This window comes from Manacus candei, unplaced genomic scaffold (genome assembly GCF_025592945.1).
Source record: "Manacus candei isolate 608988 ecotype Guabito, Panama unplaced genomic scaffold, ASM2559294v1 h1tg000028l, whole genome shotgun sequence".
Taxonomy (NCBI): Eukaryota; Metazoa; Chordata; class Aves; order Passeriformes; family Pipridae; genus Manacus; species Manacus candei.
This window is the reverse complement of record NW_026138076.1, coordinates 10,844,509-10,988,687: the sequence shown is the minus strand read 5'-3', so window position 1 is coordinate 10,988,687 and position 144,179 is coordinate 10,844,509. Positions and strand designations below refer to the sequence as shown.

The 144,179-nt window shown below is 38.5% G+C and overlaps 5 protein-coding genes across 19 annotated transcripts; 3 read left to right on the top strand and 2 right to left on the bottom strand.

The window, feature by feature from the left end:
• The first annotated feature begins 24,715 nt into the window (after window positions 1-24,715).
• On the top strand, window positions 24,716-41,142 carry NMU (neuromedin U). Of its 2 annotated transcripts, XM_051790364.1 has the most exons (10): window positions 24,716-25,264; window positions 28,420-28,478; window positions 32,190-32,237; window positions 32,336-32,395; window positions 33,698-33,727; window positions 33,834-33,884; window positions 35,835-35,909; window positions 38,045-38,098; window positions 39,440-39,479; window positions 40,712-41,137. In XM_051790364.1, the coding sequence occupies exons 1-9, from the start codon at window positions 25,123-25,125 to the stop codon at window positions 39,473-39,475; spliced, it is 555 nt and encodes a 184-aa protein (XP_051646324.1). In that variant the 5' UTR covers window positions 24,716-25,122; the 3' UTR covers window positions 39,476-39,479; window positions 40,712-41,137. The 2 variants fall into 2 exon arrangements, with proteins under 2 accessions (XP_051646324.1, XP_051646325.1); XM_051790365.1 differs by lacking the exon at window positions 35,835-35,909 and having other exon boundaries at window positions 40,712-41,142.
• Window positions 41,143-42,343: 1,201 nt separating this feature from the next.
• On the top strand, window positions 42,344-49,859 carry PDCL2 (phosducin like 2). The gene is given in 6 exon segments (XM_051789831.1): window positions 42,344-42,399; window positions 45,569-45,693; window positions 46,624-46,767; window positions 49,019-49,195; window positions 49,518-49,585; window positions 49,588-49,859. Coding segments are annotated over 6 exon segments (648 nt in total). The 5' UTR covers window positions 42,344-42,393; the 3' UTR covers window positions 49,716-49,859.
• Window positions 49,860-53,356: 3,497 nt separating this feature from the next.
• Window positions 53,357-120,105, top strand: CLOCK (clock circadian regulator). 12 transcript variants are annotated; one of them, XM_051790817.1, is made up of 24 exons: window positions 53,357-53,553; window positions 64,232-64,330; window positions 67,741-67,824; window positions 84,584-84,694; window positions 86,996-87,086; window positions 88,741-88,800; window positions 89,211-89,359; window positions 93,523-93,614; window positions 94,954-95,043; window positions 97,014-97,134; window positions 98,263-98,376; window positions 100,921-101,039; window positions 103,955-104,037; window positions 104,271-104,377; window positions 104,971-105,118; window positions 105,335-105,410; window positions 106,317-106,458; window positions 106,840-106,940; window positions 107,839-107,928; window positions 108,680-108,838; window positions 110,189-110,395; window positions 111,704-111,909; window positions 112,202-112,472; window positions 114,577-120,105. In XM_051790817.1, the coding sequence occupies exons 5-24, from the start codon at window positions 87,040-87,042 to the stop codon at window positions 114,751-114,753; spliced, it is 2,559 nt and encodes an 852-aa protein (XP_051646777.1). In that variant the 5' UTR covers window positions 53,357-53,553; window positions 64,232-64,330; window positions 67,741-67,824; window positions 84,584-84,694; window positions 86,996-87,039; the 3' UTR covers window positions 114,754-120,105. The 12 variants fall into 12 exon arrangements, with proteins under 12 accessions (XP_051646777.1, XP_051646773.1, XP_051646780.1 ...); XM_051790813.1 differs by having other exon boundaries at window positions 67,738-67,824; XM_051790820.1 differs by having other exon boundaries at window positions 64,229-64,330; window positions 67,741-67,820.
• A 4,435-nt stretch (window positions 120,106-124,540) lies between these two features.
• Window positions 124,541-134,892, bottom strand: TMEM165 (transmembrane protein 165). The gene is made up of 6 exons (XM_051790824.1): window positions 134,635-134,892; window positions 132,984-133,209; window positions 130,442-130,617; window positions 129,648-129,830; window positions 126,750-126,855; window positions 124,541-125,474 (listed from the first exon to the last, which is right to left on the bottom strand). Exons 1-6 carry the CDS (start codon window positions 134,800-134,802, stop codon window positions 125,398-125,400), a joined length of 936 nt encoding a protein of 311 aa, XP_051646784.1. The 5' UTR covers window positions 134,803-134,892; the 3' UTR covers window positions 124,541-125,397.
• A 1,264-nt stretch (window positions 134,893-136,156) lies between these two features.
• Window positions 136,157-143,246, bottom strand: SRD5A3 (steroid 5 alpha-reductase 3). Of its 3 annotated transcripts, none has more exons than XM_051790825.1 (5): window positions 143,013-143,246; window positions 139,992-140,143; window positions 139,389-139,586; window positions 138,045-138,167; window positions 136,157-137,526 (listed from the first exon to the last, which is right to left on the bottom strand). In XM_051790825.1, the coding sequence occupies exons 1-5, from the start codon at window positions 143,198-143,200 to the stop codon at window positions 137,267-137,269; spliced, it is 921 nt and encodes a 306-aa protein (XP_051646785.1). In that variant the 5' UTR covers window positions 143,201-143,246; the 3' UTR covers window positions 136,157-137,266. The 3 variants fall into 3 exon arrangements, with proteins under 3 accessions (XP_051646785.1, XP_051646786.1, XP_051646787.1); XM_051790826.1 differs by having other exon boundaries at window positions 139,389-139,583; XM_051790827.1 differs by lacking the exon at window positions 138,045-138,167.
• Window positions 143,247-144,179: the final 933 nt, after the last annotated feature.

The following is a 144,179-nucleotide window of genomic DNA, read 5'->3' as shown; positions in this document are numbered from 1 at the left end:
AAATGGTCACTGTCATATCAGTGAGTATATTAAATATACTTGCTTTCCAGAAGGTACATTTAAAGCCACTATAAGGCACAATACTGAGAGCTGCTGTGAGAGTGCTAATGAAAAATCTGACAGGCATGAAACAGAAGAGGATAGTGTGTGAATGCAGCATGCAGCAGAATAGCTGCATATTTCAAATGATACCATTGTTCTCCTTGGAGAGCTTTGCCTCTGCATGGAAAGTGGTCACAAAATGCTGTGTTCTGGTTCCAGAATTGGGGCTCTGAACAGGGGCTATGAATTGAAGCTTTTCGTGTCCTGTATACAAGGGCAGGGATTTTCAGGGCAACATCTTTTCTTGGTGTCAAAGTGGTGCTGAGCATCTGTTTACTCAATGTTTGCGGGCCTTCTGCTGAGTGAGTACAGCCCCGGGGTAGGATCCTGACTCCCTCCACAAACTATCATGTGAATTAAGTACCTAGACATGACTGAAGGGCTCCTGGCTGAGAACAGAGTAGAAAGGAATGGGAAGTGTGGTGATTTCAAGCCTGAGAATAATACCCCCTATTTTAAGACACCATAGACTCAGCAAAACCTAAAGTCACCTGTTCTATTCCCAAGTGGACTTCTTAAGTTGTGACTTTTGTTCTACAATAGAACTAAAGCTCCTGTGGGTACAAAGAATTTTTATGGTTCATGTGATCAGATAGTCCCCTTCCCTCTCTCTCTCCCTCCTTCCACACACCATTAACTGTTGCATTGTTGTTATTGCAGGGAACCAAAATCTAGGTGAGCCTTCTAGCCATGTAATGTAAACTAACCTATGAACTGCATTTTGGATGCTCTCCTAGACAATAGGAGATATAGGTTTGAAGTTTCTTAAACTGAAAGGATCTCCTCCATCTCCATGTTAGGGTTTTCTTATAAAGCAGCCTCTGCATAGCTTTGTGCAGTCAGGATGCAGGATTTTGATCATCTGCCAAAAAGCAAAACCACAGCTACTTAGGAGAAATGTCACATGGCTACATCTATCTACTGAGACTTGAAACAGTCACTGAAAACTGGAAGTAGATTTAACATCTCAGTAATCAATCATCAGAGTTTTGTTAACTATAAAGAGGTTTTCAAGACTGGAAAGATGATTGATGTTATGTCAAGAGCCATCTGGGAAGCCCAGAGGATTTCTAGAGCCAAGATTTATGGCTAAGATTTCACATTTTGATTAAAGGCTAATTAAAGACTCCAGAGCACGTGAAAAGGAGAGCATCTTCTACAAGCATGACTTTTCTGGTAATCAGAGCAACCTCAGTACATAGGGCTGGTATTGGTATGTTAATACTGTAACTAATACTGTACTTTTATTTTTTTCTTCATATAATTTGTTGAAAAAAAAAAATCTATATTCCTTAAAGCAAATCTGTATGGATTCCTGTAGTTGCTACACCTCACAGATCTTATTCAATTTCTTAGGCTGGAGATTCAAACACAAAACAGAAAGTTTTGTGGTTTTAAAACTACTAGTGGAGTGCTAGCTTGACCTTCTTGCATGTTTCTGCATAAATATGAAAAATGCATAATCATAATAAATATGTTTTAGTAAGCTCTAGCCTGGTACTCATGTGAACAGTTTGATTGACTTGGACAGGAAGCTGGTGCAATCACATACTGATGAAATAATGGCTCTTAATTATGATTAATCTCCTTCTTTGTTTCTTTATTTGTATAGTGCTGATGTTGTGCATATGTGAAAGTATCTAAGAAATAATATTAATCAAGTGATACTTAAGCATATTTTAGGTTTGTATGGAAGACTTGTAAGTATGTTAAATTTGCTGATAATCTTTAGCCAAAACTGAACGAACAAATATTTTTGGAAAATAAAAACTTGACTTCAGAGGTCACACAATTATTTGAAAGAAATCACTTTTTTTTGCTTTAATGTGCTCATCCTATCCTGGTGTTCAGGCTGCAGTATTACATCATGTGAAATAAAGACATCATGCCTAATTGAAAAATGCATGCCAGAATTTATTTTATTAGAAGGGAATTTGAAAAGTCAGAGAAAATGAATCATTTCCTAAATTAATGAATGTATCACTTACTAACTGTCATTAAAACCTTGTTAATTTGATCCAGTGACAAAGCTAATTAAGAAGATATACGTGCTTCTAAAAACTAATGAATATTTTAAACACTTTATTCCTTTAACATCTTCCTCAATTGGTTTAATAGACAATGGCAGCATCATGTCATTTTCTGTTGGCCAGAAGTGCCTTTGGTGACCCAACACAGAGAGGTAACGTGGTGCTGCAGGCAGAACAAAAAGCAGGCAGCCCTTCTTGGAAGTGACAGCTCTGCGGGGAAGCCAAACGGTGGAAGCAAAACTTCTGGGTGAGGGCAGATCTTCCTCATCATCAGCACATGGCTGAAGCCAGAGACTAGTCATAAGTTTAGTAACTTAAATGCAATTATGAAAGTAAGGAAATAGCAAAAGCCTTGTTTCCCTCCTTAACTGTTTAAAATGTTCTTTCTGGAGTACCTGTTCTCTTGCCAGCAACAATTTCAACAGCCATGTTTTCATATGGAAAACAGGTTCCTCTCCTGTACCTAGCATTGTGCTCTTCAATCACCTTATCAAATATTACTTTTACCTGTCAGGCTGTATAGCCTCTCTTGAGATGTTTTGTCAGCAATGTAGGCAAAGATTTTAATGTGATAGTCTCTCTATGTCACTATTTCCACAAGAATTTAAATTCTTAAATAAATACAAAAATATGAATGACTAGCAAGGTGTCATATCCAGTTTTGTACTGCAGCCTTTTGGAAATCATCCAGCTACTAAAACGGACAGGTTTCCCTTTTATTATATTTCTACAATAGTTTAAAGGAAATTCCACTATTATTCCCTTCTTGTCCTTCTTTGCTCACTCTCGTTCCCCAAAATAAGCAATAAATTAAAATAAATCATACAACCTCTCTCTCCTCACCCTTCCAGGTATTATTGCTTCCTGAACCATTCAAAAAAAAGGCTTAAATATTGATTTGAACCTGATGGTCACATTGCAGATGTTCTTCACAATATTTTATGTACCTAGAATAGCTAAGACATTATTTCTATACCATATGCTTTTCATCTTGCTGACATCTTCAGGCTTTTAGTTCAAGTATCTTCATCAACGTTAGTTGTAATGCTTTTTAGCTGTGGAGATCTCACCGTAAAATTTTGTACATGTGTGAATGTACAGTGAAGTAGATGTTTAAAGAAAGGCCTAATACTAAAGAGAGGAGTGTAGTCTGTTCATTACCAAGAAAATAATTTAAAAAATAGTGTAACAGTTACACATTGAAAACCAGAAAATTTGGCCACTACCTTATAAAGAAAACCTGGGAGAAAGAAAGTTAATGGTACAACAGGGAAGATATACTCATGATAAACATAAAACACAACAGCAAATAGGATCTAAAGCCACTTCATTGTTTGTGCTGTATGACTGGGGCATGGAAATATCTGGCAAATTAAAGTAACTGGACACTTCTTGTAGTGTCTCACTAGAAAAACCTAGAATTTACAGTCAGAGATATAGCTGGCCTCCTTGTGTTCTAAATCAAGAAGTCAAGAAAAAAGTAACACCCAACCAGGCTTTGACCTGACAGCGACCTCATTCCTTCTGTGCTCTCCCGAGAGCCCTCTGGCACTCTCCACACAGGCAGAGGCATCTCATGAATACCCTTGTAGAATCAGCTTGGACTGCAGCTCTTGATGTCTGCTGTTGCTGCTGCTGCATTGTGAACTACAAAGTGGATCACAGGTGTTATTTTTGCACTTAGTTGTTGGTTCCTGAAAGTGGTCTCCATTCCACTGCACAGCGTTTTGTAAGCCTCTAGAATTTTAGCAAGATTATTGTAAAACAGAATTTTGAGGATTTTTAGGCTGAAAGCAATTTTGTTTTATTGAGGAGTAAAACAATAAAATGCTTTTCCTTGCAAAGCTTGTCAACATGCATTTAGAAAAATTAGTTTGGAAACTTCTTTGCCCATTAATGGAATGGAAAAAATGTTTTTAAGTGCTCAGCATTTCATTAATCTGGGGAATGTTTTGTTTTTGTGTCATCCTGACTGTTTCCACAAAAACAAATACAGGTTTGATGGACAGGATTTTTGGAGATATTGTCTATGTACCATCTCCAGTGGCTTTAAATGGAAATCTGGCTCTTCAGTATAGCTGGCACTGTGGGCACTTCATCCTGCTTCAGAGACTAATACTTCTGTAGGAAAGGGAGGAAAAGAGACTGGGATCTTACTGTCTCTTGAAGAAAACCTCTAGGCTCTTCACAACATTTGTGCACACACAGGCACACACACAGGTATGGTCAATGAACAAAGAGTGACACAAAAGCTTACAATATATTCCTTCTTTTAATAAGTGCAAAATAGTGGAGAACAATCACTTTAACTAGAAATAAAAATTGTAAACAAAATTAATATTCATTAGGTTATTAACATTGCATGTATACAAGTCTAAAAACCAGCTTGGTGCCAGGCTTATATTATGTGATTGCCATGCCAACCAGTATTCTCTCATAGTTTCCTTGTTCTCCTGAGTCTTGGTTTGGTCTGGGGTTTTTTCCTAACTCTTCACTTTCAAAGTGGAAGTGTTTCACTTGCAACAAATCAGCCCTTTCCAACCAAAATAAATATTCCAGACAAAAAAACAAAACCAAAATCAAAACCAACCAACTAAATTACTTTCTTTCTGATTCTATGTATTTCAACTATGGATCTTGTTTGTTTGATGCCGGTACCAGGTCTTGGGCAACTGACACCTCATTGACAAAAATTGCTACAGGATTGAAAATAATAACAGTGCTTTGAGACACTTTCCTCAATCCTTCTGCATAGGCTGTGGAGTGACTCCTTCAGCTACTCACCATGGCTTTTGCCACCAGTTTTATCATTAGATGTGCAACATGTCGTATTGTTCAAGATTGAGTTAGTATTCACAGTTTCTGGCCCTGGGTGGCAAACACTGCTGACAGCTTGCTTGAGGCCACACAAATTTCCATAACAGTAGGCTTTTTGTCTCACTTAAAGAGGAAATTTCCTTACACTTCCACCCCACAAAGCCCTGCTCCTAAAATCTGAAATGTAAGAGTATGCCACATGGTAGCTGGAAATGCAGTGAGCGGTGATACATTTCCATGTGTGTTGCCCTCATTTCTCCAAACAGCAGGGTTTTTTAAAACCTCATGGAAATATTTGAGAAATACCATGCTACCCCATTGTTAAATCAGAATCTGTTTTTGGAAGACTGTTGATTCTCCTCTGCAATTAGCGGTAGATGAAGCTACAACAGCTTCTCTTTAAACCCTAAGTAAGTTCAGCTAGCAAAACTGATGTGGCCTGAAATCTGACAGCTCAGGAGAACATATTTAATTTTTCTGTCATTTCAAACTAAAGCAATTGTCCTAATCGTATCAGCAAAATGTCTGTGCAGAACATGGATGATAATCTAATTTGATTTTCCTTTAACCTGTCTCTAAGTGCATACTTGTTCCTTGCAGATTTCATTAAGTTCAAAATAAACCCGTAATTTTTCCAGACAGAAGAAAATATTATTCTGAATGGTAGTGTAATTCATCTCTCTATCTCTTGCCTACAGATATGTAATGCAAATTTATTCGTTCTTGAACCTTGTCTATTCTCTGAATGAATTTAGTTACAATTCTGGATCTGATATTTGTGGTAAATATGTATTGCATGGTGGTAAACACCCATGCAAATATAGGCCTTATTTGACATCAGCAGTGCATGGGAACACCCAGGAAAAGATTTTTGTATTGCTCAGAAACTGCTCTTGGTTGTTGTTTTTTTTTGTTTTTTAAGTCTTCTACTGATGAGGGCACTTTTATTCCTAAAAAAGAACCCCTAGACAAACATTTTTAAATCTAGGAGTGGCATTTGCCATGGTTAACAGCAACCCAGCGGAGAGCATGACTACTGAATAGTATGCCAGTTTGAAGGTTAGGACTGTACTGAGGAGCAAACTCATTATTCAACAGCTAGAGAGATGCATGAGGCCTTTTTCACCTTCCTTTTTGGAAGCCCTGGATGGGGATTACTTACTTGGTGAATAAATATTTTCACTTTCAGTGAAGTGAAAGGATGATGATGCTCTGGTGTGTGTTTATGGGAAATTATTTACTTGTAGGTGTACAGGACCATGTATGACGTACACATGAATGCAAATGATTCTGCAGATTATGGTCCTACTCCGTCAATGCTGTGGAGAAGTTATGGATGACTGATCTCCAAACAGCAGAGCCTGCCTATTCAAGTAAGACCAAATAAATCTAGATTAGCGGTTGTTACTTTTGCCAGATTTAATGCTGAAAACCCACAAATCACTTTATAGGAACTTACATTCTTCATCTTGATTTTTTTTTCCTGTATCTGTTATTGCTAAAATCAAAGTTGCTTTCACTTCATTCATTCTAGCAGAACAATAGCAAAATGAAGATGGTATAGTACTAGAAATACTATGTACTATATACTATATGGTATAGTACTAGAAATGTTCCCAACTGTTCATGTATCTTTAAAGTCATTTATCTGCTTTATACATTTTCTATACATTTACTGACTCTGATGATTAATACTTCTGTGAGTCTGATTCTTAAGACCACAGAAAGCACTGACATCAAACTTGCATTGCTGCATGTTTCAGTTCAATATATCATTATGACAACTTGTGCTAAATCACCAAAACCAAGTTTTGCAAATAATCCGAATACTCTAATCTAACAAAAATATGATGTCATTTATTTTTGATTCTGTCTAACAAACGTGATCAGAATAACTTCCTGGAAAATAAAGTAGTTGAGTATTTCCAACATTCCCACAGTTCAAAATAAGGCAGGCATTAGCAAATTAGCTCAGGCAAATTATAAAATACAAGTTTAATAGATGTTTAAATTCAGATTAGCTGTTAAATTAACAACAAATTATTTATAAATGAAATTAATACTGAGTTACTTCATCTTAATATTGTAAGGACTTTATGGGCAGTAAAACAAAGGAGAAAGATGATTGACCATACATATGTTTCTTAGAGGTGATGGCTGGTAGCTGTGCACACATGTCACAAGGTAAAACAGATCATTTGAGAAGGCCTGTGTTTCTCTGAGCTTGCAGCATGGCTGAAGTAAAGGTAGAACTTGAACAGCAGGTTTGGTTTTTTCTTGAAAAGTCACTTCAATTCTTTTTTTCCATTAGGAATGATTCCATTTGCTTGCCTCAGCAGTTTACCAAGGTTGGAAGGATATCCAGCTCATCTGTAGGCTCAAGCCCTGGTGCTTGTGCTGTCGATGGAAGTTGTAAGATATGAAGTATATGTTGAGTGGTGCTGACATCTGCATGGTTAGTATGTAGGACATAAATAATTAATGTAGTGTCAGACTCAGACTGAGCAGCAGAGGGCAAAGGGGTTAATTGTCTGGTGACTGTCATTCTCCAAGACACAGTGGGTCAGCGTGTGCTACGGGTCCCCAGGGATTCACAGCTGAAACAAGCAGAAGAATAAGCAGGAAGCTGATTCCTAAAACCAGCAATTCCTGGCAAAATACTACTATTTTACTAGTATTTACCTTGCAGCTGAAAGAGTTTGCAGGCTGGACTAAGATGTGGCTGGATGGCTGCCCTGGCCTCTTGCTTTTAGTCCACAAGTGTTCAAGGGAGCATGTCTGGAGGGTTGCACAGCCCAGCAACCACAAATGAGGCATGAATCATGACTTCTGGGCTCCCGTGATACCAGTCTACATATCTTTATGTACCTTCAAGGCTCACATTTCCTCCTCTGCACTGTGGCAGAGCTGCTTGTCCAATTACTGTGGAAGAGGAAATTAGGAACCATCCTACTCCAAAACAACACTTTCTTTGTTTCCACTCCATCTAGCATTAGCTTTGCCTATCTCTGTAGGGAGTCATAATAATTTCTTAAGCACAACACTTAGTTAAAGTACCTTGCAGTGCTGGTTTAACATCTCGGGTGTTCCACAGACAGTTTGAGATTTCTGTAATGACATGTGCTGGAGTTCTGATTTATTTGCTGCTTGACAGGTAAAAATTATTTTGCAATTATATTCTGTTTGCTATTATATGTTGTCAGACATAAAACATTAAATGATGTTTAATATGTTTTATAGTGTATTGCAGCCTCTACCTTTGCTGACTGGCTTCCTCAGACTATATCCTTAGGTTTAGTCTCTGTATGTTATGACTTATTTCAAAACAGTACTACGGGAATCTGCTTCAGGCAATCACAGGACTCCTATCCCATCAGAGCAATTTGTCACTGGAACTGGGGGTAAATCTGACTTGCTGAGGTCAGCAACATTTGAGGTGGATCAGCATTTGACTAGAAGTAGTTTGCTGAAGTTACTGTAAATGAACCTGTGGAAGCATAGAAGTTGTAAATTGTAATGACTGTATATGAACTACAGGGAAAACAGTGGATTTTGTCCCAGAATATCTATGCTATGTGAAAATACTCATAAAATAACAGTAACTGGAAACAGAAGCAATTTTTTCCAATGTAAGGAGTAAGTGTCTCTAAAAAAAAAGACCTGTGTGGTCTTCTGGGAGAACACAAAGAAAACTGAAGAGGCTTGAAGAAGAGCTTGATGTTACTGTCAGTCCCAATAATAATACAATGGAAATGGAAAGGTTGCCATTTGTGAGGGAACAGTTTTGGAGCTGGCAAGCTCTAACATACCATCCTGCATCTTGCAGGTTGGGCAGGAGACTCTGCAATATATAATCCAAAATCTTTCTGCACTTGAGTGTGGGAACAAAGGCAGAACAAGAACATATCCACTAGTGTTTGGACACTGGACTGGACTGTTGTAGAGTGATCAAGTGGGACTTGTGAAGGCCATGTGAAGTGGAGAGCTGGCTTTTGAGGTGCATGCTGTAGCTATCTGTTTTCCTCAAGTACAGTCATTGACTTTTTCTAGGGGGAAAAGTGCTTTGATTTATTTTGTTTGGGCACCTTGGCTGCATTAAGCACTAGAAACTTCACGTTGAAAGATATGAGACCTAACTAAGAGGTTTATGCACCACTCTGCAGAGATGCCCATTTTCCTCTCCTACTGAACCTATGGTCAGCCCATTCCAGCTCTTGTCTATATTAATTGGATTATTAATTTATATAATTTATATATATTAATTTAACAATTATCAGGAGTAAAGAAAAAAGGATTTCATAACCTTAAAGAGCAAGTGGAAAGCCAGCAGTGAAACAGGTCCTCCAGGATGTCTGAACAACAGGCAGGCGGCTGGGTACTGCTGAAATACAGACTTTGAGAGGAAGCTTTTTGGACTCAAACACTGTGCTGGTGTCACAGAGTGTAGGTCTTTTACTTTTGACTTGTTTATTGGAGGTGAATTTATTAGAAATGTCACAGTGTAAACATGGGATTGCAACAACAAGAGAGAAGGGAAAGCTGCAAGGGCAAATAATTCAGGACAACTTTTCTACTCCGGTATGAACCAAACTGGTTTTGCCTTTGTCATCTTTCTGAATTTTATTATTCATAAGGCTGGGGGCCATGTTCTGTTCTGAGCTGTAACAGGAAAATAAAAGAATAAATTACCAAACCAAGCGTGGGTTAAACTGAAGACAGATGATTTGCTCTGGATTCTTTGTGCTGTGGTTAAAGTTCAGGCATAATTCAGCAGAAAGGGGCTCTTTGTATTTTGTCATCCAAGGCACTTCTTTTCACAGGCAAGGCACTCTTTCAGAGAGAATTGTTGGACATTACCTGTATGGGTGTGCATGTGTGGGGACAGTCCCAGCAGGATAATCCAAGGACACTTTGGGATTATGCTCCAAGATGCAGCCATATATCTCTCATTTCTATCCTAATTTAGCCTCTGCTAAATTCTCCAAATCCAGTCACTTTTCCAGGGAGCCTGGCCCAGGATCTTTGGGCCCTGAGCCAAAAGTTCTTTAAGAGACACCAGCCCTGCAGATGTTTTTAGCAGTGCACCATGAGAGATGATTTCCCCAGCTAAAAGGGCTCCCTGTGCCCCTAATGGCACATTAGCTGTACCCCATGTCCAACTGCTCTTCCCCAGAAGAACCCTCTGTTCTCTGCCTCCAGCATCTCAGCAGCTTCTCTCCCTCCCACAAACTTCTTTTTCCAGGCTGTCTGGTAAGGAATGGGGCAGTTTTAGGATTTACCATTACAGCTTTAGGATTACTTTTACAGTCTGACAGTGACCTCATACCAAAGCATGAAATTTTAGTGGGAATTAATGTCTACTGCAGACTTTCATTGATGAAGTATCAAGTATAGAATTGATGAGTCCTTATAAAGCATCTCAGGATGCTCAATGGACAGTTTACCCCTGAAACACCCTCTCACATAGTATATCAAATTCTCCCTGGGCTTTTAGGGGAAAGAATGAGACTTTATTACACTTTCCTCTCCACGTAAATCTGGAGTTAATTTCATCATCTATAATGTAGAAGATTCTTATCATCATTAAAACATGTCTGAATAAGGCATAATTTATTTACAACTTTCAGTGTGGGATTATATTTGTAGGATGGAAAATTCCTTATGTTCCTCTCATAAATCACATGGTACACACATGCTAAATGATGAGCTACAGTACAGCTGGTCCAAAAAACTACTGTTCCTAAAATCATCTTGGGATACTTAAGGTGTTGGACATCATTTGTGGTGTCATCACTTCATATGTATCATATTTAGGCTGCTTGAAGTAATGTATTAGTAAACTCGATCATTTGTACCAGCAAGAGAGGTAAAATTTAAAAACCTGGGTGTGAGAAGTTTGTGGCACAGTGAGTTGCAGGGAGGTGGTTTATAATAGTCTAGTTATCCCCAAAGACAAATTGTGTTTAGCTAGCTAGAAAATTAAGAAAATAACAGTTCTTAAGTCAACCTTAAGAACATTTGTTGTCCTCCCTTTGAGAAAACTATCTGAAAGAAACTTGGCCATCAGAGCTGTCGTAAAACTGGCTATTGGAGTACTGTACAGATGAACTTGTTAGCTGCTGTTCTGGTTAACAATACACAACTGCTACTGCCACATACACAAGATAATAAAAGAGCCATCTTAGCCAAGTAAAGAGAAATTAAATTGGTCCATTCTACACTCCTAGTCATTACACTGTTAAATATTTAGTAGTTTGGCTGGGTGTCATAAAAGGGGAGAACATTAGTCTGCAGAATCATAATTATTGTTTTGAGCTGTTGTTTAGTGTCCTGCAGTTCCAGCTCCAACAACTTAAATTCTTAAAAATGTAAATGGGTTATTGTTAAAATTTAAATGTGTTGTTAATATTATGAAATAAACAAATCGAAAGCAGGCTGAAAATGGTTATTATTTCTATTTAGATACATTATTAGTACCACTAAATCCTACAAACAACCATATTGACAGTCACTTCAGTGCTTGTGTTGCCATGCCTGCTTTATAAATCTTTTCCTACCTAATCTAAGTAAAGCACATGTACCTTTCTTTTCCTTGGAAGTTAACTGAAAACCAGCATGAAGCCTTGTAATGGATATTTCTTGCTTGCAGCATATAATTTTCGGACATTTGGTTAGAAAAGAGAGAAAAGGTGAGGTTCACTGGAGAACAAGAAAAGCTGTCTGAGCAACACAGAGTTATTCACCTTAAAAGTATATTTTCTCAGCACAACATAGGCGATGTAGGTCGATGCCCTCCAGTGTCACCCATTTAGGTGCTGGTTAACAGAAGTACCCACTGCAGCACCAACGCACCAGGAAAGCAGTGCAGTGACCTGGTCTCTGCTGCACAGTCAGAACTGATGCGTGTTGGCCTTTACTGGTGACCAGTAAAAGCATTTCATTTCTTAGCAGTGAGAAGGAGAAGGGCTCACTTTGCAACTTCATCTGTCTGTTTTCTTATGCAGACACCAGTTGCTGAATGCATGATTTTGAACTCCACTGGTTATTTAACAACAAATTTACTCCTTTAATCGCACAGATGCTGCATCTCTCACTATGTCTAATTTTTACTGCCAGCATGAAAACCAGATTGTATGCACCTATGCTATTCAGTTCCATTTTTTTATTTGATTTTCTGCAGTTCAGAGCATTGCCCCCTAAAGCTGGCATCATATAATCTGGTGTCCTTGAAAATGATCTGGTGTGAAAGTAAAAGATTACATGGCAGTATTAATAAAAAGAAGCTTTTGCTTTGACATTGGACTGCATTTGGATCTGGTATAAAGGTGTAAAAACAGATAATGGGGTATCCATGCTTAATCCATGCATAAATTTAGACCAATGGCTCAAGTTCCTTCTTATTATAATCTCCTTCTTTTCAGTAATAATACGGCCTCCTTGAAGTCAGAGACTTTCATGCCCTGCGGTTGTAAACATTCTTACCAAAAAACTGTTTTCTTTCTTTTCTTAACATTTATCAGTTATTTCAACAGTAAAGATGAACAAAGTGCTGAGATTTTCCAATAGTCACCTGATTGAGGGATGTTGGAAACATTCCCTCATTCTGATTGGAGGGAGCAGAAGGGAAACCTGTCAAATTAATTCAAGGTCACAAGTTTTGCAAAAAAACCCGGGAATGTTTTTTCTCATTTTCTTCCTTCCCAAAGTGATTCATGCTTCCTAGAACTCATCTTTTTTTTTTTTTTAAGGTGTTAGCAATAAAAAACCTTATTATTTTTGAAACCTCAGTGACTTGTTTCCTTAGGACTATCTTGAGAACGTGAAAGAAAAACAACTCTTTTGTAATAGGTGTGTGTGGGGATTGTCTAGGTTGAAAAAAAGAGTTCACGCTTCCTTTCACAATATATCAATGCATATTGTCCTAACCCCAATTTCCAACTCTTATTCCCCACAGGCATTACATATCTGAAAATACAACTGAAGTTTAAAAGCTCACTTTAGAGTCCTACATCACAAGCCTACTGCTTTTTAAATGGTTCAAACACAGTATTATATTTGAGTTCCTTGGGTCCAGACTAAACATCACACGATCTCCTTGACCACACAAGGAACGTTAAACAATTCAGAAAAGGAGAGCCACAATGGCCAAGGTTGCAGCCCTTATAAAAGATATTTCAAAGATTTAGATCTGGTCAAAGAGCAGTGGTCAACTCATGCTTGACTTTTAGAATCAGCTGACTTCAGGGACATTACTTTTAAACTTTTTTTTTTTTTTTGTATAGGATGGAGATGATGTACAGGTAACCTGATCACCCCCTATGTCTGCAATAGCAAAAGAAGAAAGAGGCACTTTTACATTTTTGCTGCAAGACCGAGAAACGCTTCTGAATAATCAGAGATGGTGAGAAAGTAATAGATTTGTTAGAAACCCTAACATAATTTTTCGTGATTCCTGGGTACAGTTATTTCTTAGACTGTTCTTTTTCAAAACAGAGTTTGTCTTCAGATGGTGAAAATCTTAATGTGATGCCCACTGGGAGGGGTTAGATTGGACATTAGGGAAAATTTCTTCACTGAAGGAGTTGCCGAGCACTGGAACAGACTGTCCAGAGAGGTGGTGGAGTCACCATCCCTGGAGGTGTTTAAAAGCTGCATAGATGTGGTGCTTAGGGACATGGTTTAGTGGTGGACTTGGCAGTGCTGGGCCAACAGCTGAACTTGATGGTCTTTTCCTAAATAATTCTATGATTCTATAGATGATAGTTCAGAATGAATCAGGACTGGTAAACTGAAACTGATACAAGGGCTGCAGAAATCTCTAAATTCTACTACCTACTATGCACATTAAATGGTTTGCAGATACAGGAGACTGTAGGTGTGGGAATATCAAAGAATTATACACAGCTGGGAACATATCAAGGAATCCCAAAGTGAAGACATATGTTTGGGACTGCTGAAAGGGATACTGCCAAAATAAGGGAAAAGGTGGGAATAAATAAAAATCTAAGTGAACAACCTTTATTTTCAAAAAATGATTGTGTCATAAAACAATATTTTAGTTTTAGGTATTCTACCCATTGCACAGGCATAACATACATATGGCAATTGCTTTATGACAGTTACCAATACACAGATTTTAAAACAGGAGAAAAGAATCAGAGTTTGAATCACATATAGTATATGGAATTAAACCTACATGAGCATGAAGGCTAAGTGTCCTTAGGCTAGGAAAGGCTGTAAGCCTGTCTAACACACAGAGCATTGACAATTTTACAGACCTTTAATCTGGAAATGTACAGAGCAATTTGAATCAATTCAAAATGTCTGCAGTGTTTTAATTTTTGTAGAAGATGATATCCGAACTGCCACTTCTGAATCAAACTTCAAAATTAAGATAATGTAGCACTTCAAACCCAAAAGAGACCAAAAGATTAAGATGGAAAGTCATGAAATCATTCCCTCTGAAAAGGGAAAATTGCAAATGACAGTGATCAGTTTTTCTGTAGAGGCAACCAGGGCATAATAATCACTTGATGTTACCGGTGGTTTCTCATCAGTTCTGCCTGCCCTCCAAACTATTTTGCAAACAGCAAAGAGAGGGATCCACTCCCCTTTCCCATGTAGGCGTCTCCTGAATGTGTACAGAGCCTTGTCCCAGTCTAAGGAAGTTTTTCATCTCTTGTTTCTTTTTTGCCTGCCTGTTAATTATAGCTAACTAATGTAGAGTGTGTGTCATGGTTTGTGCTCTTCTTTTTTTATTGACTGGGGGAAAAGTATGTGCTTCCATGTTTTGAAACAAGAGCCAGGGCATTCAAACCTGACATGGCTGTCCTTGTTGGCCTTTGACAAATAATTTCTAGCTTCATTTTCTGTATTTGAGAAAAGTACTCTGTTTATCTTCCTTTCTGGGGGAGACTAGAAGTAGCTAACCTTTTTAAGTATCTGTTGCTGTGGAAGTACTATCCTGTACAAACTTTTTTGTCCATGGAACTGGAAAATGCACACGAGATTTCAGAAAAACATAGTCCAGACAAGGAAGGGCATTGCCTTCTTACTCTTTCAGTGAATGCATTTGGGTTAAAACAGCACTACTTAAACAAAATATTGTTAATAAAACTTATAAAACTGCCAAATGTGTAACCATGATTCCTTTAAAAAGGAGTGCTCTTAGTCTCACCTCAAATACACACCATCATCTATACCTGAAGCCTGTTCCCCATGCTTGACTGCTCTTTGTAGATTGATTCCAACTTTCTTCTGCATCAGATGGAGTTTGATGAATCACATCTTCATTAGAAAGAGAGAAGGAATTATCCTGTAACTTCCCACAAGGGTCCACTGACAGTTTGTAGGGTGGAGGAAAGGCAGAGCCTTTCCATAGGTGAGTGGGTAGAAGTTTGCAAATGTTTGAGGTCCATGGCCCTGTACTGCACCAGTGCATGGGATGAGCACGCAGGAGAGGGGAGACCAGATGACTTCCTGCTGTGCATCCTTCTTTGGGGCCTGAACACCAGCCAATGTGTAGCAGCCCTGTAAATACCTCTTGAGCTGCTTCAGCCAGTGCATTAGTATTATTTGAGTCTTAACTGTATTTCTAATAATTTCATTAAAAGATTAGATTTACAAATGAACAAAAACTTAATGACAACAGAAGTTGTCTGGACAATTAGACTAGGGAATATTTCCATGCAGCTTCTATGGAATTTCACTGTTACTTTTGTCAGTAATACTTTTCATTTCAGCTTCATAAGTTTGGGTTGTTATCAGGCTATATCATTCTACACACGGTGATAACTGCATAACAAAAGGCTGGTTTCAGAAAACAGTGCAGTTCACTCTGTAACTGTGCTCGCCTTCAGCTGTCTGCCCAGCACCTTGGTCAGCTTTGAGAGACCTGCTGCAAATTCCAGCCTAACGTGTCAGAGATGGTGCTGGCCACTAAGGAAAGTCAATGCTGGTGTGTCATTGCCTTTCTACATCAGCTTCAAAATTTTTACTGCTATTTGGGAGGAAGATGGAGAAAAACTCTATATGTAGCATAGAATATTATATATGCAATATTCTATGTACAAAATTCTACAAAACATCTATTGTACAAAAAAAAAGTTAAAAAACTCTATATGCAGCATAAAATACTGTATATATATATATAAAAATATAGAAAGTGTCTCTAGATTCTGAGCATTCAGTACAAGATACTAATGTCAGGTGTTATCGTGTCATGTATGTCTAGTGAAATGTCTAGTGAAATGTTAAGTCTCCAACTGTGACATACACTGCAACAGTTGCTTTAAAACAAAAATTTCCAGAACAGAATATGTTAATAACTGATTTGGTCTCAGTTTAAAGTTAGTGTAGCTCCATCAGTTCACTGCTTCACCTGTGTGAAACCAGAGTAACAGAGCAGTAGATGCTCTTTCATAAGGGACTGACTGTCAGAGACTGAAATAGTTGATGTTTTATGCATTCTCGGGCTTTTGACACACCTGCTGGGGAGTAGCCGAGCTTGCGGGCTCTTGACTGTTCCTCCTAAAAAACAACAATTGACCTCGGGCTTTGACACACCTGCTGGGGAGTCCTCCTAAAAAACAACAACGGACCTCGGGCTTTGACACCTCTGCTGGGCGATTAGTTACGCTGTCCTGAAAACAACAACTGACCTTGGGTTTTTGACACACCTGCTGGGCGATTAGTTACCTCTGATAGCCCATGAGGAGTCAACCTTGCAGGCTCTTGCCTATTGACACCCCTGCTGGGCGAACAACAACTGAAAAGACAATGTGCCTCTGGAGGACTAAGTCCAAAAAAGGGAGGCAACCCCTCATGCCAGGGAGGCGCCAGAGCATATAAACTTACTGGTGACTTTGGGAATTCGGGAGTTCTTCTCCCCCACCGCCTGCGAATCAAGACCATCAAGCATCGCTGGACCCCGTGGGCGGTGACTATGGACATCTATCTACTTTCAGCTTTTCTTTCCCTTACTCTCCCTGGCTCTTATCCTGCCTTTCTCTCCCCTATGCATTTTTCTCCTCCCCAGAAAGCTTATGACAGCACCCAAAGGTGTTAGTTTACCTATTGATTATGACAGCACCCAAAAATGTTAACCTATCTGTTGATACAAAACTGTTAAAATAAATCTTATTAACTTACCTGTTGATACAAAACTGTTGAAATAAATCTTATATATTTTCATACACCGATTATTTAGTGTCGCTTAGCTTTAATCCACCCCAAAGGAATTTTTGATAAAACCTGAGTTACCCCCCCCTCTCTTTTCCTGGGGCGGGTCGTAACACTGACCAACTGATAAACCACTGCATGTATTCTATACCTGCCATTCAATGGAAATTGTATTTCCATTTAAAAGTCTATTACTTTGTTATAGTACAGTAAATGTGCTTTTGTTAATTGTGATACCGAGTCTCCGTCTTTCACTCCTATTGCGTTTTCTTTGGTGACATTTTTTCTTGTCAGGGAAAGGTCATGACATTTCAAGGTGTTCACTTCCTGAAGCATGACTTCTCAAAGTAATGAGATTCAGCTGATCTGCCAGTAAAAATCTGCTACAAGTGAAAACAAGCCCAGCAAAAGCAAAGCTCAGAAGCATCAACGTGTGGTCACTCCCGATGGAGCTGATGGCTGCCTGTGTTCTTTGGGTTATTACAAGATTGTCCAGAAAGGACAAAAGAAACAGGATTATATGTCACTGAGGGCAATTATTCTTTGAACCTCTGTTTTCAAGAATCCCATTAATTTACATAGTGTTTCAAGCTCAGATAAACTTTGCTTTGTTTAAACCGTAAACAATGCTAACCTTAAACGTGAAAAATTGTTGTAAAGCAATTTCAGTTCCTTAACAATTACAAATAGATTTCAGACTGTGGATGTTAGTTTGAAATTTCCTGACTGAAATTTTTAGGCCTTTTTATGGGTGGTTGTTACTCAGGAGAGCAACACTAAGACTTTAATCTCAAAGGAGGGTCCTTTTAATGCTGGCATCTCCAGAATGTAATTCAAAAGTAGATTTGGGCCTTATTCAAAAAGTAGATTTGGGCCTTGATTGCTTTCTGTCTCAATTTGCTTATTGCAGGAAAGTTCCATACTGTTTTAATTTTGATTTAGCAGTGCCTTACATTGACTTCTCACCTGGGAAAGACTATATCACATTATTATGTAAAAACCATGCTCAGCCCAGGGCAAGTCTGAAAATAACCTTCACATGTCCCCTTTGTGCCAGTGTATGCAGAAATAGTAAACTATCTTATGGAGAGAGAAGTGTGCTCTAGTCCTTTTAAACCCTACACAACCTCCTTCCTAGTAATATTTGTTAAATAATCTGTGCTGAGAATTTCATTGTGTCTCCTCAAGAAAAGACATAATTCAGTCTAGTATATATTATTCCTATTTTATAGCCTGTTATATAGTATTATGCATTGTAGCCTGCTTCTTTTTCAGCTGCCATGCTTTGGGCTGATAATTTTTCTTTTGATAAGTTGTTGTCAGCTTGCAGCCCATTTGAAAAAAAAAACCCTCTATTTTTAAGCATGCACTGCTTGAATTAATTCATTAATTTTTTTTTTGAGCTCTCAATTTCATGGTTTGATTGGAATTGTTCTGTCATCCTTGATTTCTGCAGTATTCATTGCTGATATTCAACAACAGCAACAAATAATAACTTTTTAAAAACCTCATGTTGCCTGTAAAACTGGTTGTTTTTTTTTACATAGATGATGTGTGTATTTGAGGAGTTCTTTTGTTTGGGAAGACAGCAATATGAAATCAGAATTAAAAGAATTTAGAAAGGAAAATCTCATTAGTATAGATGGGATTGATTTTTCCCTGAAGGATATGACACTGCCATGCTCCTCCTGACAAGTAAAATGAGTTTGTTCTAAATTTCTAAGTGCATTTAAAAAAACAAACGAACAAATAAAAAACCAAACCAAACTAAAACAAACAAAAAAACCCAAAGGAAAACATACCTTTCTCCTGTCATGTTTGCAACTTTTAAACTATTCAAATATGTTAAAATATTAAGTTACTATTCTTTTATAATCTTTATGGGCTCACTTCCTTGATAAGAATAACAAATAATGATCTTGCTTACTCCAGAGCTGTCACTTGAGATGGAGAGCGCAAGAGTGGTGCAGATGCTGTTGTGGGGAGAGCTGCCACTCATTTGTAAATGTTTCTTCCTGTTAAGTAGCATTTTTCATAAGGAAGTCACCTTCTGTTTTTCCAGGAGGAACCCATGTGACCCACCATATATTATGAGCAGACAGATTTATAATGAGAGGATTTTCAACAAAATCTGGAAGAGGTGGGGAAGCGATGCTGAGCTGATCAACAGTGATATATTTGTTCATTCTGCGTAGAAAACTACTCAGTTTTTAAGATAATAAAGAATATGGTATGTACAAAAGGTTTTAGTAATTTCTAAGTTGCAGTTAGTTAATTATCGTAAAGCCATTGAAAAGTTCAGATGGTTGATCATGCTGTCTGGAATTAGACAGTTAAGACACATTACAAAACACTCCTTGTGATGGTTTTCAAGACATTGTCATGTAGACTTATGATTACAGTGCAGTTGATCTCAAGAGAAGAGAAGAATTTGCCTTCCAAAATCTAATTTTGCACAGAAAACTATTAGTTAATAAACTACCAAGATCACAGACTCAAAAAATCCTAAAACTAAGCAAAGAGAAATTTCTCAAGCTTTGAGGTTTGGAGGGCAAAGACTCTACTGATGGGTTTTGGCATTCTTCTGCATTCAGTGGTTGCTAGAACAAAAAAACAGTTGCAGGCTCTGTCCAGAAATAATATTCTGTCAGATAAGCTGTCTTGCTGGTTAACCCACATAAATCCAGTAAGAGCAGCTTGGTGGTGCTCGGGGGAAAATGAAGGGATTGCTACAATTGTTTTTTGTTTACCATTATTTTGACATTAAAAAAAAAATCTATGAATTACATTTCTGTTTTCTGCTCTATTAATAAATATGATTTCTAAGTGGAATTAACAAGTGCCTTGGTCTTAGGAAGATGGTTAACAGATAAACAGGCCAAGCAGCAGAGCACTGGGATCCCATCGCTTAACGCTTTAGGCAGAGAATCTCCAAATGATTCAGGCTGGAAGACAGGGGTTTTTAGCCCATTTTTCCAAATTATTTCCTTATGGTCTTTTCCTTCAGACTTTTAAGCAAGTGCTTACACGTTGCATGTGTGCAAAGAAATTTCCTGCAGTTAGCATCAGTTATGGAAACATATAGGAAACTTATGGTTAAATGTTAGAGTTTAGACAATGTATCAAACTCAGCCTGAATTATATAACTTTTTCTGAAGCCCATGGGAGTTATTTGGCAAAATATAAGCTTTATAAACATAGTTTTTGGGATTCTTCCTTCCTGCTGGATTTATGTGCATGTTGTGAAAAAATTATACTAAACCATTGTGAAGTTACAACATGAGTTTGTCTCTCTTTAAAAGAGAAATGATCCCATTGTAAAACCAACTCATCTCACAACTACGTGGAAGACAAAAATGACATTTTCTAAATGTCGTTACTCACCCACCTTCACTCCTTTACTGACTTGCTTAAAGTCTTTTCAGTTATAAAACCTGTAGATTCTGAAAACAATATTGAGGTTTTATTGTTTTATTAATTATGTGTAAATAATTCACAGGGTACTCAAAATTTTCTTCCCCCAGGTAAAGGGGGAATCATCACAGCCATTGATCTGTTTTGCTATGTATTAGAGAAAAGCGAGATGGAAGCATCTTGATGATTAGCCTTTTTTCAAACAATTTATGCAACCATACTTCTTACATAGTAATGATAGCAGGAACTATTGCTTTCCTTTGAACAGAAATTTATATTTTTTTTACAATCATCAAGACTTCATAAAACAAATAAACTGTTCTATTTCTAGTCCCATATTTTTTGTGGAATTAATGATGAATGTTGGTGGAAAATTTGGAAAATGGTGTGAATGTGGTGAGAAAGATTTATCATCTGTGACCAGTTCCACTTCTAAAACAAATGCAAGTCCATAAAAATTACACATTGGTACTGGGTACCCACAGGTAGCCTCCATTTTGGAAAGATCATCATGTTTTTGCTGAATTTAGTCATTGTCACCTGCTGAGTAAATTTTCTTTAGTCATTAAAGGGTTCAACTGTCTCTCTTTTACATAAGGAATTTTTTATGCAAAACATTCTGGAACTTTTACAGAGCCCCTTATACTTACTGCAATCAGTCCCATCACTGTTCCCTAGTGGAGTCTCTCTTAGCACAGGGGCTGGGTTTTTTGTCCTCATTTCCCGTAGTTCAGGCAAGATCTAATTCATAAGAGGGTCATTTATATAAAGGAAGAGCTAAGGCATTATCTTGGATAAAAATAAAAAAGAAATATTCTAAGAAAACGTAGGGCCTATCATACCCTATATGGCTTGGGTTTTGTTGTTTGCTTTCTATTTGTAGGGAGATATTCCAAAAGACTTCTACTGAGGAAATATCTCTTTGTGTTAAATCAACACTGTAATAAAAGCCTGTTCAGAGATACTGATTCTTGAATTGACTTTCCATTGACTTTTCTTTGTAGATCTTTTTCTGTTCTGATACCAACTTTCTATGCATTCTTAGTAATAAATGGAGAGAATACCTCGAAGAAATGCAATATCTAAGCAGGCATTAATTTTGCTACACAAAATTTTCATTCCCTAGAACATAAACAGATAAGAAGAAAATCAATGTGCACAACCTGTCCATTGCACAGAAGGATTGATAAATTATTTATCGAGCCATATGAAGCTGTGAGAAACATCAACATGCTTGCCCACACAAAGTGGGCCATTTCAAGCACTGTCCAGTAAGTCTGGAATATTATGGTGAAGAAAGTGCAGTATGGATAAAAGTTCTCCTAATGCTTACGTTCAGATGTAGGACGAATGATTTCTTATAAGTTTTATTAAAATAAAGTCATAGAAAAAACAGCATGCATTGACCTCTTCACAGGCTGTGTGTGCGTGTATGCAGTGAGTGGATTCAGTGACGTACCTCCTGACCTTGCCTTCGCAGAAGACAGAGATGATGATGTTTTCACATACTCAGCTCTTTGATTTCCTTTCTACTAGCCATAATTAACATTTATTCAAGCAACATTAGGAAGAACATAAATATTTCAAAGAAGCTAATTACAGCATCCAAAACATCCTCCAAGCTATTCGTTTAATGAGGATGTGTTTTGTTCCTGCAATAGTGTAACATTAATTTCATCAAGCAATTAAACAAAACCAAACCAGATACAATAGAGAAAGATGTATTTTGTCTCCTGTTTACAAGAATGCTTACTTGAACTTTAGAGAGTTCCTTGCATAAAGGTGACCATCTTAAAATATGCAAGCCTCCTCTACAGTAAGATTCAAGTTTGGAGAACTTGCTCTGTCAAAATTTGCACATATTTCAGTAGAAATATTGTCCTGGTATAAGATAGAGTTTGGGCTTAGTACAAATGTACATTTTTGTTACAAGTTATATTGTTTTTTCTAGTATATGAGAAAGAGGATTACAGTTATGCCCAAATCAGTTTACCTTACCCATGTGTCAGGAAATGCAAAACTACACTTACTAAGAAAGGCATAGTTGAAAATGAAATGGAGTCCCTACTGGATTGGAAGTACTGGAGGACTGTAGCTTGCAAGGATTCGGACAATGTAACTCATGGCACAAATAGGGTTGCGTGTTTAATGTCTACCGATTTTGCCCATTAACAGGAATCTGCTGAAAACAAAATTCAGTTTCAGATGAAAGATTATTGAGCAATACAAATCCAAGCAAGAGAGAAGTATTAGATAAATAGAAGACCAGAATTTTTCTACCTGGAAATTTTTTCACATCATCTTCAAAATCTCCTAATATGTTTTTTGAGCAAGCAGGCTTTTTCAGTATTAAAACACACTGTGCAAAAATGTAACTTCTGAGCTAATCAGAACCCTTTCACCTGAAACTAAAGTTTAATTCAAGTTGTATCTTTTTCTCACTATTCTTAAAACACTCTGCACCATTCAACAGGTGCAGAATATTTACAGGTATCCCATTCTCAAATTGTAAAAGACTAATTTATTTTATTTCACAATCTATTAAATATTCAACAAGAATGTAATAATTAAAATGCATAGCAAATTAAATCCTTTCTTAGGCCAAAGCTCAAGACACTGATCCGTGTATTTAAATCAAAGTAGATTAGGCAGATATCTTTCAGCACTGATGACTTCACATTTATGATAATTCTTTTAAAATAAATGTGTTCTCTTTTTAGTAACAAAACCCAGAACTAAATACAATTCCTCACTTTAGATCATTTTAAAACAACTCTTTTAATTAGGTAGATATAAATACAATCATAGATACAAAATACAGGCTTCTTTAATTAATGTACTGGTCTAATAAGTAACTTTCCATTGACATAAGGATTAGCTCTGTGTTTAGTTGTATAAAGGAAAGCTTTGCTACTGAACCTTATAAAGAAGATGCTTCTATTACTAAGATAATTTTATAGCATCTTAGCACACTGCTTGGCAAAGCTTCCACAATTTTGATAGCCTGTTAAAGTGTTCAGGGGGGCAGAGCCCAATTTGTAGCATGTACACCTGATACGGATAAAAGCAAAGAGAAACCATCTATAAATCAAAATTTTCTTTTGTTTCACAATAACAGTGACTGCTTTTGTCAGGCAGATTTATTCCACCACGCACTATTCAGTCCCCAGTGAAATCCCACTGAAACAGTAAAAAAACCCTGAAATTCATTTTGGAAAATGACAACCTCTAATATTCCATCATTATCTCGTTGCTGGACTGTGATGTACCATTTCCTTTGACAGTCAGAAAAAAAGCAACCAAGCAAAAAATAGGAGCAAATGTGAAAAAAGAGGGGAAACAAATAATAGACTGTAAATTGGGAGTTGCTGTCCTGAAATGCTCTCCACAGCATTGGAGCAGCACCTCAGCTGGACGGGATCTTGCTGGGTAGCAAATGGTGAGGAAGCAAAGACAGTCAGACATGCACCACTCCTCAAAGTCAGACCCTGCTGCTGGGCTGGGTGTGAGGAGCAGTTCAGCACTAGCCAGAGCATCCTGCTGGGAGTGGGCATCATTTGTTGGATCTGGTAGCAAGAGTCACTGGCAGATGCTGGTAGCCACTTTGGTAACCAGGACTTGCTGTGCTTCAGGGATGTCTGGACTATGCTGCTCAAGTTCTTAACAGATTTGGGATCTGTGTACTTTTGAATATCTTATAATATAGTTGATTTTGTTGTCTACAGGGATAAATAACACCTGAGACCAAGGTCTGCAGCTGCATTTAGTGTAAAATACCTTGCTAAGCACAGTATTAGGTACCTTGCTAAGCACAGTATTAGGTTTTAATCGCTAAATATTACCACATCACTGAATTCTGTTTCGTGGTGTGGCATTGCGTGTATACTTAAAGCATAGGGAAAATCAGAAGTCAGTCACACCCCTACAGCCGAGGAATCTTCAGAAAACTCGGCGACCAGTCGGCGGGTCCCAAGGCAGAGGGGTGCAACATCCTCAGAGCCCCACATCCCAGGCACCAACCGCTTCTCCCACATGCAATATCCATGAGTTTTTACTCCAAGTTCAGCTAGTTGTGTCCTATTTCCCCACTTTGCATCACCCCCTTCTCTCTCCCACACCAAGCTGGGACAGTGCCCGAACTCTCCCCTTTGCCACACTCATTTCATCACTCCGAACGCCCGGGCACGGCAGGGGAGAAGCAGCACCTTTCACGCCGGCCACCGCGGCTCCTGCCGGGGCTCGGGGGGTGAGGGGGGAGAGGGGCTAAAACATGGATTTTTCTTAAGGAGGGGGTTTAATACAGTCCTGGAGCCTGGCCAGCCCCTCCCCTCCGTGCTAATCAGGGACATCCACCGCCCCAGCCGCGGTCCCAGCGGACCTACCCCCGGGGCGGAGCGGAGCGGAGCGAGGTGAGTCACGCCCCGGCAGTGGGGCCGGTCCCGGGGGGCGCGGGGCAGCCCTCCCCGAGCCAGGCTGGGGCTCGTCCACGTGTCGGGGAGATTTAAAAAGTTGGGGCAGGGAGCAAGGACATGCCCAGAAGAGCTGCTGGCAGAGCTGCGGCGCCGGGGACTCCGCGGGCATGGGACACCTCTGCCACCATCAGCCCCCCGCGGCCACCCCCCAGCGCAGCCTGAGGAAGGCAGGGGACGGCGCGGCTCTGCCCGGATCCCCGCTTCTCCTCCTCTTCCTCCTCCTCGCCTCCTCGATGTCTTATTGCAAAGGTGAGGAGCATCCCCCTCGCAAGCCCTTCCTGCTCTGCCAGCTCTGCACATTATCTGAGGAGCGAGGGGTGCTCCCACAGCCTGCCAGCCTTGCGGGGGTGCGGAGCGAGCCGCTGCCTGGGTGCCCCGGGGTGGGGGTGTGTGTGTAAGGATGCGCAGGAGGGTTGCAGCTGCTGGGAGCAGTTTCAGGGGTTGGTCTGGGAGGCTTCTTCGCATATTCCGGGAGGATTACTCTGTCCTGCCAAAATTGCACTCCAGCAACTTAGAGAATTGACTTCTGTTAAAAGGGGTTTAATTTTAAATGTCATTTACTCTGATTTGAAAGGTGAGAAAAGAAAAGAAACAAGATGTATCACAGAATTGCAGGAAAATTTAGGACCTTCTGGCAGTCACTTAGTTCAACCTGGAGCAATATTTATTGGAATAGAAATCCTAAAAGGTGCTACTTTTGTATCAGGGAGTGCTTGTGAAAGGACTGATGGGCTGCTTAACAAACCATACTCTCTTATTGTATTTTCCCACCCCAGACAGATTAACTACTAGCACCTAGTGAAGTAACGTCACAAAATGCTATGCAAGGATTATTTCCATTTTGTTTGTATTATATGTGTGTGGGTTGTTTTAATTGTGAGTTTTTGTTCTGATTTTTTGCGTTTTTAAATACCAACAATTAAAGAAATCTAAGTACAGTATACTTAATATCATGTTAAAAATAAATTCTGAAGAAGTGGAAGAGGGGAGGAAAGGAAAAGGAGGGCAGCAAAGGGCAATGGTGCATAGTATTTAATTATTTTTCTTACACAGTGATTGCCGGGAGCTGGTTTAGGGAGAGCAATGGAGGGATGAGAAGATGTAAGATGTGAGTCTAGGTTGTGCATCTGGCATTCTACTGCCTTGAAAGAAGTTGAGATTTTAAAAGTTGGCAGAATTGAAGGACGAAAGAGTAAATGTATTGTGGACAATGTCGATTTTGTAGGAGGATTTCCTCCTCCATATGCCTTTTGAATAGGATTGCTTTTCTCAATAGCACTCTCTCCTATCTTGTTTGGTTTTTTCCCCCCTATAGTTATTTTGAGTATATTACAAAATAACCTAATGTTTCATTGTGTGTAAATGAATGAAGTCCTGTAGGGACTGCAGCACTGTTCTGGACAGGGTGATGAAGGGACACTGCTTAGCCCTTGGAGGAACACAGTCCTACATGTGAGCACAAAACAGATGGGACTATACATGAAATGAAATAAGAGTTTTTGAATAAGTGGAGAAGGATTAAGAAAACTTGAGAGCTGGTGAAATAATTTCCCTCCTCTGACCCAAAAGTTTCTGCTGCAGGAGTTGAGGGGGGGGGGGGAGAAAAAGCAAGCTGTAATATTCAGGCTTTCTTTCTTGCTGCCCTAAGACTTACAGGTGAATGGATATCTTCTGCTCCCCTTGAAAAGCCTTGGGAACCAGGCAATGGCAGAAACAGTGTTCAGAGACAGGCAGACAATGGTTTGATGGGGAAGGTGTGCTAATTTGAACTGTTACCCAGTTCCGCTCTTTGCAATCAGGATACCAGTCCCAGGCAATACCTCAATTTGAATACACTAATTTAAGAGTAGAAAACAAAGTAAGACAACTGTCGTGTCTTTATTTGGCATTTTTACTTGAAATGAAACAAACAACTGGAAAACAGTTTTCTTGTTATGTGAACATCTTGGAGATTTAAAAAAAATATTCCACTTCTGTATAGTGTGAAATTAAGAGCCTGTCTAATTCTTATTTTTAAGGGAAAGCAAACATCCAGAATAATTAGTCACCTTAAGTCTGTGCCAGTACCAACATGTGGTTTTGAAATCCATCTGTTAATGCCTGAAACTAACTACTGTTGTGATTATTGTTATTAGGAGTACATACAAAACAAATGAACATGGTGGGCATTCACACACTCCTTGCCTGGCCTTTCTAGATAAGTCTACCTTCACCTCTTTTTTTGTTTAATTCAGTTCAATACCTTGAAAAAAATGTGACCACACATAGTATTAGACTTCCTAGGAGGTTATAAAATCTCTATTAATCTGAGGTCTTTTAAGAACAGTGTATAAACAGTTTAAGCATGGCTCATGGTCAGCACCTTTGAGCACGGGGGTAAATTAGATAACTTTGTAGTGTTTCCTGTGGTGCTAGGCATGTATGGATAAAGCATGACCCTCTCCAGCACCAGTCTCCCTCCCAGGGGAGTTGCCACACCTCACTGATATACTTGTGTGGTGTCTAGTATACTCACAATTTGGTGATGCTTATTTCTATTTTTTACAGAGGCTGTAACAATACATTGCTGTTAAAAATACAACACTGTTATTTTATCTGGCAGTGTAAGGGGGGATATTGTGGGCACTGAGTTGGAAGGAACCCTGGTACAATGACTTCCAGTTCTGCAGCCTGGGTGGACAGACATGGAGAAAGCTGCCCCAAGCCAAGCACAGCATCACTGCAGCATTGTGCAATTAATAACACATTTAATCTTCTAAGGGACCAAACTTTTTCACATCACATATGTCAAATAGAGAAAACAATACCAGTTACACATGTACTATCACCTTTTCAAAAACACCTTGTTCATGTCACGCGTATTCTTCATATGCAAGTGTATGTTACATAGCACATGTTTAATTATTTAGTTGTAGCATACAAGAAGGCAAGAGGTAGAATCCAGATTCTCAACTTGCGTTGCATGTGCTGGAGGTGAGCAGAGTTTTTGGAAAGTGCAAAGCTGTAGGCACTGGAACGTGCTTTCCTGAGCAGGTCTTAACATGCAAGGGCTGCCATGCAAATTTTCTTGCCTTCTGCTTGTCACTGAGAATGGACTAATGCTAGCCTGACCCTCAGTGAGTCCTGAACAACTTACACACTGAGATACATCTGTCTCTGCTGTGAACTTGTGAAGAAGCGTCCTGCTGTGTTGCTAACATACAGCAGGCAGAAACTACTGGACAAATCCCAAAACACTCAAGGCAGCAGACTTCCTTGGATTGTGCAGCTCTCAGACTTTGCAGTTAGTAAGTGTGTTAGGTATCCTAGCATGTTCAGAGTTTTTATTTAAATCTCTGACACAGGATACTTATACAAATGACCTTTTACTGGACAGCATTGCTAAGCACAGTTTATGCTTCCAGGTGCACCGATGCCATCTCAAACATTTGAGTCAGATGAGGATTTGCAGCTTTGGAAAGAGGTAAGCATCATCTACCATGTGGTATACTCCTGTTTCTTCTGTGCCCATCTTTGCTACAATCACACCTCACTATTTCTCTTGCGTGGAGTTCAGGTTCATTTTCTTCCAGTCCTGTGTGTCTCCTATCTTGGCATCAGCCAAGAGGTGAAATACCTAATTTTCCAGAGATTCTTAACAGTTGCTTCAAGAGGATGTTGGGTCTGAGTGTTGAGATATCATTCTGAGAAAAGACTGTCTTGTCTCAATGGAGAGCTATGTTTGATAAGAGTTGTCACTTAACTGTCAATGACCAGGCAGCCACTGTTCCTGGAAGAAAAACATGGTCCTGCCTGGTAGTTTTGTATGTTATATGCAGGAATTGTTTCAACTCACCTGGTCTTACCTCTTTCATCTTCTGTTCTGCACACAGGGCTGGGACACTATTTAATCCTATCCTAACTTCTCAATTTACTAGGTAAAGGTAAAAGATAATATACTGTGCCAATTAGCCGCTCTAACATTTTGCTAACAGTTGGCATCATAACTTCCACTCTAATCTCTGAAATGAACATTTGTTTTGACTCTGAGATGTGACATATATGTTAATACAGGCTCTTCTGTGCCCTTTTGGAACAGATGGAGTGGGAGGGCATAACATGTGGAGAGGGTTTAGCCTGCAACTTGCATGCCCTGGTGTTGCTGTAACCTTCAATTATTGTGTTGACATTTAATTTAGTAGCTTTTGATAACATTAGAAAGCAAGTGACTCATCAGGGCTGCTGATGCAGAGAGTAAATTTCTTCCTATTGAGACCATTACAGGAGGCATTACCCTTACTGTCATCTCCCCATAGTTCATATTGGAAGTACTGACTCAAAATCCAACATATTGGCACTTGAATGAGCCGTAGTGATATTTATCTCCTGGGGAAAAATGGTCTCTTGGGAAGTAAGATCCTGATAACTATAAGGAGTTTTTGAAAATCAATTATTTACATTCTGGATTAAAAATGCTGTTTTGTACATTTCTGCATTTCTTGATAAGATTTGCTAGCTGTAACACAGGATTTGTCCCTGTGGTGACTGGAAACAAAGCAAAGTTCCTGTTGATTTCAGTGAAGAAAATGGTAGACATAAGATACTAAATTCTGTAAAATTATATAATAGAAGCAATATAAAAGTTACCATTGTAGCAAGAATTATGCAGGACTGGAAAGGGTCTAAGGAGAAAGAATTAGATACATAGCTATATATTCTCAGTCAACTGATTACACACTCATACTAGTTCACTGGAGTTTCTCAAAGTGAAAATAATCATTCTTCCCTGTTTGCTCCTTTACTAGTGGATCATTCAGGAGAAGACCTGCCTTTAAATAAATTGAGTATTTTCCAGGAATGACTCTGAGTTTATAAATATGAGAACTTTCTAACTAAGTATTTTGTTTCTTTACTTGTCTCTCAGTTCCTTTTGTTTCTTTATGTTATTTCACCAAATCCAAATAACTTGTAATCCCCTGCCTTAAGGCCACAGTTCTGAAATAGGGGAGAAAATTACAGAGAAGATACATCAAAGATAGAAACAATTATTTTTTTTTTAATAAAGGAATTAACAGAAACTCTGGCTTTTCCTTAACCCTTGGTTTGTCCATGAAAGTTTTACCTGAGAGATACCTTGCCTTATATTGTGTCGAACACAGTCTCTGGCTTGTTCTGCTACTGAAATATGGTAGTTCTGAGTCAAGCAAATAAACAAATAAAAAAATAAACACAAACAATCTTTTGCTAAGAAACAGACTTCTTTTAACATAGGCTTCCAAATGACTTCAGCTTAGTTTTATCTCATTGACTGGTTTCTCCCTCTATGTTTTCTTACTCTGAAAGTAATGAAGCTGAACTAACACACCCAGAGAGACACATAGGCAAGTTGAAGGGAAAAGAGAATGGAGAGGATGTGTTACCAACAAAGCCTATTTAAAAAGGGAATTCTGTGAGCTATTAGTTTTCCCACTATATCTGCTAATGCTTTCTCGTAGATTGTCTCTAGAGAAATGAATCATCTCATCTTGAAGTACTCAGATATGCATAATATTTTTTTTATTGCTTTTTTCTTTTAATGCTCTCATTGCTAAAGAGTGCCGTTTAGGGCTTTTTAGCTATAATAAAATTGTAAGAACAATTGCATTGTCTACTCTATTTAAAATAAACCAAACAAACTTATGTTTTTTGTGCAGTCTTTGAACAAGATAATCAGCCAAGATTTTTGGCATCTAACATCAAATATTAAATGGAAAAAAAATAGCACATGCTGAAGGAGGTTACTATTCATACAACTTTAAGGTTATATAATAAAAATTTAACCTGCTTTTTTCCATCATTATTAAACTGTGCAACTGTTTAATAATGAGTGCCAGAGATCCTCTCTTTTCCTTACAGAATACTTTGAACCTTCAGCACTGGCAAAATTACCTCTGTGAATTCAAATACCCTTTATTCCATTTCTTATTCCTTCTCTAATAATAACTCCACTAAAAATTATTCAGTATTATGGGATTCTTTCATCTCAGAAAAGAGACAATAAGAAGGAAGATGTAATTAATACAAGGTTATGAGCAGTAGGGAGAGGGTGGCTAGGAATCACTTACGCAGTACTTTTTCCAAGATGAGATCATGGCAGCATTGAATGAAGATAGCTTTGAAAAGACTGATGAAGACAAACAATAGTAGTATTTCACACAATGTTTAGGAAACTGTTGGCACGGGACACTGTGGATGCTGAAAGTATAATGTAGATCAGAGAGACATTGGTCAAATTCATGGCACAGAGGTTCATGGAGCCTTATTGCAAAGACCTGCTTCCAACTCAAAGTGCTTGCATTACAAATTGCTGGTGGTTGAAGAGCATGAGCTTTTCTTTACCACTGATCTTGTCTTAGGCTTTTCCCAGGTGTTGACATTTGGCCATTTATGGAGATAAATTGTAGAGCTAAATGGACATTTGTTTTGAACTGAATGCAACACACGATGGTTTGGGTTGGAAGGGACCTTAAAGATCATCTAGTTCCAACCCCTCTACAATGGGCAGGGACACCTTTCATTAGACCAGGTTGCTCAAAACCCCATCCAGGCTAGACTTGAACACTTCCAGGGATAGAAGTGCTCCTCATTTGCCATAGGAATCAGTGCAAACCCCAGATATTGGCTGCTTGTTGACTCACACAAATTCATTGGCATGCATAAGATGTGCTGGCACATATCATAATCACTAAAGGGGTGCGTGCATCATACAGCTGCAGGGATGCTGGAATCCAATTGAAAGAGATGTGTTTGAGAACTGATCATTGAATCACTTACTTTAGCTTTGTCATTGTCTTCACAGTTTTGTATAATCCAAAGATATTGCAGAAGAGATTTTAGTTCATAGTCCATACCCCATATATTAACAATCATAATTTAAAATATGATTTAGTCTGAGAAGCTTACAGTCAAGAGAATAAAGGACACAGATATTTATGTTTGTTCAATCAAACAAGTATAAGTTGAGGTTTAGTTATGTGGTTAAGGCCTTTTACCCCCTTTGAATGCAAAGTATTTAATGGTTGGACCTATAAGGATGTCTGACAGTAGACAAGCTTGCCATGCCTTTAGCTGTACTGAACTGTTTATGAAAATATATGTATTTCACTTCTTTTTATTAATCTGACTTCTTAAAAAAAGACTGTGTGAACTTTTACAGATAGATGATGCATGTTCTGCCTACCTGTCCACAAATTCTGGGCCTCAGGTGAGTCAGACAAAGGTTACTTTATACTTGTCTTACTATTTGTTATACATAGTAGAATTGGAAGTGTGATACCTAATTTCATGTTTTCTTTGCATTAGGTGTCCAGCACACTGGAAGAACTTTGTTTTTTGGTCATGGGATTTCTCCCAAAACCACAGGTAAAACACACAAAAGATTACTCAGCATTTCTGAAGTCTGATATCACTGTGCCATTGTCTAGAATGAATTCTGAGGACCCAGTATCTGAAATGTCACTTAGCACTGGAAGTAATACTATCAGGTTTTGCTCTGAAATGCTATGTGTCAGAATCCAACACCTATTAAAGATAAGAGGGAGACATTAATGTTTGGAAAATAATCTCCAGGTTGGATACAAAGTTTTTGGTGTTTTTATTGCTCTAGATAAGAAAAATTATGAGCTCTCAGGGGAGGAAGAAATTTGCTTAGGGTCTAGGGATGTACATCTACCTCTTCTAGGGCAGAATGATCAATGCTGTCTACAGAGTTTGAAAAGATTAGTTTCATTAATAAACAAGGACATATAATATGTCAAGGAAGAATGATGTTCCAATCTCTCTCAGTTTAAGGAGACTGAAGTATTTTGCTAAGGAGGATGAGTTATGAGGTAGACCAAACTCCCCTCTCTCCGCAATTGTAAATCCAAAATTAAGAGGCTCCAATCAAGGAAGTACAGAAAAAATAAGAAATAACAACCCTTTATTAAAGGATATATGTATACAGGCAAAACCAACAAAAGAACACAAAAACAAATAAACAATAATCCTGTACCTAAAAGTCCCCTCCAGAAAGGAAACAGTTTGATACTTTTCTGTCCTCTGGTGCGATTCTAATCACGGCTGGCAGGAGCGCTGTTGGATCACTGGAGGAGCAGAGCCTGGGGAAGGGGAACAGGGGAAAGAAGGGCCGTTTCCTTCGCACTAAACTCACGCTGTCTGTGGCTGGCTGTGGTCGGGGCTCCCCTTTCTTCGTCGATGAGCACAAACTCTCCAATGAATTCTGAGCAGATTTGGGCTGGGGCAGGGCAGCGCGCAGGCAAGCCGAGGCCGGAGAGCAGCCAGATGACCAGGTCGAGAGCAAAACAGCCTCTGAGCTTGTCCAACACACACACACAGCTTGCCTCTGTTAAGGCACAAAGTGAAGCGTCTCTTTCCAAAGAGAGGAGGGGAGAAAAACTGCTCCCCCATACACCCCCTTCAGCCTTAGAGAAAGCTATCAGCCTGGAATGCAGGTCTGCCAGCTAGTTCTTTTGTACAGTCAATCACCCCTTCAACACCTTCTTTTACAGCGTGACAGGGGAAAGGAAAATTTTCCACTTGGATTTTTGGAACAAATAAACCTAGGACACAATCCAGTACTGAAAAGTTTATGATGTAATTAAAATTGTCCATTGCTGTTTTTATTTTAACAAATAAAAGCCTCTCTACCAATTATTCCCACAGGGTTTAGATGAAAAAGACAACACCAAGAGGGTAAGATGTCTATGTATGTTTTACGATCACACTAAAATTGGCAAGAAGATCATAACACCCTTGCCCTGTTTTGTAGTAAACTTCCATTTTTAATTTTTTTGAACAGTTCTTATTTCATTATTCTAAGACTCATGACTCGGGCAACTCAGACATCGTGGTAAGTACTCCTTGTGAGTACATGTGCTTGTATATAAAACCAAAGCAATGTTCCTTTTTGCAGTAGTGTCTCCAACTGTACAGAAAGCTCGGGACTGGGAGTTGCATGTTTAAGATACAGAAGGTGTTTTAATAACATGGGAGAGGATCATCAATACTGTACAGGTGTGGAAAAAACCCCATACCCTAACAAACCTGATCACATATTTGTGGAATGCCAACTGAATCTTAATCTTGTAGTTTCAAATTTTAAGAATGAGGTGAAATGCTTTTTCTGCTATTGGAACATAGCATATGCAGTGAAACAATGTGGACTTACAGGAGCTGAGAATATGACCATAACTATTAAGAACTCTTAATACATTTTTATTAATTATTAATTAAACTGCATGAATTCATTTGCACATGTTATAAATATGTAGCCGGCAAAATAGTATTTGCCTCACTCAAACTTTGGATTGTATTTTGAATGAAAAATATGATTTAAAACATAGTCAAGTATTGTTGCTATAAAAGTATTGTCATAAACCAGCAATTCAACTATGTGTGATCCATTCTTGCTTTTAAAGTGCAAACATGCTCTGCATCTATGCACCATAGGATTTTGAGAAAGCTAAACATATTCATATTTTCTTGTTTCTTAGCAATCATTCTTACATTTTAGTGTCCTTTTCTGCTTTGTTCATTACATTTCTTCAGAAATATGTAGTGTATTTCCTAGAAAGTGATATTGCTGATATTGTGGTCAGTGTTTTCATGATAGAGATGCTTTGGAGGCTTTAACAGTAATCAAGGCACAGTGAAATGAACTAGTTCTGCTGCTTCTCCTGCTTAAAGGGTTACTGCATCCCACTTCATCACTATCCTGAATACCTTTACTGCTGCTCCCAGAGATTACTGCTTTCTCACTTTTGGTTTAGCTATTCAGTTGACTATTTTCTAGTCCAGTTCTTGGAGATACTAACTTAGGTGGGATCCATCATTCCTTAGCTTTATAACCTCTATCCACTGGCTACGAGACAGAGCTGAAGTGACCAGCTGGGATATCCTTAAATTCCTTCATTCACATCAGACTTCTACTTTTTTTAGATGCTATGATGCCATATTGCCTACCTTAGGCAGACCAATGCAAAATTGGTTCCAAATAGGCAAGTTTATTTTATCTATTAAGTACAGTAGCACTTTGGTAACCAGTTACTCCATATATTACAATTCTTTTCACTGCATTACTTTCTAAGAAGTATTGTATCAAAAATGCATTTTTTTTAAAATTACGTTTATATGAGTTGAAGGTCTAAATTAGTTAAAGGAACATGGGTTTTTCTACTTTATTTCTCACTGTGGACCTCTCCACAAGCCCACATGGTTGTGTTTTGCCAGGGTGGGCACTTAGGCTGCACACAATGCCACTGTGCTTAACCAGGCTGTCTCCAGGCTTAAAGTCTTGTGAACACAAGGAATTTCATGATTGGAGCTTAGATATAGTAACCAGTTCCATGGTTACAAATTTCACTTGAGAAGGGATCCCTCCTGTACACTGTTCTCTAGCAAAAAACAAATAATTTTTCTTGCTGCCATTTAAGTTGAAGCTGCTAACTTCCATAGTAGATAATCATAGAAGTGTTAATATATGGAAATACTCTCTATACTGCTCCTAAGACTGATCAAAGTCTGAATAATTGCAGTAGTATGAAAATGGTTCTGAACTTTCAATTAGTAAAGGTGAGGATGCATGGCTTTTCCCTCCATCACTCTGTGAGTCACATCCATAGTATAAATGTTTGTACCTGTTTGTTGTCAAGTCAAAATGTTAAAAAAAGTTTCTCAATTAACATCTTCGGTCCTTTTTTGGTGCATATTTGGTCCATGAGCAAATACTGTGGGAAGAGACTTTTTTGCATCAAGTCCCAATTTCATTGTTGTTCATGTGTCTGTGTTCATGTCCTCTCAGTCCTCTGTCCTGCATCCTTTACTGCAACTCGTTCCTCAGCTTAATGAGAGAAGACTGAAGAGATACAAAGTGGACGTATGTAAACTTAAATTCTGCCTGCTTGTGCTCTCACACTTTGTTATTCATTAGCTCTTCTAAAAATGTTGTTGTAGACCTTTTTGCTCGTATATTTTGATTGGACTACCTGACTGGTGTCATGGAATGTGTTTCAGGAAGGGTTATCTTGCTGCTGACATTTTGTCCCCTCATGTTGGGAAGAAAACCAGAACCTGCTGTATGTACATAAACATACTACACCTCTCTCCCTGACTAGATGAGGAATTATAAAGGTGGATGGGTGAAGGAGGAAACCTGCTTATTGAATTCATTCTTCCCAGTTTGGACCAACACAAGATTTTGTCATAGATTTTATTTCTCTTGACATACATCTTGCCTGATAGAATACGATCTAAAAAGAAGAGACAAGCATTTTGCTGGCAAGTCAATCTAGGAGACTGAGTAAGGTACCTTCTAGAGGGCAGGCTTTAAGATAAAACCCTAAATAATCATACATCTTCATGAATACATATATTTTTGTGTACATATATACTAGAGCATGTATTTATTTTTTAACATTTCCAAACCCTTGGAAGTTTAAAAGGAAAGTGTTACAACAATGATCGATTTTTAGCTTCAATTGTTTTCTGATACTAAACTTCTGACATGAAATCAAACAGGAACACTATGTAAACTTGTTTAAGAGGTGTCTGGCTGTAAGCAGAGAATGATATATTAACGTAAATTGCAATTCCTCATGAGTAATTGTACTCTTCATTCTTTTTATGTTCTAGATAATTTCCTAAACTTGCAACAGCTGTCTATTTTGTTTCCATTTTCAATTTTGAATAGAAAAAGTAGAAAAAGAATGACATATAAATACTGTTAGACACTCCAATGCCAATGGACAAGGCTCCATTGACAGAAAAATTTTTATCCTTTTGGAATATAAAAAAACAATAGTAGTGAAGTAGTGAACAGATTATAAATCCAAGATGGGTATTTCAAACCCTGTTAATGCTGGAATGAGATGGACAAGATAAATAAAAATCATACAGATTTTTACATACAGCAAGGCACTGAGTATAATGCTATAGCTTGCTAACTGAAGTCAGAATTAAAATCAAGACTCAAAAATTACATGTAGTTTAAACCCTACTTCCTTTGAAAGCTTCCCTGAACTGAATCTACTCCTTTGTTTGAAAATGATGGGAGTCATCCTGTTTCACACATTTCTCACAGCATAATAATAAAAGTGATTTCTTTCTATGACACCTCAGGTTATGATATTTGGGTATCATATGAGAGAACATATGACTCCAGTTTTTAATTGAGAAATACCACCATTGCTGAATAAATGCCATCTAAATTTTGTGTTCTGGTAAGCATAAGGTTTGAACTATTTTGTTTCTCAATTGGCCTGTCTCCCCACCTGCAGGACAGGCACATCATTTGTATCTGATACCAGAAGCAAATAAAATACTGTAATTAAGCTTAGGTGTTCTCTAATTATGAAGGTCTCATTAAAGCAACTGGATACTTCATTCCTTGCACTTGTTACATATAAATGGAATTTCTATTTTCTTCCATCATTTGTTACCCTCCTTGCTGTATGGATCACTAGAGAGTTGTTCCTCCATGTGTGCAGCACAGACAGGATACAATATCATAAGCACTGGTCTTTGGGAGTTAATGTGTGAAGGAGTTGATGTGTGCAATGGTACACCTCTGGGAACAGTCTGGGGTCTCATTCTTGGGAGGATCCCAAGTATTTCTGATATTTAAACTTTACACTCTTGTCCTTCTGCAAGATGCAAAAGCCAACTCTGTCTGTAGAGACTCCACCACCATGAAGACACTGTGGCTGTGTCTGGGTAATGAAACCTGGAAAGTCAAAGGCAAAGGCTGCTCATCATTTCTAGTACCATTCTAAAGCAATCTGAGCTGAGCTAAAACTTCAGGTGGAATTTGGCCCCCATTCATATGTTTTCTGCTGTTTCTACATGACAACATGAACTTCTTGTTACTGACATGGAAAAATGCACATAAAGCATTCCTTAAGGGACAAGACTGTGTCGTAGTACTGAAGAAATACTTTTAAAATGCACATAAACTACCTGTCTATATGTATTAATTTACAGCAGTAGATATAATTTGAAATATTTTTTTTCCAGGAGGAACTTCAAGGACCTGGAGGGATTCAAAGCAGAGGCTACTTCTTCTACAGGGTATGGTTTGTTTGACTTTTTTTTTTTTACTTTGTGATGAGCTACCAAAAAAAAAAAAAAGGTAGAGAAACCAATGAATTACAGAAAAATTGCTATGACTGAGGAAACTTTTTTCAGGAAAAGCATTACACTGTATAGGACTACTTAAGATCTGCTTCAGACTTTTTCTTGGATTAAAATAAAGGCATAATAGGAATTTTTAAAAATAATTTTAGGTTTGTGTATACATGATACCATGCCATACCTTAAGAAGTTATTGGTTATTATGTATTTAATTCTCAGAGAAAGTTCTAGAAAATATGACATCTTGGACAATCTTTCTAAAGTGTTGTTCAACATGGTGCATTTGCATATGATATAAATACAGTGCCATGTTTACACACTGTATTAAAACAGTTATTAGGCCTGACCTTGCCATTTTCCTTATATATTGACCAGTAAGGTGAGACATTAAATACAGAAATTCTCATGAGACTGAATCTATTGTGTTCATCTTTTATGCCATGTTGCCTTTTTACTTCATTTTGACAAAACTGAGAAGATGGCAAGTCAGACTTAATAATAGTTCCCTTGATTTTGATTACTATTTCTTTCTACTTAAATGAGAAAGTGGCTAATGGCTTTAAAAAGAATGGAGCTAGGGTTGGACTCAATGATATTAAAGGTCTTTTTTGCAACCTAAGTGATTCTATGATTCTAATGAAAAGAGCACAAATTTGTATCTCTTATGTATCAGGCTTGAATCTTTATAGTTGTTAAAACAGGCCAAAGTTTTGAGTAATACTAATATTGGTGCATTCAAGCTTCCAGTGTAAAAGGCAAATCCTTATAAAGCTCAGTAAGAAATTTTTTATCAGCTTTAGTAGAAATTGTATCAAGTCCCTCAGTAGTGCAAAATATTTCTGAAAATGGCCATAGTGAAAATGGAGAAAGTCTTTGCCTATGCTAAAGAACGCAGTCTAAAACCAAAAAGTGACATACAGTTGTTTGTTAATAGAAACATACACTTATAATGTTATAATAACAACAATCAGCAAAATGCAAAAAAGAATAAGGGATAATGATTTCCTAGAATGACTTCTTATGGCTTTCTCCCAGTTATAAAATCATACAAAATAGGTATAATTCATTCTTCAATCTTTATGCAGTAAATTTTACTGTATAATTCTCTTCCGGAGATAGATATAGTTTAAACAATAACTTATCTCAGGTGTATCTTCGATGATGATCACATTGACAGAGCTGAGAAGTTTGCCAATTTCTATACACACAAAGTTGTCTGGGCTTTGTTACTAAATCCTGTCAGTTTTATAAAGCGCTTATTTAATATTTCTCTTTCAGCCACGTAATGGAAGGAGATCAGTGGATTTTCGCTAAGGAGGTATTTATTTAATACTTTTAATCATGATTTACATGTAAATTAGTTTATTTTTATACATATAGACCACCACATTTATGTTGAGAAGTAGTCTCAGAAAGCTTTTAACTGTGGGGTCAACTTAGATTTCCACCCACAAACTTCTCTCGGATGTGTTAAATGCACTGATTTTCAGAAGAAGTGAATAGAAACTGTAGGTACTCAGTTCCTAGAACAGAAAACACAGATGTGTTTCAGGCAGCAAGAACTGTAAACAGTTTGGAAAGTTAATGATGATGATAAGTATATGTAAGAAAGAACTGATCCAACTACCTGTCACATACATACTGAGAAGTAAACTGACATCCTCGAGGTAATCCCCTAATCTTAAAGACATAAAACTCACACTGAAACTAAGTAAAGACTTCAGGGTTTAATTTCAAAGCATTCAACTATTTTGAGAGATACAAAAAAGAATACCAATATTATCATCATCATCACCATGGCCAGGCTTCGCGAACGAAGATTTGGGAAGGGCTCTACCCACGTTTGTTACAAGCACACTGATGGCTAAAAAGGCCAATACGAGATAGGCATGACTGGTTGCAAAAGGCACAGCAGAAAGACTCCTTGGATGGTATATTCTGCAAAGCACGATTATTTCTGCATTGTCTTTTCTCCTCAAGAGTGATCCTGCGTGCTTCCTCAAAAGCATCAGCAGCGTTATAGATGCTGTGTCTCCAGATCTCCCGATTGGAGGCCAGAGTAGACCAGTTATATTGATCAATATGGCCAAGGATGAGATGTTGCTTCAGGGAGTCCTTGTATCTTCTCTTCAGGGCTCCTCTTACGCAGCAGCCGGTGGCAAGTTCACCATAAAGCAAGATCTTAAGGAGGCGGTGGTCCTTCATCCTTGAGACGTGTCCTGCCCATCACAGCTGCATTCTCAGCAACATGACCTCGATGCTTGTTCTAGAACAGACGTGTTAGTCACATAATCTGACCAGTGGATGTTTAGGATTGTATGGAGGCAGCGTTGATGGAAGTGTTCTAGGAGTCGTAGGTGGTGGCGGTAGATGACCCATGATTCAGATCCATATAAGAGGGTAGACAGCACAGTGGCTCTGTAAACACTGATCAGTGTTTACAGATCAGTGACCAATATAATGCTCTGTTTTCTAATGTATTTTATACCTCTATCATATTTTAAATACTTAGTGTTAAATCAACAGCTAATGCTTTTTCTTATTTTTCAGGATTTTAGATTCCTCACCTAGAGCTAATACTGCAGGAATGCTGGATACATGGACATACTCTTTTCCTTACAAAAATTATTCGTTACTAATGTACAATTAAAAATCAAATGAATGTAAATGTTCTTAAACTAGATTCTGTTTAGGATTCAAAAGTTTCTTTACTTTCTTGATTATATTAAAAGCATATTAAAATTATTTGTTTCCTAGTGTTATGATGTTTACAACCACATGTAATTCAGTTGTAAAAAGTCAGTGTGTGCATGCAACAGACATTGCCTCTACCAACACTCTTAAGTAAATAATTTTTCCTTTCTAAATAAAAGCACTCAGCTAGAGAGTTGTTTGAATAAGAATGTTTGCAACACAAATACAAAAAATTGATTTTTTTTTCCGAATATGTGATTTGTGCAGTCTTTAAAATCACAGCTTATCTAGACAGGCCAAAGAAAGTGTAGTTTGATATTCAAGATGATGTTTTCTCCCCCTATACTTCCTTTGCTGTAGTCTATGGACTTGTGGCAGTCTGCGGGGTCAAGTTCAGTACTCTGCAAGTGATCTATGGAATTATATTGATGATAAAGGAGTTTTACAATCCCCAATAAGCTTTAAGGTTAACAATGTTTCACTGGCTGGAAAAAAAGATGAGATTCTCTATTCCCTTAATAAAAGAAACATGAATAAGTTGTATGTTTTGAAGAAATATCTTGACTTTAATTCAACTGAAATATAATGCCATCATTTTTTTAGCTATTAAGAACACAGATGCACTCTGGTTCTCATTCAGAAGAAGATTTAATTGCAACTGGGATTAGGATTCACTTGAAAATTCAACTGCTTTCAATGTAGACTTAAAGAAACTCTACTAAGAAAAACAAGTCAGCCTCACAATCTTCCCAGCTTCTCTCTCTGAGTTTATTTTCACACCACAGTTGTGTTAAAACATGATGTTTAGGTTGTAATTATGTTGAAAGTAACTAATCATTCAGAATGGGATGATCTTCATGGTCCCTTCCAACTCAAACCATTCTGTGATTCAGCGTAGAAGCAGACTAAAGTTTTTAATATTGTATTGACTGGTCATGGCTTGAATTGACCTCACCATTATAACTCCTGCTTCTGCAATTTTGGATGAGCAGCAAAACTTCAGAAGGTAGCTGGGAAAATAATGGCCTCAGAGGTGTAAGCCAAATTGAGAAGACCTTTTCTTGATCACTCATTTTTGCACTGCTGTTTGCTGTGCCTCCAGTTGAACTGGCACCATTATTTGTGAACTGAGGATCTAGTTACCTGACCCCTGCTCAGAACTAATGTGAGGCCTGCCACAAAATTGCATTTTATAATGTATTGTACTAGATTAGGCTATTTGTTTGAAGTTTTTCCCGCAAGTGCCTTACACCACACAGCTGACAGCTCCCACTCCAACAGGCAGGGCATGAGCAGCCCACAGCTGAGGGCAGGGCAGGGAGTGTGGTGGCCACCTTTGGTCACACCAAACCACCTGAGAGTGCCACTCTTTGACATTTTATTCCTTTCTTCTGGAATTGTTTCAAATGGGATGTGTTTTCTCAGCAGCAACCCATGAAGGATGGGCCAAGTGGACAGGGCTCCCCTACTGCCACTGTCCTGCCACCACAGGGTCAGGCCAGCAGCCTCTGTGAGGGGCAGCAGTGCCGGGGCTAGCCATGCAGGTGGGCACAGAGCATCACCCCAGCACTGAGCTGGCCAGGGGAGGCAGCAGTTGAGGCTGAGGGCAATGAGGGAGTTGGTCAGCGATGTCAAGGAAACGGGGGAGATTTCAAGTGGGTGGTAGGGGGCATTACTGGGCCCTGAAGCACCACATCGTGCTGCTGGGACAACCAGAGAGCGATCTGGAGCAAAGACAACTGCTGGGAAGGGAAGGCTCCCTCAGCATGGCCAAGCCTGCCACAAGGCTCTGCAGAGCCCTGCAGGGCAGGGAGAGCTGGGGCTGCTGCTCTGGTCCTGCATAACCTTCCCAGCCCCTATGGGGTCCTGAGAAATGACAGGTGGGAGAGAAGCTTCTGTGGGTTTCCTTGTGCCGAGACATCAGGAAACTACGTTTCTAACCGTTAAGAATTAACTATCATTGCTGCCCTGTAAGAATAATAAAACGCTACAATTTGTTAGCTGAACAGTTGTAGGTGTTCATATTTTAAAAACATAATTGAGAATTTGTTTCATGTCATTAGCCAGAAAAAAAGAACTGCAAATTAAATTTATTAGAAGTGTTATTTACGTGTAAGGATTGATGTTATCCAGGGTGTGGTTCACCAGCTGGTGGTGATTAACATCATCACTGGCAGCAGTCAGACGTGTTATGAAAAGGGTTTTCTCTTGGGCTTGTGTCCTGCTGGTAAAGTAATGCTGTTTCAGTGATGTAGCTTCATACTCTGAAACCAATTTATGTTGGATCATTTTTGCTACTGCCTGGCTCCTTTACACTCTTACCATCAAATATCTTGAGAAGCTTTTGACACATATTTTCATTTATTTCATCAACATTTTAAATATTGATTTGATTCAAATTGTTAAAAATATTGTTAAAGGTTTGCTAGTTTCTGACCTTCTCTTCCTTGAGGCAGGAGTTCAGATTTATCAGATACTGGTTTCTGTTACATTTACTGTGATCTAGGATTCTTGATCAAATTTTTTTTCTTTTATATTTTGTAGATGTAACAGCATCAAGAAAATGTCCAATATAGAACTGGTTGCACAAACGTATTGAATGTTGCAAGCATTAAATAGGTATAGTATAAAATGCACCATTGAAGTAAAATACTATGGAAAGATTTTATGTTGGACCTAGATATACAGAAAAACACAAGACGTCAAAATATTAAAAATATTTCCTGGCAAAAAAATGGTCAGAGCTTATCTTCTGGGTTACCTACATTCCAATTCCATTTCATTTGTTCTTTTTGCTGTGTGGTTTTGAAGTTATTTGTCCAGTTATGATGATGATTTTTATTAGGTTTTTTAATACCGTGTTATTCATAATCCTGCTATGGGAAAGGATTTGCATTCTATGAAGTGGGCAAATCTGATTCTGGCTTAAATCAGGCAATCATACACTAAACACTAATTTAGAGGCCAAAGTGCCTGTCTATCATTTGTGTTTCTTCTGTAGTTACCTTGGAGGAGTATTCCTAGTTATGTGGATTTTTTTGATAGCCTGGCTGTACCTAAGTCAAAATTCTGCTTTGGTGAAGGATTGAAAACTTGCAGTAAGACTGAGTGTAAGACTCTTTTGTGTAAGTAAACCCTGAGGAATAACACTATAGCAAAATCTTCGTTTGGGTTTTTCCTACTACAGACCCATTAGTGACCATCTAACTCATTTATGAAGCTTCTCCTTTAATTTTTTCCCAGTGGATTGTATCAATTACTTTTCAATCAAAGAAAGAGAAAACATTATTTTTAATTCTTATATTTTTATATGTGGATAAAGTCAGTTTGTGAGTATATTTGAAATATCATTTGGAGATGAAATAACCACCTTCTTAGAGGTAGAAAGTTACAGAAAATAATTTTCCACCTATTGTAACTATTTACAGTGGAGCAGTTCAACATCAGGATATCGGAGATTTGCAGAAGGAATAAATTATTCAGATGTGAAATCTCTTCTTTATCTTAGCAATAAGGCTCTAGAAGTTTGCAAGACCAGAGTGCTGCATTAGTAGTGCATGTTGGTAGCAATACCCTTGCCTGCAGTCTGCTAAGCCAATGCAATAAGAGTGTTGGAGGAACTGTCGTGAGCTGCTTTCCTGCCACTTCCTTTCCACTTCAAATCCTGCCAAGCCTTACTTCCTTCCTCATGCCAGAGAAACTGGCAGAGATCAGAGTCTTCTTGCAAACTCACTCTTTTTAACTTCCTTGTGAGCGACAGCATGATTCTATTTACTCTCTTTGTGAATTCCACAAGTATTTTTTCATCTAAATTGCAAAGCAATTTTTTTACCTTTATGAAAATCCTTGAGGCATGTGTAGTATTTGATCTTCATTAGAATTGGTTGCATTATACTCATGCTAAATTCTGTACAAGAGCCTTGTTGAATAAAAATGAAGCAGCTGTCAGTTGAAAAGGCCAGTGCAGTACTCATGGGCACGGTAATAATCCAATGAAAATCCTGGATGTTTCCTCAGGTAAAATTTTTGTAATGTACTTTTTGTTCGATTTATGCTGCATTATTATGGAATTATGTATATCACCAAATATTTATGTTATTCAAATTTATATAGTTATTTATTTATGGAGGCTTTTCAAATAAGTCATTATTTCAGGGCCAAAAATACCATACTTTTTGATTAGCAATCTGTTTTAAAATCTGCTTTACTACTTCCAATTCATATTTGAGGCCTCCCAAGTGTTGCTATTCTACCATTCCAACAGCAGCTTCGTTAAAATAGAGTCTTTTAATGTGATAATTTCAGTAGAAATGCAGTCTTATGAAAAGCATGCAGTTCCTTTATCTTAACTGTTGAATTAAAATTACCACAGAAGTCCAGTGTTATAAACATGGTGTATTATGTTAACACATTAATATTAATAATTGATTTAAAACAAAACGGTCTTCTGATTCTAGGTATGCTTTTACACATTTATTCACAGTGTCAATACCTTATTCTTAGTAGTTCTTGCTGTTTTCAGTTCTTAAGTGAAAAATGACAAATAAAAATTCATGATAGAGAATGGTCCATGAAGGTGTTGCAGCCTTAAAGTAATGGATCCCTTTTGTTCCACCTTCAGTACCTCCAAAGCAAAAATGACTGGTTTTAATTTTTAAAAAGGCACACAAGAATCATTTGCTGATTTAATTTTGCTTTGTACTATTAAAACAGGGTCCAAATAAAGATACTGAATGGAATGACATATTGAAAGATTTTGGAATTCTTCCTCCAAAAGAAAAACTGAAAGATGAAATTGAAGAAATGGTTTTACACTCACAGAAAGAAGCACAGGGCAAGTAAAATTAAATATACATGCCAGTAGTATAACAAATTTTCAATAATAATTTTTATAACTTGAATATTGTACAATAATTATGTTTTAATTTTTATTATTTTCACTTTTTTTTTAAAGGATTCTGAATTAAACATACAACACAGTTAGTGACAGTTTACACAGAATAAAAAAGCTAACTCCATCAAAACATTTCCTCTGTTTAGATTCTACCTGTACTTACTGCTTTTGAGTTTTTGAAATGACCAAAACAGTTCTAGTGCTAACACCCTGTATCTAGTGCTGTATTCTCACAGGAAGATAATAATTCGCAGTTATGTGGAAGTTGTAAACTTAAACTATCTTGTATTGTTGCTAGAGTATAATAACATTGTGCATGTATTATTTAACTTTTCTTTTTTTTTTTTTTTGAAAAGCCACTTTGCAGTGGCTTTCAGTTAGTAAAATTAAGAGCTGCTTTTAGTTCAACAGATTTCAGTAAGATATTTTCCTTTTCTACCTTGCAAGTATTTTTATAGATGAAGACTGCCATCTACTGTTTTTACATTTCAGTTTTCATGAATTATTTTAAAATTGGTAAATATTAGTATATATACTGTAATTCCTCCCTAAACTAATCTCATTTTCAAGATCATACAAACAATTAGTACCTGCTTTAATATTTTCTGGCTTTTTCTCAAATGATAAGTGCTTGTGCAACTTATTACTCAAGTTTCCAAAATCTGATACTGATTAATTAAGAAAATGTATTTTAATGTCATATTATTGAATAAAGATTGGCATAGAAAACTTTCTAAGGTGTGAAATTGTGATAGAAGACCTTAAGCTAAAGGGTTGTTCAATTTTTAAAGTAATTGAGATGCACTGGATATTATTTTAAAATGCACTTTAAATGTTCCAAATATGCTTATTTTTAGTTTTAGTTTTTAATTAGGCAACAAGACTTGCAAGAATGGAAATGTCCTCAGAGGAGGCAAAAGTATGGGGAACTAAGAGAAAGCAGTAGAAAGCAGTATGTAAATGAAGTTACAAATGCTCCAGAGGATGTTTGGGTTATAATTCATCTTTATTGGTCAAGGTAATTACATTCTTGCATAAAATGTTGAATACTTCAATACTAAGAGTTGAACTGGTAATTAAAAAGCAGTACCAGGAAAAATTAAATACGAGAGTCTTATGAAATAGCATTTGGTTGGAGGCAATGGAATTAGAGAGCATCTGACCTCCTTGATTTGCTAATTCACTTAGTGTGAATTAATCACTTCACTTTTGTTCAATTATATGAAAAAAATATTTTGCTGTGTACACTTACCACCATGTATGTAACGTCACTGAATCTCTGAATTTCACTGAGAAAGTGGTGTCCACTCTTTGTAGATTCTTTTCCTAGCAGGAGTACTTTAACAGGACTTTTCTTTCCCCTTTATTTCCCCTTTGACTCCAACAAATGGAAAACCCTTCAGGAAAAGTTTCAGTTATGAAAACTGAGGAAAGCTAGAGGACTTGTTAGTTTATCATCTTCCCAGTGAATTCTGTAGAGATAGCAGAAGTTGTGATAGGATCCAGCAGAAATGTCAAAGGACTTCCATGATCAGTTCCATATATGTTAGCAACTCAATTAGATGTTTTTGAAAAGCACTGAGAATTACTATGGAACATTCAATAATTTTTTAGGCTCAGGCCAAATTTCATTAAAATTACAGCAATTTAAATTTACAGATCTGATGAAAGAAAATAGCAGCCTTTCTTGATTTTCATTGGATTTGTATAATGGAAAACCAATTCTGCAATTTGCCATTGCATAAATACGAGTCTGTGAGGAAACTGGTAATTCCTTGGGAATGAATATGAGTATCCCCAAAGTCTCTCATGGCTTGTAACAAAACTGCATCGCCTGCCTTTGGCCCCCAGGGTCCATAGGCCACATTGGCTGCAACAAAGATCCTAATTGCTAAAAGGTTAATGGGCTGAAGGGGAACAAGAAAAAGGGGGGTTTCTGTGTCTGGGTTTTTGGTGGAGTTTTTGGTTTTGTTTTTTTGGTTGGTTTCTTTTTTTTTTTTTTTTTTTTAGCTGAGGTTTATATAGTGATTGTATTGCAAATAGTAGCTATGGAAGTAATGAACAGGTTTTTGGTGATACTATGACTATACAAAGGTTTCCTTGATGTTACTTAGACTTTACTAGAATAAAGAATTAATAAAATGTTAAACTGAAAGCTAGTCTAAATAAGTTAAATGTATGTTACAGGTTCAAAAATCTCATTTAAACTACAATAAATGAACAGAATGAGCTTTAAAATCTCAGTGGAGAACAAAACAGGCACAGAGCTTGAAATGTCTGGTAGCTTTCATAGACTGTGCCTCCCATGTAATTTTACTTGGATAGCTCTTTGAATCATAACAATCTTAGAAGAAGCTAAATAAAATTTGTGGTGCAATTCTTATAACAAATTGTTATAGGTTATAAATCTGAGAGAGGATTTTTTCTTTCCCTGCTTCCCTGTAAGAGAAACAGAGTTCGAATAGTGAAGGGGGAAGGAAATCAATTAGCCTTACAAAAGAAATGGCTGGCCAGGCTGCATTCCTGGCTAATGGCCCATCGAATGCTGGAGTGAGGGGGGGGGAAGGTTTTGGAGATCTGGGGAGCTGGCCTCCTGGACAGAGGGGAGGGCAGACTGCGGAGTTCACTCTCGGGGATGGAGAAGGGGATCTGTGTGCGGGCATTTGGAGAGAAGGCCTGGAAGTCTTTCTTTCTGGCTTTTCGTCCTGGTGAGGCAGGACCACCGGACTCGGTCGGCTCGCACACTGCCTCGTGACTCCAACCGGGACCTACTGGGTCTTCATCGGAGAGGTCTGTGCTTGCTGGGAGAGAAGGGAAGAGCCTTGGAACACCGTTATCTGGGAACAAGAAGAACTGCAGGCCCTGCACCTTCAGCGATCCAACAGTGGCCCCTGCAGGCCACAATTAGGACTGTGCTAAAGGACAGAGAAGTATTCATTCAGACTTTTTTTCTAGGACTACTGTCTAGTTTTTTTGTGTTCTGTTACTGTTTTTTGCCAACATACATATATCTTTTAATAAAGGGTTGTTATTTCTTCTGTTTTTTTCCACACTTCCTAGATTAAAGCCCCTTAATTTTGAATTTACAATTGCTGAGAGAGAGGAGTTTGGTTTATCTCATAACTCACCCTCTTTAGCAAACATTCCAGTCTCATCAGACTGAGACACAAATTAAAATAGAAAGAGACTACAGTATTCTTTAACGAATTCTTTAGTTACTTTACAAATCATTTATACCAGAAGTGTCATCATACTTTCTTCTTTTCTAGCATCCCAATGTGTTTACTGGTTAATGAACACCTTAACCTGCTAGCCTGGAAGTTTCCAGAAGTCAGGTTTCTCAAAGCCATTGTAAACTTTTGCATTCAGAATTACCATGATATATACAGTACTTGTATATAAACTAGTGAAATAAAAGGCAGGTTCATTGGAGTAGCTGAATGTAGAAGGTAAGAGAAGTACTTTTAAATAACTAACCATATGGAAAATTTTATGATGTTTGTGATCATTACATCTAAAGGCCACTGCTTAAAGAGTGAAAAGGTTTTCGATTGTTTTTGTAGGGGAAAAAAGTCTACAAAAAGCAAAGAACTAATTTATGTAATTCCGTGGTAAGAGTATTGCCTAAGCATGGGTATTCTGCAATGTCACAGTTAGATGTTTTACCGAGATAAGGTTGGGTTGGCTCTATTTTTTATTGTTGTTGAGATGTGTCTTGCTCTTTATTTAAAGTCATTTTTCTCTTAAGTGAGAATTACCTGCAACTATCGGAATAAACTGTAACTTGTTTTTACAAGAGTTCAATTGAAAATTAGCAGAAGTCGGAGCAACAAAAACTAAGAACAAAACCCCCAAAAGGACATTATGAATATGATACTGCCAGTGTGAAGCACTTCTGCTCATGAAGACACCAATACAAAAACCAGTGATGTGATGAAACTGCTTGAGAGCCTTTTAATGCTTTAAACAGATCATCTGTTTGGCATAAGTTAGTTCACATACAGTTTTTTACTCCTGTGGTAAGCCTGAAACTATTAAAAACAGGGGAGGGGAAAAAGAAAAAACTTCTGGTTCGATTGTGTATTTTTTGGTTTTGATTTGTGAAAGAAAACTGTAAATGAAAGCCACACTTACCTTTAAATTCCTACAGATGGCTGTCATTGACATGGAGAGTCTGGATTCTCCATTTCATAAAAACTCTGCTTAAACGGAAAAGGGAGGGCATTAGCTGGTGGGCTCTAATCCATACTTTCCTCTTCCTTTTATCCAGTGTGGGTGCAAGATATTCCTTTAATTTTCAGTGACATTACTGTAGTAGAACTCTGCTCTGCAAAGTACCTTCTCAGTTCCCCCACTGAAAAGCGTGACCCAAAGACAATGATGCTTATAGACATATATAATCAGGATTTGGCTGTGAATCCATTGACTAACACTTCCATTTGTCTGATAAGAGTTCAAGAATTTTCTCTAGGGTTGTAGATAATTGTCCCACTATTTTAGAACACTGACAGTTGAATCAGTTTTTCTTTCCTTACAAACATAACTGTATCTTTTACAAAGTAGTTTACAGTACCACTGTAGAGAAGCAAAACTATGTGAGCGAATGAAGAGGCCTTCCTCCTGATTCAGCATTTTTATTTCTTATGAGTAGTGAATCAAATTGTATAGTATTAATGTTATTTTTCCAGTGACTCATCATACAAAAAAAAAATCCCAGTGTGCTTATGAAGATTTAGTTATATGCAACTAACATGGTTTATAGCATTGAAATGCAGAAAGAAAAATGAAAAAGAATAGTTCCCTTAACACATGGCACACAGATACATAGGAAGAACAATAAAGTGAATTGATGACTGGTTTTTTTTCCATGCAGAGAGATATAGCTCTGCTATTGGTAGATATCTAGTGGCAGATACCACTTCTGGGAACTTTTATTTTGCAGATTCAAAGAGGCAACTAGTAAATAAATTTCAGAGACAATGGCTTATCTGCCATTATCTGCCCTTTAAACTACAGAGCTAGTTAGCAGTTTTAAATGTAAATAGGTCACCAGGGGCTTTAGATGTGATTCCACAGTCATTTCAAGTACCAATGTTGGCTGCTGCAAAAGGAGTACTGCCTCATCTTATCAGTGACCTCCCGGCCACTACTGTGGCTGCCGTGAGGTACAACTCACAGCAATTCACAAGTGCCAGTGCTGTCACACTGGAAGTAAGATATGGTAGGAAAGCGCCAAACCTCCCCTTTGGTGACCCTGACTTTGTAATTTCATCCAAGTAGTGACCATGTGATCGTGGTTACGGCCATCAGGTGTGACAAGGCAAGAGAAAAACCCAAGAGAATCTGCAGGTTAAAACCAGATGTTTCTGGTGCTGGGTCAGTTATACCATTTGGAAGTAAAGGCTCTAGGAATGAATGTGTCAACCTTGCTTTACAAGGATTATGTGGATTGTGACAGGCTTTCAAGTCAACATCCACTGATTTTAGTATTCTGGTGCGATGTGAAATTTAGTTTCAAAATCAGCCTCCTCAAATAGATCCTCTTTTGAATAGGCCAGTGAAGATCAAACACAAATGCTCTGAGCAGGTGTTTGCTCTACAGTTCTGAGGTACATCACACACAAGATGGCAATGGCACTTCTGTAGGAAACACGGCTATAGTTAATGGAAGTGCACTTCTGGCTCAATCCAGTTCCATCACTCAATAATTCACAAAATATCTGCTGCTCTTAATTTGGCACTGTTTAAAAGCTACATTGGCTCTCTCATAACCCTTGTGAGTGAAACGAAACTATAATTACACACCAGAGCAAACTTACATTGATGAAAAGAGCAGAGTAATAGTATTTCAACAAGAATAGTTTCATAAAATCACTACAGCATCTCTAACCAGTCCTGTACCTTCAGCATCCTCTAACATATTTTCAAAAGAGAAGTAGCATTAAAAAAATTACCTTGCATAAGTCATAATTTTTGGCAGTAAATGCAAATGTCTGTCATCTCCACAGCTGTGCTGTCTGTTTTAATCTTGTCACAGAGTAATTTGCTACTGCAACACTGCAGTAGGAAAGTGTTATGTTCCTATACATGCCAGATGTGAAGCAAGACAGGATAGAATCTCTACTTTGTTTTTCTGAAGAATTACTACTGGTTACTAAAGATCTTTTGGCAAATTTGATAGATACAGCTTGATGCTATTTTTAGCTTCCTGGTTTCTTTGCCATATTCTAGTTCTGGTAATTATGCATTTTTGTTGGAAATATTCCTGCATTTTCTTCTAGATGTTCCATTCCTGCTACACCCTATTATCTCTGCTACATTTCATCATAGAAGCATTATCCTTTTAATGAGTAATGGTATTATTAGTTTTGTTAATATCACATTTTCCTTAATTGAAAGCTAGAAATGGAGTATTATGAATCACTAACAAAAATGAGTGTTGTTACTAATGCTTTTTAGAACTCTTCCAGCAGAAAAGCTGAGCTCATGGTTAGCTCTTTGGCAGCATTACTGCTAAAGAGGCTCCTGCTCTGCAAATACCTTTGCACAAGGCTGATTATTAGGTGAACCAAACGGGGAAACTGATCTACCTGGAAAGTAACCCAGAAAGGAAAATCCATGAGATTTTGCAGCCAAGTTCCTTATTTCATTCCGGACACAAACACGAATTAAGCTTCCAGAGATACACATTTGTAATTACACTTTTAGATATGTTGCTATTCAGGTGATCAACTTACAAATAAAATCCTCGTAACTGAAGAGAGAAAACTGGGATTATTTAAATATTACCGCTGAGCGACGTTTTATTATACAGAATACAATTCCCTGCAATGTTCTGCTGCACGCAAGACAGTTTTATGTTAACATAACCGCGGCACATTTATTGAATGGCATTAGAAGCCTTGTACACGGACAAAAGGACTGAGAAGCTCATGTCTGTTCTCTGCCTCTCCGTTTAGTTATACCACTTTATGTACACTCATATAAGAAATCACGGACTACCGCCGGGAGGGGTTCCTTGAACCCCTAAGTAACTCGGGAAGCAAGTCTGTTCCCAGAGAGCATCCGGGACGCCGGGTGTTTCCCTATGGGAAGGCGTGTGTGCCCGCGTTCCGCGCCGGGTTCACCGTGTCGCTGGGAAAGCGCCTGCGGAGACTCGGCTGCGGGCTCTACGCCCGCCTGAAGACCAGCCCTCGCAGCAGCGTCGCCGCTCTCCTGGTCGCAGCCCGGCGAGCCCTGACGCTCGGAGCCGGCGGGTCAGCGCTGCCGGCCCTGTCCGTGCCGGGCGGTGTCGGCGGACGCCATTTCCCGGCGCGCGGGGTGAGCTGAGGCGAGGTGAGCCCAGGTCAGGGAGGCGCGCGCCCACTGCGCCTGCGCAGAGCCAACTCCCCCCTCGCTAACGCGTGGCGCGGCGCGCGCAGAGCGGGGCTCACCTCCCTGGTGACCCGCGTGTGCGCAGGCGCGGCGGCAACAGCGGCAGCAGCGGCGACGACGGCCCCGCGCGAGGCCCGGGGTGCCGCGGGTTGCAGTGCGCCCCGGCGCACGCGCGGTGGCGCGAGGTGCCGCGGCGGCCGGCGGCGGTGGGTGCTCGGCGGCGCAGGCGCAGTGGTGGCGTGGGGACTCCCGGGCCCGGGTGCTGCTGGTGCCGCCGCCGGAGCAGCAGCAGCAGCAGGAGAAGGAGAAGGAGGAGGAAGAGGAGGTGGCGGCGGCGGCTCAGTCAGGCAGTGCTGGCGGGCGCGGGGCTGTGCGCGGGGAGCGGCGCTCGCCGGGACAGCTTGGGCGGGCAGCGGCAGCGCGGGGACAGGTGAGCAGCTAGCGCGTCTCTGGGCGGTGCGGGCGGCGGCGCCGGGCCCGGGCGTGCGGCGGCGAGGGGAAGGCGGGGGGACGGCTCGGAGGGGAGCGATGGAAGTTTGACAGCACCGGCGGGTTCCCCACCGCGCTCCGGCGGGGCGGGAGGGCAGCGGCTGCCCTTGGGCGGGCACGGCCGCAGCCGGGGGCGGAGGGCGCTCGCGGGGCACCCGCTAGGCCCGGTGACCCACTTTGCTCCTGTCACAACTCCGGGCGCGGCGGGAGCGCTGTCCGTCTGGCCCCGCGCCCGCGGACCGGGAAGGGCGGGCGCGGGGCTCCCCGGCATCCCCGGGCCGGGCCAGGCCGAGCGGAGCCGTGGGCGCCGCCTCCCCTCGCGGCCCGTCCGCCGCCGCTCCACTCCGCGGGGCGACTCGTCCCGCGGGGGCCGAGGGGAGCCGCCCGCTCCGCCGCCCCACGCCCGGGGAAGGTTTGCGGGGGGTGGTCCCCCGGAACGCGGTGCGGCTGTTTGCACGGCCGTCGGGCTGCGGTCGGTGCCCGCCTGGCCCCGGGCCCTCCCCGGGCGGGACAGCGCTGCGGGGCCGCGGGCTCCGGGCGGCGGCAGGAGCGAGCCCCGCGCTCGCCCTGCGGCAGGTGGGCTGGAGCTGCGGGCGCGTACGCACTTTGTAGGCTTTTTTTTTTTTTTTTTAATTTTCGGGTAACTTTATTGCGGTGCCTGCAGCGTGTTCGGGCTCCGAAACTTGAGGGCTTCTCGGTAGCGTCCGGTCCTCGCCTGACTTACTGCGGCCTTAAAGTCAGTGTGTCAAATACTCCAGTGCGTGCAGGTGTGAAATAGGACCAGCGAGGAAATCCGTGGTACCTAAATTTTGTGTTTGTGTTAAGGTGGATCCCCATTTCTGGTTGGTTTCACTTTCAAATTCCTGCTACTTGAGGCCTCGATATAAATTTATTTTTTTTTTTTCCGTGAGGAGGAGTGCTTGTGAACTAATCAAAGAGATTTGTCGTGAGATTTCTGTAAGGCTGTTGTTTACATGTGCCTGTTAAGGGCTGACCTACCAAGAGGCACAGGGAAAGTCAGATAAGGTTTTAGCTAGGATATGAAGTGGCATGTAGCGATGGAGTGGCTGGTCATAGATCCAGACTCTCTGAATCCTTAAAGTAAGTCTTTTTTTAAAATGACATAGTTTGACAAGCAGAGCTTTTGGTGGCAGTGTGGACTTGACCAGGCCTGCCTCTTCCTTGCTCCCCACTCTCCTCTTTGCTGCCCCCCCTCAGCTGCACCAGCACAACGGTTCGTGGAATTGTGTCCTGTAACTGGCTTGGGGAAATGATCCAGGTTAAAATTAACTACCTGGGTTGTTTTTCTTTTTTCTTTTTAATGTGGTTATATTTAACTTATATAATTTCCTTGGGTAACAAGTGTGCCAGGAGGCAAGAGGATTGTTTAAGCAAATGCTCTAGTGAAAGAAGTACTTGAGAAATAGATCTCAGCTGTGGAAGTCCTGGCAAAGTTCAGTGCGAGCAGTTGCAGTTGTTTCACACTGTTCTATCTAACAGGAATAAAGTTGACTTTGTTTATAAATATCAGTGGGGTTTGGGCCTGTTATTTGAAATTGGACAGCATTTGATTGTTGTAATAGAGGGAATTCTACTTGAGAAGTAACTCTACTTTTCTATTTTTTAAATGAACTATTAATTTTCATATGTATCTAACATACTTCTTCAAACATGTTACAGACACTACTTTCAGATTATCAAACATTATAAGTTTGGGTTAGGTCTTTTTTGTTAGAATATGGATACTTCTCTGAGAATTTTGTTGGTAATGCAGGAGTTACTGCTTCTTGAGAAACAATTCAAACAGGAGAAAAAAACCCCAAACTTCCGGGTTGATATTTAATAGTTTAAGGTGCCATTCAGCCATACCTTGTTTTTTATTTCTTCTGCTGCATGTTCTTACATGGAAAAGTTTTAACGCATGTAGGTAAAATAAAAGAATGCGAGGAAAGCAATGTTTTCTTTACTAGTGCTCTAAGGACCCCATAAACTGCTATAGCTAATTTTACTCTCTTTGTACTAAGCAGTTTAAAAACTGAGTGGTAATTACTTTGAATTTAATTTGTAGTGTTGGTTAATTATCTTATTAGTATAGAATTTCACAGAAGTCATGAATCTTCATGGCTGGATTGGTCTTGCTGAGCAAACTGCTGCTTTCAAAAGCTTTGAGCTTTTGCTTTTTTTTTCCCTATTCTAAATTTCTGCAAGAAGTTGAAGATATAAACCAGTAGCAGAGAGATTGCCCCCCACCATCTTCACATGTTCTTTATATGAAATGTTTTTATCAACTCGTAAAGTTGTGAAATTTTTATTAAAAATGATAAATTTGTGTTGAAAACAGTTGAGAATCAAAAATGCAATTTTCTTCTGTAGGTCAGTTCACCATTTTCAAAGCAGCTCTTCATTTAGCTATGTACTGCTTCAGGAGATATGTATAATTTGCTGTCAAAGCCTCATGGTTTCAGCCTAATTTTGTAGATGAAGACTGTGGATAGTTCTCCTCTTAGAATAGAAAATTAGTACCCTAATACAGTTTTTAATACAAAACACGAAATATATATCAGAAGAAGTGAAGTTACAGCTAAGGTGCCTTTCTTTTCATCACATTGTAATGAGATAGTTTTTCTTGAGGCAAAGTTTTTGGTAGATCTTTGATATAAAAAAAAGTGCATTTTAGTGTGTTAGCCTTTTTAAAGCACAAGTTTCCATATGAATGCTGGAAACTGTAAAGGCCAAATAATAAATCAGATGTAGAAATGTTTCTGAGAATAGGTGGTATTAGTATAGTTGCATAGCAAAGACAGTAGTGGTTGTTCCTGCTGTTCTTACCTTCTGTTTATTTACTTTGCAAAGTGTTTCTAACCTTTCTATGTCAATGAGCTGGTTTGCCCTGTAGAGAAGGCTATAAAGACGCCACTGAAGGGGTGGCACAAGAACAGGAGTCTCCAGGCTCTGGGAGAACAGTAGCTGTTTTGCGGTAGCTTTATCTCTGGAGGGGAAAAGAAGTATCTGTGAGACTACAGAGAAGTAGTGGCCAAAGCATTCCACTGTATCTCTCATCTTCAACCAATACTGCATTATTATTATTATTATTATTATTATGTTTGTTATTATTATTGTTAGTAGTGGTATTATTATTTTGGATTTAATGGTGTTTCAGAATAAAAAGAGGCGTAGGAAGCACACCTTCAGTTCCGTAGCAGAATCTGAAATGAAAGATTCCAGTGTCTCTATGTAACTCTGGCACAAGCAAATATGGCTATATCCCTTGGGAAGGTACCTCATTGCCTTCTGTGGGTGGTCCACCTGGGGAAAGCAACTTACTAGTGTAGATGGTTATTTTGTTAACTCAGTTAATGTGAGGCTGTAATAATTTGAAACTGTTTGTCAGACATTACCCTGTTTATTTGTTGTAGGAGTTACAGATATGAAATGCAAAATCACAGAAGAGGAAGAAGACTCATGGTTAATGCAGCTGTGTGCTGCCCTGAAGGAGTGAATTCTCAATCCCTACTCCTGCCACAAAATTCCTTTTGTAATGTAAAAGCCACTTCAATTTTGGCATACCTCATGCCTGAGTGTTTAATTTTATAGTCTTAATATTCTCTTACCATACTTTTTGTGTATAATATAAATTCTTAATTATAACTGCTTTTGGAATATATAATCATATACATAAAAAGTTTTGGTGCTCTGTGGTTGTCATATATCCAGTATTCTGTGGAAGCAACAAGGCTTCTCAGATTCTTTCAGGAGTTTAGCATTGTACACTTTGGACTCTATCCAACTGTTACATTTTGTCATTAAAATCAGTGAATTAGTTTTCTTATTCTGTACTGATGTTCTGAGAAGCATTACTGAGTATATTATAAAATCATCATTAGTAGTATTAATATTTTATTAAATATAGATCCTTAAATAGTCATGCACATGAGATTCAAGACTGGTAAATATTATATTTAGCGTGTGATGCTTATGAAGCTCAGTAAATACTATGGGCATTTCTCATCTTCATGATAAAAATGTATTCAAACCATAAATGTGGCTACTTAAATGCTTTGTCCTTAAAGCTGTGTGTTTAATTATTTTAGAGTATGTGAGAAAACTTCAGTTTTGAAGCTAATGTAATTTTACCCATAATGACAGCCTGGTACCACAAGATAAATGGTACTAGACAATAAGGCTTATGTTAAAACAGAGGAAAACACTTGGAGTAAGACAGATCTAATTAAAGTGGAATTTTAAAATAAATACATGGCCTTGTAAACTGTAAATGGAATTCACAGTTCTGTTAAAAAGGTTGTTAGCAGGTATCTCTGAGAAAGATTTTGATGTATATTGTTTTGGTATATGGCCAGATCCATAAAATAATACAGAGGAGTCAAAACTGTGATTTAGGTGGATTTTGGGTCTCTAACCTCAAATAAAATCGTAACCATGTGTTGCCTGAATTTTACAGGTTTCTAGGTTTTCCCTAGTAAAGTTTTACAAATGCATTGAAGTTTTGTTCTCACTCAGGTCTTCCAGAATCTTGTCACAACTGAGCATCTTGGCATCTAAATTTGTTTATTATTCATAAATTAGGCAATCTGTAAATTAGGCCTTCACTTGTTCAAAGGCATGTTCAAACTATACCTGAGGCACACCTATGGGATTGGACTCGGGCCAAAACCCTGTGGTGACTCTCCCTTTTGTTCAGAAGCACAAAGAGGTGAGGAAGAAGTGGTTTTGTTGATGTCTCCTAAAAACAAACAAATAAACCCCAAAAAAACCAACAAATCAAAGAAACTCCAACCCCTAAAAAACCACTTTTCGTTGCATACAAGATGGTTAAAGTCTAATTGGGCCAAAGAGAGATACTAGGCCAGTTACTTTCTTGGAGAAAAAGGAGGTGAGTACCTATGTTCTGGCCTGTGTTCTGAAAACTATTTTGTCTTTTCTTCCATTTAAAATTTTAAATGCCTTTGGGAACTGGAAAGTAGGACTTAGGTCTCTCATTTGGGTGCCCTTCTCCCTAGAGAGGCATGTACACTGCTGGTTGTGCTCTGTCCAGCAAAGCATTACTTTTTGCTTTCATATTCTGAAGATTGCCACTGAAATGGTAAGTTAGGATTTGATCCATCTTCCCAGTCTCATGTAGAGCTTGCTGAGTGATTATGGTTTGAACCCTTTCTGACAGAGTAGAGATTGGCTTTCAGATTTCTGTGTTCCAGATTACTGTGCTGTAACCCTGTGCTGCTGGGCAAAATGAGAGCACATCTTTTTGCCCCTGCTGACATGTTAAAAGAATATATTACTCCTGTTTTGATGGGAAGAGCTTAGCTATGTGTCTGTCAAGGACAGGGACCAGGATTGTGTGCACTACCTATGTCCTAGGTCTTCAGAAATAGGTGAACGTGAAAGCGTAATACTGTGGCCACTGATTACTTTTATAGTTTGCATCTCTATTATCTTTTTCAAAAGCCTTGCTGAGTGATACATTTCTCCCTGGCTTTAGTACCTTAGGATTGTGGGTACTGTTGTATGGAATCCCCTTGTGCCCTTTTTTAGTAAAGACTATAGTGTAGGGTTGTATTGCCTGTTACAGCCAGAGCAGGAAGCAGAACTTAATTACTAACTCATTGTGTGGTAGTGGTGTTGCTGTGGGACGCTTAGAAGAGAAGGGAACGGGCTGATCATCCAGCATAAGGTCAGAATTTTAAGTGCTTTATTGTAGGGAATAGTATTACTAACAACATCATCTGCAAGAGTTTTTAGCTTGCAGATCCAGAGATTTGTGAGTATATCTCAATTGCTTAAAGAAGAATTGATCCCAGCTCCCATAAACGTGTCATTATCTGCAGAACTGGTAGATATCCAGAAAGTTCCAGCACTTTCTTCATCTAGCAAGTATTTGGGAACATAGAGGAGACAGGCTGGCCTTAAGTACGAAGTGGCTCTTCTAGGAGTGAGAGAAGTTAATATGTGAATTTCCTAATGTACATTAGAAATCTTGAGGAAATATATATATTTACAATTTAAATTATGATTTTAAAAGAACAAGAGTATGAGATACTAAGGTGGATAATAAAAAGTACTTCAAAATATATATTTCAAATTCTGAGTGCTGCTGTTATAAATAAAACAAGTCTCCATTTTTATGTTTGAATCAAGTTTTTAATGATATAACAAATAATAGTCTCTGGCATTTAAAGATGTTTGAAGTGTTTGGTGACTATTTCATTGCATGTTTGATGCAATGTCAGAGACTGCCTTTTGAGTTGTGGCTCTTACTGACATGTACCCTGACAGAATAATATTCCATGATTTTGGGTGGTTGCTGGTGAGAAGGTGGTTTTGAATAGAGAGAGGGTAAACTCCTGCTGGTGTTGAAAGGTAGAGGGTTTGTAATTTTTCAAGTTACTCTTGCTAGAGAAATGCCAGAGGTTTGGATTTTCATCCGTTATCCAAAAGCCTCAAGATATATTAGGGGAAAAAAACTGTCTTGTTACACAGAGTAACTTTCCCAGTCCTGAGTTCCCTAAAGCTTTATTTGAAACCTGTGATATTATAAAAAGAGAAATCAGAAAATATTTTGCCAAAATCTTATTTCTCTTGGCTCAGTAAGCAACCGGGAAATTTTCTCCATTAAAAGCTGTAGGGAGTTGCCTTTTTTTAAGCCCGATTTCCTAAGAAAACGTGATTTGTGCTTTTTTCCTTGTTTTCTCTTATTCTTTCCTTAGATGTTTGCCAGTAGCTTTTGAAATTGTTGACCAGTTGGAGCCATGTTTGTAGGAGGAATAGAAATTGCAAACTAATGTTCCTACAGGTTTTGGGCAAGCTGGATAGAGGGAAATGTGTCACTACCCTCTCCCGAGGGAGAGACAAAGCAATGCAATTTTGGTACTGGCCTGTTTTTTTTTTTCAGCATGCACTGGGTCTGTGTTGGATAGGGAAACAGGAGATGGTTGTATATGCCAGTGGGGCTTGGGGATTCAGGCAGAACATTGGGCTATTTTGGAAAGGGATGGGGACTGACAATACTGTGATGTGTCAGAAGGGTGGCGGGAGGGGAAACTGGCTTCTCATGTTGGGGGAGAGGAGAGTGGGGCCACCAGAACGGTGCTTTATTCCCCACTGAAAACCTTCCTTAATGATATGCTGGTAAAAGTTATTTTGGCTGTCAGCCAGGGAATTATTGTCCTGATCAGAATTAGATGATACTGTTTCACTGACTGCAGGGCTACCTGACTCTTAGTTTGGTTTAATATGTAAAATAAATATTTCTGTAATTAGAAGAATAGCATTAAGCTGTGATTAAGTGAATATTTTGCCATTGTTTTGGGGAAAAAAATGGTTCTGATGTATATCTTTGAAAAGACCAGAACTTAGATATTGCCTTTGGTAGTGAAAAAGGAAAGAAAGTGCAACTTGAGCCTAAAAAATAGGATTTTTCCATGTAAAGACCATAGTGAATAAGGTCTTTTAACAGTGGAGAGATGAAACTGGAAAGGGTTCTGTCTAAAGATTTTTGTTTATATCAGTTACTGAATGAAATATATTCATTATAGCAAAATAATAATATTTTTCTCTCTGCATTAGAACAAAAGACATTACCTCCCAAATTGGATTTCCAGTAAACTCACTTATCTGTCTGTAACATTGAGTTACTAGTTTAAAAGCAGGAACTCAGCTTTTGTCTAGAATGACATTTCTCTGGTTCTTTTCTGTGTGGCCTATATTTGCAATATCTATTTATCATGATAAACAGTAGATTGAAATCTACCTCATTATGTTCAACTTGAAGATTTTTATCAAGTCTCAGTGGAGAATTGTAGTATGTCCTGCTAATAGGTTTAGAGAAACTTCTCATGGTGAAAGTGAAGAAAACTTTGTTAGCTTGTGCTCTTTTTGTTTTTAGAAAATTCTTGCTCTGTAATATCATATATACTTTTCAGGCCTTCTGTAACCAACATAATCTTCACAAATGTCATGGTATTCACAAATAATTCATTAATTTTAAGTATTAAAATAGTTCATTTTTAAAATATCATAAAGGACTGCAAAATAGTTAGGTGATTCTGACTTGTGCTTATTTTAAAGTAGTTTTCATAGTAACAACAAATATTCGAAAGGAAACTGGGTTTTCCTCTGACTGTGAGTAGAAAAGCAAGTAGCAGAATGAATCACAGCTTCCAAGAACTGCTGGAATAGGAATGCAGATTCTCTCTCACACACACACACACGCACTTTCCTCTCTGTCAGTTTTAATGTAGTAATGTGATTTAATAAAGTTTTTCTTACCATCCACAGCAGCAACACTCATTATATGTAATCAAGCTACTACTAGCAGTTGAGTGTTTGAGAATGAAACTACAGTTTGTAACTAGTATGGTAATTCCAGTGATAACTCTCTAACATCTCAGCAATTTTACATGCAAGATATTTTTCCAGAGATGTTTTTGTTGTTAAAATGTTTTATTTCATTTTTATCATATAGGTTTTTTTCCATTTCAGAAGCTTTAGTTAGACATTTTCTGCTGTGCTAAAGCTTTGCATGATGTTTCATAGATAATAAGATCAGTTCCAGCCTTGAAGAGCTTGTGATCTGAATTTCACTGACATAGAAAATGAGGAGAATGACCTCAGAAAGGGGGACAAGGATTCAAATTAATAATTGAGTCATAGTGAGTGAATAAACAAGTTGTCATTTCTAAGAACACAATAAGGTAGATCAGCAATGAGGAAGAGGAAGACATAGAAGAAAAAGACAGCATAAAGCAAGTCCAAATAGTGTAAGGATTTGAAGGAAAAGAAGCAAAATGCTTTATTTTGTAGGACCTGGAAAGTGTAATGAAATCAGAAAGGTAGTCTGAATCATGAGGAAGGATAACTAGAAGGTTTTAGGAAATGGGGCAGGAAAAAGATATGTAGAAACTTACAAAGTATGTTGATGGATTTGGCTCTTATGATGAAAAAAACGAGAGAGGAGAAGGATTTGAGAATGTGCTGGTTTAATCAGTTTGGCAGGGAAGTCAGACCACAAATTATAGTACTAAGATTTATTTTTTTAACCCTTTAAGAAATGTAGCTATCAATTGAACTTGGCTTTTAAAGTGAGTGGCAAAACAACAGGTAGCTGTGCTTGAAAAGTTGATCTCGAGATCTGTTGCTGCTTCTTTTTACACCCAGTTCTTCTGTAAACTGGAGGCCTTTGTATGAACTTCAGGACAACTGAGGTGAAACTGTAGTTTTTAACATCAAAGGTAATTGAGGTGTTACTGCTTTCTCTAAGTCAAAAGGATCACAACCTTTTTTCATTAAAATAACTGAAATTGCTTTTCAAAAGTATTTTAGTTAAATTGTTACTACCTTTATATGGACAATTAAATTTATGGGTGATTTATATTGAGTTATGTTAAACTTTGTTACCGGCATAAGAAATGAAAAATAGTGTTTCATAAACTGGTGCAGATTTTTTTAAATGCACCTAAATGCTTTTCCTGCCCTATAGAATATAGTTTGACATTTCTTATCTGTATACTGGTATTGGATTCAAACCATTGATTTCTAACATTAGAATATTTCATTTTACTGCATAGAAAAATAGATATGCTGTTGATAATGATCTGCCTGTCATATCCCATTAGACTTGGCAGTAGATCTTCCTCAAACACTGGCATTCTTCTTCCCCACCTTGACAACTTCTTCTTTCTGTGTTATATGTATTGGGAGACACAGTGGTAAAGAACAGGGGTTTTGAAGTTACTTTGGTTTGGTTATTTTATGTCAAAGGAAACCTACCTGTCCTTGCATACAGTGGAAGGGAATAGATTTATGTATGCCTTAAAGGATATACTTTGCCACAGGGGAATGCTGAATAGAAAGTATCAATAGTGGTAACCAGCAGTAAGATATTTCCAAGGTGGTGCATGTGTGTTTAAAACACAGCACTGTATATAGGAATACAGAATTTGTGATCTGTAATAGATGGGGAGCTATTTCTTTGAATAAGTAGTGTTTGTGTGTAGAAATCTCTACTGTATAGTTAGCTTTTGCTCAGCACAACTTACTGAAATTAGTTTTTCATCAGTGAGGGGAGTTTGAGTCTTTCTTGTGCTGTTGTGTTCCATGCTCTTTGAGAGTTTCAAGCTGTGTTCTGAGGTGGTTCACGTGTCCTGTTTGAACCATAGTACACACAGTTAAAATTGTATTGATGCATTTTCTTTCCAGAAATTTGCATGGTATTTTACTGATGTTCTGCAAGGTCACAATATAACCCAAAGCAATTGCAGTGCACTAGTTGTAATATTAATGTTTTGTAGGCAGCATTAGAATTGTAAATTTCATGTTACCACTGGACTATTGCATTTGTCTTACAGATTTGGATTTCAGACAGTGCCAAAGCTACATAAAAGGTGATATGGAATGCTGAAGTTATCCTTCATGGGTATTTACTTCATTATGTTGACTAGAGGAATTGGAAAGTGAAATTGTGGACAGTTAAGGGATGCGAATAAAGCAACAAAAATGGCAGGAGAGAAAACAGAAAGAAATAATCAAGACCTCACCTCTGAAAGTTGTTTTGAATGGATTAATTTTTATAGAACTGTGGGGTTTTTCTTGTTATTTTTCAGAAGACTGTGCCAAAGAAGGCTTTCACTCAGATGACATCACATTTGGACTACTAATGCTACCCACCCACTCTACAAGGCACAATGCATTTCTGGGTAATTTAAGTAAGTATGTAGATTTTATTGCTACTAGAACAGTAATGCTTTAAGCAGAAACGTCTCTTTTTAAACCTCAGGCAAGGTAGACATTCCACTTCAATTTCAGATTCAAATTAATGGGGCGTGTGGGCAAGAATAAACTTCAAATAAGCTTTTAATAAGCTTTTATCCTTTACACTGGAGCATGGAATGAAACAACTGAACTGTACCTGAGCTGCCTTGGAAAGTAGAAGAAAAAAAAACCAACCACCAAACCTCATAATGGCACTGTCCCCAGCAATGAAGTGAGCTAATATGGCCCTGTGATTTCTGGAAACTAAATTAATCTCCCTTCCAGGGATGTGTTGCACTGAATGAGCGTGTGCACTGCCACGCTCACTGCTTTTCTGATTGGGTTTTGGTTTGTTTGGTTTTTTTTCAGATGGTCTTGTTAAATTTGAGATGGGCTTAATACCCCATTCGTGTGTATAGAAAGCAAAAGAATGCATCTTAATAGGTTCAGGTAGCAATATCTCAGTTCACATGTCATCTTATTTGTGAAAGGGGTTGTGTCTCCCCGCTTACTTGACTGGATGCTGTGTACTACCCAACTGAGAATGGACCAGGAGGTGCAGATTTTCATCTTTGCAAGATTTGTCAATGTGTTACTCACAGTAAGGTTACTTATTGCTTTGTACATCACATGAAGAGAAACGCAGAACAGATGGGGCAGTTTGTTTGTGTTTCATCTTAGGAGCAACAAAGGGGTTTTGATTCAATGTATCATGAGGATCAGGGCGTAGCCCTCTGTAACCCTCACCTATGTATTTATATGCTTCTTCTAAGTAGGTATTGTTTTTTAGATGTTCTGTTGGTTTTTTTGACAGGGTCAAAAAAACCCCAAGAAACTGATCAATATATGCTGATCAGACATTATGCCAATCTTGCTGAAGCAGGAGTATTTTGTCTTGCTGGCAGAAAGCTTTTCTATATCCTTCATGGCTTATAATGTACTGGAGGTGTTTGGTCGTGCATGAAGTTTGGTCATGAATGGAATTACAGGTAGCAGTGCTTGCAGTTAATGATGCTTAACACTTTCTGTTCTAAGGCCCTGGTTTAAGTTGCTTATAATTTGGTAACACTTGAATCACTGAGCAGTAATTCTTCGAGTTATATATCCACTTCACCTAAAATTTTACCTGACGTCAGTTTGTGTCTGAGAATGAGTTGAGGGAGAAGAAATACTGTTTTCTTGATTCAAAATGCAATGAAAACCTTACCACTGGAAAAATAGAGCACCTGCATATGTTAAAGCAAGCAGTCAAGGTTTTAGGAGAAACCAAACTGTTATGCTGCAGTATCAGACTATTTTTTATGCCATCCCAAACTCTTGCATTAGACTGCACGATAGATTTCTGAAAATGTTTTGTACCAGTTCAATGATTTGCCTAAATCCACTTCATCTGTTCAAATCAGATGAGGTAGATATGTTCCAAATCCTTTTAGTCATAACCAGACAGATCTACTGAGCATGTTCTAGCTGGACTGTGAGAAGTAAACAGGACTAATCTCCTCAACTCCATTGTAATGTCAGGTACAAACACTGAGTAAGAAGATTTTCTTCTGTACTCCTTGTGCTTTTCCTTAACCCCATCGCCCATCTACTGGTGATTTTGTCCTTTAAATGCTGTTTCAGCAGTATATTTACATAACTGTCATGCATTTTTTTCATTCAACTTTTCTATATTCTTTGATTTTTATTTTTTTTTAATTACTACTCTTGTATTCAGAACAGATCGTAATAGAATTGATAGTTTTGAACAATGTGTGTGGTTAAAAGTTATTAAATACTTCTTTTTGAGTATCCTGAAAACTTCTGCATGATGTGCATATTTGGTTTTGCTTTTCAAGTAACATTTTTAGACTGTGAGGACCTGCTTGGTTTTATTAAGAATTTGTGTTTTCCAGGGCATATTTTAGCTTTATTTACTGGTTGTGTCTCCTTGGGCTGTTTACCTCCATCTTTACATTTTCAGTAGTCCTTTTAAATGTGTTTCTTCCTCAGAACATTTTTTTTAACTTGTGCTGAAAATCCTCAGTTTAAAACTGTCCTTACATTACAGAACTTTTGTACTTACCTATATAAAGACATATTTTTATACATTTTTTCTTAGTGGTTTTTCATAGACACATGAAAAGCAAATAACTAAATAGAGAGAAAATACTTTAGACACTGATTTGTAGAAATAAGAAAGATTTGAAAGTTGTAGTCACTCGTGCACGTGTAAGTGCTTTCAAAAGTGCCTCTGTGCTTCTCTGGAAATTTGCCTATGTCACTACAGGTTTGAAATCAAACCACCTTCTTATTCAGATTTGTTCTTACACAGCTGCTGTAGAAGTGCAGTGAGTAAGAGGTGGCAGCAGCGCAATCTGAGCCCATCCACAAAGAATGGAAGAAGTAGCATTGTAAGGCAATTGGTTATCTTGGTTGTAATCACTGGGGCTGCTCTACCTTTCACAGTAAGAAAAATTGCAACTCATAAAATCAAAATTTGTCTCCTAGGGTATGGGGAGCTAATGATCTGAAAATGGTCTCTTGGTTCCTAACTGAGATTTAAAGGAAAAAAGATTGTTTCTGAGCAAGCTAAGAGATTATCTGAGGTTTTACATTTCAATCAGGGGAGTTGACTTAAATTAATAAAATACAGTATTGAAGTTGCTGGCCAAAGCAAAAGTATGCCCTCGGCCAGGCAGAGAGATGAGAGAGGTGCTGTGTGGTAGAAATCATCATCCTTTGTCTAAAGATTTGAATTATGAAACAGAGGAAAACTGTCTTACAAGAACAGGCTGGAGACTTCTAGTTCTACTTTCTTTTGCTGAAACTAGAATTTATAGTGTAGAAGATGATTTCAATGTTTCCACCCCTTCCTTTTGCTTATTGCAGGATGGTACTGAACTTCCTTTTTTAATCTTTTGTGGTTTTTGTATTGAAGTGATGCAGGAACATCTGTTGTTCATGAGTACAGGAACACGGAATCTGCGTTCGGTGTAGGAGTACGTGGAATGATTTATTGCATCTTAAATTTTTATGTATTAATAGGAATTCAATACTACATTTTTAAAATTCTGTGATTACTTCATAGGGTTTAAAAAACCCAATGGAATAAGTCGTGTTTAATGATGAATATTTCTGATTTTAACTGATTTTTTGTTATTAAAACCAGAATTACTTATAAGCTCTGGGTTTTGCTTTGCAGCCCAGGTCCACACAGAAGGAGGCTTCTGAAATGGACTGTCAATATACTTAAAATTTTCAATTTATGTTTGTATGAACACATGTATAGTGTTGTTTTGTGGTGGTTTTTCTTAAAAGACAGTTTTTCTTTAGGAATTCCTTTAAAGAGATCTGATTTTTTTTTTCCATCTAAATTTAGCAGATGTAAAGGGAAACCCATTCGTTCATTTGCAAAATCTTCTGGAAATTTATTTGGATGTTGTATACTGAATGTCACTGAAAGTAGGTGAGTCTCTGAATATTTTGGTTATTTTAAGCAACTGAGTTAATTGTATGTGACGAAATCCTGTTTGTCACTTGGATTGCTAAGAGCGACTTTGTCATTTAACCTAAATCTAGAAGATTAAATTATTAGATAAACAAATGACAAAGCTCAGGAAAAAAGAGCAGCCAAACTCTTAAGCAATATATTCCTGGCTTTACTCCAAAGGTAAAATCCTGTGTATACACTAAATATATTTTATCTAGTGTTTCTGTTATGAAGTTCTTCCATTCCATAAGTTGCTTAATTAGCTTTCCTTAGTATTTCTGTGTTCCTGTGGCTGTTCTCTGAGATGAGGTTTAGAACCAGGCTAATTTCAGTCTTACAATAGACTAATATTCCTGTGTCATTAATCTTATTTTTCTCAATTCACGTAGTTGCTTAGCACTGGATTTAGAGATCAGTTTGAATGATCGCAGTAAATACATGATCATCTTTATTCTTTTTAAATTTTGTTTGAGTTAGGGCATGTTAAATCACAGTGCTAGTGCTTACATGCCTGTCTCAGTCTACACTATCTAAATTTCCAGATAAAAAACCAATACCAACACCTCTGTCTGAAAGTTCAGATATGTGAAAATATTTTCTCTTACTGTGTTTAATAGCACATGAAATAGGAGGAAATAAATGAGAAAAGTCTGAAAAAAATATGGGAGAAACAAGAAGTAAAATATTTCAAATGAAAAAAACAGGATGTAAAAGATGATGTAAATAAACAAAGAAAAGAGAAAGGAAGCCTAAGCAATAGGGATATCCAGATTAATGTCTTCTGCTGAATTCTGGATTAGGGGAAATGAATTATTCTTGTGGAAGCCAGTAGATTGTCTTTTATGATGATCCTTCAGTGCCTTCAAGTAGTCTGAGCTGACACCTGTGTTTGTTAGTGTGGCTTGAAAAGGTAGGATATAACTGTATGCATTGCCATTGTGATTTGGAACATTAAAACTGCTTTGGACAAAATCTGCCTGTCTCCCCTTACCACTTAGTTGCTCAGGGTGTTGGAACTACACTCCGTTCTCAGAAAAATAGTCTGTAAGTTCTGCTGCAAGTGCAAAGTGCTCTTCTGTCTATACTGGGTAAGTATACAAGTTTGCATCAATCATGAAATTCCTGGAAAAAGGTGAATGGTCCATGTGATGGTTATATTTCCTTCTGGAGACCAGATGAAATCTAATCCAAATAAACCCTCTTGAACAGCTAGCATAGAGTGTCAGCACCAGCTGCTTTGATCTGCTGATCCATTTCTACTGTTTCAGATTACTTTGTAATGGACAGATAGCCAAAATTGTTCACTTTGGTTGTAGGTCATTAGATGAGGGCAGTGAACACCTATGATATGTATTTATGCTACAAATCCAAGTATAAGTTTCGAAATTAATATTGACAGGATTTTTTTTTTGCAATTTTGTGAATACAAACTGTCAGTGAAACAAATAAATATTACAAGTTGCAGTGAATCAAATGACTAAATCGTAACTGTCTTTTGAAATTCTGATCATTTACCTTTTCTTCCATGCTTATATTTTAATATTGTTAAAAACAGAAGTATTCTGATTTCTCTCCTAATTTTTATATAGAATTCTAAAATTTGTATGCTTCCCACTCCACATGTTTTGCTCAAGCTACTCATTTGCCTTGAAAAAAACAACACAGTGAGACCAGTGCTTTATTGCACTCATAAAGTAGGAGCAAGACAAAAAAGAAAAAGAGATGGTCTTCACAGATGTTTGCCGTTGTTACCATTTTTTGTGCCTTGGGCTCTCATAAGTCATGACTTTTTTTTTTTTTTTGCTAGAATGTTTGAGATTGTAAATGGCAATTGGTAAGGTTTTGAAAATCTAAGTAATATTTAGTTGCCAGTGTTAATTCATTTTATCTTGAAGTTACAGTTGAAAGAGTTCTCTCCATCTACCCTGTGTAATTTTAAGTTCAGAGGTTCCCAAGAATTTTGCATGCTTAACATTAGTGTAATATCCCACATGTCTAAGCCAATTATTAGGACTAAACTAAGTTATATTTCTTGTTTATGACATCCTTGCAGATTTTAGGCCTTGTCTTTCAGCATTTTTTTCCTAGAAAATTTCCAAGGTTCAAGTAAGATTTCTGTCAATAGGAACATTTAAACAAACAGCCTTTTAATATAATCATTAAAAAACACCCCTACAACCTGATAAGGTTGTAGTAGCACAAGTATCAGCAGTATTTGGGAAAACTTTGTTTGAAAAAAATCACTGGCTTGAATACAAAAAATAAAGTTATTTGCAGTCTTATTTAATTTGTTCAATCGATTCCCTCATGTTGTAATTAGTATAAACATATTGTAAAAGTTAGCATATTTTATTCTCTTAGCTTAAGCATCTCTCCCTTCAATTTGTATACTCATTCCTGAAATAGTGATTATTACAGGCACAATTGCATTTGGCACTTGAGCCCAGGGAAGTGGTGGAGTCCCCATCCATGGAGGTCTTTAAAATTTGTGTAGATGTGACACTGAGGGAACATGCTTTAGTGGTGGACTTGGCACTGCTCAGTTAATGGTTGGACTCAATGATTTTAAAGGTGTTTTCAAACCTGAACAACTTAAATCTATTCTGGAAAAGCAATGCATTAAGTAAAAATCAAAGTTTAGTACTCAGCTGCTTCATATGGCAGCTTAGAGAGTAGAACTCATTGAGGCAGGTACAAGCCTCAGTTTAACATGAAGTAAAATATTGAGAGTCAAAACATGAGAGCTGTAAGCCAGTAAGTTACAAAGAGTCCTCATTATTTTAAGTAATCTTTTCTTATGAATATTGCACTGTTATGTTGAGGTGCTCTATCTGCATATTTTTTAGTGTGTTTCTCATAAATAAACTGTTTCAAGCATTAATGGGCTTAAATACAATACAGCTCTTTTCATTAGCCTGTTAGCATGTGACCTCAACATGTATTTCATGTTAGTTTCAGGATTTCCTGTGAATATTGATAGCTTTTGATATCCTCTTTCTCAATACCAGTGTTAAATAGCCCACTAACAAGATCCTAGGTCTTTGAAACCATACTCACAATGTGCTGAGCAGAAGAGAGTTAAATAAAATCTGATTGTAGTTTTGGTTTTTGGTAACTGATATATTAATTTTAAATTGAAATAGCTATAATGCCTTTATAAATATTTCTTAATGTTACTTTTTGGAACTTAAGTGCTGGATAATCTAAGTCAGGTTCTATTAATAAAGTGGGAAAACAGCCTGTAAGAGGTGGAGCTGCCTGCTGCAAAGGGGCCTTGGTCCCAGCAGTGAAAGTCTCTGACGGTGGCCCTGACTGCCGGAGTGGCTCCTGGATTGTCAGACAGGAAAGGTTCCTTAACCTTGAGAACTTGAGAGCACAGAAAAAACTTTGAGGGGCAAAAGGAAGCACTCTGAGACATGCGTTTTTGTAGATATGTGGTCTGATCATTCTGTGAAAGAGAACTTGAGAAATGGTAAAAGAGAAACAGAAGCAGCTGAGGAAGAGAGTTTAAAGTCATGCAGATGCAGTGAGTATGGTCCCAAGTAGCTGATATGATTTGTGTTGAATATTATAGATGGTAAAAAGGTCTGATGGATGAATATTACAGGGGATAAAAAGGACTAACTCATGCAAATAACTTTGAGGACTCATCTGAAACTTTGTAAGGTTTACAGGGGGTATCAGGACAGAATCTGAATTTCCAAAAATGCAGAAAGGAACTAAATTTGTGACCTTTTTCCCCCCCATAACCTAATCTTGAAAATTCTTCTCTTACATATTGTAGCAGCAAAGCTTAAAAAAAGTTTGGCATAGAATTTCCTCTGTTATGTTTTGTCTTTCAGTTAACATCATGATCTTAAAATATTTTTGAAACAATGGGAGATAGTTGACAGAGTTTTTGCTAGGAGCATTGAATTAACCTTCAAGGCACTGGAAGCCTTCATTATAAAAAGTCCCAATATCTGAAGATTAATATTGTCATCATAATTAATTAACTTAAATTACAATTAAATTGACTGGACTCAACATATTGAAGATGATACTGTTTTATGGGAACAAAGAATTTGTTTTTTGTCTTTTGCTGCTTCTCTGGTGACCCTCAGAAGGTGATTTCAGTAGGTTTTCTGGACACATTTAGCACAAGCTCAGAAAGTTTCTGCTCATGTTAGTAGCAAGCCACAAAGGGACAAGGAAAGTGAACTTTTTCTACCTTGGTTTTGTCCATTCTTTAGCCAAGACAACAGTTGAGACATTTCCTCTCTGTTCCAATTGCAAAATGTTGTTGTTTTTTTTTTTTTTCTTTTTAGCTCTTCCTGTTAAGGCACTTCTTGCCTTTGTAATATGAAGTATTTGTCCTGTACTTCAGGTTTTGCAGTCACTGTAATTCCTGTTGAACCTGGACTGCTATGTTGAAAGTTCTGACAAAAGAATAACTCTAGTGTTTTGTTAAATAAAATTAAGGAGTAGTGCAGTGTAGGGGTTTGGAATTCTGTAACTATGGTATTGTTTTTTCAATAAAAGGTAGTTGTATTGAGAGAAAAGCTGAAGGATCTGGCAGACACTAGAATTCTAGAAAATTAAGTCTTCTGTTAAATCTTGTTAATCTTACAAACATAACAGTAAGCATGCTAATACAAAACTTGTTTTGTCACTTTTTTGGATAGAGTCATAGAAAGGCTTGGGTTGGAAGAAACTTTAAATATCATCCAGTTCCAACCCCCCACCATGAGTAGGGAATGCCATTCACTAGATCAGGTTGCTCAGGGTCACATCCAACCTGGCCTTGAACACTTCCAGGAATGGGTCATCCACAACTTCCCTGGGAAACCTGTTCCAGTGCCTTACCACCCTGTGAGTAAAAGAATTTGTTCCTAACATCTAATCTAAATCTCTGCTCTTTCGGTTTTAAACCATTCCCCTTTGTCCTATAATTATCTGCCCATGTAAAAAAAAGTTATTCTCTCTCTTCTTTGTAAGCTCCCTTCAAGTACTATAAGGCCTCAGTGAGATCTTGAAGCCTTCTCCAGGCTGAACAACCCCAGTTGTCTCAGCCTGTCTTTGCAGGAGAGGTGCTCCATCTGTCTGATCATCTTCATGGCCTCCTCTGGACCCACTCTAACAGGTCCACACCTTTCTTGTGCTGAGGACCCCAGACTTGGATGCAGCACTCTAGGTGGGGTTTCACCAGAGCAGAGTAGGGGGGAATCACCTCCCTCAACCTGCTGATCACTTCTCTTTTGGTGCAGCCCAGGATACAATTGGCTTACTGGGCTGCAGACACATACTGTAGGCTCATGTGCAACTTTTTATCCACCAGCACCCCGAGACTTTTTTGGCAGGACTGCTGTCGATCTGCTCATTCCCCAGCCTGTACTGATGCTGGTGTTTGCCTCGACCCAGGTGCAGCACCTTGCACTTGTCCTTGTTGAACTTCACGAGGTTCACATGGGTGCACTTCACAAGTTTGTCCAGGTCCCCCTGAATGGCATCCTTTCCTTCTGTTGTGTCACCTGCACTGCTTACTTCACGTTGCCTGCAAACTTGCTGAGGGTGCACTGGATCTCAGTTCTGTGTCATTGATAAAGAGCACTGGTGCCAAGACAGAGCCCTGAGGGGCAGCACTCGTCACTGGCCTCCACCTGGACATAGAACCATGGACCATAACTCTCCGACTGCATCCATCCAACCAGTTCCTTATCCATCTAATTAATAGTTCACCATTCAGACCTGTGTCTCCAGTTTGGAGAAAAGGATGTTGTGTGGGACCATGTAAAAAGATAATGACATTGGTCAATCTTACCTTGTCAGCTGTTGCTGTCAGTCCATCATAGAAGGCCACCAGATTGGTCAGGCACGATATACCTTTAGTATGGCTGTGCTGGCTGTCTCTGATCACCTGCTTGTGTTGTATATGCCTTAAAATTACTTCCATGATCTTCCCCGGGCACAGAGGTGAGGCTCACTGGCCTGTGGTTCCCTGGATCTTCCTTTCTTCTTTTTTTTAAAAAATAGGAGCTGTGTTTCTGTTTTCCCAGTCCACCAGGTTTTCACCTGACCACCATGACTTTTCAGATATGATGGACAGGGCAACAACATCAGCCAGTCCCCTCAGGACCCTGGAATGTATCTCATCACATCCCACAGACTTGTGGCTATTCATTGTATCAAGTGATCCTGAACCTGCTCTTTTAGAATGGGAATACACTGAAATTACCATTCCCTAGTGTTTCCCTCGTTTTGTTTTGTTCTTTTTTCAGCTACCTCATTCTTTTTTTCTTTTGTTATTACTTTGTGGCTTCCAAAATGATGTGCAGGATTTCTGGCGAAAGTGATGAGTGGAGGTAGGGAGGAAGAGCTGCTTGTTTGGTAATTTTTTTACTTGGACTGCACTTCAGTGTTGCAGCTTAAAATTTTCCTACTCTCTCATTTTATGGAAATGTGAAGAAGTCTCACTTCTTTCTTTTTGAAGACGCTTTCAGTGAAGTGCACTGCCTACTCCATTCTTCAGACACACAAACAGTCCACTCTTCATGAAAGCCTTACAGAATAATTTAGTTGTGCATGAGTCACCCATGCTGGGAAATTGAGGCATCAGAAGCACTTCCACAGCTGCACAAATCAAGAATTGTGCAATCAACTTGAAGAAAATAAAAATATGACTAGCATTTAGTATTTTAAAAGTGTTTTATTTACATATATGCATTTCTACATGAGAGATAATTTTCAGATCAAATATTAGCTTTTTGAAACACCTGTCACTTGTTTTTGGGTGTTGCTGTTAGCAAGTATCCTAATTTTTTTAAAAATATGTCCATTTGGTACACCTGTACAATTCTAAATGTTACAAATAGCTGCTGCTGGTATAAATCATTCATCCAATTTTCTTATTTTCATATTATTAATTTAAGTGAATACCTAAATTACCTACTATCTGTACTGAGTATCATCCTAAAACAGTCCCAGTTCCTGCTAATTAACAAGCTGTTTGGTAGATAAGTTGATAACTGAGCAACACATCAGTTACATATACTCCTACGCTTTACATTTTGCTTGAGATTCCCATTGACTCTTAAGACTGAGTTCTGGATTTGTTTTCATTTCCAGAGGCTGATCCGTGAGTCTGGATTGGTGTCTAAAAATAAGCCCCATTATGTCCAGAATTTTAATTTGTCATGGATTGCCACATGAGATGCAGCGGTGCATAGGAGAGTCAAGATGTTTCATTTAAGTATGAAGCAGACTTCTCAAGTAGTAGCTACAATGCTCATTTCTTTGAGCACAAATTTGAATCTCATTTTTCCTAATTTTCTTTGCTGGTGGTAATTTGACACATAGTATAGGTCAGCATGAAATGGCAGTGTTGCCAAAAGATATCTAACCTGGTGATTCACTGCTTCCCCTTCCCCTGTGCCAAAACAGCTTTTGAGCAGCCATATAGTGAAACAAATGTAGTTGATTTAGCTGAATGAAACAACATTTGAGTTAGTTTTGGGCTGGATCAATTTTAGGCTGTGTTGGCTGGTCACAGATACTAATGCTAGAAGAAGAGGAGGAATTTAATATGGATGTGGAAATGAGTGGTCAGAGTAATGATCAAAGGCTAACATTACAAAAACTTTCAGCTTGACCAAGGAGTTTCTTAAAAGTGCTTACAAATATAAGTAACTTTTAGGACATGAAGTGCCTGGTATCTTGTAGCCATGTAGTTCCTGTCTGGTCTTTGTATGTACTGCTCTTGCTATCTTTCATGTGGTAATTCTTCATCTGCGGACTAATTCAGAGGAAGAACTTAGTCTATTTCTCCCATATTCTAGGGGAGTACCCTGACCATGAGTTAGGAATAAGTCTTTGTCTCCTATTATAAACCAAACAAACAACCCCCCCCCCCACCTTGAGTTCATTTCATTGAGTTGTCTGTCACGGTGTGCCACTTTCCCTCTGACCCCTCTTGCGTTTTCCCGTTGACCCCTCCACCATGAGGGCATAACTGAGAAGTGGTAAGATGTTTCTGGATGTGCTAGATAATGGTATCTTAAAGGAATAAGTTGATGATATAAAATAATTGGTTGTTCCTTGAAAGGTAAGGTGAATTATAAATCAAGAAAAATTGATTTAAATCTCATAAACTATATCCTATATAGGCTGTAAAGGGCGAGGACAAAGTAAGGCAGCAAGTAGGATTACAACTGTGGACTTCAGGAAAGCTAACTTTTGCCTCTTCAGGGATCTTCTTGAAAGAATCCTGTGAGAACAGGGGTCCAAGAGAGCTTGTTGATGTTTAAGCATGACTTCCTCAAGGCTCAAGAATGATGCATCCCAATGAGCAAGATATTGGGCAAAGGGAGCAAGAGATCTGAATGAATGAAAAAAGAGCTCCTGTCATTATTCAAGTATAAGCTGGAAATACACAGGAGATGGAAGCAGGGTCAGACCAGTTAATCTAGAGAGGTTGTCGAAGTAGAAATGAGACAAAGAAGGCCAAGGCTCAACTGGAATTAAATCTGATCAAGGATATCAAGGACAACAAGGAGGGCTTCTTTAAATACATCAGTAGCAAAAGAAGAACGTAGGATAATGAGTGTCCATTATTAAATGGAAAGGGGACCCTGGTAACAGAGGATGCAGAGAAGGTGGAGACTATGAATGCCTTCTTTGCATAGGTCTTTGCTGACAAGACCAACCCGCTGAAATCTCTGATTCAGGAGACCAGGATATAGGAATGTTGGAAGGAAGACTTTCCCTTGGTCAAGGAGAATTGAGTTAGAGAACTCCTAGGTAAACCTGACATCCACAAGTCCAAGGGTCCTGATGGGATGCATCCACGAGTGCTGAGAGAGCTGGAGGACACCATAGCTGAGGCTGTTTATGATCATCTTTGAGAGGTCAGAGTGATCAGGAGGGGTGCCTGAGGACTGGAAGAAAGCAAATGTCACCCTGGTCTTCAAAAAGGGCAAGAAGGAGGAGCTGGGGAACTACTGACCAGTTGAACCTCACCACAATCCCTAGAAAGGTACTGGAGCATCTCATTCTGGAGGCCATCTCTATTCACATGGATGACAAGAACGTGATGAGGAGCGTGGGTGCTAAAGGTAAATCATGCTTGACCAACCTGATTGCTTTTTAAGTTCAAACAGCTACCGATATGGATAAGGGGAGAGCAGTGGATATTGTCTCCCTTGACTTCAGCAAGGCTTTCGGCACTGTCTCTCAGGAAGTGTGGACTGGATGGGTGGATTGAGAACTGGCTGAATGGCAGATCCCAGAGAGTCAGTGACACAGGGTCTAATTGGAGACCTGTTCACTAGTGGTGTCCCCCAAGGTTCCATACTGGGCCCATCCATCAATGACTTGGATGAAGGGGCAGATGCCTTCTCAGCAAATTTGCTGATGACACAAAACTGGGAGGAGTGGCCAATACCCCAAAGGGCTGTGCAGCCCTTCAGAAGGACCTCGACAAGTTGGAGAGATGGGCAGAAAACGGTCTGTCAGCAAAGGCAAATGCAGGGTCTTGCACTTGGGGAAGGATAACCCCATGCACCAGTACAGGCTGGGGGCTGACCTGCTGGAAAGCAGCTCTGTGGAGACGACCTGGGGGTCCTGGTGGACAACAACATGTTCATGAGCCAGCAGTGGCCCTGATGGCCAAGGCCAATGCTATCAAATGGGGTACATTAGGAAGAGCATTGCCAACAGGTTGAGGGAGGTGATCCTGCCCCTCTACTCAGCCCTGGTGAGGTCATATCTGGAGTGTTATGTCCAGTTCTGGGCTCCTCAGGACAAGAGAGACATGGAGCTCCTGGAGCAGGTCCAGCAGAAGGCAACAAAGATGATTAGGGGGCTAGAGCATCCCTCATCTCTTCCTCTTACATGGAAAGGCTGACACAGCTGGGCCTGTTCAGCCTTGAGAAAAGATGACTGAGAAGGACCTCAGTGTTTTTTTCTGGTCTAGGATAGAATTTTGGAAAGACTCATTTGTGTGAATTTCAAAACCTACTTTTTACCTACCTTTCTCACTTCACAAGATACCTATGCATACTGAAGGTCTGGCAGTTGAAGTGCTCACCTAACATGTAGGTTCATGTTTTTCTGCAAGATTAATTGAGATAGGTAGCTGAGTGTTATTGCAGTAATAATAATTGTAAAGTCTCATTTTCTAAATTTAAATATGCATTTATATCAACACCAAACAGAAATTTTACGTGGAATGGAAGAAGAATTTCCTTGGTGCTATCTTGCTTTGAATGTGTAATAATTATGTCTGTTGAATTTGATGAAGGATTTTCTCCAGGACAGTTTTCAAAAATTAGTTTACTTTCTGTATCTAGTCATTCTTTCCTCTTATCATTGGGGTAGAGGAAAAACAATGCTTAACTCTTTGATCTGTCTCATTTTTTCATGAATTTTTGTGTATATTTTCAGTGTAGTAATAAAGGGTTTAATAAATTTTTCCTCTCTGATTGGATTTATTAGTATTTTTGGTAATATTTATGCTCTGATGAAAATGTGACAAACTACTGTAGAAAAATTGTTGTTTAAACTACCATCTGTATCTGAGACAAAACACCTAAAATTGCTAATGCTTAATTTCATAAATATGCACATTTTAACTGGATGAATAATTTAAAAAGTGGTGTTAAGTCCAGGATAGATATCTTGGTACCCTATTTTGAAGGTTTTTCTTTAAATTTCAGTTAATATTGAGAAATCGTTAAGTGAAGATATTTTTTCTTATTGTCTGGTAACTTTATTCTGTAGAAAATAAGTGATTCGTGTGTAGTAGATAATTTTATGGGATAATTATAATATTCAGTGGGAATTTAAACTTTTGAGTCTGTGTGTATGTGGTATTTTTTCTCCTTTTGAATTTCAGAAAAAAACTTGTCAACTGTCTACCTTCTCAGTTCCATTTAAGAGGCTGGAATGAGGAAGCTGGGGTTTTATTTGTTCATTGTAAAATGTACCAAGTTTAGATGTCTCCTATGAGAGAGAATAGCAGACTCTGTAGATTCTACACTGTCTATTGCACTTCTTTCCTGAGCACAGTGGGCATTAATTTAGGATCTGCTCTTGAGCTGGCTGACTGCAGGTTGCGTCTTCCCAGAATGTCATTAAAGAAAATGGAGATTTACAGAGGTGAAGGTTTTCAGTTTTGAATTGTAACACTAAGAGGTTAGCGATTAGCTTTTCTTGACCTAAACACCTGTTGTGAAGTACTTGTTTTGCTTTGAGCACCATTTAAAGAGGCAGTAGGTGTATTTTTAAGCCAGACTTGATTGTGAGCTACATATTGTATTTTAGATGTGCAAACACAATGCTTATTCTTAAATCTAAGCCATGGTTCCCTGTTACAGATCCAGCAGTGGCAGATGTAGTTAAGAGGTTCCCGCTCCTCTTTGTACAAGGGTACTGTTCCTTCCTTAGCTGTGCCAATTTTCAAAGGTACATGGAGTCACACTTTTTAAATACAATCTTTATTATTTTGTTCTTATTAAAACTGTGTGATATGTGGGCTCTTTTAAACATATTGTTTCAGAAATCTGCTTCAGTATGTGGCCAGAGCCGACGGGGTCTTGTTTACTGAGAGGGGTACACCTTCTTTGGCCTTCCTTTTCTGGTTAATGCACCTGTAGATGTTCTTGTTATTCTTTGCTTCACTTGCCAAGTGCTCCAACTTTGCCGTGGCCTTCCTCACCCCATCCCTACATAATCAGACTGTGTCCCTATACTCTTCTCAGGATACATCTTTGTTTCCTCTGCCTGTGCATGTGTGTCTTGCCCTTTAGTTTGACCAGCAGTTCCTTACTCAGCCATGCTGGTCTCTTGCCTTCCTTGTCTGATTTCTTGTGCCTAGGGACCGCTATCTCTTGTGCTCTATGGAGACCCGTACAGATCTGCCAGCTCTGTTCCACTCCCTTGTTCGTGAAGGCAGTTTCCAAGGGGGTCATACTGATTAGCTTCTTGAAGAGCTTGAAGTTTGCTTTCCTAAAGTTCAGAGGCCTAACTTTACTCCTTGCCTGACTCATATGCCTCAGGACTGCAAACTCTACCAGTGTGTCATCATGGTAGCCCCAGTGAAGAGTCTGAGGCTTCTTACAGCTTTCTTGCATGAATCTTCACTGCAGTCTGAACCAAGATGAGAGAGCTACACTGTATTGGGGGAGCTGTGGGCCCATCTCTGTGGTGAGCAAGGGGAAGGAGGTGTGCACTCCAGAGAAGGGTGGAAGAGTGGCAGCAGAACAACTGGTAAAGCAGAGATCAGCCCAAATGATCTGGAACAGAGGCGTGGTAGGCAGGGATGTTTTCTTTAACTGGGAGATAGATGAAAGTTGCAAGCTATGTTCAGTCCCAAGTCACAGAGTAAAGCTTTCTTCTGGTGGTAGGACAGTCTAATACATGAAGCATACAGGACAGGATTGCTTTTTCCTATAATCCTCATAATCCATGTTTCTATGAAGATATTATTTGCAGTGACTTTTGACCAGGCTTGTCTGAGCAGCTTGCTTAGGTCTGTTACCTTTGCAGGGAGTAGACAAGGATACATTTTTGTGACCATTTCTATGAACATCTTTTTACCTCTGTGATTTCTACATTTTCTGCCACTCACAGTGATCTGTAGGCTTTTCTAGCTGCTATTTGGACTGTGTACAAATAGGTCTGTGGGCAAATAGTATGCACTCTTTCCAATGTCATTTACTCAAGTAAATCTGTGATATCTCTGACTACTACTGCAACAGCCTCTTAACAGGCTTTTCATTCTTGTCAGGAACAGACTTGAGACTGGATCAGTTATTCTGGTAATGGTAACCTACACCACCAGTCTTTTGTCTTACTGACCTTTCTTCATTGTATTGCACACAGGTGTGTCCTTGTCTACTCCCTACAGAGGTGATGAACCTAAGCAAGCTGTTATGCCAGAGCAAACTACTCATGGCCACTCACAAATTTTCCTATTAAAAACCATCTGGGATCCATCTGGGGTGGAAGCAGCTCTGTCCTCTGTTTTCCTGTGAAGCAGCAGCAGATGTACACCTGCTGTTATAGTGTGTTTATCTATAGAAAATGACATTTCTGGGATTTGTCACCTGCAGCACAAATACTGACCAAAAACTCATTTGTTGACGTGGTAGAGGAGAGATTGCAATATATGACTATTCCCAGCTGCTAGAATAACCTGTTCAGCTGCAAAGTTTGAAGAAATTCCTGAATTCTTGAAATTCCTTTCAGCCCTATCTTCTGATATTTTTCTTTCGTTTGCCTTTTTTTTTAGGTAAAAAAGGAGACATGTAAATTTTAAAAACATAGTATTTTCACAGATAGCCTTTGATAAGCAAGAAAGGATTAATCAGTCATTACCCTAATTTGTTTTCTGTTGGTGTATATGCCATTGCAAGCAAAGGAGCAAGTATCTTGAAACCTGCTGGCTTGTTATATTAGACCAAACTATATATGATTAGAGAGCAGGTTATGGTTTACCTGTCTAAAGATCTCTTGCTCTCTACAGAAGTCTGTGGTTACTGGAAAGGAACTAAACCAGAGCAGATTCTTCCCCTTCTCCTCTCCTCTAGACCACCTCCAAGAAAGAAAAAGCTGAAGGGAAAAATGTCTGGGCTGGAGATAAACCAGTGAAGGAAAGAGCAAAATGGAAAATATGAGGGACAGTGATGTACTATTCTGGGTATGAGATAACAGCTGCGTCTGTGCTTGCCCTAATTATGGTATAATGTCCTAGTAGAGTAAAACCCCAGAAGTTCATAATCCAAATTATCAGAAGCTCGTGGAAAGGAGTATTAAGAAGGTTTATAATTATCTTCAGAATCTCTATAATGAGCAGGACTTTTGGTGCTGTGTTTACATCGTGAGTCAGGCTTTGGCTCAGCTGTTTGATCAGTGTGATGTTTCTGCTTTTGGTCTTTCTTATCCTGGTATGTTACTACTGTTAGAGCTCTGCGGGGCATCAGGTGCTGTGGAAGCATAGACTGATATGCTGTGATTTTGATTCTTTAAACAAGATCTTCTCTAAAGCTAATCCTCAATGATTATAATAACTAATTTGTTCCCCTGACAAAATAGGATTATGGCACAGAGATCAGGTTATATTAAAGAAGTTGATCTATTTCTGTTTGAAGAAACTGTAGTGTCAGAAAACTGTTGTTTCATATATTTTTTCTGTGATATTTGCTGTGTGAAATTATTTGTCTTAATAATACAAGCTATCTTGCATTAATTCTGAGGGCTGTAATCTGCAAAGTCATGTAAGTATTACTTATATAAGTCTTGATATAAATCTTCATGTAAATCAAGACTTTTGTATACAAATATTTTTTACACTATAAGGACAATACTGATTCTTCCTCAAAAATGTTTAGCAGTGTTACATTGAGGTGAAGTGCTGGTGACATAGGGGTTTCAGTTGCTGACTGTATACAAAATTAAGTATAGGAAATGCATGGATCATTGTCCCATCCATTTTTCAGTCTAGTCCTAACAGGACATCTGTCATGAGCAAGACTGTACTGTAATTTCATGGTTCGTTCAATCTTTTAATTTCTTTCCAAGATTAAATTTCACCAAGGCACATGTCAGTATTGACAATAAAATTAGACAGAAGATACTGGAATTTTTTTATTGGATGCTGCCAACTTTTCACTATTACCTTAGGTTGGATTATGACTTTTTACCCTATAACTTACTCAGAACCTTTTTTCTTTGGCCAAGCAATGGCTTGGCACCCAGTAATTTATTGCCTCTCCGTGAGTGATAAGTCAGCATAGTGCAGAAGTTGCAGTATTGCTATTTTTTGTGATTTTGCTAGAGATTAAGCAATGTTCTGTAGTAATAGTTTGAATATCCATGGCAGCAGCTAAGATTTTTGACTGAGGACCTCAGTTTCCTTTAAGATAGTAAGTTTCTAGCCTTCTTGGTTACAGAAAAGTTTGGAAACATGCACTGAATGTGTACAAAAGACACAGTATCAAGAGACAAATACACATAATTAATTTTTTTAAAAAAACCTTATGGGTTGTGGAGACAGAACTGTGACCTTTGAACACTTGTGACTGCCAATGCTGGCGTGTCTTAACCTTTCTGCTGGCTTTCACACACATGCCATTTCTACTGAGTTAGAGATCTGTCTGGTTTTGGCTACAGAAGCTTTTCCACTGTGATTAGCTTCTCTTTTGGTCTGGTTTAAGTTTGCTTATGTTCATTTATGACATAAACATATTCCTTTTCTCCTCATCTTAAAATCCCTTTTTGAAATATCTGTAAAAGCTTCCTTTTTTAGACATTATCAAATATGGATCTATGCTTAAGTTCTGTGGTATTTATATTAAATGTTTAATTTTGATTTTAAAAAAAATACACCTCTACATACTGCAGAGACAAGATCTAAAATTTTCCATATTAAAACTCTATTAGGAGCTGGGTGAGAGTTGTCAGAGTTGTTCTACTCCAAGCAGTTTAAAAACACGGGTTTCATGTTGCAGACTCCCATGGGACTCTTTGTCATATTAATGTTTGCACTTGTCAAACGGAGCAAAACAGAATAGGAGAGGAGGCTGTAAGCACCTAAAAAAGTAGGTCAATGGGCCAGCAGGTTATTTGGCCAGACAAGAACGGGTGGCTTCATTGAATCATGCTGTAATTGTTTTTCTCCTGTTGGCAGATTGTTCTGCTGTGCTTTTGACTTCCTATGTTAATATTTCCATCTGTATTTTAACCTCTTAAGAGCCTCTGTTAGGTGCAGGAGAAGAAGAAATTTAACTTTTCAAATCAAATAAGTGGTAATTCTGTTTTCCTTCAAAGTCATCAATGAATTTAAGAGTAGCATAACCTTGGTTTTTAGATCCTAGCTTCCTTTTTAGGAATTTAGCAGAATTTAGAATTAAATATACTTTAAAATAAAATTTTTCAGAAGTGGAACAAGTACATTGTATAGTGAATTTGTTTTATTTTAAGACGACTAAGCAAGGCAGATAGAAACAGGATAAAGATGAGAGGAAAAAAACCCCTGATTTCATGTAGCTTAAAGATGTGAGAAGTAGCATGATTCGAGGGAAGTTAATATAAATGAAATGTAGTGGTATAAAGAGACTGGAAGTAGGCGATGGTTTATGTTGGTGCTGAGTTTTTGTGTGGAAGAAGTGTATTTGTGAAGTAAGTTTGGGATACATTCTTGGAATTGATTTTGGAGTGGGTTTTGAAAAAAAAAGAGTTAATGTCTGTGTTTGAGGGAGTAGCAATAATGCAGCTGAGCAACTTTGCTAGTTGTCAGCAGCATTCTACAGATTCTCGAGTCCTGAGAGTGACAATTTTGGAGACGTGGAGAGGAGAAGATGTAGCTGAGAAAGCCAGAAGAGGCCCTAATAAGAGCTTCAGCAAAAAGGTGTTTAAATCATGGTATAAAGATATACTTTGAAGGTAGCAAGTGGAAGTGAAGATGTAGATGGTATGGGTGATACCAAGTTCAGAAGTGAAAAGGACATCAAGACTAAAATTAGGCATAAAGTGATGGCTTAAAGCTGAGATGAAACTGTGTCAGAATATCCTGCTTATCCGGGAGTACTTTAAAGCAAGGTCAATTCAGATGATGAAATACTTGAGATACTTTTAATAAACAGAATATCACATTTATAGATTGATCTTATTAAAACAATTACTTGTCTTTTTTAAAAATGAAAAAGTGATAATTTTAAAACATTGATTTTTGAAGCTCTCCTTTGTTATTTTTCAACAGTTCAGAATTTAATTTCTGCAGAAGAGGATACATCGAACTCCACATTGTTCTTCATAGGAACCAGGTTTCATCCCTAAACCTCACACTTTAACAAGTCCCAAAGTGTAAAAGGTAAAATTGTGGGTTTATAATTGGTAAGTTCCTGTGGCTTTCAGTTATCCACACTGAAGGACTGAGTAGCAATGTTTTGTTCTCCAGAACTCAACTTAATTTGAACTTTAGAAGTAGATGCGGCCTTTTATCGACTGTTTACTTTCAGCTTGACTGTTTTTTTTTTAATTATCTCTGCATCCTTATACATCAGCACGTATAAGCACTGAGACTGTTCAGGCTCTTGCAAATTTCAGTGCAAAGACAGAAGGTCAGACCTTGAAAAATGAGAAACAAATGTGCTACAGGTGCATTTCCTGTAGTCTTTCAGTACTTTTAACTGTTTGTCTTGGATACCTGATCTAAGTTGCCCATTCTGACATAGGATCCATCTACTGTAACAAATGAATGATTTTGTCAAATTCTAGAAATTGAGTGCTCTGTTAAAGGGAAAACGCTGACTTTTAAATTCTAACTCTGCATAATGAAGATGTCATGTTATAGATGAAAGTTTTCTGTATTTAGCTGTACTGGTACTTTTCTTAGGCAGATAAGGAAAGTATATAATTTGTCCTACAGAATTTTGTATTACTCTTGATTTCTATAATTTTAGGTACCAGTTTTGTATAAAAAGTAACACAGGGCTAAAAGTGTAATTAGTGCATAACTGTAATAGTGTTTACTATGTAAGCTAAAAGAAAACAAGTTCATAGTTTTTATCTTAATTTTAAACTTAATTTTCTGCCAGTCATGGTAGTTGGTTTTTACTGCTGAGCAACCTGTCATTGTATGCTTCTGATGAAAATTCAAACACTTCGTAATTTACTTTCCTAGTGCCATTTCTGTCTGGTTTTCAAATGATGCAACTCCATTATTTGGTCAACTAATTGGGGAATTAGATTTGTCAATATGGCTGATGCAGTTGTTATTTTGAAGAATTGGAGTGAAGAAATGCTTTGCTGTCAGTGTGTCTTCACAGCACTGGATTTTGGAGAGTAAAGGCAAGACAAAGTTGGGCCTACTAATTGTAGAAGTGGTGTATTTGGGCAAAAACGCCAGCACACCGTGCAATGTGCCTTGAAGGGGATTGTGCTGCAGCACAGCTCTCCCATTTACTTTCCTGGTGCACTCAGTTTTGAAACTTTGTGGGGAAAAATACTAGTCTTGTGAAACAAATCTGCACAGTATGTGGCTGTTGTAGACACGGAGACAGTTTGGTTGAATCATAAGCTTTCTTCCTCAGTTTCCCTATCATGCAGTTGCTGCCATATTTTTTGTGATATTAGCACTGCAAGTTCCACTGGGTTTCGTACTCTCAGAAACAAACATATCCTTTCTTCTCAGAAGCCATGAGTGACTTAAGGACTAAAATCATCTCCTTTGAAATAAATGCAGTGCCTTTTTACTAGTAAGTTTGTAGCCTACTAAAAATTCCTGAAAATCCACAAGTTCAGCTCATATAAAACTTGTTGCACACAGTTGTTCCTTAATCATTGCTAATGTTATAATCTTTCTGCTCTATTTGAGCAGCCTCTGACAACTGACTTTTCCATATGAAAGAAAAAGGTTTAATTCTATTGATTTGTCTTTGACTTTAACCTTTTCATAACCCACGCAATTTTGTAAATTTTGGGTACCTAAAAGTAGGAACTTGTTGAATTAAATACTTATTTTAATTTGGTATCCCTTCTCTTAATATTAATATTTCATTCACATTTTTTATTCAAAATCATATGTGCATCTGGAAAACCAAAAACTTCCTGCTTGAAACTCTGTAATGAATAAGATGCTTTAAGAAATGGTCTCACAGTATGGCCATCATATTCTAATCAATATCTTATTGTTATAATTTCACGTCTATTATAACAATGTACTCAAGAAAAAAATACAGTGAGAGATAAATTACAGCTCTAAAGTACTGTGTCCCAAATACTTTTCTGTTTGCACAGTTTCTAAATAGAATGTATTACTAAGTGTATTTCACATCAGTTCAGCCTTCAAAATTATGAGGGTCTTTTAGGTGAAGGTTAAAATAAAAATGTAAAGCTATATCTGAATTCAGAGTCATAAAAAGTTTTGCATTGGTTTAGTCCAAACATATTTATTGTGACACTTAATAATCTTCTCTTGAACATTGTCATGTAAGATGATGGTTATGATGGTAATGGAGACTGCATTAGAGAAGGTAGGAGGGCAGAGCAGAAGGCTGGAAGAGGGGAAGATTGAGAGCAGCTTATAGAGCAAATGAAAGCTTCGGTATACTGTAATGAAGAACATATTGGTTCCCCCAGTCACATATTGATATTTTTTCTTCTCTTATAGGCAGACGTACAAATGTCTACCACAAGACTAAAGTGTGATGTGTTATGTTTTTTACCATAAGCACCCATAAAATGAGCTCCATTGCAGACAGGTATGTTAATAGAGGCAGAGAGTTTTGGGAGAATTACTGTTCAATGCTTTCTTTAATAGTCTTTTTCTTCTGGTTAATATATTAAAATGCTAATTTATGAAAAAATGAAAGAGTGAGGTTTTGGCTATTTTTGACAAAGTTAGTTTGGTAGTTGTTAGAATTGGAAATAGTGCTTTCAATTGTTTGAGGTTAATCTTAAAATGCTTTACTTATTTTCAGCCATGGAACAACATCTCTGCAAGTTGAGCTGATTTTTAATGTTTACTTGAATTTTTAATTTTTTTAGTACTTCAGAATTTGATTAAGGAAAGCAAATACATTTAAATGATTAGCGTTGCTGTAGATGATAGTAAAATGACCTGCTAACCTATTTCAAGGGAAAAGTAATAGATGAGGCATGTTTTCTACTTGACTCCTTGAGCTAGACTTTCTTAGCAGCTCAGGTGAACAACTGTCCTTAATATTCTCTTAATATTACCATTTTCAAGACTTCAGGAAATGAAACTTGCATCAAATTTATGGCAGGTTAAACATGATTAAAATGAAGAAAAATAAAAGCAAAGGGTAAAAGTTTTAAAATGCTTCTTTTAATGAAATTTTGTGCCATCTCACTGGAACTTCAGCATTTTGAAAACATGAATTGCTTTTAAAAGCTTGATGTTTATGTAGTAGCATACAAAATAACTAACTACTTCCTAACATCACTGCTTGTCATAATGTACAGTACAATTGGCTGATGATTTATCAATTGGAGAGATGAGGTAAGCTTTCTAGAAAGACGTTTACTTGCCTTAAGGGAAGGAAACATTAGGATGAGAAATTTAAGGATGGACACACAGAGGTCAGTGTGGACAGCACTAAATAGACTGAAAGCAGGCAGAGGAAGTTAGAGAAATAAACTGTGGAAGTCCATTATACAGCAGTTTTGGAAAACAGACAGTTTTCAAACTTTTGCTTGACTTTCAAAGCAAAAAGAAATGAAGCAAAGGTGTTGGATGAAGGCTACTGAGGCATCTTCAAGGAAAAACACCTTAGCTTGATATTTTAACACCTCTTTAGCAGTAGGTGGACAGTTATCAAGCTCAGGAAAAGTTATGTGATGCTTGGTTTGAGGAAGCAAATATAATTAATAACTACTCTTTAACATTGGTATCAATTGTATATTTATGGAATTACATATGTGGACGAAGTATAGTACATTCCTTAGCTCTCTTCCACAATAATACTTCAGAATTTAAGAAAAATATACCTTCTTGCTATAAATATTTTCAATAATTAGAATAGAAGTTGCCAATAAGTAAAAATAAATTATATATGTCCTCACCCATGTTTTCAAAAGAGTAAGGTAATGCAAATAACCAAGAAAATAAAAAAATAAAATTAAGCTGTGTTCAATTAAGTGTTTGCATGGGGCTGTAAGTTCTCATTAGAATTAGTCTGAAAATCTTTTGGGTTGTGTCAGAAATTCAAGGTCCTGCAAGCAGGACATAGCAGATTTAGCTTCAGGTTATTGATGATGATCGTTGTGAGACATCACAGTAAAACAGTACCTTGGTTTCTTGAAGTAGTGGAGATAATGAATGTGCTCTTCCCCTTCCCGCCTTCATTGTGATTGGACTTCACTCCAACATGCGTTTCTTTTTGTTTCTTTCAGAAATGATGGAAGCATTTTTGATGGGCTGGTGGAAGAAGATGACAAAGATAAAGCAAAAAGGTAAGTTTTTAAGTTATTTAAAGCTAAGAAATGTCCTATACTTGTACGTTTTAACCTACCAGCATGATTTCTAAATAATAAAATTGGGATTCTTTTATAAATAACCATATTACTCAGCAGCATTTCTTTTACTGTTATTTTTCAGATACATTGTGTATTTCTAACCGTGGTTCAATTATTTCTGTTTTGTGAAAGGGTGCTTTATTCTAAAAGCTTTGCTGCACCCCTCCATGAGCAGAAAGCCATTCTTCAACAATGGTGTCTGAGATACAGAGTAGGTGTTTTTGTGATAGTTCTCACAGCAGATATCCTTAAGTGGCTGTTTGCATCAGGAACCTAGCAATAGTATGCAGCTCTTATATAAGAAAGTTTCATAGTTGTTATAAAACATTTGCTGTTTTGTTTTTCAGAGTGTCTAGAAACAAGTCTGAAAAGAAACGTCGAGATCAGTTTAATGTACTTATCAAAGAGCTGGGTTCCATGCTTCCAGGTAATGCTCGGAAAATGGATAAGTCCACTGTGCTGCAGAAGAGCATTGACTTTCTACGGAAGCACAAAGGTAATTATTTGTAACAGTAAAAAATATTTGTAAATTCTTAAATTTTTAAATGATTAGTACATAAAATATTAATAATTTTGCAGTTCCTTTAAGGAATTTGTCAAAAAAATGTGGAGAGTTCCTGAAGAAAGATATTCTTAAGATCACAATTTAGGTAGTAGAGATGTAACTGTGTTTTTGCTAATACTTTGCAAAAGCCACTACTGTTGTTTTTTCCCGATAATTGTCAAAGAAATCATTTCATAAAGAGAAGCATTTATTTTTGAAATTAAATTACCTCAGAGTTTTTTGTTGTGGACAGACACTGGTGCCAGTGTCAAAGTTTTGCTTCACAGGAAAACTGCTCATCCATTTCTCTGTAAGTACCTGTTGGAAATACTTATTTTGATATTTAGATAAGCCTGGTTTGAACGGTTGGTTTGTCTCTCTAAATTCTACATAAAGAAGATAAATCACTGAAAAAGCTAGTCTAAGAGAAATTAATGCTCCCCCTCTTCATGTCAGGTGCCTGCACAACTGGCTGCTTAAACAAAGATGGTAAGGCAATAGGGCATTGTGGTCTCCAGCAAGTGTTCCTGAGTAGGTTGTTTGATGAGAGAAAGTGAAATGTGGTGGGTGTACAGACCAGGAGCGTTACCTTTTTTTCCTTTTATCTGGGAAAAAAAACCCAGAAAATCTATAAATACTTACAACTTTTTATTTGAAACTGTAAATTTCAAGACATACCCACTGATGTATAAGCTAGTGAGTGTATGTGTGTTGTTCTTTAAAGGTCTTGTGAAATGTCAAAATTATCAATATTTTTGAACATCCTTGCTATGTTTTGTTGCTCTGGTTGTTTGCATCAGTCGATGGTCGGATATACTCAGATATATTGTACCGAAGTTTGTTGCAGGTCATTATTTTTGTCACAAAAAAAATTCTTCCACCAAGCATACACTTATTTATGGCTGTTAGATATTATGTGTATAAAAAAAGTCCTGTTCCTGCTCCTACACTTGTTCTTAATATGGCACCTCGTGGTTCACACTGCCAAAAACAAGATTAAAAATTGAAGAAAATGAACTCTTTTGCTAGTTAACCAATTTCCTTGGGTAATTTCTGAGCATGCATGCTAACTAGAAAGCAGTAGAAAGAAGTCAAAAGAAGTAACTATAACATTATAAAATAAGTAAAGCTATTAAGTGGATGAATAGTTATGCATTTATCTACAGTATATGTGTCAATTTAAGATATGAGAAATGTTTTTGCATGCTCTAGCATCTCTTCCATTAGTGTTATGGTTCCTCTAGCACCAGATGTGTACTGAATATTGCCATTAAAATTGTAAACATAACCATTTAAATAAAAAGGGAGGGGAGTATAATTTTTGTGAGAACTATAGGTTTGAGGATTTTTTGCCAATTAAATATTGATTATATTGTTTTAATTTTCTGAGACAAATTTGTCTTGTAACAAAAAGAAAAGCAGCATGAAGGCTCCTTTTCTGTAAAAGTCAGTTCTTTAGGTTCTAAGGCCTTTGTGACAATTGGTTATTTCAAAATCACTTTATTTTGTGTTGATGATTCCTGAGATTAAACTATAGAATTCAGACTGAACACATGTGTCAGGCAGCCAAGGAGCACCAGTCATACTTTTTTCTTCAAAGTACTTTCTTGGATTGTTTTTTTCATTATTATTTTTTATTTTTTTGGATAAAGAGGCAAAAAGCAGCTCTGGAGATGGATGCCTGTTAAGGCATGGCACTTTTGTCCTTCACTTGGTGTGACAGAGTGCAGCTCTGTGTGATAGCACATACCACATTAAGGTCACTAAGGCTCTGCCTGCCAGTGCTTACTGGTATTGCTCTGCACTGGTTTACATTAAAATGTTTTGGACAAAATGCTGGCAAAGTTCAGAATAATATTTTGCCTCCTGAGGTGCTTGGATATGTTACAATAAAGTAGAGTGACCTAGCAATAAATGAATTGTTCAGCACTGAGTAGCTGCTTTACTGTTGAAATCCTCCTGTGTTTAGCCACCAGGTTTTGATTAACTGCATTGCTTCTGGTTCTTTCTGGACCATTTCCACATCAGCCAAGCTTAGTACTCCGGCCATAGTTCCAGATGAACTATCTCAGCTGGTTATTGGCCAGTGTGGATTCTGTTTCTCACTGGGAAAATACAGCAGGCTAAGCACACTGAAATTATATTACTGGGAGCTTCTTCTTGGTGAATGCTGCCAATGATCTTTCTCTGAATTTGTAAACAAGAAATTTTTGAAAATTGGTAAATACCAAAGAATTTAACTGCTTTTAATTGCAAGTGGTAGACTGATATTCCTACAACCCATTGATAAATGGTACACATCTAGGCCCAGCTGGAAATCTGTTTTGAGAGTTTGCAGTGCTGATGCAAAGTTACTTCAGATACAGGACTTGGAAGACTGGAGTTCAATGTGCAAGTTTGGTTATGCTTCTGTCTGATATCTAGCTCAGGAATGTGATCTTACTGCCATTTATCTTTGAGTGCAACGTTCTGCCAGAATTTTTAAGCATTTCCCTGAAGTTACCAAGTAAAACAAGTTCTTTCTGTGTTACTTTGGCTCTGTTTTCCAGTATCATACTTGTTCTAATTATGGAAATGTAAAAGAACACCTGTACTTGTGATAGGATATTTCAGAATGATTTGTTAAAGGTACGAACTTCAACTTTTATTTAGCATAGATCTGTTCTACTGTAGAAGACCGAATGACTTTTTTCTTCTTTTTTCCATTTCTTTTGATTCTGAAATAGGATAGTTATAAGGGCCAGAATGAGCCAATGAATCAGACTTTTCCAGTTCTAAAGTGAAGATTATCTATGTCCTGTCGACTGAATGCATTAAGTTCCTTGAATTTTGCCTGTACTTTGGTGGCAGAGCTTTTCATTTCCATGTCCTTTGGCTTGCCCCTAGGTATTATATGACAAATTAGATTTGGGATTATACTTAGGTTTTTTTTATTTTCCAGCCCACTTTTCCTGCTTTGTGATACCATTTCAAAACAGATAGCAAAAGCCTGATCAACCTCTTCTTGCAACTTTCCTCTTTTAGCCAATTTCTTGTATGATGTTGCTGTTGTTTACTGTTCTTTTAGTTAAGTCTCAAGCTCTTTTGTAAAGTTTTCTCCCTTTGGTGTGGGAAACAAAATTATGAACTGTTCCAGCCCTTTGCATATTTATCTCAGTTCTAGGTTTTCTGGCTCTTTGAGCCATCTGAACTAACACTCTAGCTTATGGTCTTTGTACTTGTCCTTTAGAAACCAAAAGCCTTAAAGACATAGTTTGGTTCTTTCAATTTGTCTGAATACTTGATTGCTTGTTCAAGATTGTGCTTGCAACCAGCCCTTCTGTGATGCCTTAGTTACTCATCCAGACTGAAGCACTGTGTGATCTTGCTGCTTCTGGTTTCAGTTATCAGTCTATAAGGAAGCATCAGTTTCAGAACCTGATGTCAGATTTTGCTTAGCAGCCATTGTTTCTCTTGCCTGTGTATGGAAAGTTAATTATATATTTCTCAACTCCTACAGGAATCTCTGCTCAAAAGTCACCTATGTCAAAATCCATCTCTGTCTGTGTAACAGACGGAATTCTAGAGTGGAGTCTGTCATACAGCTCTAAACAATCTTTGTTGAAAACCTACTCTTTCCTAAATGTAACCAGAAAAGAGTAGGAAGAAGAGAAAGGACAGTGACAGTTCTTAGTGCAAGGGTTAGAATGACAAGGATTGGCCAAGATATTTGAAGTTTAGCCATTTTAATGGCCTAAACTGTTCAGGAATTTTGGCTTTCTAAATCTTTGTAAACAACATTCTTAATAAAATGTTTTATTGTAGTCTCAGAGGAAAGAGTATTTTTCCATTATCAAAAACCCATTACTTACTGTAATTAACATTGGTATTACCTTGAAGTCTGGCAAGACTGTAGCAGAAACTGGTTGAAGGAAAGAGAAGACAAATGTAATTACGACATGCTGGAGAAGACATTTATTTTCTTCTTAAGGAAAAACATCTATATGTAAAGAATGAACAACAGAGGAAACTGGAGAACTTTTTACTATTTGTTAACTGTGTATATGTAGCTTAGTGGGAAAAAATGGCTTTTGGAAGTATGAATCCTTATACTATATATATATGTTTGATTTTAGAAATTACTGCACAATCAGATGCCAGTGAAATTCGACAGGACTGGAAGCCAACATTCCTTAGTAATGAAGAGTTCACACAGTTAATGTTAGAGGTATATTTTTTCTGTTTTTCTGGGAGTAGAATAGTTCCTCCCTAGGAGTCATTACATTATGGAATTTTTCAGTTTGTTGACATATCTTTTTATTTTCATATTTTAATTGTCACAATCTGTTTTCATAAATATAACCAGTCAAAATTCCTATGTATGCAGTGTTTCAAAAAATCGCAGTGTTTCAGAAAGTCAAATCAGATTTTCTTTTAACTGCATGTTCAATTACATAAAACATAAAAACAGAGCAAGTCCATAAATGAACATGTTTACTGTCTAAGTGGATATTTTAAGTTATCAACATAAGGAAGGTACTAGATAAATAAAGAACTCTGATGCATAAATTAAAATCCTAATTATGAAAAAGACTCAACACATCCATGTAACTTGTGAGCAATAAATATTTAATTTCTTTACTTGTTACGCTTTCCAAAACTGGTGTGAAAGCATTACTTTGCTGAAGAAGATTACATGAATAGTTGCAAAAATACTAGAAATAAACTTTCAGTATAAGCTGTCATTTCCTTGGAAATGAGCCTAAGTCATTTATATTTTGTTAGTAAAGCAATTATTAATAATAGTTAAATAAAAAGTATTATAAATGAACAAACACTTCTTTATTATCATTCCGTAGTTAAACCTTTTCTTTGATGCACAGATTTAAAAAGTTAAAGGTTCTGATTTTCTGTACTTAAATTTAAAAAAAAATCCTCTAAGAAGTTTTTTTGAAGATGTGAGCTTTAAAATTTCCTGTCTAGAAATACAGTTCTGTCAAGCTTTTTTTGGTAGTGTTCAACTAAAACGTGTTGTGTTCAGAGGAAGGAAGTTTGAGTTTAGTAGAAGATACGGTAGTCAGAACTGTATCTCACAGGTTTCAAGTCTCAGTAAAATCTTACTACAAGCTTCTTTCATTGAGATTGAGAGATACTGAGATTTTTAAATACCGAAATTCATTAATTTTGCCAGCTTTTACTTGTTCTTCTCTTAGTTTATCCACATCTTGCTTTTGTCTCTAGCTCATTTTTATGAGTTTTCTGAGGTTTAAAATGATGATGGAATTAAAAATAACAAACAGGCAGAGTGGGAGTGGGGGAAAACGGTGGCTAGCTATAGATGTACTTGCTTCTGAAATTACAGAATATTTAACGACAGAATAGTATTGGAATTGTAATGCTCATAGTGTAAAAGCAAGACTAAAAATTTTTAGAGGGGAAAGATATTGCCATTTCTATAATAGACTAAACTAAAATTGATCTACATGATTTTGTGTGTTGAATATAGCTTAATGTATTTAGTATGTTCTATTTCTTTTTATTTAACTACCCGTTATGTTTAATTTCAGGCTCTTGATGGTTTTTTTTTAGCAATTATGACAGATGGAAATATAATATATGTGTCTGAAAGTATAACTCCCTTACTTGAACATTTGCCAGTAAGTACAAATTGCTTTCAGTAACATATCAGTTTGTCTATGATTGGTGTTCTGCGGTGAGTACTAATTAATCATTGGCTGGTTTGGCATTGTAGTATAGATGTATGCTTTGTTTTAATGTTTCTGCTTTTATTTCAGCACAACTCCTTTATACTGGTCTGTCTCCTGTATTAAACATTTTCTTTGGAAATGCGGAATGCAGTCGGCTCTCTGTTAGGCAGGATTATGATGCCAGACTAGCATCAGTTTATGTTCAATGTAACTGAAGTAACACAGTTGACTGCAGGAGATCCTTTAGAGTTCACACCTAACACAGCCTCTACATGAATCAGAAGAATATTACTAAAGATCTGTATAATTGAAATTTTTTAAAACTACTTTTTTACTTCTTTCTTGACAAAGCACTCTGATAAGAAATACATTGCTGCTGGTTCTGTTTTTTAAGTTAGGTATATACTTTGGGGTTTACCCCATTCACTCATTTTAGTCTCAGTAGCATTACTCACTGGTAAATTTAACATTCTAGAAACTTACCTTTGAATAATGTTATTCTGAAGTGAGACAAATTAGTTCTTAAAAGTGCAAAGAATTGATGAGTGAAACTGAGTTATTTTCGAGATAAGAAATACAATATATTGTTAAAGGATAGTTGTCCTTCTGTGATAAGAGATTAAATAATTTCCTCTAAGGTAGGTATGATAACAGTCTGACAATGTTTAAAAATGTGCAGGTAATTGTGATTTTTTTGGCTTTTCTGGTAGAATTTGCCAAGTTCTCAGAGGCACATTTGTTCTTTGCTTTTAGGTGTGATTTATATACTCTAAACATACATTTTATGATCCCTCTTTTTTGGATACTTACCAAATGCTCTTATGCATATAATCAGCTGTTCAGTTTTGCTGCATTCATCTCTGTTGTTCCCAGTTTTGAGTACATAGTTGTGGAACTGATTAGAAAATGTGGTAACTTGCAACTCATCCCTGCACAGGGGGAGGCAGTTGGAGGGTAAAAGTGAGAAAACTTGTGGATTGAGATAAAGACAGTTTTATGGGTAAAGCAAAAGCCATGAATGCAAGCAAAACAAAACAAGGAATTCATTCACCACTCCCCAGGGAGCAGGCACATGTTTAGCCATCCCCAGAAGAGTAGGATCCATCATGCATAATGGTGACTTGGGACGACAAACACTGTCATTCTGAATGTTCTCCCCCTTCCTTCTTTTCCACCAGCTTTACATGCTGGGCATGATGCCATATGGTATGGAATATCCCTCTGCTTAATTTGTGTCACCTGTCCTGGCTGTATCCCCTCCCAGCTCCTTGTACTCCCCCAGCCTCCTTGTGGGTGGGGTGGGGTTAAGAGCAGAAAAGACCTCGGCTCTCTGTAAGTGCTGCTCAGAAATAACTAAAACACCCCTGAATTATCAGAACTGCTTCCAGCTCAGGTCCAAAACATAGCCCCATACCAGCTGCTATGCAGAAAATTAACTCTATTCCAGCCAAAACTAGCACAAGTGTATTCATGAAATCAATTGCAATTGGATATAGTTATTGGTTACATAATAATATGTGTAAAGTATGGAGGATATTCTTTTGTTCCAAGGTATCATTTCAGTATACTGGATGCCACCAGTATGTTAGAGTGCCCTGGAACAACACCCTATAATTTCTACTTTACATGCTCTTTTACTTGAACTTGTTGCATCCCAGGGAGGTTAATACAAGCTCCGTTGCTCTTTAACAAGTATGTATATCTGCTGTGTTCACGGTAGTTTTCAGCAAACGGTTTGCAGTGTCAAATTTAAGGCAAAACAGAGTGAGATTTTTCTTGCAAAATATTCATGTGTATTCCAGCAGGTGGCTTTGTTGAGTCAGTAATAAACTGTGGAATTGTTTTGCATTAAAATAGTAGGCTTTGTGACATTGTATGTCTTGCATTAGTTTAATGCTTATTAAATCTTTTTCTTTTAGTCTGATCTTGTGGATCAGAGTGTATTTAATTTTATCCCAGAGGGGGAACATTCAGAAATTTATAAAATATTGTCTTCTCATCTGCTGGAAAGTGATTCATTGACACCGGAATACTTAAAATGTAAGTAGTTATTTCAGGTTAACCCCTGTAGGCAGCTCAGCCACACACAGCCGTTTGCTCACTCCTCCCAGTGGGGTGTGCAAAGGGTAAAAGTGAGCAAACTTGTGGGTTGACATAAAGACAGATTAACAGGTTAAGGCAAAACTGTGTGCACAAGCAAAGCAAAATAAGGAATTGATTTGCTACTTCATGTCATTAGGCAGTTCAGCCATCTTCAGGAAAGCAGGGCTCCATCATGTGTAATGGGTAATTTGGAAGACAAATGCCATACGTACAAATGCCTCCGTCTTCTTCCTTTCCCTGGCTCTTATTGCTGAGCATTGTGTCTTTATAGTATGGGATATCCTTTATGTCAGCTCTCCTGGATGTGTCCCTTCCCAGCTTCTTGTGCACCGCCGGCCTCCACACCTCACTAGCAGGGCGATGTGAGAAAGAGAAAGCCTTTGCACTAAGTGCTGCTCAGCAATAACTGAAACATCTCTATGTTATCAGTACTACTTTAGTCACAAATCCAAAACACAGAACCATGTAAACTGCTATGCAGAAAACCCTATCCCGATGAAACCAGCATAGTAGTTGCGTTAAAAATTATCTACTTTGTGTCATATGTTTTTCCAGTGTTAATTAAGCAGAAGCATATTCTTCAGAGCCCTGAAGAACAGAAGCACTATTTTGTGTCCCCTCCCTAAGACTAGAATTTTCAGCATTGCAGTTCACTCTGTGGCTTTCCCGTGTATTAGAAATGTTCATCTTGTTTATAGAGCTTCTATAAAGACAATTGTAGCAGTTGGCAAGTTTAAAAACATAGCAGCCTAATGGGGTTTGGAAGCACATGCTTAAAGTGAACTAAAGTTTAGGGCATCTTCATCTTTAATATAGCTCTAGTTCTGAGAGGTTTTTTATGTCATTAACATTCAGGCCCTACATGTACAAATTCTAAAGGAGTTATCCTTTTATTTTGGTTAGTTAATGTCATGCTGGTTAAAGGCAGAGGCTGTAGCCAGTTGTAATCACAACACTTACAGTATCGCAATATGTATGCTGCTTAATTATTCCTGCTTTGCACTGCATGTTGGCCATGTGCTTCATTAAACATGTAACCTAATGGTTTGTTTATTTTTTTCTCAGCAAAAAATCAACTAGAATTCTGTTGCCATATGCTGCGAGGAACAATAGATCCAAAAGAGCAACCTACATATGAATATGTAAAATTTATAGGAAATTTCAAATGTTTGAATCATGGTAAGTAATTTCAGCAATTAGAGTGGAATTCTTAGGCAGCTCCACAGCTAAACCACGTTAGGACCATTGTGCAGAACATAATGATGAACTAAAATCAGTCTTTCAAAAGAAGAGCTTGAAGCTGAGTTATATGACTTCTATATTGATTTAATGAAAAAGAAGAAAAACTGGTATTAGCATTTTTATCTATCGGGTATTACAGCTCTGTGAGTTTGGATGCAAAATGTAGTAATTCTGCTTAATGCTTTCAGTTAAAGAATACTAGTATCTCATAAAACTTTCTTTAAAAGAATGTCAGAGAAATTTAAGCAAATGCTTTAAAATAGAGTCTGAATTTAGTTAGGCATAATCCCTATTCAAGCAGGTGGCTAACTTGAAGATCAGTGGTATTGAGTACCTGCAGTTCTCATTACACAGACAACTGGGAAGCGAAATGTAGGTTTCCCTGCCATTTCATTTCTGTGCTTTCACTCGGTAGAAGTTACCACTCAGATGAGTGGATGGGCCAGGACAGTTTTCTGCTCTGAGTTCCTACTCCCTTACATTGAAATTATTTTTATTAGTTATATACTAATATGTTTCCTCTGTACTGTATTTGTAATCTGTTTGGCCAGGCTGTGCTGACTGTTTACTTGAGAGGCATGTTTATTGTCCCAGACAAATGGATTGGGCAGTGTAGTCAGTAGTAGATCTTGATAAAGATCACCACCAAAAACATTATTAAAACCAGTATTTTGTAAATAAATCTGTGGGGGTTTTATGTGATACTGGTGTTTTTCTCACAAAATGGGAAGAGATTGAGTCTTAGTGCCAAATGCAGTTATGTAATATTATAGGAAAGACATGAAACAGTCCTGAAAAAGCCAAATACAGTGCTAGTCTTGGAATGAAGAATTGGGAGAGTGCAGACCTATCAGTTGCAATTCAATATTGGGAAATATTCCAGAACAAATAATTAAACTATATATGCATTTCAGGAAGCTAGCAAAGAATGGCAGACATTTTCAGGGTGGATTTTTCAGGTAGAAATAGCATCAAATCAATTCAACTTCTTCTACCAAAGAGTAACACACTGTGTGAATAAGAGAATAAAACACAAGTAAGTGATTTTTAAATATGTTTATGTCAGTTATCGTATTCTCTTCTCACAAACATGAAAGCAGATATTAATTCAAATTACTGGAGAGCAGCTGCAAAAACTGGTTGGAAAGGTTACCAATGTTCACTGTCAAAATGGAGTTTTAATGCACAACTTCTGGATTTGATCAGTATAGTGGAATGTAGCTTGCAGTCATAAAATGATTAAAGAACGGTAAAAACCAAGATAAAATTCAGCCCCAAATTTAGAAAATTTTGGGCTAAAAACTCAGAAAAATTGCCTAAGAACAAATGCAAGTTACTTCATTTAGGAATATCAATCTATATGAATGGGGATGGTTACAGTCAGCTAGATAGCAGTCCTTTAGGAAAAGGAGTTACTGTGGAATGTAAACTGAACATGACTAAATCACCATGACCAATCATCAAATTGTGAAAGTGTAAAAGCCTTTCTAAAATATAGTTTAAACTACATGAAATAATCCCACTGCACTTCTTAGCACTCATATGTCCTCATCCAGTTCTTGACACTTGTTTGTCAGAATACAGCAGGCAAGGAGAGTTCAGAGTACAGCAATGAAAGCAAGCAGAAGTTTAAAAATCTAACTTATGAGGCAAGATAAACTCTGAAAAATAAAGGACAAGGGCTAAGATAAAGAGGAAGGAAATTACCTCCTTTCTGATGGAAAGAGCAAGGATATGTAAGCTTACATTGCATGAAGAAAGTTCAGTAGGGGTTCTAATCTAGAGCTGAATTAAAACCAGTCAGGCTTTGAAAAGTCTGATAGTGTTTTGAAGTCACCATCATTAGAGCTTAGTGAACATGAACAAAATTAATAATTGCTGGAAATTAAAGATAAGGTTAACCCGTTTTGTGGTCTAGACCATCCTTTGCCTCCTTATGATTCCATCTCAGTGATTCAGTAAGTGGAATTTGTGCTGAGCTCAGTGTCTTAAGATCCTTATTCTTTCACATACATTATTGTGCCTTCAGTTGTTCAGTATGTCTTCAGCATGTGTTGCTTAAATGTACTAAAAGTCTAGAAAATAAATACCTCAGAGTTCAAAAGGAAAAGTTAGCAAAACCTGATACAAAAGATAAATTTTAAAAACATTTTTGAAGAAAATGTAATCCAGTCATTTTTAGTAGTTACCAAGGATTAGAACTGTTATTAGTTTCTTAAAAATGCTGTCAGATAATACCATAATAACTGTAATTTTAGTTCTTCAGGAAAGTTACTTGATGGTTGTATTCCCACTACTACTCTATAACTACTATTCTGTGCATATAGGTATAGATATGTAGCATTTTTCTTTATACATGTTAAGTTACAAGCAAACCACATTAGGTAAATATTGGGCCATTTGTCTCGTGATATTACTGCCATTTTCCTCTATGCTTATATTGTCTTCTTTGTTGCCCTCTTCTCCTCTGTCTTCCCTCAGTTTCCAACTCAGCGCACAATGGTTTTGAAGGAACTATTCAGAGATCACACCGGCCTTCATATGAAGAGAAAGTTTGCTTTGTAGCCACTGTTAGACTAGCTACACCTCAATTTATCAAGGTATGTACAAATGAAATCACCTTTATATAATTTTTTAATGGACTTTAGATGGAAAAACTTCAGAGAGAATGCACATGACATTTAAAATATTAATGAAAATCATAAGGAATTTTACTCTATGAAACTGAGAGTGTCTGTTTCTTCAAACAGGCTGTTATGCAAAGTATCAAAAAAAGTTATGTTGAATGCTAATTCTAAGTAGTCATATAAAATAGTAATATGCAGGAAATAAATTTGGAAGAAGTCCACAGGAATTGTTTAAGATTAACTTAAAATGAAAGATTACATCGAGATCCCACTTCCACTGGAGAAATTATTAATTTTAGTTGAAACTTGGACATGAATTTTGTGTTGCTGATGGTCTTGCTGCAGTTTGACACAGAAGTAAATCTGGGAGGGCTTAATGAAAGCTTGCATTACTTGTCAGTAAAGAAGAGTTGGGTATGAGGTAGTAGAAGTCCTTTGTTTTGTTTCAATTTATTCAGTAACTCAGTTGTTAGAACATTTTGTTTATCTGCTAATGTACAATGTGAAGGTATTATCTTCTTCCTCAACAAAATCAGTAAAAATAAATACTCAGGATACAGTAAAGTATAGCCTATGATTGTGATTCAGATTACATGTTTTATGCAAATATATGATTCAAGCTACAGAATAGTCTGCTATCTAACATTTGTTCTTGGAATTCAGTAGTAAAGTAATGCCATGAAATGTATGTGACCCATTGCTGGGCCCATCTGTTTTCTGTAATACAAGAACTCTGAACACTTAAAGATTCTACCTCTGAGTTTAGAGCACTGATGTCTTAAGCTGAAGACTGTTTGTGGTAGCTTCTGAAGACATACTTTGCACTTCATAAGTATAGTAGGAGCCTATGGAGAAATCATATAAACTTCTTCAGGTCTGTCAGGCTGAATAGGAATTGTGTATCTCCAGATACTATGCCAGAGAAAGTTTGTTGTTTATTTTTCCTGAAGCTGTGGAAATCTTTCATCTAAGACTTTCCTTTCCATGCAGGTCTAAGTAGTGTTCTTCCGTTACGCCTACAGTTGGTAGAGATGTTAAATGTGGGATTTTTGCTTCACAAAATACTCAGGGAAAAAAGACCAACCAACATTTGCAAATACTTTTATCTTTTAAAGTCTGATGGTTTATAGTAAAACTTCTCTGTTTCCTACTTCTGAAAGTTGAGGAACATCCATTTATGATCTTCAGGTCTCTCAGTCTCCTGTGGGCTGAAACCTTACAGATTATATACTCTGGTCAAAGTTTCATTCCTGTGCCTGAACCTCTGAGCCCTTAGTGCCCAAGGAAGTTTTCAACGCTGTTCACCTGGGAAATCTTCTTGTGAAGAAGACTAATGTTAGAGTGAAGCCTTAATCTGACAATACCTGTTTATACTCTTCTGATACCTTCTGTTATTATTGAGACTAGCATTGACTAGACTCTAGCAAATAAGTGTATGTCAGGAACTTTAACATTCCAGTAACTTCATGCATGATGCAGCCAGTAATGAGATGTGTATTTTAGTAGTTGATTGCCTTATTTAAAGTAGAACCTTCCTGGTCATCTGTCAGTTATTCTCTTTATTTTGGATGGTATATGGTTCTGGATTATTTTTTTTCCCTAGAATATAATTTCTCAAGGATATACAGTGCTTTTTTCACCTTTAAAGTTCACATTTTTAGGTTATGCATATGACCCCATCACTTTTGTAACAAATTATGCCACAAATTTTGCTCCCCAGTGAAGGCATTTGGTTCTATACATTTTTTAAAACATTGAGGCAGGATCATATCAATAAGGCAGGATTAATCCAGGCAAAAGGATTCTTTCTACTAGAATACTTTTTGTTACAAATGAAAGTCCTTTCTTCACTCGATGCCTTGTTGACAAGGCAGTGTGCTCATCTGCTCACACCTGTCATGAATATTATGTCAGTTCAGCAGCAGCTTCCATATTGCACTTTTTGGAAGAGTCTTGTAGTATCTGATCATCAGTAGATTCTAATGTGTTCCTGGCACTGGGAATACCATTTCAAGCTCCTACAAATGACAAACGTGTGCATGTATCCAAAAAAAAAAGATTTACTGATCTTTAATTTTATTGTAACTTCTTTGCAGGGTGTATTTGTAGGTATGCATGTATTCCATCATCCATCTTCCTTTTTGGAAGGTATTACCAGAGGAGTTTGCAAAAGAATTGACTGGCTTGGGATATGTGGTCTTGTTACTGTCTCTGCATGAGGCACAGTACTTGGTGGGGCATCTTTACCTCCTGGAAGAGGACAGTAGAAATAGAGTGACATGCGTTTGTACGTTTAAGTGGAATACATTTAGAACAACGTGCAGAGTACCTTGAGGTTTTGTTGTAATAGTGGCAATACAATCATTCTCTTACTTGTTATGAGTTCTAAACATAAGAATAGCGTGTTATTTATAGTATGTGTCTGTGCCCTCAAAGAGATTTAGAGTACTCTGTATTCACTAAAAAGGGAAGAATCCTGTTCCTAAACTCAGAATAATGTGACCATTTTACTAATGTTTATATCCATTTTAAACATAGACTGTAATCAGTGTCTGATGGGAGTGTTTCATCTCTTCTTTAACCTGTTACAATTTGAAACTGTAACTGCAGGAACTGTTGATTTCTGCTTGTACTACTATGTAGATACTGAGCTTGAGTTTAATCTCATGCCATGGTTAGTCCATTTAAATCAACCAAGTGTCAGCCTGGCACAACTGAGATTAGATTCTATCTCAGTACTGTGCATCTAAACAAGCAAAAACAATGAAGCTGTTTAAAAGAATATAACTAATGTTATCTACTAACTTTAGGTACGTCTGAATTTTCAAAGAGCTTATGAATTAGAATAGAGCAGTTTTGAGAGAGATTTTTATTTTTTTACTTTTTAGGAAATGTGCACTGTTGAAGAACCCAATGAAGAGTTCACATCTAGACATAGCTTAGAATGGAAGTTCCTATTCTTGGATCACAGGTGCAATTCCTTCTATGTTTAGCAGCAATAGTAGCTGAATCACAGTGGTGGCTGTAATATTTAGAGTTCACTAATCAGCATTAACTACTCATAGCTTGTGTTGGGTTTAATTTTTAATTTTTTTCAGAGCACATACTATAAACAAGAAAGCTTATATAACTAAATAATTTTGGTTTGGGTTGGGTTTTTTGTGTGTGCATGAAAATAAAATGACTATTTTTTTTATTAATTAGGGCACCTCCCATAATAGGTTATCTTCCATTTGAAGTTTTGGGAACATCAGGCTATGATTATTATCATGTGGATGATCTAGATAATCTGGCAAAATGTCACGAGCATTGTAAGTACAACTAAATCACTAAAACGAGCAAGTTTGTTAAATTGTACAACTGTTCTGGTGAAAATCTGTGATATATTTGAGTGGTCTTTTCTCCCATTCAGTTGATGTTTTTGTACAGCTGATCTTTATCAATATTTTGTCTTTTGATATAGAACTATAAAACTTTATCTTGTCATTCCAGGGTTTCATTGTGGTAAATTGGAGTGCACAGCTCTATGACTAATACTTCTTCAGTTCTACCAATAGTATTTAAAAGGCTCTATAATGTTTAATAAGTGCAAACGTGTAATAGCATAAGCTTTTTGTTCAGCTGTGTTTTTCTTCATAAAGCTGTATTTAAATTCTTTGCACATAAATTTTTCACAATATGTAAAAAGCCCCACAAAAATGGAAGTGTGAATTCTGCAGTTATTTGAAAAATGCAGCTTACATTTTTTTTTGGTAGAAAATTTTAAACCAGTTCTTAGTCATTGTGATTATACTGAATTTAGACGTGGTTTTGGGCCAGATGAACCTGGGAAGTAATGTTTTTTTATGTAGTTGGAATATTTACAGCCTGGAAAGACAGTGACCTTTGTTCTTCATTTTTATAGTAATGCAATATGGGAAAGGGAAGTCATGTTACTACAGATTCCTTACAAAGGGACAACAGTGGATTTGGCTGCAAACACATTACTATATCACGTATCACCAGTGGAATTCCAGGCCAGAGTTTATTGTCTGTACGCACACTGTTGTAAGGTAGGTTATTTTTTAAAAAATCTATATTAGAGAAATTGTACTGGCATGCGAGCTGTATTGCTGGTATTTTTGGAGGTAGAGAAATCATAGCAGTTTAAAGAACCATTGGCAAATTTCCTGAGATATAAGCAAGGTAGATTTGTGGAGTTTGTTTTTTGAGGTATATTTTTTAAACCATCCAGCAACATAGCAGTCATACTTGGTTTGTTCTTCTAGTTACGCAGAAGTTAGAGCAGAAAGACGACGAGAACTTGGTATTGAAGAGTCTCTTCCAGAGATAACAGCAGATAAAGTGAGTATTTTATATAATTTTATTTTACTTAATTCATACAAAAAATAGTAACTAAACAAATATACAGCAGCAAAAAGTGTTTTATCCCATTTGTCCCCAAATATAGTAATTATTCGATCTCTAAATAATATGACTATTTAAAATGATTAAAGAATTCTAGAAAGAGTGTTTGTTTACTCTGTCTGTAACACTTACCTTCCTCTTTTCAGGAGTTAATGTGCATGTAGTTATAACATGGCAGCACCCATAGGTTCTTATTAAAATCTGATTTCTGTAGAGTTAGATTTATAAGTAAATGTTCTTCCTTACTGGAAGTACCCATAATCTGAAAAACTGAGGTCAACATACAAAGATGGCTTAAAGGAATTCACAAGAGGAAAGCAGGAACTGTTCCATTGTGTAACTCTGTCCCAATTCTTAGAAGTATACAAAATTCATTTTGAATTAATGTCCTGGAAGCTCAGTGAACCTTAGATAAGCCATCTTGTGCAGATGCTCTGTCATGTTTTACTCTGACAGTTCAGAAATGTTTTCCCTTGGCAGTTTATTAAGTTTCATATGTTGGTGCTCCTTCCAGTGGAACAAACTCATCCTTTCTCAAAAGAATAAGCAGTTCACTCGTAACGCTGTTGCTCAGAGTGAACTGAGTTGCTAGAGAAGGAGGACAGCTCAGTAGTGGCCTATGTCTGCATGCATTTAGGTTTCTAGGCTTATATGGCTTTGTTTTCTAAGGATAAAAGCTACAAATGGAAAGTAAGCTTACAGCCATCAAACAGGCCACTACTTCTGCATGGTCACCTGTGTAAGGGGGTTGTCTCAAACAGCATGGTCTTAGATATTTTCCAGCAAAACATGTATTGTGTGCCAAATCAGATAAATAATTGTTGTTTGTGTGTGTCTCTTCAGAGTCAGGACTCTGGGTCTGACAATCACATAAACACAGTGAGTCTCAAAGAAGCACTGGAAAGGTTTGACACCAGCCCCACACCTTCTGCTTCCTCCAGGAGTTCAAGAAAATCTTCACATACTGCAGTATCGGATCATTCATGTAAGCACCAACTGTTGAAAATAGAATTGCATTCCTAGCGAAGGCTTTCTCTACTCAATGTAGTTAAATAAATAACTAGCAGTTAATAATCATTTTATGAGAAGTGTGCAAGTGAAAATGTCCTTTTTGATGGTTCAGAGATCTGCAGACTACTCTGAAAAAGACTTCTACATCTAGAAGTACCATATCAGACACTAGAACACCCTATTCCAGTCCTTCAGATCGCACTACTGTTGGATAGTCAGGGTAAAAAAAAAAAAGGCCAAGCCTTAAGGTTGTTTTTTTTTAATTATTCATGAAATATGTAATTTGATTATTGCATTACAGAATTGAGATTACTATAAACATGTCTCTTTCTATTCTAACTCTCGACATTGTCAGCAACACCAACTAAAATGACAGTGGACACTAGCACTCCTCCAAGGCAAAGCTTATCTGGTCATGAAAAGACTGCACAAAGAAGATCATCTCTGAGCAGTCAGGTAACTTCAGAGGAAAATTTTGTACTTAAACAGTAGAGTTCACCTTTAAAAGCTATAACCTTTATTTTATTTCTTCTGAAAGCATGTATTTTAAACTGTAAGAGTTTCGCTTGGAATATGTGACTCTCTGGATTGCATTATCAATATGCAACTTTGGTATACTAGATTTAAGGGAGTACAATAATTAAGCATAAACGTATGTAGTTTTTGGCATTTGTGTTTGCAAGATTGTGTATGAATCTTTGCTTTCACTCACACATAACCACTTTCTATAATTCTGTGTTTTTAATATACATACACACACACACATATATATATATATATATATAAAATTTCCAACATAGTGCTGTGTGTGTCCCTATAGAGAATTCATACAAATTTATGACTCTTAAGAATATTAGTACTTTCATATACTTTCTGAAATCTTAGTAGTGTGAAAAAATGTCATACTTAATGTACTTGGTGCTTGTTTTCACGTTGAACTAATACATTCACTTCAAAAATAGAATGCTTATTAAAACATGTATTTGTTAATGTAAGAATAAGTAAAAAATGTCAACTTCCAAACATGTTGAAGAAGTTTCTCCCTTACCGCAATTAAGACTTTGAAAACATTTGTAATTGTAATTTCTGTTTTATGCCTATGGCTTTTATATGCTTCTAGCAGTGGAAACATTATATATATATATGTATATATATAAAATTTAGATAATCAGTTGCTCTTGTTTTCTTAATTCTCGAATAATTAAGGTTAGATATTTCAGGAAAAAATTTACTAGTTTTTACGAGATGTTCATATGGTGCTGTTTTGGATTTGACACTTCATATAAAAAAATACTTTGCATCAAGTATGAAGTTCATTCTCTTATGATTATGGAATAATTTTTTTTAATCCTAGTCTTTAAGCTCACAGTCTCTTGGACAACCAGTAGCACAGCCAGTGATATCTCAGCCTGCAACTTTACAGCTCCAGTCTGGCATGACCCAGGTATGGATTAACTTAGTTTATTGTTTATTATTTTTTAAATAGTCTTGTTTTCCTAAAGAACAGTATTCTCCTGGAGAAACTGGCTGCCTGTGGCTTGAATGCATGCACTGTTCAGTGGGTAAAAAATGGGCTGGATGGCCAGGCCCAGAGTGGTGACAAATGGAGTTAAATCCAGCTGGCAGCTGGTCACCAGTGCTCAGTACTGAGGCCTATCCTGTTTAACATCTTTACTGATGATCTGGATGAGGGGATCGAGGGCACCGTGAGTGAGTTTGCAGATGACACCAAGTTGTGCAGGAGTGCAGGAAGGCTGCAGAGTGCCTGAGGGCAGGAATGCTCTGCAGAGGGATCTGGACAGGCTGGATCGATAGGCCAGTTGTACGAGGTTCAACAAGGCCAAGTTCTGGGCCCTGCACTTGGATCACAGCAACTCCATGCAGCGCTACAGGCTTCCAGAAGAGTGGCTGGAAAGCTGCCCAGCAGAAAAGGACCTGGAGGTGCTGGCTGACAGCAGCTGAACATGAGCCAGCAGTGTGCCCAAGTGGACAAGAAGGCCAATGATATCCTGGCTTGTATTAGAAATAAGTGTGGCCAGCAGGACCAGGGCAGTGATCATCCCCCTGTACTAAGCACTGGTGAGGCCGCACCCCGAATGCTGTGTTCAGTTCTGGGCCCCTCACTGAAAGAAAGACATTGAGGTGCTGGAGCATGTCATTTTTGCTCAGCTTTTAATTTATTCATTGCACTACAGCCTGTGTTTCAGTTTTCAGCACAATTAGGAGCTATGCAACATCTAAAGGACCAGCTAGAGCAAAGAACACGCATGATAGAGGCAAATATTCATCGGCAGCAGGAAGAGTTGCGTAAGATTCAAGAGCAGCTTCAAATAGTTCATGGTCAAGGACTCCAGGTGAGTTAGTCTAATGCTTACATGTTTCATCTGTAGAGAATTTTGGCATCTGAAATGAGACTTGGGCACTTAATTCCAGAATGTGATCCTCCATATCTCCTGTCAGCTGCCATCAGGCCTAATATGCCTAAAATCCATGGTATTTGAAGCTACTGTTCCAGAGGTAGCAGACATTTTACTTCTGAATATATCTGGAAGTGCCCCAGTATATCTGTTCACTGTTGAGTGTCTCAAGCCTAGCTTATGCCTTAACCTAAAGGTAAAAGGGTGCAGTAGTTGTTAATTCTTGCAGAGTTTTGAAGCCATTAAAATATTAATAAAAAATCTGCAAGATAAGCATCTCTTTCCTCTTTTAGCTTGAGGGTGTCAAATTCATGCCTTTTGTCTCTTAAATTGTCCTAACTATCAGGCTGAATGGTTCTACTTTGCATGGTAAACTTAAAGTAGTTACTGAGCCAGAAAAACAAGAAGTGTAGAGGATTCATTACTTAGTCTAGGAGCTAACTACCTGATTTCCGATTTATTTATTTTCTTAACCAGTATGTATTTTTCTAATTTTGTCATTCTCTTTTCAGCAGCTATGTTTGGAAGAAAAGAATGACCCAATTGGGTTTTTCTAGTTGAAAGAAAACCCAAACCAAAAAATGATCACCCCAAACTAAGACACATTTTAAGGAAATAATCTAAATATTTTCCGTGTGGATTATGACTTAAGAGTAGAAAAAAATACTTCCTAGAAGTACTGAATATGTTGCTTAAATTCTGTTGGAAGAGTAGGAGTTTCTGGCATGTGTCATTTTCAGTGTTCTCTGATGTCTAGCATAAGTGTGCCAGCAGCGAACTGCCTTACTGATGTCTCAGAAGGAGAGATTCACAACTCTCTTCCTGTGCAGTGTGGAGGGACCTTGTTCAGGAATGTGGAAACTAGAGAAAATACTTAAGTCTTGTGCATTGTCTTGTTGTAGTTGTGGGCCTAACCTTTTATAAAGAAACAAATATTTTTGTGCTGAATTCCGTTTATTACAACTACGTTGGAAAGTTCAGTATAATCATTATGATTCCCTGATTGTCCAGAAGACTGTGTTCTTGGTGCTATGCCTGGATCTGTTGATTTGGAGATTTTCTTTATTTGAATTAGTGTCATAGCTGAAGGTCCTACAAGTAGAAATGTAATCTCAAGGGTGTTTTGTCTTTAGATAGCTGTAGAATACATTACCAGGTAGTTTCTAAATAGTACTTTTTCTCGAAGAACAAATATTGAACCTTAATGCTAGAAGTCAGGATTCTGAGTCTTATCATTTAGAGCAGAGTCTCTGAATACTGACCCTATAACTTGTGGAATTTTTTAAGATGTTCTTGCAGCAGTCAGCTTCTGGACTCAACTTTGGTTCTGTGCAGCTTCCTTCTGGAAATTCTTCAACTGTTCAGCAGCTTACGCCAATAAACATGCAAGGTCAAGTTGTTCAGACTAATCAGACTCAAAGTGGGATGAACACAGGCCATATAAGTACTCCACACATGATACAGCAGCAGCCTTTGCAGAGTACTGCAACACAGGTAAAATTCCCATTATTGATTTTGCTGGATAGAGTATATGCTCAAACCCACAGCTGAAACACAACCCTGACATTCCCCTCTCAAATTTCTTTTGAACAATGTCCATTGAGTCATTGATTTCTTCATGTTCTAAGCTTTGCAATTGAAATGTATTTATGTTCTTGATAATGCAATTTCAGATCTTGTTTTTATTTCAAGACTTAGGCATGTAAATAATTGATAACAAGTAGCTTTTTGGAAAGACCAGTATCAAGGAAACTTTTAGCTTGCCTTTTTTTGAATGTCTATGAATTTTTTTGTGACAGAACACATAACATGAGATTTGTGAATTTAAAACCCAGTGTTGTGACAGAAAATAACTAGAAAAGCATAGGAATGGGACTAGTGTATGTTGGTGCTTCTGGAGTTGCATGTTCTGCTTTTCAGCACTTTCCATCAGATGTGATAGGTGTATGACATCAATAATATAATAGCCTTTTTCTTCTGTGAGTTCATTCAGTTTTTTTCAATTCCATGTAAACTTTTGAAATTGCAGTATCTTGTAGTGAGTTCTACAGCTTTACTTTTTATGAAATGTGATTGTTTGCTTTTTTAAACATGTCACCCATTTCATATCCTGGGAAACATATTGAGCAGCTCATCACTTTTCATCTTCTCAGTCATACGTGATTTTCCTCTGTCGGAGGTATCCCCATAGAAGCCTGTTCCTCATCTTGAACACTTGTAATGGGTTTGACCATTATGTGTATGGAGGCTCCTTATACATTTGATCTCAGTGGTTGCCTTCCTCTGGACCCTCATCCACATTCCATACTTTCTTTTTGAGATTTGTAAGGAGGCAGACTAGCGGTGGGCAGTATTACAATCTCAACAGTAAGCTAGTTCCAAACATTTGAAGTAAGAAATTGATTGACATGATGTGCACATTTTAGTCTTAAGTTGGGCACAGAGATGATAAAGGAGTGAAAAGATCATCTTGATGGTCCTATGCAGGGCCAGGAGTTGGACTTGGTGATCCTTGTGGGTCCCTTCCAACTCAGCATGTTCTGTGAATAAAAAGTATGCAAGTACCCGAAAAATCTAGGAAAAAAACCCAAACCTGAACAGGAGAACAGGTTAATGTAAAAGACTCAGATGATCCAGTCCTACTTCCAAATCCTCAGTCAGAGGATACCTGTGTACTTTAAATTAAGAATTAATTTGAATAGAAAAAAACACTGGCAGTTGTGAAGTATGGCCAATGACAATGAACAGGACAGCTGTAGTACTTGGCTATTTTCAACTTACTATCCCAAAATTTCTTTCCAGCATAGTCAACAAAACGTACTTAGTGGACACAATCAACAGTCTTCTGTTGCCAGTCAGTCACAGAACACAGTCTCAGCACCTTTGTATAACACTATGGTGATTTCTCAGCCAACAACGGGAAATGTGGTCCAGGTTCCTTCTAGCTTACCACAGAACAACCAGAACGCTGCTGCAGTAGCCACTTTTACACAGGACAGACAAATCAGGTAAATCTTCAGGACCAGTATTCAAGATGACTTGTCATCATGGTATGCTTATGTAACTGTATCATATACAAAAGGAACTAAAGTAGCATTAAAAAATAAAGTGATTTGTATTTTAACTATATAGATACAACTCTGAAACTAAACTTTGCCCAAAATAATGTTTGCAGCTTATCAAAACCCATGTTGTTACAGCAAAGTGTGACTTTGAGAAATCTACCTTTCTCAAGTGTATGTGATGCTTCATATATTTTTTTCCCCTAAAAGGACTCCAAATGTCTTTTTCTATTAACAGATTTTCTCAAGGTCAGCAACTTGTAACAAAACTTGTCACAGCCCCAGTGGCATGTGGAGCAGTAATGGTACCAAGTACTATGTTTATGGGACAGGTGGTGACAGCTTATCCCACTTTTGCTGCCCAACAGCAGCAGACACAGACTTTGTCAATAACACAACAACAGCAGCAGCAGCAGCAGCAAAGTCAGCAAGACCATCAGCAGCAGCTCACCACAGTTCAACCACCAGCTCAGTCACAGCTGACCCAGCACCCCCAGCAGTTCCTACAGGTAATGAATGCAGAGTTCCCTACAAATTTTTCCAAATCCTGACACTTTCAGCATTGCTAGGTTATCCTAGAGGCGCTTTACCTGAAAGCTGAGCACTTAGAGAACAGCTACAGAATAAACTTATTTTAAGATCTTGTTACTTAAAGAAGAAGTGGTCTTTCCTGCAGTTTCACTCCATATGTTGTCCTGTGTTATATCTTTTCCCCTTTGAGTTGCTGCTCTTAATTGAGCATGGCATGAAAAAAACAGGTGTTTCCCTTTAAAACAACTTACATTTTCTTTGCATTCACGTATTGATGCAATAAGGTATGAGAGATGATGGTCTGGAAAGCAGCACACAGCCCAAAGCAAGACATGTCCCATTAACATGAGGCATGAACATCTGTTGAGGCTACAGGGGAGGCTGAGCAGTATGGAACCTTCTAAGCAAGAGAGTAGAGGAGAACTGTGTTTTAGTGGAGAAAGAAGATTGGATCAAAAGAGAAGGAAGGCAAACCCCAAAGTCTAGAAATAGGAAATATTGAAAAGAAACAGAAGGTAGAAGGAATTGATGGGGAAGTCTGCTGCCATTTGTTGATTCCAGTTGATTGCTGGCAAATAGCTCATCCAGTAGCTGGTGTTGGTGGGGGAGATGTAGTGGTGGCTAAAGCACTAGAGGAGAAGTGCGTCCAAGAAGACGTGGGTTCAAAAATCTTAATTTTGCTTCTGATGTTGCCTTCTCCAAAGAAAGGTAAAGTCTATGTAAATGTAGCTTGTACATCTTAACATTCTTTTAACTACTCTGGAAAGGTCAAATTATTTGTGTTTTTTTGTTTTGGTTTTTTTTACTCTTTAAGAGTATATGTAATTAAAAAATCTTACTTTTGCAAGTATTCCTTACTATGTGTGGTCTCCCATTTGCAGTAAATTTGGGATCCTGTGCATAGGTGGAATAGATACAAATGCAGTAAGTAATTGGAGGCTTAACCTACATTTATATGCACAAGGAATGGATACATTCTGATTAGGACTGAGTACAATTTCCTTTCACTAGGTCACTGACAGAAAATATTGACTTGTTGAAAAAAGTTTTTCATGGGAACATACCAATTTCAGTCATGCATCAGGCAAATGCTTTTCAGCTGCAAGCTGACTCTCAGCAAGAGATCTGAAGCATATGTAGTGATTTCAGCTTCAGCACTCACTCATTTATGTAGAGGGAGACTCAAACTGAATCAAACCAGAGTGCAGATTGGAATGTGTTCTCTGACAAATCAGATAAATATTTTAGCAACAGTGCTGTTTAGCAGGTTGGTTGCTGTATCTCTGTTTCTAAATTCAAAAGTTTGCACAACTTTAACTTAATTCTGGTGAAACAGATTTGTGAAAAAAGATCTCCAAAGGTCTGTTCCTACCCTAGAAATTCTTTCTAGGCAAAAGTTTAGTATTTTTAATACAAACTATTAAAGTGCTAGAATTTGAAGTGCAGCAAATGCTTCTGCTCGCTGTGGCTTCTTACAGTCTGATTCTGTAGGTGGAGCAGTTGATGTAGTTTAGCTTCTGCTGCAGAATGTTTCAGGATTGAGATGTCATAGTGCATTTGTACCCCTCCTTCATTGCTTTTCTTCAGTAAATCATTTTTTTGTTCTAAGAAGAGTAATAGTAAAACTAAGTACCATTTTCAGTAGTAATAAATCTCCTTCAAAGGGGATGTTTGGGTCTGCAAATGTGGCATTTTTTTTTGACTGTGTATTTTGTCTGTGGGGAATAAATGTGATCTATGCTAAGTTATGCACCATTTTTTCATTTGACTGCAATGAGATATCTATTCAAATAGATTCCTTAAGCCCTGCTATGCTCTTGTGGTTTGAAATGGAGACATTGCCACACATTCCTACCCATCATCACAGGAAATTACAATGACCGCTTACAGCTGCTTTATTAATTGGTCAGATGCTCTGATTAAATTTATCAGTATGAACTAATCTTTGCATTGTTTGCTCACCTTAACTAACCAAATCTGAAGTTTATTTTGATCGAACACCTACAAAAAGTTAAAAAGCAGCTAGGCCTGTATTTCTCTGTGTGGCAGGAAAAATAATCTTTTTCTGTTTCCGTGTTTTAGACATCCAGGTTACTTCATGGAAATCAGTCAGCTCAGCTTATCCTCTCTGCTGCTTTCCCACTACAACAAAGCACTTTCACTCAGTCCCACCACCAGCAGCATCAGTCTCAACAGCAGCAACTGTCACGACACAGAACTGACAAGATGAGTGACCCTTCTAAAGTTCAGCCACAGTAGTGTGGAGCTCTGCCTCTTTTTGAAGCAAACTGCCAGGAGGGGCTGCTCCCCAAACAGTTGCACTGAAGCTACAGACGTAGCAGTTCGAAGGCTTTCTGTCACCTAATTGAGATCTACTTCTGACTTCTGGAATCTGTTAAGCCACAAGATAATGATGGGGACATGGCCAACTTTGAGAGTTGCCCCAGTTTCTGTGTTCTAAAGGATTTGCTGCCATGTTTTAATTTGTCCAGGTGAAATCTCCAAATGTGACTGAAATGAGAGTGATGCTGAAAATATCGGTATTTTTATCAATCCTATACATTTTTAAAGTATTAAAATGGACATGGAGCAATTGTTTGAATTAGCAGAAAAAAATGCCAGGAATATAGTCCAAAAACCATCTAATTTTTTTTCAGATGATTATGGGACAGTAAATATTTTGAAAATGTTGTGTGAAATCCAGTTCTCTGTTGTACAGATGCTGTAAAATATTGTGTATATGTCTGCATAAAAGGAGAAAGAGCAAAATATTTTATATGATGCATGAAAATGTAATCTGTTATTTGTAGGTTTGAATATGTTTCCCTAAATTCTCACACCATACTCAGACTAATGTTTTCCTCTGTTCTACCCTTTTGTTTACAACATGATGCATCATTATTTTCACCCTTAATGTGGGCACAAGTCTCTTGTTTGTGCTTTGTCTGTGATGTCAGGGTTTGTTCGGTGAGGTATAGTGTGTTGGTTAGTTGACTTCTTGAAGTTAAATTATTGATGAAGCTGTTTGAACTGGTGATCATGCATCAGGGTTCAGGACATTCAGATTCATGAATATCATCCATAATTTCATAATGAATTCATAGTTTTATTTGAAAAATAGGAATTTGCACTGCTTTCTTGCAGATGGTTTGGAATTTTATTCCCCAAAGCTATCTTTTGATATAGTTCATAGTTGGAAATATTTATGTAAAAGGTTTAAAAAAAATGACAGTAATTTTCAAGAATGTTTCAGTTATAGGAGTAATTTGCACAAAAATATATTTACATTTAATAACCTTTTGGGCACTTTTTAACCACTTTCTCTGTGGTGAGAATTGTAACTTGTTAAAACATGTTGGAATCTTTTTATTCTCCTTCAAAAATTAGTCAGAACTAATTCAGGGTCATTTTAACAACAACAAAACCCATAGTGCCTTGATTTTAATTCAGGTGATAATGTTGAACATCTTGAATTACAATGTCTTGAATCTGTAACCATTTTCAATTTTGAAGTCTTAGCACATTGTCAACCAAACTTGTGTATCTACTTCATAGATATTTCTGTATTGTGTTTATTTTAACAATGGAGTGAGTTGAGACCATGAATATTTTTGACTGGTACTCCCCCTCAGATAGTAGCCAGAAATAGAGGAGTCTCAAAAATCTCAGACCTTTAAGGTAATACTCTTAAAAATAATTTAAAAAAAAACCAACCAAACTAAAAGTACAGGACTCCTTTTGCAGGAGGAGGAATAATAAGCTGATTTTTTTTTTTTAGTAATTTTTGAAGCATTCAAAGTATGCTTTGGGGGAGATTGTGATTGCATTTAACACTAGCAGGCTATTGATTTGAGATACCACTGAACTAAGACTTCAGAAGGCAACTTCACTTTATAAAGAAAATAAAAAGTTCCAACAGATACGATGTGCTATTTAACTAAATGTTGGTAGGTTTTTATGGTACTAGTTTGTGGAAACCAGAACTTCAGAGGAAAAGGAATAAATGCTGATAGATCTGATAATTAAAAACAAACAAAAAAAACCCAACAGTAAAAGCAGTTAAAATTAGTACTAGCGAGAGAAAGCTGGATTAATCTTGAATACTGAAGAGGAGTTGAATGAATGTAACCAAATGGTGATGGTCCATTTTGTACTGTGGAACAGTTTGATTGTATTACTGGATGAACCAAACCCGCAGGAGGTTATACGAGTTTAGCCAAGCCTTTGATGCCGTTGGTTACGTTTTGGGGCTAGCCTTTGCCCCTGCACGTGTCCCAGCATTAGATCTTTGTTATTCCCCAGTCATAAAGCAAATATTTGGCACCAAAAAGCCAAGCAGTGAACAAGAGAGTGTGAGAAACACAGTACCAAAGAGAATCAGATTGCTCTCTGCTCCAAGAAGCCTACTGCAACCTGGAGCAAGGAACAGATGCCAATACCAAACCGCAAGAAACACTTCCCCTACTTTAAAGGGATTTCTGGCATTCTCCAGACTGGGATAATTGTCAGAGACCTGTTTCTGTAAAGTTCTAGGTAAAGAAATCCTGCCTTGCTCTGCTATCCCTACCACTCCATCCCACCTGTTTCTATATGAAGCTGCGTTGACTAGAGGTCTGTGCTATCAGTTCTTTGCCTAATGAAAAATAGGTTAGATACAAATTTTTTAAACCAATTACAATGAAAATATAGCACTAAAAAAGAAAAGTGGGAGAGCTTTAATAGTACTGTTAGAACTACTGAATAATGGTAAAATAGGTGTATTAAACTATTATACTGAGAATTACAGAAATTAGAGATACCAGCCAGACAGTTAATGATGCAGCTTTTTATATAAAGCTTTGTTTAAACTTCTCTTCCCGTTTTCCCCTTCCCAAATACTCTGGTGTGCTGCTATAGGTCTGTTGGTAAAAAGGCTAAACTAGAAGAGAGAGAAATTAGATGATATGATAGTGTGGCTGCTGAAAGAGAACTATAAAAATGTATGCTTTGACCAAGAAACTTTTTGTAACCTCAGAGAGAGGTCATTCAATTACAGAACTACCAGCTAGTAGAGAAAGGATAGAAGATGGGGAAATTCAAAGAAACTGGAAAAACATGGCACACATTTGAAAAATTCCTGACACTAATCAGGCAAGCATTTTACGAAAGCAAGCATGTAGAATTTGGTCCAGATTGTGTGCAAGTATGCAGATGTGTTGTTTCACAGGTAGTGACTAAAAAGTGTATATTTATTTAATGGGTCTGCAGCTTTCCCTGTTGCTGAATCAGTTGCTGAATTGTCCTTGAATTTTAGTAAGAAGAGGACCAGCCTATTACCTCTTTCTTAATCAGCCTTTTGCTTCTGCCCAGCTCATTTACTACAGTCATAGATTTATTTTCAACATCCTGATAAGTAGCATGATAATGATGCTGTGATACTGCAGCAGGTTCTGGAGCGGAAATGTTACAGAACAACTCTGACAGAAGGGAAGGAGTCTGTTAAGGGCAGGATTGTATTTATGAAGAAATGGGCTGGTGATACATAATGGAGTGAAAAAGATGGCGTAGTTGCACAGAGTTTAGGAGACAGACATGGTTTACCTGCAATGGGTGAGGATTTGAAGAAAAGCATCTAGGATAACTTCAGAGAAAAAAGACTATAGCTATTTTTATATTATATTTAATATATATTTGTATATAAATATGAAAGGATTCTAGTAGGAGCTCTCCATATGCCTTCCACTTCATCTAGAAGGTTTACCTTCTGCACTACAGTTCCAGTGTATCACCACCTTCTGTGGGCATCTTGCCTACTGCCAAACACCAAAATTAGTAACCCATTATCCTTACAAGAAATAGGTTTCATTTCAGCTTTATGTAAAAATGAATAAAGATATATCAGGCAGTTTTTCACAGGAAAAAGAAATTCTCTTAAGACTCAAATATTGCACTTTCTCTTTTTTTTTTTTTTTTGAGTAATAACAAGCACTTTACTGAAAAGACTATTTGAAAAACAGTTTATTTCTTTAGTCAGTGAAACTGTTAAAAATGGGGGGGCATTGAGGAATAATGCATAGAACTGTCAAGAGAGACATTTCTGGAAAATGTTTCTTTAATAGGGTGATCCTTTGAGGCTTAAAGTGCAGGATTTACAAAGGCTTCTAAAGCCAGTTGCCTTTATGTTTTATATGGCCAGGGGAAGGGATTAGAGATGATAGCTTCCTTGAAAGGAGGCTTTTTAAATTGCACAGTTGCCTATGAGAGAGAATCATCTGGAGGCTCATTTGCCTGCTCAATAATTCTAAGTGTCCCTTAGGATTATAATTTGTGAAAATGTTCTGAAGGTTTAAAGTTGTGGCCTTTTTCAGATGTTAAAGTCTATTCAAGAACCATTCATATTTTCAGAGATTTAACCCAGGTATTGTTATGAGTGTTTTAAATGTCACGGCATCGGGAGATGTCAAACATGTCAGATTCATAAGCTTCTCTATTTGAAAAAATTATTAAAATTAGATATACAGTCAGAGGGCTGGAAAATGGTTATTTTGATTAAAAGGGAAAAGAGACTAGTTTTAATAATTAACCTTTTATTTTTTTACTTATCCCTGGTGGAAAAAGTTAAAGAGAATTAAATTAATTTGGATTAAAAAAAGGACATTTGAACAAATCATAGTAGATGAGACAGCTGTGAGAGAACATTTGAAATTGTCCATGAGACTGGATAGTTGCTTTTTCACTATGATGATTTTTAACACTACATTCCTTGTCTTTTTTTTTTTTCCTTTTTCTAAGCAGGTGATTTTAAGCTCTGCTACACTTCATGCTATGCCATCCGCATGAATTTTGCCAGCATGATATGCTATATTCAAAGAAAGTATACCTAAATAAAAAGGAAGGGGGAGAAACAAAACACTGTGTCTGAAAAAAATACTGTATGGCCTAATACAGAGACCCCAGCTATGACTGAGAGATGCTGCATTAATAGACAATCAATCATGGGTAATTATTTATGAAACACTTTTGGGAATGGTCTTAAAGGTGTAACTGCTTTGAAAGCAGTTGGTGAGTTGTCTTTTTCTAACGAGAAAGGTAAAAAATATTTATTTTCAAATATATCAGATTGAATTTTGAGTTTTTAAGCAGTGTTGATTTCACAGTGTCTTGGGTTTCAGTTTTGTTTTGTATTTTTTTAACTGGCATTAGATTTGTATACGTAAAAGAAACAGAAAAACCCTAGTGCCGTTCATATTGACGTCAGGAAATGTAGATACAGTTCCCTGGTGTTCATGTGACCATTACTAACTGTCAATTTTTTAACTGAATAAATGTAACTCATTTGAAATTTTGCTTTCTGTAGCTTCTAAGGTTCTAGAAGTTTTTTTTTCCTGAGTTGCTTGATGTCAGTTTTATCCAAGTTTCACAGTGGAGCGCTCTTATACCCTTCCCACGACTGTACCAAAGGCACTCTCTCTCCCCCACTCACAGAACTGACTTGTGAGAAGTTGCTTAATGTCACTTTTATCTTCTCTCCCCTACCCAGACAAATGACTTGTGAGATTTCAGTAAAAACGCATACTGTATTTTTTCCTTGTCTTCTCTGTATCTCTTTATAAACTGATGCCCCACTCTAAAGGCTAGAGACCTCTGATTTGTATGTTTACATTACTGCCTTGGAATTTACTCACACAGCACTTGTTTGAACATGCACAACTTAAAACTACTTTTGTACCTTCATGTGTACAGTCCCTGTTGTTGCTGAAGGATGGAGCAGCACTGCACAGTGTCTGGATGGGCATAGCCCTTCCCTCACTTCACATCATGGAAAACACCCTTCTCTTTAAATTTTGCTTACCAGAAGAAGAAATACCCAGGGAGGGGAGTGAAAGTGTTAAAGAATAGTATTTTTAAAGGAGTAGAGATGGGCTGAAACATTGGCTGTGCCACCAAACAAGGAAGCAGAGACTTGCATTTAGGTGCGAGCAGAGCTTGTTGAGAGCATGGAGCTCTTGCCTGGAAATGCTGTGTGGTAACATGTAACCTCTCAGGGTGGTCTAACCTTCTTTCACTGATCAAAGTGTAAACATTAATAATCTCAAATCAATTAAATGTTCAAGGAAAGGTGGGAGGGAATGAAATCTGTAATTGAAGCTGAATGCCTGGAGAAAATTATAAATAACAATTAGCCATTTTTACAGTCTGCAGTTCCTTTTTTTCTGTAATATCACACTGGATGCCCAGATGAAGATGCTGATCTTTTGCCTTCAGGAATTAAATACTTGCATAAGTTGTATATTACTTCTATATGCCACAAAGCCCCTGTGCCCCAGGAGAGAAACAAAATCAACAGCAGAAGTGCTGTAGCTGTAGTTAAGAACTGACTGTCAGCGCCCACCAGCAGTAACACCAAGAGCGTGGTAGCAAGCAAGATTATCAGTTTTCTTAAAACTGAACTTTGGAAATATCAATATATTTTTCCATAAATTTAGCATGAAGAAGAGTGGTAATTACAACTCCTGCCACACCTGATGCAATGCCATTCAATGGCATTTTGCTGTTGTGCAAACTTGAAAACAAAGCTCATGTTTATATGAGAATGAAGCTGTTAAGTACTTGTAAAGATTAGCAATCCAAAGGTTGGTTGCACTTCTGAGTCTCAGGCATTAGTGATAGAAATTCCAGAAGATTTCAGCTATTCAAGGGTAGCAATATCAACACAGTCTTACTAGCTGTTCTTTCTAGCACACAGTCTCTGTCACTGTCAGACCCTCTGGCAACTATATTTTCACTGGGGAAGTAAATTTAAGTAATCCCAAAGAAATGCACAGCTATAGTACATGCCACATGCCTGTGGGAAATGTTACAGCTTAAATGTAACCTGTAACAGAAGGTTATGTTAGCAGAAGCCTGTAGCCATAACTTGCCAAGGGTGCTGACTTAGGGCCATATGAGGTAACCTCTGGAAAAATGCCATATCAGTACAGCAAGTGCCATTACACCATTATTTCCATGTCTCTGGAAATTAAGGATAACTCAGGTTTTATTAGGATGAAACAATCTGATCCTCTTAATTCAAGATTTTTTTTAAACATATGGTATCTGGGACAAACACATAGAGAGACTAAACTACCAACCTCTTTCTAGAAATACACTGTAAAACTGCTCACTGAATCTCGTGGCAGCGTTCCGGGCACTGAGCAGCCAGCCTGAGCTGGAGAAGCAGCTGAGGTGAGGGAGAGGCTGTAGGGCGGCAGGCTGCCTCTTATCTCTTGGGAAGTACAGCCCCTCCCTCCCTTCAGGTTTCCTGACTTAGTGTCTTACTCATAGATCTCAAAACAGCAAGCATCAGCTCAGCAGACACACACGTGGTGGCAGTGCCCTGGGAAGAGCAGGCTTGCTTGTGATCTGGTTCTGTACTTTGGTTCAACAAGTTTCCTTTGAAAAACTTTGTCCTGGCAGGATCGAAGATTAGAAGTTTACCTTCATCTTTCCTAATTGCACTTTGCCATATACAGAGTACAGGCACCTTTGAAAACGGCAAGAACGAGCTTTTCTCTTTTTAAACATCTCAGTTGATGTGAGGTGTTTTCCACCCCCCATAAACCTGGCCATTTTGTTTCTGTTGCCTGGAAATGAGGAGTTGGAGGCAGTGTGCACTTGCAAATCTCTGCTGTGTTCAACATACAGAGATGTAAATTCCTGCTTTAGATGCTGCCTCCGAGGTTCCATTGGCAGCAACTGAAAGTGGCTGCATCTCACCCCAGCAGGGAGAGCTGCAGGATGGATGGGAAACACATGTTGCAGATGCAACGGTTTGCAGAGCCTTCCCTTCAACACTTGAGCTCTCACTCACCATATTTCACATTCTCCAGCCACAAAAGAACAAGAAATTGCATAGGACTGTGGCAACAAAACTTCAGCTGGTTACCTTAAGTGTTTCTTTCATATTCAGAAATGCAAGGCAACCCTTACCTCCCTTTAAAAGCAAAAGAGCACTATTATTTAGACTTTTTCTCTATTTTCTTCCCCCTAAACCCAGGCATTTGCTGTCATATGCCAACCAGCTCCTTCTCCAAAAGTACCACCATCTAGGAAGTGCTTATGCGTAATCATAGAATCATTACAGTTGGAAAAGACCTCCAAGATCATTGAGTCCAAACATTTAACCCAGCACTCTCCTGTTCACCACTAAACCATATCCTCCATTGCCACATCCACACGTGGGTTTTTTTTCCCCCACTTCAGGGATGGTGATTCCCCTGCTTTGCTGGGCAGCCTGTTCCAATGCCTAACACCCTTTTAGTGAGAAAAAGCCACGTGGGACATGTTACCTCACCAGAACAGCATCAATCCTGCTGTCTTGAACCTTGAGATCTTACAGTTCCCAGTCCTGTGAACAGCTCTTCAGCTGACTAGGAGCCTTTTATGTATATATATGTGTATATATATAAAAAAATATAAATATATATGCACATACACACTTTGTAAGATATTGCCTGTTTCTCAAGTATCCAGGTATTTTGAGATAGAACATCACCACACCTCCCCGATGGCAATATACTAGAAAGACAAGAAGTATGATGAAAGTTGCTAAAATCCCAGCCCCCAACCCAGCCAACAGGCAAGACATGGCCAGGCTGCAAGTGCTTTGAGACATAGTGGAGGGACAAGGCCACTGTCCAGTCTGTGCTGGAAACTGCACAGCAGACACAGCACAACTGAGAACATGTCAGCAGATCACCTGCAACAGGCTTCCATTACACCCCAACGAAATTCTTTAAATTGTGGAAAATTCCATCATGCACTTGACCACATTAAATCACTGTAACTAGTAGCAACTACTAAAGCAACTTTCAAAGTTTTTACTAAGATTTCATGAGCTAATTTTATGCTAGATTTCCAATAACTCAATGTTTGTGCTTTAAAAAAAAAAAAACCCAAACCAGAATGTAAGACCACTATTCAAGCTAACTCCTACCTGCCTAGCTGGCCTTAGAGAGCAGCCAAATACATTGCTATGACTGGGCAAAAGCAGTACTTGTCATCTCAGTAGGTTTTTAAAATAAAAATGTGGAAGTTGCACAGGTTTGTTCTGCAATTTCACACTTGCCTCTGTAACCAACCTGTTAAGAGCTTGATTTTTCTGATGATCCTGTTTTTATATCAAAATAGCATTAAAAGAAGTGCATATAAAGTTTGGGGAGCTTCTACAATTAGAGTATGGACAATTGGTTTGGCTTTTTGGATTTTGAGCAAGAATTTTCAGCAGGATGACTGGTGGCACCACAGTTACTGTACCTGGGACACACCTGTATGAATGTCCCATAAACAGCTAAAAGTTTAGGCTCTTCCATTTCTGCCCCATTTTTACATGACCTCAGTTAGAAATGCACTCCACATAGGAGTTGAAATTCACCATGGACAGAGTGTCTCTTCTCAGGCTGTGGGAAAGAAGAGGCTACAGGTTTTGGCTGACTGGTTCAAAAATAAAAAAAAGAAACAAAAAAACAACCCAAAAAATCCCACCACCAAACCAATGCAGTTCCTTCAGACTAAGACATGAACATTTAGACCCAGAGCCTGGAATGGCAGCCTGTTTTCACCCCACTGTACATACCTGGTGTTGCACTTCTACAGTCTTAGAGAAATGTGGCATTAAGGGGTTTTCTGGGTAGAGAAACCGAAGAGAAGGATTAGGGGCTGGTCTGTTTGTCATCTACAAATAGCGTGGTTAAATCTGTAATGCTTCAGCTTCAATAAAAGGCAGATTCATAACATTAGAAACCATGTCTTCTATTTTACAAGACTGCTACAGGGTAGATCTTAGTGGGTTATATAAGGCATTAGGCTCAGAATCCAACTCATCACTGAAGAGCAGAGATAAGCATGTATTTCTGCAACCCACGCATTTTCAGCACTCAACATTTTCCAAGTCTTTATAACACAGGCATTTGTCAGTATCCAAAATAAATTTAATAAACTTTCCTCACCTTAAGCACATCATCACCAGGTAAACCTTTGTGGTGGGAATTACAGGAGCCATCAAAAACAATACTGAAAATAACACAAATGGAGACACTATGTTTTATTAATACTCTTCCAGATTACATGTCTATTCCTAAAAAGAAAAAAAACAGGAACACATCTAAACCTAAGAATTCCATTACTGTTCAATCCTGGGAATGGAACATTGTTAAGTTGGACCGCTTTTATTACTTTATTATTTTCCATATACATTAATATTTCAAAATTAAAAAGTCAAATCATACTAGCTCCAGCCAGATTGCATATTGAACACAGTAGGTTGTTAATCACCACACATCAATTTCCTGATAAAAATCCCTGATTAAGAAGTTTTCTCTCTAAATTAAGTTTATAAAATTCTGTGTTGGTTGGCTCAGCCATTGAATGGTATAGGAACTGCTCCCAAGTTTCTTGTTGCTTAGATTATCCAGCCTCAGGCACACCGTGGAACCAGTATCTTTGGAGGTGGAAGCCTGCAGTTTTCTCCTCAACACCTTCCAAGCAACATGGAATAAGGACAGTCTGCTTCGAGAGGCCTTAAGAATCAACTCTTGAAGAAACAGGAAAGGTGGTTGTGTGTAACAGAGGAAGAAAAGAGGAATTCTCAATATTTAGGAGAGTAGATCCCCAAACTCAGCTGAGCCAGGTCCAGCAAGCGAGAAAACCACTCAAATCCCATCACGGGAGCAGGCACCACAGCATAAACAAACCAGACAATAAGCAGATCTCCACTGCAGAAGCTGTCCGTAAATGCGTCAGTCCCATGAATCATCCGCTATAAAAAAATTCAGTGTCTCATCTTCAGCTCTTGTTTAACTAGACTTCTTTACATTATATACAAAAATGCACAAGGATAACTGCTTGATGCTTCCAATCCTTGTTCTTTTACAACAATGAAAAAATTTAAAAACCAGAGTCTGGACTTATAAATAGTGCAGAAAATGCAAATGCTAAGAAGACAATGCCTCCTATGATTGTCACTGAAAAGAAAACAGAAGCCAAGAAGAAATTAGATACCAAAAAGTAATTAACTTCTATGACATATTACAGATTTTTTTAAAAATAAATAAGGTTAATAAAATTAATAAGGTTATTTTTCCAAATAACCTTATTTTAAAATTTATGCTGCAAACAGTAGATGTTGTTTCTAGCTCAGTGTCAGGATGCCCATGTGCCAACCCACTGTCTAACTGCATCTCCAAGAATATATTCTGTCCCTTAAAAGGACAGAATTATTACTTGAGTTAGGATAAAACTGAGGTTAACACAAACTGTTGAGTATTTGGCTGTATGGCAGAAAGTAGGATACAATATTCCTATGCTGGAGCAAGCCATCACTTCAGAAACATAATTAGCATTTTTTTGCACAGTTTAGGTAACTACACTGAAAGAAAGAGTACCAAGACCATTAACTGCTTCCAATGGCCACGATCTGCTAGAGGCTGGGACAGTATTCTAGGAAAGCACCACTGTGCATGTTCTCCTACTCTTCTCTAAACAAACTAACAGGCTAAAAAGATACTTGTTTTAACCTAAGGCTATTCCTGCAGCTAAAGACCCACATTGTGCTTGGAGCATATTAAACCATTGTTAGATTAGCATTTTGTCACCAATTTCCTTGGCAAACAAACACAACAGAATGCACATTTCACTTTTAGCAGTGAAGTTGGCTTTTTACCACCGGTGCAACTACAGAACAATTATTCTGAATGAACATTTATATGAAGCAGCTTCACAGAATTATTCCTGGGAGCAAGAAATCTCACCACATCACAGGACTGACAGGGGAAGCAAACTGCAACCTAAGCTAAGGAAAAACAAACAACCCAGTGTAACCGTACTGGTCCTGCCTGTTGCAGTTAGCAGGTACAATTAAAAAACATTTATGTCACACACAGAATAGCTTTTAAGGTTTGTATATGGCTAGTATAACTTGTAAGTATGCAGTTCTCTTCCTCATCTGAAGGTCTGGACTCAGAATTGCAACAGAATTTCTATTATCCACTGTCAAAAAATAAATACCAACTATTTAAAATAATGTATTTCCTTCCTCTGGTCTCCTACAAGCTAGCTAATAGTGAAGCAAAACAAGGTGGGATGGAAGGCAGACCCAAAAAGCCAACCCAAAACCCACACCAGTTTTTATGGATTTTCCAAGAGTTTTGAGAAACTCTGTTCCCAAACATGTAGTTATTTACACCACAAACATTACCAGCATTAACACATTTCTTCAGTTGGAGTGAGTTTTCACTTACCAGTCCTAACAGAAATTTTTTGTGCTATCATTCTCCCTCCAATAACTGCTAAACCAGTGCATAGACAATGTCCCACTGTTCCTCCTACTGCCACACCATAGGGGTCCTGAGGGGAAAAAAAACATCAAGGGGTAAATCAGCACTGTTGAAAACCCGCTGGTCCTACGACAACCTCCTGCCATGGAGGAGCAATGCTTGGATTCCCTGGTTGCACACTGCCAAGCAAGGAGGATATTCTCCGGTGATTCCTCTGCTCTGCTATCCAGCACTGCCTTAAAGACCAGTAACTGTACATCAGCTAGCGAGGCAGACTTAAATCTAAACCTGACTAAGATAGTGGCATATAGAATATTTCAACAAAGCAGCATCTTCAAGTCATTAAATACAGATCCAGTAATCACTCAGCTGTAGTTAAACAATCAAGCAACCTCTAGAGTGAAGGTGGTAGCTGTTGAGAAACACAATATGCATCAGCTTGAAGAACACCAACCTAATTATAAAGAAAGAGAAAAATAAATCCTTGAACTGCAAATGAAGGCTTTCAGCAGCTAAAACATCACAGGTCCTTTGCCAAGCTTCATACACTTGTGCTCCACACTCTGCCCCCTTCCATCCTCCAAAGTGCAAAGCATGAAATATTTTAAGTCCAGGGGATAAAAGCTGTCTTCAAAGTTTAATGTCCACAACAGCTTTTCGCCTCCCTGCACAACAAGCAGCTACTCAATATGTGAACACCTGCACTACATAAAGAGGTTTCTCAGATCGCCTTAGAAATCACACAGTTAAGGACAGTATATGCATTGAACACCTCAGAAATAGAAAACAATCTTCTAATGACCATGAAGGCAAGAAAGGAGCATAACTTTCTGCTACACAATAATGAATGAGGGAAAGTGGAGCTGAGTTCTCTGCTCATCTCTAAGTGACACTTCTAGCTCCAAGAGGAAAAAAAAGCTACTGCCATAACCTGAGGAATGCATGGAATCTCAAACAGACAAACGGCAAAACTGTCTAAGAAATTATATGGTTTGAAGAAAAGACAACACTGACTGCACAAAAGAACCAAAACCACAAGCCAGTGAGAAGAGGTGGCAAGCAGCAAGCAGACAGGTAAGAAACGAAAAAGAAGTACAGGTCAGAAGGAGAGCTGTGCCAGCAGAACACACTTGCCTCTGGGTCAGGACCCAAAATTCCTGGAAATCCCTGTTTCCCTGCAGTCAGCAATTATCTATACAGCTTTCACTGGCAGAAGGTGGATTTCACCTGCCATTCCATTCCCTACAAGGTAACAAGTCACAATGGCTTCCCTCAGCATAGTGTCTCCAGGAGCAGGACTCAGATGCAGCAGCTGAAGCAAACCCATTCTAGTAGGACAGAGTTTTCTTTTCAGTTTCCTTAAACAAATGAACAATTCTTATACAGTAAGCTATTAAGGTGCAAAATCTAGTTCTCAGAGACTGTTGTCAGGACTAGGTTCATGAAGGCAGACTGAAGTCATTCCCTTCGTGTATGCACTAAACCAAATTATCACTTTTTTTCCCCTTCCAAATGAACCCTGTTTGTTTGATGTGGCAGGATGGACACTACTCAATGAACACTTACATGGTATTTTGTTTTCTTTTCACTGCAGAACGTATGGGCACAGCTGACTTATCACACTGCTCAAATCTCTATATTAAGATAATTTATTTCCTCATAAGCATTTCTGTAATGCTCCTGCTATATATCTTAGTACTTCACAGACAAGGACTTATCTGAATATATTATGAAACAAATGGGTATAAAACATTCCCACAGATAAAATGGAAAAGATCCAGATCATAATCATTCACTGATTTTGAAAGCCAATATCAAGATATTGTCAATTCATTTTTTGCAGTATTTGATTTGGTAGCACTCCTGTGAACACGTCATATTCTACAGGTACAACAGTCTGCAATGCTCAGCACTTCATAAACCAGATCAAAGAGTCTGACAGACACTTCCTAAGGGGACACTTCCTAATTGGACACTGAGAAAATGCAAACCAGAAGTCTACGACCCCTTGTGAAAAGATGGGCTTAAGCGACTTGCCCGGCAAACTGGGCAGAGGTGTAGTGGTTCTCTTTTTCCAAGATGGCATATAACTGCCTGACATCCTCACCTGCTGTTAGCTCTAAACACCTTCCCTTCACTGTACCAGAGACAAGAAGTTCCTACAGCTTACAGTCTCCTTCATTACACAGCCCTGATTTATCCCTAGGGAGTGTCTGAAAGTGCACGTGAAAGAAGCGTGAGTCCTAGGGAAAAAATGTAAATTATCTCAATGTATGAAAGGGCACAGACAAGCTACTTATGTTTATTAAAAGGCTGACTGTAAGCTTTCATTCCTCTGAATATAATACAGTTATATACACTCTGATCATCATGATGAGTAAAATTTAATTTACAGTATTACGCACAGCAACTTAAGAGTTTATGTTCCTTCTATACACTGTACCATATTAATTCAGATTTTTAACAAGACGTATCTTTCTAGCAGCTTTAAGTTTGATGGAATGAAAGTATCTTTTTTTTTTAAGTTACTGAGTGAAAACCATAGGACCACAGAGCAAAGAAACATCTGTTCTGTAACATCTCTTAACACTGTAACAAAAACCAATTGATTTCAGCTGCACGATATAAAGCAACTATTTTCCGAGATGTCTGCGCAGTCCCAATCACGTAACAATAGTTTTAATACTACACAGAGCTTCAGTGCATTTATTTTCAGGTCTTGGCACAGCTGTAACACCAAGTAAAGCACAGCAAGGCAGCAGGTGCAAATCTGGCACCTCCTGCAAGAGTATTTTGTCTTTCCCACCTCTGTATGGGTAACCCAAAGAGGGCAAAAACCAGCAGACGTTCTGCAACACTCACCTCTCTGGCAGCCAAGACTATGGTTGTTAATTGGGAACGATCACCCCATTCTGCTAAAAATGTTAAAGTAAAAGCTTGAACAAAGATTGGAGAAATAAAATGTAGCCACTTCTTCTGAGGTATAGTGGTGCCTGGCCCTGATTCCACATCTCCTGGCCCATTTAATAGTTTAGTTCTCTGAAGCTGCAGGAGACACAGGGAAAAAAAAAACCAAAAAGAAATAACCATAAGACTAGAAACATCATCTAAACAACCCAAATGAAACACTTAACAGTAAAGCTAGACCTTTAGTTTCTAGAATGTTATTAGCCACTGACTGCTGCATTATCAATGTATTAGTTATATAAAGTCACCGTTAAAAAAAAAGCTATTTATATGCACAGACGTGTGTGTAAATACACACACATATATGTAGTTGTAATCAGCTCTGACCTCCTGGTTATTGTGCATCTTGGACTACTTGCAAATAAAGAGCCTGACCACAAAAAGAAATAAAAGTAGAGCCAAGAGTAAACTGTTGATGTCCCCTCCACTAGTAATGCATTAAAAACACCCAAAACCCACCCACTCTATGTATATAAAGTTCCTTCTCTCCTAAGAAGCCAGGCTTGCCACAGAACTGGAATCACCTGCTGAAAGAGCCTCCAGTGGCCACTTCTGCCCGACTTACCACACATTTTCTGTATCAGACTATCAAGACACACCTGAACACTCCAAACATGATAGTGCTGTTCTGCAGCTTCACAGCTGTAACTATTCCACCAGCTGTAATTTACAGAAAGTTTCTGACTTACTTCTTCATCTTTTTTTTTAATTTCTGCTTGAACTTCCTCCAGCTCTTCTTGACCCTCATCTGGACTCATTTTCAAGCCTTCCCGAAGCATTCGGATGCCAAAGATTGCAAACAGTGCCGTTGACACATAGTATGTGTACACACGAGGAATAACTGTGGTGGCATAGCCAAACAAAACTGAAAAGAAAACAAATACATCGTTTAAAAAAATAAACATGTGGATCATAACTGTTTTTCCCACATCTAAAAAATGTTTGCTGGCAAAGTCTGCAATCCAAATATCCACTGATAAATAAATATTGTATCTTTTGTTAGTTTTGTATAATTTTCTAAATGTTTTTGCAAGGTAACAACACTCCAGAAACTTTAACTGTTACTGGTCGTGCCAGAGACCGAAGTCCACTAACACACAGACAATGCACACTAGCCAAAGTTGAGGTATTGCTATTCCCAAGAGCCAGTCCAAAAAACATTATCTTTCCCATCAAGGTCTATGGAAGTCCTCCCTTTCTCCAAGCATGCCATGAAACTACCATCTGTAACCACATAAGTTTAGTCACAGTGTATACCAGTTAATTCCATTTATGTGTTGAGTAGCATCTCTTTCCAATCTTTTATCAAATAAAGTTAGAATTACCATTTTCTACAAGTTAAATGTACCAGGCAAATCTACAAATCACCCAGCTGGATAAATCCAGGCCTCTCTTCGTTTGCCAAGTGCAAATACCTGCACATTACTATTCCCGTTTCCCACACTCCCCACAGACCTGCAATGTGACCAACTTTGTTCTTTCTTTATTTCAATGACACTGATCCTACCTGCAGACCAAAAAGTGACCTCCATGGCACATCTCTTATGGGTATTGAAGGTGATCAACTTAAGACAAAACTAAGTTCTTAAACAAGAAGACACATGTATCCAGGATGAAGTATTTGCTTTTTCACAACGTAACATCATTTAGCATGTTTTTGACAAAAAAAGGACTGCATAACTGAGAAGAAATCAAAACTCAACTTATAACATTCACGGTTGCTTGGACCATGCAGTCACAACTGTTTCTGTTGCTTTAATCCACATGCAATTAGCTAAAAGGAAACTTACTACCATGTATGCTTTCTTGCACACACTTTCTTAGTTGAAAAACATACCCAGAAATTACTACATGATCTGGAAACTAATCTGCACTGCCACTACCAAAAGTAAGAATATAAAACAAAATTAATCAGGCTTCTTACTTGGACGCACAGCACATACATACACGAGTAGCAGTATTAGTTGCACAGCTAAATAAACCAGAAGGAGTTAAACCAAACTTTTTTTAAATATTGAAAAAGTACTAGCATAAAGCAATACAAGAAACTATACAAAAACTGTCTTTTTTTAGCATTACTTACATATATAAGCACAAGCATAATGAAATAACCAGAACAATAAGCCAGCTTATTTTGTCAAGCACACTTTGAAAAAATATCCCAAGTAGTGATTACTTTGAGCTAGTGAGTTTAAGCAAGCATATCTTCATGAAATCAAGGTGTGCAAACTCCCCAGGAGTTTCCAAACTCAGTTTGTACAAAACAAGGGCACTGGAGAGAGGGGAGAAGGAAGGGGGTGGGGGAAGGAGAAGTCAGGCTCCTTTCTGAAAAGAAAGAAATAGTTGGGAACCTTTAAACTGGGGAATGGAACAAGAAAATAAAGCTTTTATGAAAAAAGCATAAAGACAGATTTGAAGAAAAATTTAGTGTAGAAAAAGAGATAGCCATAATGGGCAGGAGAAATTACATACAGTGTAAATGGAAACTGCTCCAAGACTGCAATAATTGCAGCAGTGTACAAAGCAATAGCTACGCACACAAAAATCATTCACAGAAACAGTTGCCAAGCAGCCTGAAGCCAGTGAATTGGCTGTTTCCAGTGTGTATAAACCAACCAACAGCATTTCAAATGTTTCTGAAATGGGCATGGTTAGAAATGAGCACACAGACAAACTTTATGCTGCATCTGACATACCTGAAGGCTGCTCCATTTTACAATCACAGCTACGTAAGTGCCCACAGCTACAGGTTCCTCAAGTGTCACCTGATATCTCACTTCCCGCCCCCCCCATCTTCCAGCACAAATCCAGACAGCTACACACGCAGGAATACAAGTCAGACAAGGGAAATCTGTCATCATATAAAGAATCTTTTGCCTTAGGACGAAAAACAGAAGTCACCCCCACATTCCCTTTAGGCACACAAATTTAACAGGAGCTAAAAATAAAAAGGAAACTAGTGGCCCAAAAATCAAAGGAAGTGCTTAGGCTCTCGATCCCATTCCTCTTCCTTAAACTCATATTGAGGCCCAGGGAGTGCAGAGACCTCATTAGAGCCAAGAGCCTAAATAGTCCATCTGAGCCACGATCCCCAGGAAAAGCTTGACACTCTCTTCAAAATAAAAAAGTGAATACACGTACTACCTGCATTCCAATTTCAGTTACGATATTTTAGTAAATATGTACCCAGCACATTTTAAGAGATAAAACAAAAGAGAAAAGAGTGCTAACCTGATAAGCATGTCATCAGTCCCAAGGCAAGCATAGCACCAGCCAGTACTGTCAGACGGTTGTACCGCATTGCCATGATGGCTGCAATGAAGAAGGTCTTGTCCCCCAGTTCTGACACAATGATGACAGATATAGCAGCCACAAATGCATGAATAAAGCCCAGATTAGTCTTGTCAGCTGACTCTTCACTGACAATGTGAACTGGAGCAACTGGTGAGGGCCCTTTCTGCAAGGAGAAGGAGGAGGAGAAAAAAAAAACAAACCCAAACACTAGTTAATTAGGCTTGAATAGTTAGTACACAGAAGTACTGTGCCCTGTATTTCTCCTGTCATACCATACTGTGTAGAGTGACATTTTAAGTATATACACCTCTCATGCTCATTAATGATTGTTAACTAGTTCCTGGTTGCCACCTACCTCAAATTGCCAGTTAGGTACTTAGTAAGAGGATCAGATCACATTCTGATTATTAAAACATTACTTCACCATTCACACTGTTACCAGAACATGAGAACCACCATTATAAGAAAACATGGGGAAAGCTGCTTTAGCTCAGAGATGATTTTTAAGGTCCCTTCCAATCAACCTGCCCTGAGCAAGAATACCTTTCACTAGATCAGGTTGCTCAGAGGACCATCCAACCTGGCCTTAAGCACTTCCAGGGATGGGGCAGCCACAATTTCTCTGGGCAACTTTTTCCAGTGCCTCACCACCCACCCGTACGTGGAAGAATTTCTTCCTAATATCTAATTAGGTTTCCCCTCTTTCAGTTTATACTCAAGCCAAATTTTGTGCAAGTTTTCATCAACTTTTTCTGCACTTGCTCTATGTTTGTTGAAAACTAACTTGAAGACTTTCCAGTGGCGAAACCGGACCAACACACTCTGGTTGTTCCCACTCACTCACCGAAGTGTTTACTTGTACACAAAGTAAGATATCTATGATCACAAGCGAGGCCTAAGATCTGTAAGTTGATGTTCACATCCCTGCCCAGGAATGGCTGAAAAAGCGTGTTCCAGCACATCTACCAGCAGAGACAGACTGCAACGTGTTTTGACATGGCGGCTTCCCAGCATTCCACTTTCAGCAGTGCTCCAAGTTTTTCGATGTTGATATTTAGAAGCTCCCATACTCTGTGTGACACACTGACTTCCCAGAGCTCCTTCACCCTTTGCAGGGCTGTAACTTTTTAGTTCGGGTATGTGCCACCTGCCGTGCTCGACGTGCTACACCAAACCGTATGTCAGTTTTTTCCATCCCCGTGTGATCAGCCGGCACCAGAATCCCCTCACCGAGAACACTGTTAAACAAGTTTTAACGCAAAGGAACTGATACTAAACGTTGAGGGGGAAAAACTGGCAGATTTGGAGTAGCAACAGAACCTGCTTTCAGCTGCTTCTGGAGGGGAAAGAGAGCACTGACGCCTTTTCCATGTCGGACCTAGATGTCCCTCTTTTAGCAGAAAAGGGGAAGAACGCGGTGGCCCTGCAGCCCTCCCTTTTCCTGCCGAAAGCGGGGGATTTCGGAGCCCGACGGCCCCCGGACGGCGCGGGGCCCCGCCAACCGAGCGCTGCCGCGGGTGGTGCGCGGGCCCCGCCGCCCCGGGCGGACTCAGCCCGGGGGGCACAGCGCGGCCCGTCCCCGCCTCACCTCAGCCCGCGGTTCCGCTCCCTTCGCCGCCGGCAGTGGCGGCGGCGGCGGCTCCTTCCTGCCAGGCTCTTCCTCGGGAGTGGCGCCGAGCGGCGCCGGGGCCGCCAGCAGCAGCGCGGCCGCCAGCAGCATTGCGGCGGCCCGCGGGAGCGGCGGCGGGGACCCCATGTCGGCCGAGCGCGGAGCGGGGGGGGCGCGGCGATGCCCCGGTTAAGGGCGCCGCGTCACCGCCCGCGCCGCGCGGCCCCGCGGCCGCCCCCACCCGCTTCCTGCCGCCGACGGACGTCCCGCCCCCCGCCCCGCCCCGCCGACACGGCGGGGGGACCCCCGGACACGCCGCCCTGTCCCGGGGGCTCCGGGGCGGCTCCGCAGCGCTCGGGGTCAGACCCGGGCGTGGGTTTCCACCCCCTCCTCCGGCTCCCGGCGTCGCGAGGGAACGGGCAAGGGCGGCTGTGCAGCGCTCCCCGGGGAGCGGGCGAGTCCGAGCGCGTTCCTCAGTCGTTCGGAGCTGCCTGCGGGCAGGGAAAGGGCGCTGCGGGACGGGAGGCAAAGAAGCGGCTGCGTAAGGTGGCTAAAAACTCGCCTAGAAACGGCCCGGGCGAGTCCCGGCTTCGTAAACGGCCAAGTGCACAGCAGCGCTTTGGGCATGTGTGACCCCAGCACCGCCACAAGCCCGGGGCACGGAATCACAGCACCGGTCAGGTTGGAAGGGACCACAGAGGGTCATCTGGTCCAGCCTCCCTGCTCAAGCAGGGTCATCCTAGAGCACATTTGCACAGGATTGTGTCCAGACGGTTCTGGAGTATCTCCAGTGCAGGACACTCCACAACCTCTCTGGGCAATCTGTTCCAGTGCTCAGTCACCTGCACAGTAAAGTTCTTTCTCATATTCAGGTGGAACTTCCTGTGCACCAGTTTCTGCTCTTTGCCTCTTGTCCTATTTTTAGGCACTACTACCAAGAGCCTGGCTTCATCCACTTGGCATCCCCTTTTTAGATACTTACATATGTATGGATGAGGTTCCCTCTCAGACATCTCAAGGCTGAACAGGCCCAGGTCCCTCAGTCTTTCCTCATAAGAGATATTCCAGCCCTTAATCATGTTTGATGCCCTCCACTGGACCTACTCCGCGAGCTCCATGTCTATCTTGTGCTGAGGAGCCCAGAACTTGACACAGTACTCCAGATAATGCTCTCCCCAGGGACCCCAGGAGGGCCATGCATCCCAATGCTCCCTCCCCTGGGCAAGGACAGGAATGTGCTTCCTGAGAAGCAGTTTAGTGAACAGGATAAGAACACTAGTTTAACAGGACTTGCTTGGAGACAGGCCAAAGGAGCCTCTTGAGAACCACTTAAAAAAATAATATGGAAAGATGTGGTCCCAAGACAGGCCTGTTGATGCTCCATGGTGGTGTTGATGGAGAGGGAAAGGCATGCAACAGCCAAGAGAGGCACATTTTGTGCAAAGTGATTGCTTGTGTTTTGCAAATATATTAGATCAATTTTGAAAAATCATACAAAATGGAAATAGAAAGTATAATAACCTTTTAATTAGGCAATTCATAAGATATACTACAGTATAAAAATTCTTCTTATATACAAAATAATGTATGCATGTAAGTAGACAACATGCTGAAACGCTAGCATTCATATGCTACATCACACAAAACTGATCATTCAGTATCATGAGAAGGACCAAAATATTCAATAGTTAAGTGCAAAAAAAAGCCCTGTGCTGAGTGACATCATCTCCCCAGTAAAGAATTTCTTTGCAATGCTTGTCAGGTACTGGTTTCTGTGTGCTCTCTGCCTCAGCAGTTCATTATATCTGTTTAAAAAGCCATGGTCATGGCCATCCTGCACAACTGCCCCTTCTAACACATGAGAGATTCCAATAACCCACTATAAGGACAACAGAACCATAACCAGGAACAATAATTTTCTGCAAATTCTCTTCTACTGTTTCTCTAGACAGAGAACCTTCCACAATTTTCCCAGTTTAGGGATAAAGGGAAATTTTTTTTTCCCAGTTTAGAGATGAGTGAAAATACTTTGGTGCAGAAGAGGTAATGCAGAGAATGGGTCTGTTTATTTCCACTGCTGAGCATGAGTCATTCCTCCACCACAGATTTCTCCACAGTTTTTGTGCTTATAGTCATAAAGCAGTGGTTTTAATTGTCAACAGGGAAGCACAGAAAGATACAAAATTTGCCTCCCTCTGAAGTGATTCAAAGAAAAGAGACTAGGAAAGAAATATGCTTAATTTGTCAAGACATGAAATACAGTAGTTCAAATGATTCTTTGCACCCCCTTTTCATTAATTTTCACAAATATTTGGACTTGCTGCACAACAGCAAGTGTTTTATGCACAAGACATAAAAGAGCCAATTAGCATCTCTTCACTTTGAATTTAAGCCTTCAGTAAACCTTTTTTAGCTCGTGTGATACACAGAGACATTTCCCCAAACGAACTGGTGACATGAATGGATTGCCATTAAAATTATGAGCTTTTAAGATAGAATCAGAGAAAGTGTGTGGTTTTATCTGGGCTTTAATATACCATAAATCTCTTATTCCCTTATAGAAAACATTTCCCACTTTAATATAGCCTAAAGATACTTTAGAAAAAATATTCTAGAAAACATGTGGTATAAATGCTTTTCGATGCTTTGGGTAGGAACGGAAGTTTTTCTCATAGAACTCGTGACTCAAAACAGCAGCCAGTGCCTGGTTAAAAAGAACACACATCACTACACACCACCACGTCACATTTTGAAATCCAAGCATGATGGCCATAGAAACATATATAAGCAGCTCTGCAAAATAATGAGGGCAAGACACGCTCTCAAACCAGTCTCCGAAAGGTACATCGTAGCCCAGCCTTACAACCTTTCCTGCAAGGAAACAGAAAGAAATTAATTGAGAACATGCATTAAACAAACTTTTCTTCTCACAATTACAGAACAATATGCTTACAAAAGTTATCATCATCATCATCATTCACCTCCATCTGATCTGGCAGCTTTGCACTTAATGAAATAAGATGCCACCTCTGGCTATGCAAATAAAGAGTAAGGAAACCTATTTTTAGCCCACATGGAAACAGAAGTGAGGTCCCCAAGGAATGGCACAAGTTGTAACCATCAGGATGTGTCTGTCCTTAGAATGCTAGAAGCTAGAGCTTCAAGTTCTACAGAACTATATAGACACACCACACCCCTTCCCCCTAGTTCAGCCATCCGATCTCTTTTCCAAACAGCCTCATTTCACCTATCAAAAGTCTTATAGAGAACAGCACACTAAAGGAACTGAAAGACATTCATTTTTAAGGTATTAAGAAGCTACAGAAGCCTATTGAAACAACCAGGAAAAATTTTCCAAGTACACAATTGACAGGAATGAAACATCTTACCTGATTTGTTTTTTCTAAGTTTAGCTAGAATTACAAGACATCTGTGTTGGTGAAGAGAGGCCCAAATGTACATCGTAATTCCTACAATGTGATACCAGCAGATCTGCACAGAAAGCTCTTTTCCTGAATTAAACATGGTTTATTAATATACAGCCAGGAAGTAACTTCCCAAATATCATTTGAAAATACTATATACATTTTTTAAATGTTACTGTCTTACAAAATTCTACTAGTTAGTCTCTAATCCCTTGAAAGTTGCTTTTAAATCCTGCATCATTTAAGTGCCCAGCTGGCAGTTCATTTCCCTTAACTGCTCTATACTAAAATACATAGTTATTAATCCAGTAGCTTGAAGTACAGCATGATGTAGAATGATACATAACTGATAGTCTAAGACCTCAATATTCAACACTATTTGTAACTATTATCATCCTAATTAAACATATTGTCATGGCTCAGGTCAACATGTAAGTACAGAGTTTTTTGTCTTGTTAACAGTGAGATACATATATACACACACCTACACACACCTACACAGAGTGTGAAACATTTAGGTCTTCAAAAAAGTGATAACTGTATGAAGGATGATTTCCAAAGTACAAGCCAATGCACTGCCTCTAAGAATCTACAGGATGTGAAAAGTAGAACAGAGGTTCAGAAAAAAAAAGGTTTTATCTACACATAGGAAATCTGGAGGTTCTTTAAAAAAAGTCCCTGGATTATACTAGAACTGATGTGGTTGGAAATGGTTAAAAACTTCACTAAACTTACATACTTGGTAATCACTGCCTTACAAAAATTAGTCATGGGAGGAGTGCTACAACCAACTCATGGTTCATCTATGCAGCCCAGTGGAATGTGTTGGCAGAAACAAGTCATAAAATACAAATTTCTGCTGTATTAATGGAAACAGTACGAGAGAGAGAAGAGACTGAATCAAGGCAGAGCAATGGCAAGTTCTTAATGGAAAACAAAGGAGGTGGCCAAAAAGCCTTGCAGACTCACAGCAAAGCTTACAACAAAAGAACCAAACTTGCATAGTGTCATTTGAGAACTGGTACCAATTACTGTCCTGCATAAAGCATATGTATCTCAATGCAAAACTGATTGATAATGGAAAAATGAGATGTTTTTCAGGAAATAACTGTGATGGTTAACATGAAAGTGTGTGTTTGTGTATAACACTGGCTGATCATATGATATACTGAAATGTAATTACTTTGAACTATGCCAGTAAGTATTTTTATGTCTCATCAGTTAACACACTTCTCAAACAAGCAAACCTCTATAGGAAACAAATGGGAGCAAAACTGCATCTTTGGTAATAACTCAGCAGGCACTTACCAGTCCTGACATTAGCAGGCACTTGACATAGCACAGTTGAGCCAACGGCAATGTAGAAACCAAGTCCATAGTAATACTGCACAATATGAATGAAACCATTGGAAAACACACTGGTCCAGAGGCATTCTGCAAGCCTTCGACAGCTGTGCAGCCAAAGGAGTAGGAGAACCAGGAGAGCAGAGGAGTACTCACTGTCTGCTTGCAGATAAAAAATAGCAACTTTGAGACAGATAGGAACAATTTAATCTGTACAGTGCTTCAAAAAGGCTATTGCTTCCCCTCCCCACAGCAAAATTTTAGTCTCATTTTAAATTAACTGGTGAAAATATTTGTACAGGTGAGGCACTGCTGACCACAGCAAGATTTCTTCCAGAAGGTACTAATGGCACCTTCTGTTAAAAGGACTGCTGATAGCCATCATATCCATAAATTAGAATGATTTCTATATTGAATAATTACAAAGGACAAAGGCACTTGGTATTCCAGGAAAGTACTTGGTGCCTAGTTTAAAAGCAACTGATGAAGTAGCACTTGGATGCACAGCTTTGGTAATAGAGTTTTCTAATATTTATATGGATGCATCATAATAGCTGGAACACTTACCCATGTCCTTGCTCTGAGAATCTCTGCCAAGAGCACGGTGCATGTCCTGAATCCATGATGGGAGTGACTCTCCAAGGAACTCAGCTCGGAAGAGCCAGTACAGCAGACTGCCATTCCAGACCACAGAAACCACATAAAAGTGAGTAAACCAGCTGTGGGAACAAAAAAGGTCTTCATTAATGTATTAATGTTCTCATTGTTCCTTAGTTGGAAATGTAGCTGCAGGACGTGCTTGCCTGATGGTGAGTACATTCCCTTTTGGTGCCCACGTGAATAGTAGAGAACTCAGGAACCAGTGGTACCAAGCAGTAATAACCCTAACACGTTTTCCCCCAGTGAAATGCTGCCTGGAATAACCTCTAACTTAGCTTACATTACTAACCATGACTGTGCTAAAGAGGAGAAAGTGTAAACCACACATTGCAAAGGTATTCCTCAAGACACAACTAATCATGATGTACACAACGTTTTCTTTATAATTTACACCACTAAAAGCACATCCAAATTAAGTTTCTGGGCATTTCCAAGCTGCTGCACGCCACACCACTCCCACTTTTCTCAATTCCAGTAGGTGCACTACACAAGTTGTTAAAGTTCATAAATTACAAATGCAGATGGTAAAAGGCATCCAGAAGTAATTACTCTGCTCTAAGTATCTTTCCCCTCTGCAAATTCAAGGTCTGCAACAATCATATAGAAAAAAAGCTGTGACCATCAACACCACTGAATGATTACAGAGCAAGACCACATGGGTTTTTTTGAAGAATAAAACAAAGAATCTCCCAACCCTGTAATGCACTTATAAAAGCACACTATGCATTACTGAAATGCACACATGACAGTCAAGGCAGGTAACTGAATTGAGTTAAAGAGCCTGTAATATCCAGCTCAAACTAGGTGATCCAGTATTTCCCTTTGCTTTTAAAATTAAAAGTCCTTCTGGCTATGAATAAAAAGCAGGACCTCTGGAAACACCTGCAAAGAGCTAAAATACGTCCCATGGGAAGATGCTGATGGTCTTGAATTGACAATGCAACTGTAGGTACAAAACTAGGATATAACTGTATAGTCAAGAGAAGACTGTATTTCTGTTAAACATGGAAACTTTTCTCTCAGAGGAGTGTAGGGGTACAACATCCTTGCTTAGAGAAACCAATTAAAGTGACCCCCTTCCAGAGCAGCTCAGGTATCTCTCAACAGCACCACAGAGATCACAGAGGTAGTGAGCATCCCTGCATGCTCCAGAGTGCCTTGCCCATTAGCAGCTGGTAACTCCTACACATGATCACTTCTCCTCAGTTCCTTCTACAAAGCAGAAACAGCAACATTCGCTCTGCTGATCTGCAAGAGCAGAAGTAAAATTCAATTCCTCTCCCTCATTTTCTGTTTATAAGACAAAGAGAATTTGTATATTGATAAAAACTCATTGCCACCTCCAAGTTTCAAGCTCTTTCCCTGCTGTCCTGTTACTTGGTAGAATCATATCTTGTCACTCGCCAGGGAACTTTCTCCACACACATTGATTTTTGCTACCAGCACACAAACAAGTCCTGGCAGCTTAGCAGACACACGCCCTGTGAGCTTTCAGCAATCCCAATTACACTGGGGATATATCTGACCTACAGAGTGAACCAGCACTACAGTAAGTACATGTGCCATACCTTAAGGAGAGGAATTTTCACTATTTGCCAAATATGACAATGAATCAAGATAGAACGGCAACATTAAAAACAAGCCCAGGCTAGTGAAAATATAATGGTTGTTTGGAAACAAGACACAAATGAATAGAACAGAAAATGCCTCAATGCGTTCAGGATCTTCTCTATTCCTTCAGCTAGAAGTGTTATGGATTCACTAATCAAGTAACAGAATTGCTTTGTAGGTGTTGAGAGCTCAAGATCAATTCTCTGAAAAAGTATGTTCTTCGGTCACCCTCCTCCCTAAGAAGGGGTGTTGGGAAACTTCTGTTGGAGAAAGACCAACTCAAACAAAAACTCATCTAAAGAATGTGGCACTTTGCAGTACACTTCAATTAAGACAAAGCCTTTATAAGCCCTTATTTTTGCTGAGGGTACTGCAGAGTTTAAACATGTCCCTGGATATTTTCTGCATCAAGAAGCCTGATAACCCAGATATTACATTACAACCTTTCCATGAATAATATGCTGTGTCACAAAACTTTTTTTTCAACATTTGGCTACGTATGTAAAATGTCTCAGACATTATAAGATTGCTACATTACTGGTGATCAGATCTTTTAAGCAGCCTCCCAGTCCTGTCCTGCTGGCCTTGCAAGATCCTGTCTTGCCTACATTCAAGTCAAAGACTAGTTCTTAGTTCTAGTAATGAATCTCACCTGATCAAAAACTAAAAAATTCCATAATATATAATAGCAGAAACATTTTAAAACCTTTAAATGTGAGGTTTTCTCCCTCCTTCATAATTATTTATTAAACATCTAAACATATACATATATTTCATTGTATCAAACATCTATTAAGACGTGTTCGGATAACACGGTGGATCTTTTGCCTCATCAGAGACTGTTCATGCAGGGTCTAGATCGCTACTGTTCCCAAGGTGTTATTAGTATGCTAACTCACATTTTAAAAAGAAACCTTTAAGGGAGAAGGCAATGTCTGACAATCAGTGTGAGACGGTAAACCTGCAGCATATTTGCACAGAGTTACACTCAGGATTCCACGTCCCCAGGTGCCTGACCTGAGTCTTGCAGGACGGTTTGTTTTACGGATCTCTCATGGGACTGGGAATCAAGGGATTAGGCTTTTGTTCCCATTTAGAACACAGATTCTGTATGACCGCTCGCAGTCTCCACGCTCCTCGGTTCCACATCTGTAAAATCAGAGTAACACTTCTGCAACAAAGCTGAGCCCAACTCTATAAATATCCGCAGTGCTCTCTGCGTGTGCTGTTCACTGTCTCGACCTTCGGCTGCGCTAACCGGGACACACTCACGGTAATCGCCGCGCCGCTGCAACAGCGGCAGGAGCCGCCCCTCACCTCTTGGGCACGAGGTAATTAAGACTCCAGCCGGGGGGCCTTGTCTTCCCGTAGCGAATGAGCTCGTGGAAGAGGTCGGAGACCCCGCCGCGACCATCGGACCGCCACGCCGGGGCCCGCAGGAGCAGCAGAGCGGCCAGGAAGGCGACGGCCGGCAGGGACCAGGCGGCGGCCAGCACCGGCAGCATCCCCGGCCACGCTTCGCTCCGGCCCGGCCCCGCTCCGCCCCGGCCCGCCCACCGCCGCGGAGCCTCTTCCGCTTCCCGCTTTCGGGAAAGGTGGGGCTTTGTCGCCCGGTCCGGGTAGTGCTGGGGGCTGTGGCAGCTGGAGTGGCTGCGGGGTGTCCCTGCAGCTGGCGCCCAGAGCTGCGCTGGGGCATGTTGTCTATCTCTACTTCAGCAAAGCCTTTGACGCCGTCTCTTGGAAAAGCTGGCAGCCCACTTGGACAGGCGCACTCTTCGCTGCGTCAAAAACTGTCTGGACTGCCAGGCCCAGAGAATGGTGCTGCATCCTGTTGGCAGCCGGTCACCAGTGGTGTTCCCCAGGGCTCAGTGTTGGGCACAGTCCTGTTTGATATCTTTATTGATGATCTTGATGAGGGGATCGAGTCTACTCTTAGTAAACTCAAGGACGACACCACATTGTGCAGGAGCGTTGGTATGCTGGAGGGCAGGAATGCTTTCCAGAGGGATCTGGACAGGCTGAATCGATGGCCCAAGGCCACTTGTATGACGTTTAACAAGGCCAAGTGGCAAGTCTTGCAGTTCGGTCACAACAACCCCCTGTGGCGCTAACAGGCTTCCAGAAGAGTGGCTGGAGAGGACCTGGGGGTGCTGGTCCACAGCTGCTGAACATGAGCCAGCAGTGTGCCCAGGTGGCCAAGAAGGCCAATGGCATCCTGGCCTGTATCAAGACTAGTGTGGCCAGCAGGACCAGGGAAGTGATGGTGCCCCTGTACTCAGCACTGGTGAACCTGCACCTCCAGTACTGTGTCCAGTTCTGGGCTCCTTATTTTAAAAAGGACGTTGAGGTGCTGGAGCATGTCCAGAGAAGGGCAATGGAGCTGGTGAAGGGTCTGGAGCACAAGTCCTGTGAGGAGTGGCTGAGAGAGCTGGAGGTGTTTAGCCTGGAGAAGAAGTCTCGAGGGTGACCTTATCACTCTACAAC

Bases quoted from the DNA above. Each gene is read 5' to 3' on its own strand.
- NMU (XM_051790364.1), top strand. From the start codon at position 25,123: ATGGGACACCTCTGCCACCATCAGCCCCCCGCGGCCACCCCCCAGCGC. The intron at 33,728-33,833 runs GTAAGATGTCTA...TTTTTTGAACAG, and splicing joins AAAAAGACAACACCAAGAGG to TTCTTATTTCATTATTCTAA. The intron at 38,099-39,439 runs GTATGGTTTGTT...TTTCTCTTTCAG, and splicing joins GAGGCTACTTCTTCTACAGG to CCACGTAATGGAAGGAGATC.
- CLOCK (XM_051790819.1), top strand. From the start codon at position 87,040: ATGTTTTTTACCATAAGCACCCATAAAATGAGCTCCATTGCAGACAG. The intron at 95,044-97,013 runs GTAAGTACAAAT...TTTTTCTTTTAG, and splicing joins CCTTACTTGAACATTTGCCA to TCTGATCTTGTGGATCAGAG. The intron at 101,040-103,954 runs GTATGTACAAAT...TTTACTTTTTAG, and splicing joins CTACACCTCAATTTATCAAG to GAAATGTGCACTGTTGAAGA.
- SRD5A3 (XM_051790825.1), bottom strand. From the start codon at position 143,200: ATGCTGCCGGTGCTGGCCGCCGCCTGGTCCCTGCCGGCCGTCGCCTTC. The intron at 139,587-139,991 runs GTAAGTGTTCCA...TTTATCTGCAAG, and splicing joins TTCTCAGAGCAAGGACATGG to CAGACAGTGAGTACTCCTCT. The intron at 137,527-138,044 runs GTAAGATGTTTC...GTTTCCTTGCAG, and splicing joins ACTTAGAAAAAACAAATCAG to GAAAGGTTGTAAGGCTGGGC.
- TMEM165 (XM_051790824.1), bottom strand. From the start codon at position 134,802: ATGGGGTCCCCGCCGCCGCTCCCGCGGGCCGCCGCAATGCTGCTGGCG. The intron at 126,856-129,647 runs GTGAGTGTTGCA...TTTTCCCCTCAG, and splicing joins TAGTCTTGGCTGCCAGAGAG to GACCCCTATGGTGTGGCAGT. The intron at 125,475-126,749 runs GTAAGTGAAAAC...TTTTCTTTTCAG, and splicing joins AAAAATTTCTGTTAGGACTG to TGACAATCATAGGAGGCATT.